A 111,210-nucleotide genomic window follows, 5' to 3' on the forward strand; every position below is an offset into this window, starting at 1 on the left:
CTACTCCAGGGTGATATCCTTCTGTCAGTACTGCTTGCCTTCCTCCTCCCCCTTACCTGCCTTTCCAGTGTGGCACCATGTGGCAGTCTGTCACCTGCCATCACAGTGCCCACTGCAGCAGCCTTGGCTCCCCACCTGCCCTGGCCTAGGCTTCCAGCCTCCCACATTGGCCTCAGCTCCTGCCACTCCTGATACAGGTCTTTGTTTGTTTGTTTGTTGTGGAAGAAAGGGTCTCTTCTGCCTTTTGCAAGACCACTGGTGACTCAGTGCATGTGCAAATAAAGTTTCAGTTGTGGGGAAGTTGCAGGAGGAGACTTCCTAAGATCTTAGTCATTCAAGACAACAGAAGCATACCATTTTCTAACACATTAAAAATCTTAATTTGCAGTAAAAATCAGGGATGGTTGGACCAATCGGGGACAATTATATTAACTAAGAAACATCAGAAGCAAAAGAGGGAAGTACTGAGAACACTAGGTTTCAAGCCAGAGGCCAATTTCTGGGCAGTGGCTCCCAGGCTGGTCTCTGAGGTCTAGCAAGTGGTGTCAGTAGACACTGAGCTCCATTCTTTCTTTGAACAGATGGCAGAAGAAAACAACTCCAAGGTAGAGCCTGGATCCCAGGACACTTCCAGGAATGTGAACCAGCGTGAGACATCAATGCAATCCCATTCCTGGTTTGAGAAATCATTGAGGGTCATTGATGTCAAGAAGGGTGACAAGTTTGCTCCCATCCTGGATGCAGTGGGGCAGTTTGGCACATTCCAGCGGAGGCTGGTGGCCCTCACCTTCATCCCCAACATCATATCTGGCTTCTTCCTGTTTGTGGATCAGTTCGTGTTGGAAGCCCAGAAGCCATATTGCAACACCAGCTGGATCTTGGCCGTGGGCCCCAACCTGTCAGAGGCTGAGCAACTGAATCTGACCCTGCCCCGAGAACCCAATGGCACTTTTCAGACATGCCGAATGTACTTACCTGTGTCCTGGGATCTAGATTCTATTATCCAATTTGGCCTCAACTACACAGACACATGCCAAGATGGGTGGATCTATCCTGGTGCCAAGAGACGATCACTAATCAATGAGGTATGCTGTGTCTTGGGGTCTCTGTAGTTACCCCACAGGCCCAGGGATGTGCCCCTTCCTTCAGTGAACAGGCAGGGAAACTGAGGCTGAGACACAGAAAGCCATTAGCCTGATGTCATCCTACAGAAGCAGGGCCTGGGCAAAAAATGAGGATAGCTGCTGCCCAGCCCTGGCCCTGCCTATGCATTATAGAGCACATTTCAGGTAGAGACAGGTGTTGGATGGCAGGGTATCCCATCTGCCTGGGGAGTTGCTTCTATAGTTGTGGCTCTGCCCTTTGAACCCAAAGAAGATAGGGAATGGGGAAAGAAACAGCTTTACTCAGGTATCTCTTACAGGGTTTCTCAACCTGAGCTGCAACCTGGGCCCTTTACAGCACAGAGCTGCCTCATCTGAATCTCCAGGCTGGGGTCTAGCATCTGCCTCCAGGAAAGGGTCTGCGCTGGTTCCTGCCTTGGCTCAGTTACCTCCCTGCCTATCCCCACCGTATCGGGGATAAGCCTCTGACTGCTCTCCCGGGGCCCATGTGCCAGTGTCTGCTAGGTGCGGGACAGGGTGCAGAAGGAACAGAGCTGAGGCCCAGCTGAGACAGGCTGCACAGTTACCCATCCGTACCCCAGGTTCCCGTGCCTATACGTCCCGCTCTGGGGTGAGGCTCAGTCTCTGGAGCCAAAGGCTGCCCTGGTTGGAAACCCATTACCCATGGATCCCCTGTCTGACCTGCAGTTTGACCTGGTGTGTGGCAGGGAGCTGTACAAGGACACCATGCACACCACGTTCGTAGCGGGGCTCCTGACAGGCTGTTTCATGTTCGGGCTCATAAGTGACAAGTGAGTCCCCCAGAGTCTCCGCCTCCTCCTCCTGGGCATTCCGAGTTGAAGAGTTTCATGGTGAGGGAGGCGGGGTTAGAGGTTTTCTGGGGTCCCATGGGTGGTTCAGGGCCTGGCCCAGGTGTTCGCCTGGGGCCAGCCAAGGAGATCCTGGCGCGCCGTGCAGCCTCCCTTCCTCACCTGTAGGATGGGCCGCTACCCTGCCACCCTGCTGTCGCTGCTCGTGCTGACCGTCTTCGGCTTCGGGACCGCCTTCGTGAACAGTTTTAACCTGTATTTGTTCTTCCGCTTCTGCGCCTCACAGGCTTTGGTGGGCTATGCCATCAGCAGCATGAGTTTAGGTGAGACTGGTCCTCCCAGGGAGAGGGGTCGGGGACGGGGTCAGGGGAGGGGCGGGGGAGGCACGGTGGCAACGGCAGGGGATGGGGTTTGCCTAGGAGGGGGCACGGAGGCGGGGTCTGTGTGTGCTGTGCCGGGAGGTTAGATGGGGAGGTCAGCCTGGGCTGGGCATGGCAGGGAGACATGGGAACAGAGTCTGCCCTAGGCTGGACTTGGCAGGGTCTGGCTGGTGGCAAATGGTTGGGGTGGCACTGGGCTGGCCTGTCCCTGCTGGAAGCCCAGAAGACACAGAGTCAGTCCCTAACTGGGTGGGTAGAAGTGGAAGAAATCTCCACTCTTGGCTGCCTGGAGATGCCCAGAATGCACTTCCACCTTCATCCTCTATGCTAAACCCCTCACAGCCCACACATTCCCTGCCCCCCATACTCCTTGCATACCTGCACACCCATGGCGTACATTTATTGAGCTCTTAAGAAAGGCCAGGCAGCTGCTAAGCCCTTTAGAAGCATTGTTTGATTTCATCCTGACAACACTATTCAGTAGGAACTATTCTATTATTCCGTTAGCTGAGGAGGGTACTTCAGAGAAGTTAACCAACTTGCTCAGGGTCACACAGCAGTTAAGTGAAGAAGCTGGGATTTCACGCTGGCCTATGTGATGCGAAAGCCCTCAGTACACCCTCTTAGCTGTAATTGCCTGGGGTGTTCAGGGTTCCCTGGCAGGAGTGCTCTTCTCAGTGGGAGGTCCTCCACAGAGCCTCGGACCCAGTGCAGGTCGCAAGCAGGCAGAAGAACCTTTGCCCAATCTGAACTGTCCAGAGCAGGGTGGGCATCTCAAAAGGCTGGATGCAGGGGCAGCCCTGGGGACCTTGAGCTGACTGTGGTTTTGTCCTCTTGGCCTCTGCACAGTCACCGAGTGGCTAGGGGGTGAGCACCGGGCCCATGGCATCATCCTGGCACACTGCTTTTTCGATGTGGGGATCCTGTTCCTGACTGGGCTTGCCTACAGCATTCCCCACTGGCGGCTGCTGTTTCTGGTGGGCGGACTACCTGTGTTCCCCCTCATCTTCTATATCTGGTGAGCAAGCGAGCACAGGGTATGCACAGGCGGGGTCTGATGGGCTGCAGATGGAGGAGGGTGTGGAGGGTCCCCAAAGCTGGGGGAGCGGGGAGGATTTTGCTGGGAGAAAGTGCATGTGCCTGGGAGAAGGAGCCAAGGGCAGAGCCTCTGGAACCCCGGCCCTAGGACCCCTCAGAGGAGACCCTCAAAGAGATGTCAGAGAGGTGGTGAGAAAACCAGGAGGAAGAATGTTGAAAGGCAAGGGTTCAAGGACAAGGGAAGGGTCAGGCTTGAAGGCAAGAGAGGTGAGGCTAGGGAAGGGTCTACTGGCCGTGGTGACCTTCTTGAGGTGGCTTCACTGCCGTGGCAGGAGGTTGAGGAGTCTAGGAGCTGAAGAAATGGAGCCACCCAGGAGATGACTCTCGTGGGGAAAGAGGGAGAAAGTGAGGACTGTGTGGGCAGCCAAGACAGAGTCAGGGGAGGGCCCCTGACCTCGTCAGTTCCAGGGAGTCACAGACAGGAACCTGGGCGATTGAAGCTGTGAAAGGGCACCCGGTGGAGCGGCACTTGCAGGCGTCAGCAGGAGGGTTGAGGGCAAGAGTGAGGTGGCATGGCTGGCCCTGGGCAGGCGGGAAAAGGGAGGGACGGAGGGAAGGCAGAGAGGGAGGTGCGAGGGAGACAGCTGAAAGAACTCACTGGGAAATAGGGGTTCATGGCTTGACATTCAACATTTAATAAGTGTTATTAGTGTAATAGATGCCTATGATTGAAACTAAATTAAAAACTAAATAATATTGAGAGGTTTGTGATGAAAACTAAGCCCAATTTCAGCTCCCCCCAGTCCCTGATTCCTTGCCCAGAACTATCACACTGAACTCTTTCAGCTCTTTCTTATGGTAGATGCCTTCACAGTACTGCATGGCGCGCGTAGACAGCTTTTTGAATGGGCTGAACTCAGCTGAGCACATTTTTCTTCAGCCACTGTCTTCAAACCTGTCCTGTCAGTGTCCCTTCCTTGACACTTGACAATATCTTGGGCAGGTTCCATCTCCTTCCAGCCATTCTTGGTGATAAGAATAAGTCTCATTTTGATAATAAAGACTCACTTTCAGTCATTAAAAAATCCAGTCCAGTTTAATTTAAAATGTCAGCCTTACATTAAATCCACAGCTTGTGCCTGGCCTCTCCCTCAGGCTAGTGGCCAAAGGGGACAAGGTCGGTTCCGACCTAACATTCTTCCTTCTGTGTCCTCTGTTCCCAGTTTTTCAGCAGGGCAGGGTGCATCAGAGAAAAGAGACCAATGACTTACATGACTAGGGTGGTCACAGTCTGTCAGCGACCTGCATGGGTCGGTGTTCAAATGCCAGCAGTCTCAGGAGTCCCTCTGTAGGTCTCCGAGAGCTGGAGCTTCCTAATGGTCCCAGCGCTCTCTTGTTTCTTCCCTCAGCTCCTGTCCCTGCAACCCACTGCACAGCCTCTCTCTGTAGGGGTCTCCTCACCCAGCACATGGGGTGCCTTTGAGACAGCAGAGTCCACTTGGCCAGAAGACCTCACTCTCCCCCAACCCCCACCCTGCCATGGTGTGCTGCTCCCACCAACCAACCTCTTGCTTTAATTATACCCAGGTGAGAGAGGGGCAACATGCTCTGGGTTTCCGTGGGCCCTCAGGCTGCAGGAGACAGACGTTAACTCTCCCATAAACTGCCTTACGGTCTGGAGTGCCAGCTCAAGCCCCTAAATTTCTGAGTCGGTGAGCTCCATCCCGAGTGCGGGACAGCCGACGCCCTTTCCCGCAGGTCTGTCTGAGGAGTTGTCTTGGCCTGGCTTGGGGAAGGGAGGGCAGCATGGAAGTGGCATGGAGAAGAGATTCAAGACCTGTTCACTTCCATGAACCGGATTTGCAGCCTCTGTAGGTGGCCGGGGGCCGTGGCCACTGGAGCGTGTTGCTATGTTTCTAGTACATCCTGCCCTGGGTGTTGGTAACACCTCTCTTTAGAATGTGCATTTCTCATGCATTCATTCCGGCTTGGCACTTGAGCTGAAATTCCAGGACAGAAAAGTTCCACTTTACATTCTGTTACACTGCTGTTCCTTGTTCTCTGATTTTATTTTATTTTTCTCAATAGCACCTAGATCTTCTTTTATGAATATGAAATTACAAAACATTCTCCAGTGTTTTTAGGATACAAGTTAGAGTCTTGTTTTCTTTTTCCCTCCTTTTCCCTACATTGTCTGTGTCCTCCTAGGGCACTCTTTCTGTTTGATTATTTTAGACCCTTTTTAATTTGGGGGGTTTTCTTCAATATTTAGTCACCTTTGGTCATCCCCTGATGTTAGAGAGGGTCTCTAAGAAGCTAGTGGGAAACTGTGTGAGAGGAAGCTGACTGGTAATCTTCGGAGTAATGGATCTCAAATTTACATGGGCAGCAGAATCACGCTGGGGGCTTACTAAAACACCAACAGCTGGTCTTTGCCCCCAGAGCTTCTGAATGAGCAAGGCTGGGATGGGGCTTGAGAATCTGCATTTCTAACAAGCTCCTGGATGAAGGTGATACCGCTGGTCTGCTGACCACACTTCGAGAACACTACTAGTGCATGTTCTCTTCTCAGGAATGCCAAAGCCAGGTTGCTGCCTGGCTCCCGCTGCTGTGCCCCCAGGCGAGCCTGGGGCTAGAACTCCTGTCATCATTACGGGGACTTCCACTCAGTCCCCCTCTGTTTATCCTCAGCCCTTGTCCCCGCTACTGTCTACTTCCCCAGCCTTCCCGATGCTCTTGGTGCAAACTACAGAGGCAACCAGAGCAATCCCATGGGTGAGACCTGGGGTGTCCAGGGTCCTCTGGGACCAGGACCTCCCTGTGTGTACTGTGTGGCATGGGCTTTGCCTGCTGGCTGAGTCTGTTCAGGCGGCTATAGCAAAATACCTCAGCCTGGGTAAGTTATAAACAACAGACATTTATTGCTCACAGTTCTGGAGGCTGGAGTCACACGATCAAGGCACCAGCAGATTCAGTGTCTGGTGACGACCTGTTTCTACAGTGCTACCTCCTGTGTGTTCTCACACGGCAAAACAGACAAACAAGCTCCCTTTGGCCTCTTTTCTAAGGCCACTTATCCCATTTCTGAGGGCTCTGCCCTCATCACCTCATCACGTCCTAAAGGCCCTACGTCTTAATGCTATTGCATTAGAGATAGGTTGCAATATATGAATTCAGGAAGGACACACATTCATACTGTAACATTCCCGAATTCATGTCCTTCCTACATGCAAAATACATTCATTCCTTCCCAATAGCCCCAAAAGTCTTAACTTGTTCAGCATAACCTCAAAACTCTAAAGTCAAGAGTGTCATCTAAATATCTTCAGAGGCCAGGCCCAATGGCTCACGCCTCTATTCCCAAGACATTGGGCTGCCAAGGCAGGATGATCACTGGAACCTGGAGTTTCAGACCAGCCTGTCAAACATAGAGAAACTCCGTCTCTACAAAAAATACAAAAATTACTCAGGTGTTGTAGTACACCTGTCGTGCTAACTGCTTGGAAGGCTGAGGCAGAGGGATGGCTTGAGCCCAGCAGTTAGAGACTATGGTGAGCTATGACTGTGACACTGCACTCCTGCTTAGATGAGAGAGCAAGATCCTTTCTGTAAAAAAATAAAATAATATAATATAAAATACATCCTCTGGATCAGATATAGGTGAAACTCAAGATGCGATTCATCCTAAGGCAATTTCCCCTCCAGCTTTGAGCCAGTGAAATCAACAACTATGTGCTTCCAAAATGCAATGGTGGGACAGGCACAGGATAGGAATTGCCATTCCAAAATGGAGAAATAGGAAAGAAGACAGGGATAATAGGTCCCCTCCAAATCCAAAACCCAACAGGGAAAACATTAAATCTTAAGGCTCCAGAATGAATTTCTTTGAGTCAAAGTCCCAGGTTCCAGACACACTGGGGCAGGGTTGGGCCCCAAGGCTCTGGGCAGCTCTGCCCCTGTGGCATTGCTGGGTGTGGCGCACACAGCAGCTCTCACGCACCGGAGTCAGGCACAGCAGCTATCCCAGTCTGGAGTTGCACGCTGGTGGCCCTGCCAGTCTGAGGTCTGCAGGCTGGACCTGTCCCCACAGGTCTGCTGGGCACTGCCCTAGGAAGGGCGCTCTATGGCAGCCCTGTCCCTGTGGCCACGCTCTCCCTGAGCTCTGAGGCTCTTCAGGGCATCCTATGACATGTAGGTGGAGGCAGCCACATACCCACAGCTCCTGCACTCTGTGCTCCTGCACCGTTGGCACCATATGGACACTGCCATGGTTCACCCCTGTGACCTCCGGAGGGATGGCCGCTGCAGACTGCACCACAGTTAGGCCCAGTGGGGTCACACCGGGGTGGCTAAGGAGTGCTGCGCCTGAATGCGGGAGCGGGACTTGGGGCTCCTAGCAGTGAGCACTGATGTTCCGCCGGTGCCCCTCGTCCCTGTTTTGACATAGGTCTGTCGCCGAGGCCTTGGCAATCTGGGCCTGTGATGGGAGGGACAGCACAATCTCCGAGATGCCTTTGGGGCCATTCTTTCAGAGTCTTCACGAATAGTGCCTGGCTTCTGCTGATCCAAACCAGCCTCGTCATCAAGCAGCAGCTTGGCCGCATCCGTGGTGTTCGCTCCACACACACATTGGTAATCATGAGAAAGGAGTGGACGACATGGCCAGGCTGAGAGTTTTCCAAATCTTTAGTTCTGCTTCTCTTATGATTATAAATTCTGTCTTTAAATTTCTTTTTCTCTTTTTGCATTTTACAATAAACAGGAAAGAGAAATCATGCTACACCTTCAACAGTTTGTTTAGAGATTTCTTCTGCCGAATGTCCTATTTCATCTCTCACAAGTTCCTTCTTCCACAAAACAATAGGACATGAGTATAGTTCAGGCACGTTCTTTGCCAGTCTTTCACAAGAATTGCTTTGCTTCCAGTTTCCGATAACATGGTCCTTGTTTCCATCTGAGACTGCATCAGAATGGCCTTTACGGTCCATATTTCGTTTGTGAGCTCTCAGGTAATCTCTAAGGAGATTGAGGCTTTCTTTCTACCCCTCCTCTTCTGCCAAGCCCTGACCAGATCACCCTGAACATTCCATTCATGGCGATTCGGGCTTTTCTATGCACCTCCAAACTCTTCCAGCCTCTGCCCATTACCCAGTTCCAAAGCCACTTCCACGTTTGTTACAGCAGCACCACCACCCCCGGGTGCCAGTTTCTGTCTTCGTACTTTGGGGCTGCTATAATGAAACACCTTAGGCTGGGTGCCTTATAAACAACAGAAATGTATTGCTTGCAGTTCTGGAGGCTGTGAAGTCCAAGATCAAGGCACCAACAGATTCGGTGTCTGATGAGGGCCCTCACGGACAGCGACTTCTTGCTGCATCCACACATGGTGGAAGGCTCCTTGGGCCTCTCTTATCCAGTTACTTATGCCATTTATGAGAGCTGTCCCCCCATGACCTAATCACCTCCTAATACTATCGCATCGGGGACAGGTTTCAACATAGGAACTTTGGGAGATGCCAACATTCAGTCCGTGGCACCTGCTGACACAGTCAGAAGTCCTCCTCCATCTCCCTCTGGGTTTCGGTGCATTTGTCACTTCTCTCTCCCTGTGTCCCCTCGCCCATTCTCATTGTTCTTGAGAACTGGTATCTTTCATTTTATTCTGGTTTTTCAGTGCACATGTGGTCAATTTCCCATTTTTTGAATCATCAGTTTGATGACTTTCGTTAGAAAAGTTCTTGAGCCTCAGGGTGGAAAAGGAAGAGCGACTGCTGGACTCTGGGGAGGGAGGAGGAGCAGGACAGGAGAGGGAATGAAGTTGTCTCCAGTGTCCTGAGTGTATGTTTGCAGCCACCAGCCTCATAGTCCCGGTCAGGGAGGGAGCGGTGGAGCAAGGAATGAGCAGGGGTGATGGCACAGTTTCGTAAGGAGGAGGTTGCAGCTGCGCGGGCTGAGGTTACACCAGCTCTGCCTCTGTGACCTGGGGCAAGCCCTTACGTCTCGAGGCTGGGAGTAAAATGAGGACAATCACGCTGGGTCCAGATGTGGGCGAGGATGAAACAAGACCATATATACAAGGGCACCAAGCACAATTCCTGGCACATACGTTCTTTACGTGTTAATCTGCATGGATTCTGACAGGCTGGGAGGATCTGAAAAAACTGAGAGGTGAGAGTTATTCTGAGGCCACAGGCAATGGGGATGTGGCAGGGGAGAGGCAGGACAGAGGGGAGGCCTTCACTCACCCCTCCCTGCACCCAAGCAGGGTCAAGCCCTGGGGCCACAGTCAGGGTCCTGCCCCCTCACCCTCTCCACCTGTTGGGGAGACAGAGGGAGACTGGAGATACCAGGAGATACCCCAACTACGGGAATGGGGGCTTGACTACAGGGTGTGGGCCTGGAGGCCGGTGCCCTCCACATGCCTGGGCAGATGGGGTTGTCCCCGAGCTCTTAGAGATGACTGAGGGTAGATAAAGGAGGCTGTAGACAGAGACAGTGAGCACCAAGGGTGTCCCCAAACAGCAGTGGGGTGGCTGTGTGTGGCTTACACAGGGGCAGGGCTGACTGCCAGGGATGAACAGAGGGCAGCTTGAGACTGGGGGTGGCCTTCAAGGCCCCGACATCTTAAGTCACCTCATGCTGGATATGGATGGTCACAGCTGAGGCTGGGATAGGGCCAACTTGTGTCCCTGGGGCATCCTGCAATGCTGAGGTAAGAGAGGGGTGGGCCATGCAGGATTCTCCCGGAGTCCCCGCGGTGGCTGGTGATGAAAGGCAAGGTGAAGGAGGCCAAGGAGCTGCTGTGCTACGCAGCCGCTGTGAACAACAGGACCATTCCTTTAAGTCTGCTGGATGAGGTAAGAGGCTTCAGGCCAGGAGTGGGGCAGTGGGCTGTGGAAAGACCCCTTTCCTCCTCATCCAGAGGGTGTCCCCAGCCCACTGCTGAGGACAGTGGTGACAGCAAAATTGAACCTTGCCAGGGGTATGTCGAAAGCCAGCTGGCACTGTGGGGGTGGGAAGACCTTGTGGGGCCTGGGAGTGGGGAGCGAGCTGGGGTCTCAGCCCTTCCTCTGGCCGGTCCTGCTTGTCCTGTAGCTACAGCTGCCCAGAAAGAAGACGACCACCGCCTCTGTCCTGGACTTCTACAGCAACAGGCAACTCTGCATGATGACCTTGGTGTTGAGCGTTGTGTGGTGAGTGTGCAGAGCTGGCTGGCCGGGGCTGCAAACAGACGAGCAGGCCAGAGACTCCAGTGCAGGAGCGGGAGCGGGCGTGGGGCACGGCAGGGCTGCAGGGCAGAGGGCCCGGGGACACGCCGCACAGGGTTCTGTGCAGATTTCTCTAATCCATTCGTCCTACCCTGACCCTCTCTCCTCTGCCTCTGTCTTTATCCCTGGCTCCGTGACTGTGTGCGTCTGTGCCTGTGTGTGTTTTTCTCCTGGCTCTCCCAGGTTTACCAGCAGCTACGGCTATTTCACCCTGCAAATCACGATGAAAGAGATCGGCGTCAACATCTACCTCAGACAGGTGGTCTTTGGCCTCATGGAGGTGCCTGCCCGGCTGTGCTGCATCTTTCTCGTGGATCAGGTTGGCAGAAAGTGGAGCCTGGCTATGACTCTCCTCCAAGCTTCCCTCGTGTACCTGGTCCTCATGTTCATCCCTGCAGGTGCGGCTCCCCTTGCCCAGGGCCTGCCCAACCTTCCAGCTTCCTCAAGTCCCTGCCGAGCGTGTCTGCCCAGGCCGGCCAAGGAGACACCCTGGGAGCCAGCTCCTGCACCCACAGCCCACCGCCCCGCTACTGCCCCTCCAGAGCAGGTGCCAATCCCTGGAGCACTGCCCCTCCCAGGGGGCCCCCCGAGACAGGACACCCACAGTCTCAGAGGCCTGAGAGAGCAGAGCGTGCTGTTCTGTGGAATCCTCCTTGTGTGGGAGAGCGGGAGCCTCCTTCCACCTGATTCCAATCCACTCCACAGCAGACCTAATGGTTCAATGTGAACGCATGACAGCAGAAATACTCTTTCAACCGCTACACCAGCACCCGCCTCTCAACTGCAGCCCCTTTGCCTGGGAAATGCCTATTATCTGCCACTCCACCAGGAATAACCTGCCCCTAAAATTGAGTGTGATATCGGGTTCAACTCTCAGGGACTGTGCTTGCACGGAGGCCTCTCCTTCCCAGGGGCTCAGGGCCCTGTTCCTGTGGGATCAGCACTAGAAAAGGAGCAGGGGAGGACTGGCAGTATTTTCAAAATCTCAACAAGCCCCGGACGATGAACATGCCCCAGCACACAGAGCTACACTGCCCAGGGCGGACGTGTCAGTGTACACCCACTTAGAATTACTGACTGCCAGAGCCCTCTTGACAGCGGGGGCCAGGGCAGGGGAGGCTGCTTCGGGGTCTGCCCTGAGGGTCTCCCTCCCTTTCCATGGGTGTTAGAACTGTGTGTCTCCACTGGGACCCTTCCTCTCACAAATGTTGGCAGTGTTGACTGGCTAATACAAAACGAGGCAACGGATTCATTCTTAAACATCTACTGCTTGGTAGGTGGTACTTTCTGGTGGGTAGTGGAGGGATTGTGGGGAGGTGGGGACAGAGTCTTGCTCTGTACCCAGACTAGAGTGCAGTGGCGTCACCATAGCTCACTCCAAGCTCAAACTCCTGGACTCAAGTGATCTTCCTGCCTCAGCCTCCAAAGTGGCTGGGGACTACAGGTGCACACCACCACGCCCAGCTAATTTTTCTATTTTTTGTAGAGACCGAGTCTCGCTCTTGCTAAGGCTGGTCTTGAACTCCTTCCCTCTAGCAATCCTCCTGCCTCAGCCTCCCAAAGTGCTTAGATTAAATGCAAGAGCCACTACCCGGCCCTTGGTGGTTTTTTTTTAGAAAAGTAGATCTATACTGAGTGCAGCAGAAATATGTAAAACTCTTAGATGTGTGAGAGAAACTAGGAACAGAATCCCCAGTGGATAAAAGCAGATCTCCGATTTCATCTCAGAGTCCAGAGTGGGGAGTGAGGGTGGGGCAGGGTCTGGGGACGCTGACAGGGCAGGCAAACAAGCACTCCCCCTTCGCCTCCCTTGAGGAGTGGGGTTCCCTGTCGCACAGCCTGTCGTCACTGCCTCAGAGTGCACGGTCCCGCAGCCCAGAGTCAGGCATTCGGGATGATTAGGACCAGCTCCCGCTGTCGGGCCCCAGGGACCCAACGCCCCCTGCCCTGACCGCCTTGCAGAGCCCAGGTGGGAGAGCCCTGGGCAGGATCCTGGCACACAGGACACAGGCCTGGCCCTGAGGGGATGCCTGAGGGGGAGCAGGCGGGTGGCGTGGGGCACGCTGCCACTGAGTGAGGCGGAGGAACAGAGGACAGAGAGCCTGTAGCGGAGATGTGGGGACTGGGTGCAACAATGTGGACGGTGACCTGAGAGGCCATGGGGGCCGTGGGGGAGGCACCCGTCCCCGATCACCAACTCTCGCACTGCAGTTGCACTAACTCCCAGCCTGGCTGGGCCCCTGGCAGACTGACCCTCCTCTCGCTGAATGCCTGAGGCTGCCGCCAGGTGGTAGGGGAGGTCTGTTCAGATGCCTTCTGGGAGGGATCAAGACAGGGCTGATGGGCAGCCTCCCTCCTGCGTCGAGGGGAGCTTGGGCCCAGCCCCAGGTGACCATGTTTCTGGCCACAGAGCCGAAATCCACGATGGTCTTGGTGATCATGCTTGGACAGTTCAGCCTGGCCGCCACTGCCACTGTGTTCTTCCTCCACACTGCTGAGCTCTTCCCCACCGTCCTCAGGTAGGGGGTCTGGTGGTCCAGGGGGCGAGGGGAGGGACGGACAGTTATAAGATTAATGCAGCAGCTAAGATTGGGTGTTTGCCTGGTGATAAACACTACGCTAAGGGACTCACATGGATTATCTCCTTTAACAACCCCAAATCCAAAAAAATCCCACAGACACTACCGTTAACCCTATTTGAGACAAGGAAACCAGAGAGATAAAGGCATGTGACCAAGGTCAGACACAGTAAGTGGCAGAGCTGGGCTTTGGCCCCAGGTGGTCTGACTCCAGTCCCCGCCTTGCACTCACTGCCTGGAACGTGTTTGGGCCATGCTGAGGCTCAGCCTCTTCCCAAGGTTGGTGATGGCGGCGGCGTCTTCCTGCCCCCCAGCATCACTGCCCCTGCCTTCTGTCCCCACATCCACACAGTGCTGCATGGACCTTCCCTGTCCCCTTCCTGACCGCCCCAAGGGACGCCCAAAGGCAAGTGCTGCCTACTCTAAATCAATGTAGTGCTAAATCCCCCACAGTGAGGGACACACGTTGAGATGGGACATGGCGGAGACTGGAGGGCGTGGGCTTTCAGGCAGGAGCTTCCCCCACCCCAGCCGGCTCTGCCAAGAGGCCCTCCAGACCAGCTCTCTCCTCCACTTTCAGGTCTACAGGTCTGGGGCTGGTGACTCTGTCCTCCGTGGCTGGAGCCATGTTGTCCCTGACAATCATAAGACACGGCCCCTCCATCCTGCCCTTCTTCCTCTGCCTGGTCTCAGTCATCATGGCCTTGGGCTTCTCCTCCCTGCTGCCAGAATCTCGAAATCAGCCCCTCTGTGATAGCCTGGAGCACTTCCCACACTTAAGGTACATGTGCCAGGCCCCAAGTGGCCTGCTTCTGAAGCCACTGGCACTGAGAGAATGTCAGGCATTGTCCAGCCCAGCCCCTTTGCCAGAAGGGTCTGTGTCCACAGCAGTCTTCCTGGCTCTTCTGGATGCTGCTACCTTCCCAGGGCTGGGCCAGCCCAGCCTCTGCCGCTCCCATCCTGCCTGGCTCTCCTGACCCAGCCTGGGCAGGTCCTCTCCTTTCCTTGCCCCTGTCTGCCTGGCCGGACTGGGCACTGCCCTTGGGGACACTTCCGGGAGCACTCCAGAGGATGCCCTAGGCTCCTTCCCCTCCCAGGGCACAGGGCACCGGCTCTCTGGGTACTGCTCCTTTCCTGTCTGAACTCCCAGTCCCTCCTAAAGGACCCAGGCTTCATTAATGACTCTGGCCTCTTGGCCCCTGCAGCCCAGGCCCCCATTTGGGAACTGGGCTCCACCCAGCACCTCCATGGGCATTGCTGGCCTCTGGTCTCCTAAGTGTCTCCTAAAGAACACTTGTCATGATTGGCAGAAATATCCCTTCTGGAGGTTGTGCCAATGAGCCCATCACTCTCTTCCCAGACCTGCGGGTAAGAACCAGGGAGGAAAAGAGGTGGCCTGAGGTCCTACGGTGCCCTTTCCTCTATACTATAGGAGTCACTGCCTCTGGCCTTCCTCTGCCCTCCTCCCCACCATCATCCTCCTCCCTCCCTCCCTCAAACTCTCATTGGAGCTACATGTTCTAGACAGTGTGCCAGGGCTAAACTGTCCACAAGAGGCCAGAGGTCCCCACCCTTGAGCAAGCCATAGTTTATGAGACAGATATGCAAACAGTTATCACTAGTGGTCTATGACTGCACGATGCGCAGGACTTGTAGGAGTCTAACACGAGTGGAACTTTAATTTGGGGGGAGTTGGGGAAAATATCACAGAGGGACATTTAAGTAGGGCTTTGAAGGACGAATAAGAGTGTGGCCCACTGCAGGGAGGGGAAGTATCACACAGCAGAGAAAGAGTACATAGTGCTTAAGGACATGGGCTCTGGAGCCAGAGGACCTGCATTTCTGTTTCTGTGCTACCACTTCCTAGTGTGTGCATAAGGAAGTCACCTCATACCTCTGAGACACTCAGGTTCTTCCTTTGCAAAATGGAATGATAACATAGTAATAAAGCTAACCGGCCTTTATTGAGTGTTTACCACATGTCAGGTCCTGTTCTATCTGTGCCTTATCTCACTTTGTCCTCAAAACCACCAGAGGTGAGGTAAGTCCTGTCGTTATCCCCATTTTACAGATGAGAAAACTGAGGCACACAGAGGTAAGGCCATGTAGTCCAGCCTTCCCTCCCACAGAGTTTTTGAGAGGATTAAACCCACATAAGGCGGTTGGCACAGGGTCTGGCACGTGGCAAGGGCTCAGTAAATGCTAGCAATGAAGATGGCGGCCCAAACCCCAAGGACACAGAAAAGTGAAGGGTCTGGCTAGAGTTGGGAGATGGAGCAGGTCTGATCCTGGAGGTGAGGGTCCCTCCTGGGCCTACTGGGAAGCTCGGCTGGGGACCTGTGGGAGCGAGAAAGCCCCACCTCTCAGGAAGGCAGGGTCGGGCACAGCTGAAGGTGCCTCAGAGTGGCTGCTTTTCTCAGCCTCCAGAGTGATATGGCCTGGCACTCACCCTCTGATGGTTCCTTCAGGAACATGAGCAAGGAAGACGTGTCTGATGAAATACCTGATGACGTGTCTGATGACATGTCTGCTGACGTGTCTCCGGAAGCATCCAGGAACGCCATTCTCAATGCCCAGATCCTGAGACTGGACCTACACCCTCTCACCAAAACTGCCTTGAAGGAATTCAGAGGCCAGGAAGAAAGCAAGCAGGAGCCCTGAGGCCAGGCCCCCAGACCTTCTCCAGTTGAAGTCGAGTGGCTGGGTATGGCGTCTTGGATTCCAGGCCACAAATTCCAGGCCCAGTCCAGCCTAGGGGGCAGGGCCAGCCCTCAAGATGCAAAACTGGCCCCACCTGGGGAAGCGAGGCTGGGATTCATTCCAATAAAAGTACCATGTTGGTCTTGAGATGCCAGGTCAATGTTGGCTGCGTCAAAAGCCACAGGCCCTGGCCTGTTGGAGGGCAGGTCAGACAGATCCCCTAGGCTCCTAGTGTCTTTGGCTAATCCCTTGGGGACAGTGAGGAGCTCTTGGGGTGAGGCAGGGGGTCACGTGCATGAGGGCCTGCGTGGATGGAGGGTCCCCTGCACCTCCATGCCAACCACGCCCTGCAGCCCAGGCACCCGCTAGCGTGGGTGGGCTTCCAGCTCAAGCACAGGCCCAACTCAGATTTCAAAGCCCCATTTTATGCCCTTGTCAGGGTAGGGATGGGATGGAAAGAAATAATTAGATCTTCTCCCATTTGTCCTATCACAGGGGACATTCTCACTCTATTTTCCTCTGATGCTCCTACATTAAGCATAGCCTTGGGGATTATCCATCTCCTCCTCCTCGGGGATGCCTTCCCTGGTCGCGTCAGTCTAGCTGACCTCTGACCTCCACTACCTGTGGACAGGCCCCCACACCCCAGCCCACAGTCCCGACTGCCCTGCAGGTGAGCCTGCCGCTCCCAGCCAGCATTGGGGCTCCCCAGGCAGAGGAGCCCAGGACTCCTCAGCCAGGTAGCCAGACTGGAAGCCCTGGGACCAGGCCCTCAGTGCCACCTCCTCTCTCCCTGGGAGGGGAGTTCCTGAGGTTGGGCCTCTCTTCTCTGCACACGTGCCCAATTTATTGCAAGGTCATGAACTTGCAGAGTCGCTCCCTTCTAACTCCTCAGAGCTCATGAGAGAGGAGGACAAAATCACGTCAGTTCTCTTGGAACCAGGCAGCGAGACCCCAGGTGGCCCAGGGCAGGGTGGAGTGCAGGGAAGCAGAGCGCGGCTGCGGCCGTCCCAGCACTCGGGCTCCCACACGCGTTGGGACAGCTTGCTTTGGGCAGCAAGAAGCAGTGCCCACGCCTTCCGCTTTCAGCATCATTTTCTGGTCCCTCCACTCTTTCCTGGGTTTCCCAGGATGGCCTCCAAAGTGCGGTTTGAAGGGCCCAGAAAGGGTCTCAGAAAGTGTCTGCTTGTAAGACCACAGGATGCTCAGAAAGTCTCTGTTGCTGCTTCTGGGGGCCGCCCGTATGTGAGCTGTGATGGCAAATACATTAGCCATGTTTAAACACCTCTCCTCAAGTTGCTTCGCCAGGAGGAGTCAGCCAGTGCTGCAGGGAACAGGAGGAAGAGAGGGGTCAGGACAGAAAGCTGCTGGGGCCGCCTGGGTGTGAAGGAGCTGGCAGCTGGCGGCGGGACCTAGCACAGCCCCACACGACCTCAGGTTTTCTTAGGTGGCCACGGCTTGTGAGTCAGTTCCAGATAGGACCTGCCTAGTTGTTTACCTAACCCATGGCTAATGTCACTTAGAGTTTGACATTATGCAGTTTAATAGACTAGACCCATGCTGTCCCACACAGTAGCCACTAACCAGATGTGGCTGCCAAGGGCCCAAGGGTGGCTAGCATGAACTGAGATGTGTTAGAACTGTAAAAAACACACCACATTTCCAAGATGGTACAAAACAAAACATAAAGTATCTCACCTGTACGTTTTATATAGATTACATGTAAAAATAATAGTTTTGCTATATTAAGCTAATAAAACATTAAAATTAATTGCACATTTTTAGAACATTTTGAAATATGACTACCAGAAATTTTTTTTTTTTTTTTTTTTGAGACAGAGTCTCGCTCTGTTGCCCGGGCTAGAGTGCCGTGGCGTCAGCCCAGCACACAGCAACCTCAAACTCCTGGGCTCAAGCAATCCTCCTGCCTCAGCCTCCCAAGTAGCTGGGACTACAGGCATGAGCCACCATGCCCGGCTAATTTTTTTTCTCTATATTTTTAGTTGTCCAGATAATTTCTTTCTTTATTTCTTTCTTTCTTTTTTTTTTTGGTAGAGATGGGGTCTCACTCTTGCTCAGGCTGGTCTCGAACTCCTGAGCTCAAACGATCCGCCCACCTCAGCCTCCCAGAGTGCTAGGATTACAGGCGTGAGCCACCATGCCCGGCCTATACTTATCTTTTAAACCTTTAAATTTAAGAAAAACACATAGAGAAGTGCATAAATCTTTTAATGAATGGTTTTGTGAATTATCACAAAGCACATACTTAGTATTCAGCACTGGTATCAAGAAAGAGGAAATTACCAGCACCTCAAAGCTCCCTCCTTCCTCTCCCAGTCAACTTCTCCCCTTCCTCCAAGGTAATTACTCACCTTCTAACAACATAGGTTACCTTTGACAGCTTTTGAACTTTTTAAGTCACAGTTTGAACCCTTGCTTCTTTCACTCAACTCTGAGATTCATGCATATCATCACAGGTAGTAGTTTGTTTTTATGCTGTAGAGTATTCTATGGTACAAATGTACTGCAGTTTATTCATCCATTTATCAACGGAAAAGAAGCCAAACTCTGTAAAATAATTTTAAAGAGATTTATTCTGAGCCAAATTTGAGGATCATGACCTGGAGCAACACCCAAGAAGCCTTGGGCAAGTAGACTCACTGAGGTTGGGTTACAGTTTGGTTTTATACAGTTCAGGGAGACAGGGGTTACAGGTGCAGTCATAAATCAATACATGGAAGGCATATATCGGTTTGGCTCGAAAAGGTGGGCCATCTCGAAGAGGAGACTTACAGGTTACAGATGGGTTTAAAGATTCTTTGACTTGTAATTGGTAAAGACATGAAGCTTTGCCTAAAGGCCTGGAATGTTTTAAGATAAGGAAGTCTGTTAATCAGAGACGAGCCACCAGACATATATTGGTTGTGTAAATTGAGGACCTGCAGGTTTGTCTTGCACAGCCTTAGGCCTGTTAATGGGTTACAAAGGATATCTCCAAGAAGGGGGGGAGGGCATGATGAGGCATGTCTGACCTCCCTCTCAGGCAGGTAATTTAGTTCTAGGATATCCCCTTGGCCAAGAGGGGGGTCTATTCAGTCAGCCGGTTGCGGGGAGCCGTAAGGTTTTATTTTAGTTCATATATTCTAGTTGTGATAAACCTTCCAGTGGTTTCCAAATGGTGAAAATGTGCTATGATGAAAAATGCTTTTATGAACCTTCTTGTAACTGTATCCTGGAGCATAGAAACCTGGTTTCTCTCATCTCTTTACCTGGGAGCAGGACTGCTGGACCGGAGAGTATACGTCGTTTCAACTTTGATAGATATGCCACGCACGCCATTATCCAAAGTGGCATTTCAACTTACACTTTTTAAAATCAGGGTAGAAGACTTCCTGTATGTCACATCTTTGACAATACTTAATGTTTTCAGACCTTTACATTTTACCCAACCTGTGGCTGTGTAGGGGTAGCTCTTGGATTTAAATTTGCATTTCTCTGATTCCTAAGTAGGTTGAGCACCTTTTCATATACCTATTGGCCACCTGGATTTCTTATTTTGTGAATACCTAGTCAAGTCTTTCACCTATTTTTGTATCGAGTTGCCTGTTCTTGTCTTTAGGGATTTGCAGGAGTGCTTTATTCCTGCCACATGTCCCCTGCCATTTACATGCATTGCAAACACCTTCTCCCGCTTTGGTTTGCTTTTTCCCTTAAAAAATTTTTTCTTTTTGCCTTTCAGATTTACATCTGTAATCCACCTGAGGTTGTTTTATTCTGCATGGTGTGAAGAAGGCTTACAGTTTCCTTTTTTTTTTTTTTTTTTTTGAAACAGAGTCTCACTCTGTTGCCCGGGCTAGAGTACCATGGCGTCAAGCTCACAGCAACCTCAAACTCCTGGGCTTAAGCAACCCTTCTGCCTCAGCCTCCTGAGTAGCTGGGACTACAGGCATGCGCCACCATGCCCGGCTAATTTTTTTCTATATGTATAATTTTGGCTGTCCAGATCTTTCTTTCTATTTTTAGTAGAGACGGGGTCTCGTTCTTGCTCAGGCTGGTCTCAAACTCCTGACCTCAAGCGATCCTCCCACCTCGGCTCCCAGAGTGCTAGGATTACAGGCGTGAGCCACCTCGCCCGGCCCAGTTTCATTTTTTAAATACGGATGCCTGATTTTTCCAGGCCCCCTTGTCCAAAAGATGGTCTTTTCCCTACTAGTCTGAGTGTCATCATTAATCAAGTGACTGTGCGTGCGGGTCTGATTCTGGTTCCCCGTCTTTTTCACTGGCCTGTTTGCCATTCTTGTGTCAATACTACACTTTCTTATGTAGTGGTGTGATATCCAGGAGAGCAAGTTCTCCCACACTGTTTTTTCTTAAAACGGTCTTGGCTTTTCTTGGCCCTCTGCACTTCCATGTAAATCTTCGAGTCCGCCTGCAAAGTTCCACAAGAGCAGCAACAACAAATAACTTGTTGGGGTTTTGTTTGGGATTGTGATGACTCTATTGAACAATTTACAATATTGAGTCTTCCAATCTAAGAACATGCTATAGTGTCTCTATGTTTGTTTAGGTCTTCTTTAAAATCCTTTGGTAAAGTTATAGTTTATAGTTTTATAGTTTCCTCCATAGAACCCTTGTATGTTTTTGATGCATTCCTGAGTACTTGATATGTTTTAAGCTATTGTAAATGTTTTGTCTTTTTGTTTTTTTAATTTCATTTTCCATTCGTTGCTAGCATTGAGAAGTGCAATTTGACTTTGGTATGTTGGTTTTATATCCACAGCCTTCTTAAAAATTGTCTCTATTGTCCCTTCCTTTCCAATGTTTGTCTTATACTTCTTTTTCTTGCCTTACTGTACTAGCTAGTTCCCCTGGTACAACATGGAAAAGAAGTGGTGGGTGTGGGCATCCTTGCATTACCTTTGATTTTTTCTTGTTGTTTTTTTCTTTTGAGTCAGAGTCTTGCTCTTCTTCCCAGCCTGCAGTGTGGTGGCATCATCCCAACTCACTGCAAACTCAGATTCCAGGCCTCAAGGGATCCTCCTGCCTCAGCCTCCCAAAGTGCTAGGATTATAGGCGTGAGCCAACACACTGGCCCTTACCCCTGATTTTAAAGGGAAATTATTCACCATTTCAACATTGTGTGATATTTTTCGTAAGTTTGTTGTAGATAGCCATGATCAGATTAAGGAAGTGCTTTACTATTTCTGCTTAACCAGGAACGTTTTTCTCCCTTTGGATATTAAATTGTTTCAAATACTGCCCTTTCTGAAAGGATCTTCCTCCATCCCGGGAGCTGTTCAGAGTAGCTACAGGCCTGAGCTACCAGCTCATCCCCTCTCTAGTTTCCACGTGTGGAGCATGCCTTCCACCACCAGCGTAGACTCGTACAGCTCACTGCTCCTGTGGGGAGCGGGTGGGGCAGAGGTTAGGAGGGGACCCTGGGCAGGGGCTCCTGCCCTGTGGACAGTGAGGGGGAGGCCAGGAGGGGCTGTACCTGGCAGTGAAGTAAACCTGCAGGGTGATGGAGTTTGGGGGTGCATTGGTGGGTCGTGCCTCCAGCAGCCCACTGTTTGGGGAGACCCTGAAGGCCACAGCATCCTTGGCTGGCTCCTGCTGGCCTGCAAGGAGGGGAAGAGAGGACACGCCAGCTCAGGCAGCTCCACGTGCCGCCCTGGGAAGCCTTCACCCACCCGGAGGCCTGCCAGCATCTCGGGTGTGCACCCCCGGTCTTGGCGAGCACCCCAGGCCAGGGCAAGCCTGGGTCACTCGGGATTGGGGGACTGGCTGTCTCTGCATGAATTGCAGGTGGTGCCAGCCCTGGGAGCCAGCCTGCAGGGACAGAGCACACGGGCCCCTTCGTGCGGGTCTTGTATTATTGGCACAGCCCCACAGGGGAGCAGCGGGCAGGTGGGAAGGCAGGACATACCCATCAGCACGGTCCAGTAGCTCCGGCAGCCACTCAGGTTCATCAGGTAGACTTCCCGGACTCGCTCCTGGTTCACAAAGCAGGTCCCGAAGTCCACCCAGCTGGTGGAGAGCTGCAGCTCAGGCACGGCCACAATGGCCCGCAGGGGCACCACCTGCATGGGACCAGGCCACCTAGCCCACTCCAGCTGGGCTCTGGGCTGGGGTCTCCAGGACACAGGGAACCCTGCCGACCCCAAGTACTGATGCTCCTGAGGACAGCAGGGGAAGCACCCCAGCGGGCTGTAGGGCGCTGTGCCACCATCAAAGGCCAGGGGCTGCTGGCAGATTCTGTGCAGGGAATGGGCCAGGACGGCACTGTCCCTCAGGCTTAGGCCCCAGCTGTGTCCTGCTCTAGCTCCTGACAGTCCCCCCATCACCCTCAGGTGCTGCCTGCCATACACAACCCCATCGCCTGGGCCCCCCACCTCCGCCCCAGCAGCTGCCCAGGTGCCCGGCTGGAGAGCCGGCTCCACTGCTCTGCCTGCTGCTTCTGGCCTCTCTGGAGTCCTCCCTGGGCCATTCCCCCACACCCCTTACCTGCGGCCCCAGCTCAGCCTCCACACCACGCCCAGGGACCTTCTGGCCAGTGGTGCTCACCCTGGTGCTCAAAGCCCCACATGAGCCCGAGAATCGTCCCTCACAGCTGCCTCGGGTGCTCACTGTCCCCACCCATCAGGCCATTCCCTCAGCCTGGCTGTCAGTGTGTTTCCTTCTCCTTTGATTAAACCGTGTACAGGCTTCATGTGCCACCTCCTGTAGGGAGCCTTCCCTGATTTCCCACCCTCCAGCCCCTCATCTGGCTCTGGGCTCCTGAGACAGGTGAGGATGGATGACCCTCATCTCTCTGTGCTCAGGGCAGGCCTCTTTCCAGGCCAGACTGAGCCCCCAGGGCAGGGCCCCGCTGGTGCTGTCCTCCTCTGACCAGGACAGAGCCCGGCCAGGCTCCACCCCTCCCACGTGGGGCAGGCTGGGACTCGCCTGCGTGGTCTGGTTGGTGTACTCCAGGAGCAGATCCTGAGCAAACTCCATCTCCTTCTCTCCACTGGTGCTCTGCCGAATGTCCACCCCGGGCAGCATCTGGTCGGCCGGGAGCTTCTGATAGGAGAGCAGCTCCAGGGAGAGCGAGAAGGACACGTTCACCTGGGTAGACGTGGGCGCAGGCTCATCCCAGGCTGCTGAGGGCCGGTGGCCACTTCCCCACCTGGAGCTGCCGCCCAGCCCTGCCCAGCCAGCAGCCCAGCAGCGCCCCCGCCTGGTGCCTTCTTTCCACAGACTCTGTCCAGCACCCACTGTGCCCAGCACCCTGCTCCTGCTGGGCCAAGCAGCCCCTGCCCTCAGGGTCAGGGGCCAGAGGGGAAGGGACAGCGAGTGAGCCACCCATTATCACCTCGCATGCCCGGGCTGTGGCTGGGCCCTTAGGCTGAGCAGGGACTTGGTCTTTATCCTGAGGGCTGTGAAGAGCCTCTGATGGGTTTAAGCAGGGAAAGGTACAGTCAGCTTTGCCTCCCACAGGGGTAGCTGGCTCTGTGGGAGGTGGGCCGCAGGAGCACACGTGGGTGTGAGGACACCGGTCTGGAGGTTGAGACCGTAGCTCAGGCCGGACAGGATGGAGCTTGGCCTCCTGCCTCCCAGACACAGGTCTGTAGACCTAGCTCAGATTTACCCAAAGCACCCGTTGGAAGTACAGTGCAAGAGCAAATCAGTAAGACTCTTTATGAAGATTTTAGAAGGATTTGACTGTGCCTCCTAAAGCCTTTCAACTAGACCATTATAGTTTAATGGAAGTTTCTGCAATGTTCTATATCGATGTTGTCCAATACAGGCACCACTAGCCACATGTGGTTATTGAGCACTTGAAATGTGGGCGATATAACTGAGGAGTTGAATTATTAAATTTATTTCAATTAAACTTAATTTAATTTAAATAGCCACTATGGCTAGTGTCTACTGTAATGCAGGATCCCACCCAGAAATACTGAATCAGAAACTCTGGGAGTGGGGCCTAGAATTCTGTGTTTTAACGAGGTGATTCTGATGCTCAAGTTTGAGAATCACCAAGTTAGAGTTCAGTAACAAAAAGGTCACCGTTAACACCTCCACAGATTTGGAAATTTTGAAACATTTCTAAACAACTCTGGGACTTAGAAGAAATCACTACAGAAATTAGAAAATATTTAGGACTTAATGATAACAAAGAGATTGTCTACCAAATTTGTGGATTACAGCTAAAACAATGCTAACAGGAAAACTTAGAGTCTTAATGCTTATATTAACAAAGAAGAAAGGCTGAAAATTAATAAGGGAAGAATTTCAATTTAAGAAGTTAGAAATAGAATAGCTACATATGCCCATCAAATATGTAAAGAATGAAATGATAAAGATAAAAGCAGAGATCAATGAAATAGAAAACAAATATATAACATAGAAGATAAAGAAAGTCAAAATTTGGTTGGGAAGATAAATTGTATGGACCTGCCAGTATTCTTTAGAAAACAGAGAAGGTACAAATAAATAGTATTAGCAATTAATAGGGAAGGAAGGCTGGGCGCCATGGCTCACACCTGTAATCCTAGCACTCTGGGAGGCTGAGGCAGGAGGATCACTCGAGGTCAGGAGTTCGAGACCAGCCTGAGCAAGAGCGAGACACCGTCTCTACTAAAAATAGAAAGCAATCAGCTGGACAACTAAAAATATATAGAAAAAATTAGCCGGGCATGGTGGCACATGCCTGTAGTCCCAGCTACTTGCGAGGCTGAGGCAGAAGGATCACTTGAGCCCAGGAGTTTGAGGTTGCTGTGAGCTAGGCTGACGCCATGGCACTCTAGCCCGGGCAACAGAGTGAGACTCTGTCTCAAAAAAAAAATAGGGAAAGAGGCTCCTCAAAAGGCCACAAAATTATCATATGGGCCAGCACTTCCACTCCTAGGTATACACCCAAGAGAAAAACGTATGTCCACACACGAACTTATACACAAATGTTCATAGCAGCATTATTCATACTAGCAAAAAATTAAAACAACTCAAATGTCTATCAGCTGATGAATGGATAAATGGATGTGCTGTATCCATATGATAGAATATTCTTTGGCAAAAATAAAAAGGAATGAAGTACTGATACATTCTATAATGTGGATGAATCTTGGAAACATTATGCTAGGTGAAACAAACCAATCATAAAAGACCACATATTGTAAGATTCTGTCTATTTGAAATGCCTAGAATAGGCAAATCCATAGAGACAGGTAATAGATTAGTGGATGCTGGGGACTGGGGTTTGGGGATCATAAGAGTGACGCTATGAGGTATGGGGATTCTTTTGGAGGTGATGAATATGTCCTAAAATTGGTTGTGGTGACAGTTGCACAGTTCTGTGACTATGCTAACAACCATTGAGTTGCATACTCTCCATAGGTTAATTATATGGCATGTGCCATAGGTTGATAAGGATGTTAGTTTTAAATAAAGGAAGATTAGTAAAAATCAGAGAGTGGAGAAGTAAAGAGTAAGGCGTTCTCTCTGCATGGGGCTAGAAATGCAAATTGTGCACCATTTCTGCAGGGGAGTCTGGCAATGTGTATGAGTATGTAAAATTTGCATATCCTTTGACCCAGTAATACCCTTCTAGGATTTACCTGAAGGAGATAATTACACAAATATGAAAACATGTATGCACAAGGATATTCATTACAGCTTTGTTACATTAAAAATACAGAAAAATTGAAAATAACTTTAAGTCATTGCTAGGAGACACTATTGTTCAGATGAAGTCATCAATATCATTTATGATAAAGCTCCATATTTACTGACATGAAAAGATGTCCATGACATAATGCTGAGGGAAGTAATCAGTTTATCGGAAACCCACATGCAATATATGTATGGTGGTTATATAAACTTTAGACATTTATTTATACACAGAGGGATGTGTTAAGAGTGGTTTCTACTAGATAGAAGGTTTTATGGAAATATTTAAAACATTTTCTTATTTGTATTTTTCTGTAATGTTTGAATTTTAAAAAATATGTATGTATCATATTTATAAAGACGTTAAAGTTATTCCCCAAAAGGGGAAATATTTTCTGAAAAATTGTTTAAAGAAAGAGGTTTGAACCAAAATAAAATCTTAAGCCCCCTCAGCTGCCTGAATGGACCCCCTGTTGGCCCAGGAGATGCCCCTACAAAAAACCATAAAGCTGAGTTGCCGGCCACCAGCAGAGGGGAGGTCAGACATGCTTAGTCATGCCCTGTCCCTTTTGGAGGTATTCTTTGTAACAATAAAATATTAATACAAAATCATTAACAAATCTAAGGCCATGTAAGAGAAAGGTTAAACCACACCTGCAGGTCATCAATTTACTTAACAGATCCCTTCAGTCTTGGCATATGTCCGATGTATGTCTGATTGCTTATCTCTGATTAACAGACTTCCTTATCTTACCTTAAAACATTCCAGCCCTTCAGACAAAACTTCATTTCTTTAACCAATTACAAATCAAAGAATCTTTAAACCCATTTATAGCCTGTAATCCTCCGGTTCAATAAGTCCTGCCTTTTTGGGCCAAACCAATGTACCCCTACCATGTATTGATTGTTGAGTTCACATGTAATTCCTGTCTCCCTGAAATGTATAAAACCAAACTGTAACCCAATCACAGCAAGACCACTTGCTCAAGGCTTCTCGGGCATGGCTGTCTGGGCCATGGTTGCACATATTCAGCTGAGACTAAACCTCTTTATTTTACAGAGTGTGGGTTCTTTTCCACTGACAGAGGACAAAAAGGCAAGTTCTACTAAATAGTCAAGGAACGTATAATCCAACTTCACAGAAATTTATCCAGAAGATAGTAAAATAAGATCCAATTTATGAGGCTTGCAAAGCCTTGATTAAAACACACACACAGATTAGGCCATTAAAAAAGGAAAAATGGACCGGGCGCGGTGGCTCAGGCCTGTAATCCTAGCACTCTGGAAGGCTGAGGTGGGTGGATCTTTTGCACTCAAGAGTTTGAGACCAACCTGAGCAAGAGCGAGACCCCGTCTCTACTGAAAATAGCAAGAAAATTAGCTGGGCAACTAAAAAATATATAGCAAAAATTAGCTGGGCATGGTGGGGCATGCCTGTAGTCCCAGCTACTCGGGAGGCTGAGGCAGGAGGATTACTTGAGCCCAGGAGTTTTGAGGTTGCTGTGAGCTGGGCTGACGCCATGGCACTCTAGCCCAGGCAACAGAGTGAGACTCTGTATCAAAAAAAAAAAAAAGGAAAAATGGGGCCAGGCACGGTGGCTCATGCCTGTAATCTTAGCACGTTGGGAGGCCAAAGTGGGAGAATCACTTGAGGCCAGGAGTTCGAGACAAGCGTTGGCAACATAGTGAGACCCAGTCTCTACAAAAAACACAAAAATTACCTGGGCTTGGTGGGGCATGTCCCTGTAGTCCTAACTCAGGAGGCTGAGGTGGAGGGATCACTTGAGCCCAGGAATTTGAGGCTGCAGTAAGCTATGATCATGCCACTGCACTTCAGCATGTGTGACAGAGTGAGACCCTGTCTCCAAATATATATATATATATATATATATATATATGAAGCAGGGGCACAAAGGCACTCAAGTGCTGCCTCTGTTTAGCCAGCCAGAACCAGCCCATGGTCATTGGTCTCTTATCAAGAGAAAGTTACTAGGCCGGGCGCGGTGGCTCACGCCTGTAATCCTAGCACTCTGGGAGGCCGAGGCGGGTGGATCGCTCAAGGTCAGGAGTTTGAGACCAGCCTGAGCAAGAGGGAGACCCCGTCTCTACTAAAAATAGAAAGAAATTATCTGGCCAACTAAAATCTATATAGAAAAAATTAGCCGGGCATGGTGGCGCATGCCTGTAGTCCCAGCTATCCGGGAGGCTGAGGCAGTAGGATCCCTTAAGCCCAGGAGTTTGAGGTTGCTGTGAGCTAGGTTGACGCCACGGCACTCACTCTAGCCCAGGCAACAAATCGAGACTCTGTCTCAAAAAAAAAAAAAAAGAGAAAGTTACTGGATGAAGTGAGTCTCTTGTCCAAGCAAAGCTGTAGTTAGGGCTTGTGGAACAGGGGGTCAGTTAGTCCACATCTGGTGGTGGATGAGCTGCAATTGCTTTACTAATAAATAATATTGCTTATCTCAAGGCCAGTGCTTGTTTAGCAGATAGAAAAAGAAAAACATCTGACAGTTAAAACAGTTTATTCCTTAAGTGTAAGGGGTACACGACTTAACCCTTGCCTGGCATGGCCTTAGGTCTTGTTTATAATTTGGTATCTTATTGCCACAAGGAATCTGTTCTGTCAGTCTTCGATCTCTATTTTAACATTTATGCTGGTCAGTTGTTGTGTCTAAATCCTAAAGGGGATGGGTTAGAAGGCTAAATCCACCTTCCCATCCCGTCATGGCTGGGAACTCAGTGTTTGAGGTTTCTCTGGGATCCTCTCAGCCAAGAGGAGGTCCATTCAGTCAGTTGGGGCATCTTAGGATTGTATTTTTAGTTCTCTTTTCTCCCTTTTAGCTGAGATTTGCTAGAGGCAGCATCGGTGGCCAAATTTTTATTTTGTTCCATACCATTGCCAGGGTGGTGTGGCTACCTGCCCCGGCTCCATCCAGTCCCTTGGTGGGACCCCTTTGTTCAGCTGGTTGTGGGGCTTAGGATTTGATTTTTAGTTCTCATCTTTTAATAGCTTCCTATTGTCCTCAGCTGTTGACACATCCTCTGAGGAAGGGACAATGACTCTGCTGTTCATCACTCTACTCCTAGGGAACGGTCATCGGCACATAGCAGGTTGCTCCATGAATGTTTGTTGAGTGACCAAATGTGGGGAATATTGGTGCCCATGGTTTTGTTGTGAGGATGCGGGGAATTTGATGGCTTCCATTTTTCTCTGAGAAGGCAAAGGTGATTCCCCCGCTGAGTGTGACAGGCCAGTGGGTTGGGCAGGGCCTGAGGATGGTGGTGAAGGCTGGACAGAGCTGCAGTGGAGGGAGGAGATGCTGACCAGGCTGCACGGCCCCCGCGCCCTGGGGGAGGCTGCAGGCCGGGAGCCTGCGATTTTGTTCAGCATTATCCGGCAGCCTGGGCTCCTGCGTGGGAAGCCTGCTGGGCTGGCCTCAAGGTGGGGTTTTTCCAGTGCGTCTGAAGTGTCAAGATTTGAGGGTGATGTCAAAAGAGTGGCTGAAGTGATGGGCTGGTTAGGAAGCGAAGTAGAGCCGAAAGGAGTGAGAAGAGAAAACACTAGACAGGTCTTGCTGAGGTCTTAGGGCACAAGTGGCAGAAGCGGAGACATGAAGAGTGGGTGCAGTGTGGAGCAGAGGAGGCTGTGAGTCAGAGGTAGGGCAGTGATGCCGAGATCCAGGAGAGAGGGCTGACGTGGGACGAGGCAAAGGCCTCTGGAGCTGAGGGGGTCCAGGGACTGCATTTCCATGGATGCAATTATGACATTCCCCATCTGGATGCTTCAAAACACGTCCTGGATGAAGAGGTGAAGCAAACACCCTCAGACAGCATTGTACCCGGGGGCCCTGAGTTTCCTCTGGGAGCTGCCTCACTGTCCAGAGCCTTAGCAGGGCCTGGTGACCTGTGTCCTGGACATCTGAGGCCAGTGTCCCTTTAGATTGCACTCTGCAACCCTGCAGGAACCCAGCAGCTGTTCTTGTCCCCTCTAGAGACCTGCCTGGTGACGGAGACTGCATGAAGGCTGGGCCTGGGTTCAACATTGTGCATTGTGGGTTTGTTTCTTTTTTTTTTTTTTTTTTTTTTTATTTTTTTTTTTTTTATTTTACAGAATCAAAGAGTCTATCAGTATATCTTGTTAGATACAGTATGTCCTCATAATGTATACATTATTTCTTGTACAATGATATGAAATAATATGGGAAATATTCATGATAAATTATTAAGTGAACAGTGCAAGTTAAAAACAATAGTTTCATATTTTTTTCCCCACCCCCCCTTTCCCGAGTCAGCACCTTCAAATGTTACCACTCCCCAAACGGTGCGCAATGCACTCATTGTGTAGGCATACCCCCATCCCCTCCCCCACCCCCCACCTCAGTCTAATGTCCAATTGGTGTCGTTTCCAGATTTGTATTTAGGTGATGATCAAGGAAACCAATTTTCTGGTGAGTACATGTGATGCTTGTTTTTCCATTCTTGGGATACTTCACTTAATATAATGGGTTCCAACTCTCTCCAGGAGAACCATAGAGATGTTGTATCTTCATCATTCCTTATAGCTGAGTAGTATTCCATGGTATACATATACCACAGTTTACTAATCCAATCATGTATTGATGGGCATTTGGGTTGTTTCCACATCTTTGCTATTGTGAATTGTGCTGCTATAAACATTTGGGTACACGTGCCTTTGTTACAGAATGACCTTTTTTCCTTTGGGTATATGCCCAGTAATGGGATTGCTGGGTCAAATGGCAGGTCTACTTGAATCTGTTTAAGATACCTCCATAATGCTTTCCACAGAGGTTGCACTAGTTTGCAGTCCCACCAGCAGTGTATTAGTGTTCCTGTCTCTCCACACCCACGCCAACATGTGTTGTTTTGGGTTTTTTTGATAAAGGCCATTCTCACTGGGGTTAAGTGATATCTCATTGTGGTTTTGATTTGCATTTCCCTGATGATTAGAGATGTTGAACACTTTTTCATATGTTTGTTAGCCATTTTTATATCTTCTTTTGAAAAATTTCTATTCATGTCCTTTGCCCACTTTTTGATAGGGTTGCTTGATTTTTTCTTGCTGATTTTCCTGAGTTCTAAATAGATTCTTGTTATCAGTCCTTTATCTGATGTGTAGTATGCAAAAATTTTTTCCCATTCTGTAGGTGGTCTGTTTACTCTCGTGACTGTTTCTTTGGCTGTGCAGAAGCTTTTTAATTTAATCATGTCCCATTCATTAATTTTTGTTGCTGCTGTGATTGCCTTGGGGGTCTTCTTCATAAATTCTTTGCCTAGGCCAATGTCTGTAAGAGTCTTCCCTACATTTTCTTCTAGAATTCTGATTGTATCACGCCTAAGGTTTAAGTCTGTTATCCACCGTGATTTGATTTTTGTGAGAGGTGAAAGCTGTGGGTCCTGTTTCAGTCTTCTACAAGTGGCTAACCAATTCTCCCAGCACCATTTATTGAATAGGGATTCTTGTCCCCAGAGTATATTCTTTCCCGCTTTGTCGAAAATTAGGTGACTATATGAGGATGGTTCTATATTTGGATTTTCTGTTGTGTTCCACTGGTCTGTGTCCCTGCACTTGTGCCAATACCAGGCTGTTTTAAGAACCACGGCCTTGTAGTATAGTTTGAGGTCTGGCAAATTAATACCTCCCATTTTGTTTTTGTTGCTTAAAATTGCTTTTGCTATACGGGGTCTTCTTTGATTCCATACAAAGTGTATAATTATTTTCTCTATGTCTGTAAAGAATGATGTTGGTAATTTAATAGGGATTGCATTGAATCTGTAGATCACTTTGGGTAGTATAGACATTTTAACAATGTTGATTCTTCCGATCCACGAGCATGGTATATTTTTCCATCTATTTGCAAGTTCTGCTATTTCTTTTCTCAGTGTTTCATAGTTTTCCTTATAGAGGTCCTTTACCTCTTTAGTTAGGTATATACGTAGATATTTTATTTTCTTTGTTGCTATTTTGAAGGGTATTGAGTCTTTAATTTGGTTTTCCGATTGACTGTTATTGGCATATATAAATGCCTCTGATTTGTGTATATTAATTTTGTAGCCTGAGACTTTGCTGTATTCGTTAATCAATTCCAGGAGTCTCTTGGTTGAATCCTGGGGGTTTTCCAGATATAACATCATATCATCAGCAAAAAGTGAGAGTTTGATCTCTTCCTTCCCTATTTGGACTCCCTTGATTCTGCTCTCTTGCCTGATAGCTCTCGCAAGGACTTCCAATACTATGTTGAAAAGTAATGGAGACAATGGGCAGCCCTGTCTGGTTCCAGTTCTAAGTGGGAGTGCTTTCAGTTTTTCCCCATTCAGTATGATGTTGGCTGTGGGTTTGTCATATATGGCTTGTATCATTTTTAGGTAGGTTCCATCAATGCCTATTTTGTTAAGCGTTTTTATCATAAAAGGGTGTTGAATTTTGTCAAATGCTTTTTCTGCATCTAATGAGAGTATCATATGGTTTTTGTTTTTGCTTCTATTTATGTGGTGAATTACATTTATAGATTTACGTATGTTGAACCACCCCTGCATCTCGGGGATGAAGCCCACTTGGTCGTGGTGGATTACTTTTTTGATAAGTACTTGGATTCGATTTGCTAGTATTTTATTGAAAATTTTTGCATCTATATTCATGAGGGAAATTGGTCTGTAGTTCTCTATTTTTGTTGTGTCCTTTCCAGGTTTTGGTATTAATGTTATATTGGCTTGGTAGAACGTGTTGGGGAGAACTCCATCCTTCTCAATATTGGAGAATAGTTTATGTAGGATGGGCACAAGTTCTTCTTTGTATGTATGGTAAAATTCAGGTGTGAACCCATCTGGACCAGGGCTTTTCTTTTTGGGAAGGTTTTTTATTGCTGTTTCGATTTCATTTCTTGATATTGGTCTGTTCAGGTACTCTATTTCTTCCTGGTTGAGCCTGGGAAGACTATGTGTTTCTAAAAATTTGTCCATTTCCTCCACGTTCTCCAGTTTGTGTGCATAAAGATTTTTGTAGAATTCATAGATGATATCTTGTATCTCTGTAGCATCGGTTGTGATTTCTCCTTTCATGTTCCTAATGGAGGTTATTAGAGATTTTACTTTTGTGCTCTTGGTTAGTCTAGCCAGAGGTGTGTCTATTTTGTTTATCTTTTCAAAGAACCAACTTTTTGTTTTATTAATTTCCCTTATAGTTTCTTTGTTGTCCTTTTCATTTAGTTCTGATTTGATCTTAGTAATTTCTCACCTTCTGCTGGGTTTGGGATCGTTCTGTTCTTCTTTCTCCAGTTCTTTGAGTCTATTCGTTAGGTTGTCTATTTGCATGTTTTCTGTCTTTTTGATATAGGCATTTATGGATATGAATTTTCCTCTCAGGACTGCTTTAGCTGCATCCCATAGATTTTGATAAGTTGTATCTCCATTGTCATTTAATTCAAAGAAATTTTTGATTTCCATCTTGATTTCTTCTTTTATAGAATAATTATTCAGGAGAAGGTTATTTAGCTTCCATGACTTTGAGTAAGAGTGAGGGTTTCTGTTTGTGATCATTGTTACTTTTATTCCGCTGTGATCTGAGAAGATGCATGGTATAATTTCTATTTTTTTGAATTTTTGAAGACATGATTTATGTCCTAGGACATGGTCAATCTTAGAGAATGTCCCGTGAGCTGATGAGAAGAATGTATATTCTGTGGACTTTGGGTAGAATGTCCTATAGATGTCAGCCATGCCCATTTGTTCTAGCATTCTATTGAGGTCCATTATGTCTTTGTTTATTTTCTGTTTAGAGGATCTGTCCTGTACTGTCAGTGGGGTGTTAAAGTCTCCAGCTATTACAGTATTGTTATCTATCATTTGGTTGAGATCTAGTAGGGTTTGCTTTATGAATCTAGGTGCACCTAGGTTGGGTGCATATATATTGAGTATAGTCATGGCTTCTTGATGAATTGTGCCTTTAATCAGTATGTAGTAGCCATCTTTGTCTTTTATTATTTTTGTTGGTTTGAAAGCTAAGTTATTGGAAATTAAGATTGCCACACCAGCTTTCTTTTGGTTACCATTTGCTTGAAATATTGATTTCCATCCTTTTATTTTCAGTCTAAATGCATCTTTGCAGGTTAGGTGAGTTTCTTGAAGACAGCAGATACTTGGATTGTATTTTTTTATCCATTGGGCCAGTCTATGTCTCTTGAGCGGGGAGTTCAAGCCATTCACATTTATTGAGAAAACTGATAGGTGAGACAGTTTTTTGTTCAGCTTGTTGGGTAGAACTTCATTGTGATGTTTTCTCTCCTGGGCCATTGTGGTATCTGGAATTTCATCTTTAGCTCTTGAGTAGTTTTACATTCGTGGATCTTTCTTGTGCTGATCCGTGTATAATTCTCTTTTGAGTACTTCTTGGAGGGCTGGTCTTGTCTTGGTGAATTCCCTCAACCTTTGTTTATCTGAGAATGTCTTGATTTCTCCTTCGTATAGAAAACTTAGCTTAGCTGGGTACAAGATTCTAGGCTGGGCATTATTCTGTTTCAGAAGCGTGAAAATGGGGCCCCAACCTCTTCTTGCTTGTAAGGTTTCAGCTGAGAAATCTGGCGTAATTCTGATGGGTTTTCCTTTGTAAGTTACTTGTTTCTTTCTCCTTACAGCTCGGAGAAGTGACTCTTTAGTGGATATTTTGGTCAGCCTGATGACTACGTGGCGTGGTGTTTTCCTATTTGCTATGAATCTCCCAGGGGTCCTTTGAGCTTCTTGAATCTGTATGTCTAGAGTATTGGCAAGGCCTGGAAAATTTTCCTCGATTATGTCTTCAAATAGCTTGTCCAACCCTTGCTTGTTATCTTCTTCACCCTCAGGAATGCCAATAACTCTCAAGTTAGGTTTCTTCACATAATCCCACATTTCTTGAAGTCTCAGATCATTTCTCTTACTTTTTCGATCTATCTCTGTGACTGACTTATTTAGTTGGAAGAAGTTATCTTCAATTTCTGAGATTCTTTCCTCTGTTTGATCTACCCTGCTCTTGAGACTTTCCACAGTGTTTTGTAGCTCTCTGAGTGAATTCTTCACTTCTAGGAGTTCAGTTTCGTTTTTCTTCAATATTTCAATTTCTTTAGTGAATTTTTCCTCCAAATCCTGTATTTTTTGTGTGTTTTCCTTGTGTTGTTTATCCATTGATTCTTGTATATTATTCAGCTTGTTTATAATCCATAATTGGAATTCTTCCTGTGACATGTTGGTGTTTTGAGTCTGGTTTGTGTCAAATGGTTGGGAGCTGGTATTTCTCTTTGGGGATGAGCTTTCCATTTGATTCTTTTTGCTCTCCGTGTTTTTTCGCTGGGTCCTTCCCATCTAGATTTGTCGATGGATCTTTACTTATAGGTTTAGTCTGGTTAACAGGACTCTTTGTGCTCTATTCTTAGGGTGTGAAACAGTCTAGGTATGTTGCTTCTTTTGGCAAGAGGGGGAGACTGTTGTGTATTGTTCAGAGATTTTTCTGTTTCCGTTGGGGGACTGCTTCCGATGGGTCCAATCCTAGAGGATTGGAGTGATCCAGGACCGCTTTGGTGAGTTAGGACACTGTGTTGTGGTCTTTCAGAAGGCAGGCAGGGTCCACACTAATAGTAGACCGAAATTCTCTTTGTTTGTTTGTTTCCCTTTGGTTCTTCCTCTATAGGGGAGGCTTCTGACTCTATCTGCCGGCAAGATACTAGCTATGGGGAGAGGACGGTGACTTTGCTTGCTCAGCGCCCCAGTTGCTGTAGCTCCCACGGGCAAAAGTCTGTCTTGGCCCAATGTCCCCAGGGATCAGGTTCCACACTCTCGCTTCTGGAGAAGTATTCAGTGTTTACACTTGGGCAGGGATCCTATATAAGGTCCGTGGACCAGGGGAGAGGGCCGTCCGGGGAGCCTCTTGGTACCCTATTGCTCCGCAGTGACTTGGCTGTGGGCCCTAGAGTGGCAATTGCGTGCCCGCAGATCTCCGGCCCTGGGGGTGACTACTCAGGATCCGGTATGTACCAGAGCCAGGGACCTGGCCCGTTCCGAAGCTCACCGTGGGTCCCCAGTTAGAAGGCGAAAAGAGAGGAGAAAGAGAAGAGAAAAAAAAGAAAAAAGAAAAGGAAAGAAAGAAAAGAAAGAGGAGAAAACGAAAGAGAAAAGAAAAAAAAGAAGAAAAAGAAAGAAAGAAAAAGAAAAAAAAGAAAAAAAAAGAAAAAAAAAAAAAAAAAAGAAAAGAAAAGAAACGCAAAAAGCCAAACCAAAAAACACCAAAAACGCCAACAAAAATGAACAAAAACAAACTACATAGCACTTCACCACACTGCAAGGCAGAAAGATACACAAATCTGAAGTATATAATTCAGCGACTCAATGTTTTTTTGTTTGTTTGTTTGTTTTACGCCTTAGCACAGCTCTGCCCCTTCACTTCCGCTCAGCTGGGTCCGGAGCGGCCATTAGATGTTTTTGTTTTTACGCCTTAGCGCAGCTCCGCCCCTTCACGCCCGCCCGGCTGGGTCCCGGGCGGTTTCGCAGTGGATTTCAAGATGACGTCTGCGCGCCCACACAGCTCCAAGGGTGGTGGGGATCCAACCTCCGCGCTCAAAAAGGCGCGGCAGCCAGAGGCCCAGAGGGCAAAGGTGCCCGCCGAGGCTGTCCGCCGCCGGAAAAAAAAAAGAAAAAGAAAAGAAAAGGAAAGAAAAAAAAAGAAAAAACCCAAAAAAAACCAAAAACAAACACAAACACAAACAAACAAAACCCAGAAGAAATTTACCAAGAATAAAATATACAGTTCGGCGAGCCTATTCTTCTTGTTCGTGTTGTTTTTTTTTTTTTTTGCCTTAGCGCAGCTCTGCCCCTTCACCCCGAGCGCGGCCCCGGCATATCCCGCACTCCTGGCGTTGGTTCAGAGACCAGCGGAGGGCGCCGGGCAGAGGGAGCCGCTCGGCACTTTATGGCTCCCGAGCGGTTTCGCCCTCACTTTCAAGATGGCGCCTGCAGAGCTCCGGGGCTGGAGGAGACCGGCTCCTCGGCAGGCAGAGACCACCACTGCCCGGGGGCTGGCGAGCAAGAACGTGCACCAGGGGGTCACCGGCTGGAGAACCGCCGAAAAAGGCAGCACGGGCAGAAAGAGCCGCTGGGCACTTTTTGGCTCCCGAGCGGTTTTGCCTTCGCTTTCAAGATGGCGCCTGCCGAGCTCCGGGGCTGGAGGGGACCGGCTCCCTGGCAGGCAGAGACCACCACTGCCCAGGGGCTGGCCAGCAAGGACGCGCACCGGGGGTGACCGGCTGGAGAACTGCCGAAAAAGTCAGCACGGGCAGAAAGAGCCGCTGGGCACTTTTTGGCTCCCGAGCCGTTTCGCTCTCGCTTTCAAGATGGCGCCTGCCGAGCTCCGGGGCTGGAGGGGACCGGCTCCCCGGCAGGCAGAGACCGCCACTGCCCGGGGGCTGGCCAGCAAGGACACGCACCGGGGGTGACCGGCTGGAGAACTGCCGAAAAAGGCAGCACAGGGTACAACGCTATTTGCTGTCCGGGAGTCTTTTGTGTTTTTCTGCCCTGGGGCAGATCCGTCCCACCTCGCCAAGCGCTGTCTCAGCTGAGATCCCCCAGGTTCTAAGGTAATTTCTCAAAAAAAGCCTCCTGTCTCCAATGCGCCACGTATCCCTCAGTGATTCTGTGCTGGCCTGGGTCAGGGCTCTGTTCAATTGGGAGCGGAGGGCTAGCCGCTTTCCCGAGAGGCTGCACCCGCCCCGGCTGGGGGCCGGTGTATCCGACCCGCGCTCCGCTGGCTAGTGTCTGTCCCGCGTTCCCAATTTTCGTTCACCTCAGACCTCACTCGCTCTGTTTGTCCCACGCTGATTCTCCGTGGATTCACACCGCTGTTCCTGTGTGGGAGCGGTCTTCTAGCGTTGTGGCAGGTCCGGATCGATGCCTTCCTTCCCGGGAGCGCAGATTCAGGCCGTCACCACCACTCCGCCATCTTTGATCTCTGACCGGGTTTGTTTCTTTATAGGTTTTTTGTTTGTTTTGATTTTGGTTTTTTTGAGAGGTTTGTCTTTTTCTCTGGTTTCAAAGACCAGCCCTTGGAATTATTTATTATTATTTCATTTTTGTGTTTTTACTGTTTTCTCATTGCTTTTGCCTTTTTTTTTTTCTGCTTTCCTGCAGGCTCTATTTTTTTTTTTTTTTTAGTATTATTATTTTTTTTTCCTAACCTCCTGAATTATAGAGTGTATTAGTTTCCTAGGATTGCCATAAAAAAAGGTACCACAATCTGGGTAGTTTAAAATGGGGATTTATTCTCTCACACTTTTGGACATCCAAAATCAGGTGTCACCCGGGCCAAGCTCTCTCTGGAGGATGTAGGGAAGAAGCCTTCCTTGCCTCTTGTAGCTTCTGGTGCTTGCCAGCAACCCTTGGGGATTCATTAGCTTGTAATGCACCATCCAATCTCTGTCTCCATCTTCACATAGTCGTCTTCCCTGCGTGTCTGTGTCTATGTCCACATTCTCCTCTTCTTATCGGGACACCAGGCACTGGATTGGAGCCGACCCTAATCCTGTATGATCTCATCTTAACTTGATTACATCTGCTAAAACTCTACTTCCAAACAAGTCACACTCACAGGTACTGGGAGTTAGGACTTAAACATATCTTTTTGGAGTGCACAATTCTACCCACTACATGGGGTTAGTTAACTTACTTTCACTCTTTAGTGAAAGTATTCAAGAATATGCATTTACCTCTGAGGATATCCTAAAGGTTCTGATAAGGATGTTTTCATTTTCCTGCTTCCTAAATTGTGTTTTGTGTTTTTATTGCCTCTTTGACATACTTATGATTTAAGAGAATAACTTAAAAGTTCTAAGAGCTTGAGATCCTTTAATTATCATCTTGTTTTTCTTTTAGTCCAAAACTTAAAAGTTCAACAACACTGAGTAAATTAAAGTGCAAAAGTCACCCCCTAACCACCAGTTTTTAAATCCCACTCCCACAGACAGTTATTGATAACTTGGAGTCTGTCTTTCCAGACCTTTCTTTCATGTATGTAGAAGTACTTGGCTTAATTATCTGCCTCAAATGCTCTTGGAGTGGGAGAAGGGCAGATCCCAAGGGCTGAATGCAGTAAAACCAGAAAAGTGGAAGATATTCACGACAACATTTAATTTTCCTAAGCCAAATTTGCTTCTAAAGTGAGTACAAACACATAAATAGCAGGCGTGTTCACACTTTGGTGAAAACAAGCACTTTTCTCCCCAAAGCTCTTTAGAATCTGTTTGCTTAAACATCAAAGTCCATCAAACTTCTCCAGATGTAAACACAAAATCAGTGTTTGAAAATCTTAACCTCAGCTGCCTAAGTTACTCATTTAACTGGAGGCAGGCCCACCGCCACCCACAAACCTGAACAACAGATCAGTGCCACATTTGTCCTGCTAGGGGCTGTAGTTCAAAGCATTTGTTTTCACTCCTAATGGCTTCCCACTGATCTTACAAAAAATTTTACTACCTCTGGGATAGAACAGACAGAAGAAATATTTAATTCGTCCCAAGATGAAATCTTCTATATATAAATATATATGTGTTATAGAATTTCAGATACAAATATTAGTGAATCTGAATTTATAATTAATTTGTCTATTTTATTCCCTAATTTCTGATTTTTTTTTTTTTTTTTGAGACAGAGTCTCACTCTGTTGCCTGCGTTAGAGTGCCGTGGTGTCAGCCTAGCTCACAGCAACCTCAAACCCCTGGGCTCAAGCAATCCTTCTGCCTCAGCCTCCTGAGTAGCTGGGACTACAGGCACGCGCCACCATGCCTGGCTAATTTTTTCTATTTTTAGTTGTTTGGCTAATTTCTTTCTATTTTCAGTAGAGACAGATCTCGCTCTTGCTCAGGCTGGTCTCGAACTCCTGACCTCAAGCAATCCTCCCGCCTCGGCCTCCCAGAGTGCTAAGATTATAGGCGTCAGCCACCACTCCCGGCCTCTGATTATTTTAAATTCAGTAATTTTATCTTTGTCTTGGAAGTAGAAGGGATAGGAATTAAAGCTATGAATATGCTCCCAATTTTTTACTTTAAAACTACTTATTCAGAAAAATATATATAGACCTGGACTGTTTCAATAGTTATCAATATTAATGAACACAGAATTAGGGATGTGTGAGATAAAAACAACTAGTCTGCTATTTTTACATTAACAGAGGAAAACACTGAAATTTGAAAATAATGCATCTTTATGAAGAAAGAACATTTTCTAAGGATTTTTGTAAAGAAAAAGGTTTACTTTGAGAAAAATCCATGTTGCCTGTGGCTGCAAACCTCAAAGAATGAAGAGATAATCTGGTGTTGTTTCACTGGAGACCAAACTATAAGAATTGGATTGATGTTTGTCTCTTTTTTCGTATTTTACAGCAAGTTTTCATTATTATATTTACTAATTTTTTTTTTGTTCTCTGAAAAGCTTACATCTAGTGTTTACCTCAGATGGATTAGTTTTCACTGACTTCTGTTATGACATAATTTGTTCAGCTGAAAAACACCAAGATTCAAAGAAAACTCAATAATTCAAAACCCAAAGACCTTGAGAATAGAAGAAAATTTGGGCTAATATCTTTGTACAAAACATAGGATCATATCTTTGTGGGCTGAGGGTGAGGAAGCACTTCTTAAATGGGATAAAAAAAATCTGGACAATAACAAAAAATTGATGGATTTTATTATATTCAAATTAAAGATTTCCAGTCAACAAAGGGCAAGATAGACAAAGTTATTAGATAAATGACATATTGAGAGAAGATATTCACAACATCTAAAACCACACCTTGAAATGTAAGAAACTCCTGCAAATCCACAAGAAAAAGTAAAAAAAAACTAGTCGATTGAAAAAATGAGCAAAGTATATAAGCAGGAATTTACTGAATGGGAAATCCTGAATGGCTAAAATGAGTCTCTATGAAGAGATGGTCAATTTCATTAATAATGAGAAAAACGCAAATTAAAACAATCATGAGAAATCACTCCTCACCTGTTAGACAGGCAAAAAATTATAAGGACAGAAATGCCAAGTACTCTATATGGGATGTGGGGATAGAGGTAACCTTGTGCATTCTAGGGAGGCACCTTGACCGGCACAGCCACCCTCAGGAGCAGTCCAGCACTCTCTGATCAAATCAGTTATGCACTTGTAATAGAAATCCTGCTCTCAGATAGGTAGTCTAGAAACATTCTCTCACACAGGTCCACAGGGCCGTGGAAGAGGACGCGCCATGCAGTGCTGTTTGTGTTGAACAAGAATCCACCCTGGTGTCACTTACTGGGGGCTTGAATAGAAAAATGTGGTGTCAGCTCACTATCATATCTGACCAACTAGACCAGGGGTTCCCAAATGTTCTCACTTCACAGCACCTTTAGAGCCTTAACTATCCACTTGGCGCAATGGCTCACGCCTGTAATCCTAGCACTCTGGGAGACCGAGGTGGGAGGATCTCTTGAGCTCAAGAGTTCGAGACAGCCTGAGCAAGTGTGAGACACCCCCCTCCCCAATCTCTATTTAAGAAAAAAAGAAATAGAGTCTCAATAATCTTTTCACAGTGCTCCTAAGCCAAAAGAAACAGCTAACAGTATGGTTAGCCACTCTGTTCTGTTCATGATGGGTTAGGTCCAAACAGCTAATGTGTATTTATGTCCTAATAACTTAGTACCTGTTTAAAGAAAACAATACACATAATTTGGAGGAGAAAATAATATTTCATTTCTTTTTTCTTTTCTTTATCTTTTTAAAAATTTTTTTTTGGCCGGGCGAGGTGGCTCACGCCTGTAATCCTAGCACTCTGGGAGGCCGAGGCGGGTGGATTGCTCAAGGTCAGGAGTTCGAGACCAGCCTGAGCAAGAGCGAGACCCCCGTCTCTACTAAAAATAGAAAAAAATTATATGGACAACTAAAAATATATATACAGAAAAATTAGCCAGGCATAGTGGTGCATGCCTGTAGTCCCAGCTACTCGGGAGGCTGAGGCAGGAGGATCGCTTGAGCCCAGGAGTTTGAGGTTGCTGTGAGCTAGGCTGACGCCACGGCACTCACTCTAGCCTGGGCAACAAAGTGAGACTCTGTCTCAAAAAAAAAAAAAAAAATTTTTTTTTGAAACAGGGTCTCCCTCTGTCTCCAGGACTAGAGGTCAGTGCTCATCATAGCTCACAGCAACCTCACATTCCTGGGCTCCAGTGATCTCCTGCCTCAGCCTCCTGAGTAGCTGGGACTGTGGGCATGCCACCACGCCTGGCTAATTTTTCTGTAGAGATGAGGTCTCTGTTTTGCTCAGGCTGGTCTCGAACTCCTGGCCTCAAACAATCCTCCCACCTCAGCCTCCCAAAGTGCTAGGACTACAGGCATGAGCCACTGCACCTGGCCCCATTCTTAACATAACCAGAATTATTTACTGAGGGGAGCTATGTGCCAGTTGGGCACTGCACAACTTCTCAAATGTTGGGGTCAAATTGGACACTGTGCCCTTATTTTCTATTTCAGTTTGATTTTCATGCAGTACTTGCTTGTCACTGCAACTGCTGAGAATACAGCTTCACAAAGATACGATGTTATCAAAGGAATGTAGCTAGAACTATAAACTACCTCAAGTTACTAGTTCACATGGTGCCTGACAGATGTTAAGTATCACTGTTTCCCTAAAAAGTAATATCCCACAGCACCCCTAGGGGTTCCCTGCAGCTTCCAAGAGCACCTTGGTGCATAGTTTGGGAACCACAGGATTAGTTATCTATATAGCAATATGAATAAATCTTCAAAGCAGTGCTTAATTTAAAAAATACTTAAGTTGTTTGGGGCTGAATGTTTGTGTCGCTCCAAAATTCACCAATGCCCTAACCCCCAATGCGATTGCATCAGGAGACAGGGCCTTTGGGAGCTAATTAGATTTAGATTAGCTCAGTGGGGCAGGGCCATCATGATGGGATTAGTGCCCTTTTAAGAGGAGTAAAAGATGAGTTTTCCCTCTTCCTATGTTCACACACCAACAAAAGACCATGTGAGCACACAGTGAGAAGACAGCTGTCTACCAGCCAGGAAAAGAGCCCTCACCAGGAACCAAATCCACCAGCACCTTGATCTTAGAATTTGCAGCCTCCAGAACTGTGAAAAATAATGTCATTTAAGCCACAAATGTATGGTATTTTGTTAAAGCAGCTGACTAAGACACACAGTAAGGCCCACTGGGCTCCACTGAGTCTGCTCTTGCTGAGGTTTCAGTGACATGAACCTGCCCTCTTCACTTGTAAACCTGAGGGACGGGTTTCTAGGCAGCATTTGACCCTGTCAAAAGCCCCACCTCTTGGGAAGGCTCCAGTGGCTTTCACTGCATGCCTCTCTCTTGGTCTCTTCCCATGTCTTTGACTCGTCCTTCACAGCTCCCGCTGGGCTCTCCAACTGTCCCACTCTGAGCCCTTTCTGCACAGTCTAACCCATCCCACTGGCAGCTGAAAATTCCCGTCAAAAGACAAAATTACAACAAATTTAGTTTCAATATCTCAATTGGCTTTTATGTGTGATTCTAGAATTGGGCAACATCTCATTCTGTACAATAGAGTGAGTGTTCTAATGAGCTGAGCAGAGGAGGTTGGTTTTGTGGACAGAAAAGAGCAGAGGAAAGCAGAAACAGAAACAAAAAACAGATTGGTTGTTTCAGTGTTACAGCGAGTGGTCCCGAGGACAAACCGAGCGGCACACGGAGAGTTGGAGAATCAAGGTTTATTCGCCTGCGGGCTCAGAGGGGGTCTCGCCACCAAATTCTGAGCGCCATCCACCCAATTTTTCCCATTTTTATTAAGTTGGGGTGATCCAAGGGGAGGGGTCTCAGGTGACTAATGCCCACCAGGTAATTGTTTTAATGTCTGCACCAGACAATAGGTTAGTGTCTTGCACCAGGTAATAGGTTTTGTGTTATGCTGATGTGCCAGATGTTAGGTTAGTAATATGTTAATGTGCGAGGTGTTAGGTTAGTATTATGCTAATGTGGGTCTTCCATGAGGGGTGGGGGGTCTCAGGTGGCTGCTGTGCTAATACCTGGGGGTTTTCCTTATCATCAAAGTTACTTTCCTTGTAAAAATTAAAGCACAGAGGACTTCCTTATCATGCCCGCTAAAACTGGCCTGTTTGGGGATTTTGCTATTCTCTCTCTTTCTTCCGATTTCTCAGAAGCTCAGATAAACGACTTAGTTTCGTCATGGTGGCATGGAACTGCAGCATGAGTGACTCCATTTTGGTTTGGTCCGTTGGGCCCATGCAGGATCTCAGCCCAAACCAACGGTCTCCTATAAACTTGATTTAACACTCCCAAACCATTGTTTTCAGCCTAGACCTCTTTCCTGAGCTGGAGGCTACATATCCAACAGCCTGGTCACATCTCCACTCAGACAGCCCACAGGGACCACAAACCTGCCATGTCCTGACTAAACCCACCATCTCTCCCAGCCTGCGTCTCCCTCAGGTCTCCTAAGAGGATGGGGCCCCTCTCCTGGTGGTGGCCTGTGGTAGACTGCATTGTGGGTGGCTCCAGCTCTTCACCCCTCCTTGCACCCACACCTTGCCATGGCCTTGCCCCACCCCGTGATGTTGGGCTGGCCACAGGACGCTCTTGACCAGCAGCACAGAGGCGGAAGTGCAGTATGCCAGCTCCGAGCCTAGCCTTCAGAGTCCTCACACACTTGCCCGTGCCCCTTTCTGCTCTTCCATGAGAAGAGCATGCCCTGGTTCCCCACTGGTTCCAAAAGAAGGTCGAGTGACACATGTGTAAACTAAGATAAAATTTTAAGGCTCACCCCTCCCACCAGCTGACTAAATGGACCCCCTTGTGGCCAAAGAAATATCCTAAAACTAAATTGCCTGTCAGGAGAAAGGCGGTCAGACACATCTTATCTTGTCCCCCTCCCTTCTTGGGGACATCCTTTGTAACCCATTAACAGGCCTAAGGGTATACAAGATAAACCTTCAGGTCCTCAATTTACACAACAAATATACGTCAGGTGGCTTATCTCTGATAAACAACTCCTATGTTAAAACATTCCAAGCTTTTAGACAAAGCTTCATGTCTTTAACCAATTACAAGTCAAAAAAATCTTTAAACCCACCTATAACCTGTAAGTCCCCCCACCTTCGAGATGACCCACCTTTTTGGGCCAAACCAATGTATGCCTCCCACGTATTGATTTATGACTTTACGTGTAACCCCTGTCTCCCTGAATTATATAAAACCAAACTGTAACCCAACCACAGCGAGTCCACTTGCTCAAGGCTTCTTGGGCGTGGCTCCAGGTCATGGTCCTCAAATTTGGCTCAGAGTAAATCTCTTTAAAATTATCTTACAGAACTTGGTCTTTTTTTCTGTTGACACGTGGAGCAGAGCCTGGGTCCGCTGATCCCCAGCTGACCTGCTGACATGTGACTGACAATTAAAGATTGCTGTTTGAAGCCACTGAGTTGGAGGGTGACTCGTTACGCAGCAACAGGTACCCAGCCAGCTCCCCTAAACCAGAAACCTGGACATTACCTTTGACTCCTCCCAGCCTTCACACTGGGCATAGTGTGCCCAGAGCTTCCTGTATCCCTCCTGAATCCGTCGCCTCTCCCTCCTCAGCACTCCTGCCTCAGTCCAGGCCTGCCGAGCCACATTCTGAGAACTTTCCCTTCCTCCCCCTTGTCCCCATCCTCCACACAGCATCCCGAGTGGTCTTCCTAACCTGCAAATCTGATCAAGGACTTCTCTTTTGTGGGTCAACTCCCCCCTCAGGCTGGGCTATCAGTTGGGGTCTGGATAAGGGAAGAAGCCACTGCTGGGGACTGTGGGCAACCTGGCCACTGAGAAGAGACACCTCCAGGCAGTGTCTGTTTTGTAACCAAGTCAGTGCAGGGGGTCCTTAATAGGTCCTGTGCCAGGAGCTGGTTAGGAGCGTTATAAGCAGAAGACCCGCCCCAGGCCATGGGGATTCCAGCCAAGCAGCACTGCCCGAAGGTTTCCCTGAAACCCCTCTACTACTGGGTATGCCTTTTAAGGGCATCCACAGGGAGGACAACTTCAGAGGCAGTGACAACTTGGAATGAAGAGATCTGTCTTCATTCCTTGATAACAGATCAGGTCAGCAGTCTCCTTAGATAGGCAAATGTGCTCTCAGCCTTCCAGTCTTCCCTGTGGCACAGTTGCAGCAAAAGAGAGGATGACTCACCAGGCTGGGGTGGGTGCCACAGCCTACAGGGAAAAGCACCCCGAACAAGACAAGGCCTCCCGGTGAGGCCGCGGAAAGCCAGCGGCCTTGGCCTTCAGGAGACATTCATATATTGCCACAGGCCTTCTCACAAGGCTGCCCACTGAATCACTCCATCAAAATTGTCTTATTTAGCGGTCAAACTTAATGGCTTTGGGCTTAGCTCTGCCACTGATTTGGGGACCTTGGGCCATGGTAATTAACTTCTTTATGGCTCAGTTTATCATTCTACAAAATGAATATGACAATTTGTACAAAGTTCAAAGTGAATCTGTATTGGTAGACATCAGAATAGTGATTACTTTTGGGGCTATTGACTGGGAAAGCTCATCAAGGAAACTTCTGCAGTAGTGGAAATGTTCTATGTCTTGGTCCCAGTGGTGTCTATATGGGTATACAGATACAATTTTAAAATCCATCAAGCACTTAAGATTAGTGTACTTTATAAACTTTACTGTATTTTATACCTCAATTTAAAAGTTTTTAAAAATAGAGATAATAATAACTACCTCCCAGCATCACTGTGAGGATTAAATGCACTGAGTGCAGGTTATATAATTGCTCCCGACCTGGTAGCCAGTATTTGGCTATTGTCACTGGTGGTGACTGTGTCCTCAGTAATCTGTGAACAACTTGGAAGACAGGCATTTTGGTGCCTTACTGTTCTAGCAGTGAGGAGGATCCCATCTGAGCTCCAAGCAGTTCAAGTGCAGCAAAGGAGAGAGACAGGTAATCAGACCATTGCAAGTGTGTGAGAAGGCTCTGGAGAGCTGGTATGCTCCTAGCAGGGCCTCTCACATAGGTGGGTGCTGGGGAGGGCTTCTGGACAGAAGTCAGCCCTAGGGACAACAAGGATGCAGCCAGGTGGATGAGGGGAGGAGAAGGTGCCCTCCGCTCCATGAATATCAGCTGGCTGCAGGAACGAATGAGCCCCTGCATGCGGGCATCAGGAGCTCGGATTTTAAATACAGGCGTGGGCTGTGACACACTGGGGAGCCACTCACATTTGCTGGGTCTGGACGGGGCCTGTCAGAGCCTGGTGCTTCCTACCCCCAGGCATCGTAACCTATGATCCCTGAGTCACCACCCCGTGGGTGGACAGCTGCTCCAGGACCCAAGAAACAGCCATGGAGGACTCCAGGCCCAGGGCCACCAGAGGGACAGGCAAGGACAAGCCGGCTTACAGTTGAAACTTCTGGCCCAGGTGTCCTCCGAGGGAAGCCAAGCCGCGTCAGGGCAAGGCCGTTGCAGAGAGCTGGTGAGGACGCGGAGGCGCGGACTCGGGAGGGAAGCCGGCTGCGCTGGGGAACCGTTTACTGCACAGGTGAGAAGGCAGAGAGGCCCAGGCGATGCCGGTGGCGGTCCCCGCTCCGGTCCCCCAGCAGGTGGCGCCAGAGCGCAAGGCCGCCTCGTGACACTGGTCCAGAGTCCGGCCGGGCGGAGCGAGGGGCGGGCTCCTGCGTCTCTGGGCGTTGGGCGCGGCGACAGACACGTCGCGGGACCGCCAGACGGACTGACGGACGGACGCGCAGCCTGACTCTCCAGGGCCATGGCTGAGCACGCCGCCCGCCGCTGCTGCCTAGGCTGGGACTTCAGCACGCAGCAGGTACCGTCGCGGGGCCGCGGGGTGGGGCCGCCTCCTCCGCGCAGCCGGGCGGACTGGCACCCGCGCCGGGAACCCTGGGCCCAGCAACGGGCGCGTCTCCCGCTCAGGCTTCCCCGGGCTCCGGGTGCGTGGCGCGGCAATGGCCCTGCTAGTGCCCTCTGACCGCAAGATGCGACCTCTACCGCCTGGACCCCAGCCCTTCCGGAAACGGCAGGCGTCCCCGAGCGGGACCCCGGGTGCCCAGAAGGGCTGGAGGACTCGGCGGGTTCATGCACTGGCATGGGCACTGAGTGACAGGGACCCGAAGGAGCTCAGCTACTGTAAAGCAGGGGAGCAGGTAGACGTGTGCACACGCATCACCGGTGACCTGGAACCAAATAACTGCCTGAAACATGTTTTCAAAAGTGAAATGGGTACAGTGTACAAATGGACTTCGCCCTTCCCTGTGACCGACCTTGGTTGGCACCAGCGTGCCCTGGTCTGCAGACACAGGACTGCTGGCCAGAGGAGGTCTGCCACCCCCAGGTCCCTGCAGACAGGGCGAAAAGAGTCAAAATTTGCCTTCAAGCTGGGCGTAGGGTGGCCAGAGGCTCCTTCTTTTTTTTGTTTTTGTTTTTTGAGACAGAGTCTCACTCTGTTGCCCGGGCTAGAGTGCCGTGGCGTCAGCCTCGCTCACAGCAACCTCAAACTCCTGGGCTCAAGCGATCCTCCTGCCTCAGCCTCCCGCGTAGCTGGGACTACAGGCATGCACCATCATGCCCGGCTAATTTTTTTCTATATAGATTTTTAGCTGTCCAGATCAATTCTTTCTATTTTTTAGTAGAGACGGGGTCTAGCTCTGCTCAGGCTGGTCTGGAACTCCTGACCTCGAGCGATCCTCCCGCCTTGGCCTCCCAAGTGCTAGGATTACAGGCGTGAGCCACCGCGCCTGGCCCAGAGGCTCCTTCTTATAAGTACTTGGAGGCCGGGCCCGGTGGCTCACGCCTGTAATCCTAGCACTTGGGAGGCCGAGGCGGGCGGATCCTTTGAGCTCAGGGGTTCGAGACCAGCCTGAGCAAGAGCGAGACCCCGTCTCTACAAAAAAATAGAAAGAAATGATCTGGACAGCTAAAAATATATATAGAAAAAAAAAAATTAGCCGGGCATGGTGGCACATGCCTGTAGTCCCAGCTACTCAGGAGGCTGAGGCAGTAGGATAGCTTGAGCCCAGGAGTTTGAGGTTGCTGTGAGCTAGGCTGACGCCATGGCACTCTAGCCTGGGCAACAGAGTGAGACTCTGTCTCAAAAAAAAAAAAAAAAAAAAAAGAAAAGTACTTGGGAAATATACACAGTTGCAGCCAAACCCCTCTCCTCAAATGGGTCAAGGGAGGCAGGTCCCCGAGGGGAAAGTTCTGTGGGCGTCGAGATGAGTGGAGTTGCCTTGCTAGGCCTGTTTCCCCAACTGTCCAGGAAAGGAGTTATGCTCCTGAGCTTGGAGATCTGCTTCAGTGGGACACTGTGTCTCTGGGCGGTGATCATGGCCTGTATCATGGCCTGTGGGAACATTGCGTGGTCTCTCAGACCCCAGCAGACAGGGACCCCAGAGACATCTCCAAACCTTGCTTCCCGTTCCTTCCCCTCTGGGACTTTCTCAGGCCCCCTTGTCAGATGCAGGCGCTAGCGCATCTTATCTGTGAACGTCTACCTCTAGAGGGTCTTGGCTTTGGCTGTTTGGGGAGCACAGATTCCTTGAGATAGGTGGGTCTTTCTACTCAGCCTGTTTCTTTATTTTACTAAATCTTTGAGTGTACCCCCAGATAAAGCCTCTGTTGCTACGATTACCATGACACATCCCTGCCTTTAAGGAGATCTCTAGACTGAACCACTGCTAGGGGCCTCACCTGGTGATGTTAGTACCCCTGGACCAGTACAGAAGCTGAGAAAAATTCTATTTTTTAAAAATGCCTTCCAGGTGAAAGTTGTTGCTGTTGATGCAGAGTTGAATGTCTTTTATGAAGACAGTGTGCATTTTGACAGAGACCTTCCAGAATTTGGGTATGTACCTTGTGTGCATGTGTGTTTGTGGGGAGGTGGTGGTTTGGGGATCCTCCCACAAACTTTTACATTCACAGACTGCACTGTTTTGGCTTCACCAAACTACAGGAGTGGTGGTTGTGGTAGACCTTTCAGCATCTTTTTTCTATACCTGGAGTGCTGTCTCCCCTGTTCCTTCCCAGTTGCATTCATTTATACATGTAGTAAGTTGTATTGAGACTACTTTGTGCCAAGCATTGTGCTGGGGGCCCTGGGATTGATGGTATACCAGAAAGAGAAATGGTCCTTGCTCTCCCAGAACTTCCCATTGAGTAGGGAGGCTGATATCAACCAAAGAATCTCACAAAAGAGTATTTGGTTATAAACTCCAAGAAGGCCTCTGAAGGAAAGGAACTCATTTCTCCAAGTGTCACCCAGACTTGGGTGGAGGAGCCCAGGAGGGTCCCTAAGGACCCTAAGTGCTAAAGCTGAGATCTGAGTGAGTGAAGTTAGCCAAGTGATGGAAGAGCATTCCAGGCAGAAGGAACAGGGTGTGCAAAGGCCCTGTGTCAAGAAAGAGCACAGTTCACTGATGGAATTAAAGATAGCCAGTGTTTCTTGAGAGCAGAGAGGAGAGAAGGCTGAGCAGAGCCCTACAAGCCATGGTACCAAGTTTGTTTTTATTGTGAAAGCCATGGTCAACCACTGAAGAACCATAAGGGGTAGGGGTAAGGTGTGATAGGTTGTATTTGTGTTTTGAAAAGATCTCTTTGGGTGCAGTGGGAGAGTAAATGGGGGGTGGCCAGAATGGGGAGACCATTGAAAAGGTTTTTATAGGTCATGCCGACAAGAAATGGTGGCTATGAGAGAATGAGAGAGCTGGGTAGCGAAATGGACAGGTCATGGTGCAGAATTGAATGTGAGGTGTGAGGGTGAGGTTTCTGGCTGGCCTTTAGGATGGATGGCGCGCTGTGGGAAAGAATGGCCTTTGGAGCGAAAGATCTTAAGTTCAGCTGTTGCGTTAGTCTGTTAGGGCTGCCATAACAAGACACCACAGACTGGGTGGCTTAACACATTGATTGCCACACAAAAAAATCACAGTGTTTTATTACAAAAATAGAATAAAAACTTTGAGTGTAATTTAAAGGTAAATATAGGCCGGGCGCGGTGGCTCACGCCTGTAATCCTAGCACTCTGGGAGCCGAGGCGGGTGGATCGCTCAAGGTCAGGAGTTCGAGACCAGCCTGAGCAAGAGCGAGACCCCGTCTCTACTAAAAATAGAAAAAATTATATGGACAACTAAAAAAAATATATATATAGAAAAATTAGCCGAGCATAGTGGCGCATGCCTGTAGTCCCAGCTACTCGGGAGGCTGAGGCAGGAGGATCGCTTGAGCCCAGGAGTTTGAGGTTGCTGTGAGCTAGGCTGATGCCACGGCACTCACTCTAGCCTGGGCAACAAAGTGAGACTCTGTCTCAAAAAAAAAAAAAAAAAAAGGTAAATATAAGTAGAAAAATGAAATTTATGGACTTCTATCCATTTAATCCACATTTTTATAATTAAATTGTCAATATTGAATGTAACAATAAGAACATCAACAAGTAAGATTTTGCGTTTGCTTCACACGGCCCCGGAGTCAAAATTAGAGTGAGTTGAATACAACTCTCATGGCAGTTAATGTGTTAAACAGCAGACATTTATTTTCTCACAGTTCTGGAGCCTGGAAGTGCAAGATCAAAGTGCTGGGAGGGTGGTTTTCCTCTGAGGCCTCTCTCCAGGGCTTGCAGACGGCCGTCCTCTTGCTGCCTCTCCACATGGGGGGCACTCTGTACAGAGCTGCTCAGTGTCTGTATGTCTGTGTCCTACGCTCCTCTTCTTCTTTTTTTTTTTTTTTTTTGAGACAGAGTCTCACTCTGTTGCCTGGGCTAGAATGAGTGCCATGGCGTCAGCCCAGCTCACAGCAACCTCAAACTCCTGGACTCAAGCGATCCTCCTGCCTCAGCCTCCCGAGTAGCTGGGACTACAGGCATGCACCACCGTGCCTGGCTAATTTTTTCTGTATATGTTTTTAGTTGGCCAGATAATTTCTTTCTGTTTTTAGTAGAGACGGGGTCTCCCTCTTGCTCAGGCTGGTCTCGAACTCCTGACCTTGAGTGATCCACCCACCTAGGGCCTCCCAGAGTGCTAGGATTACAGGCGTGAGCCACTGCGCCGGGCCTCTCCTCTTCTTATAAGGACATCAGTTACACTGGATTAGGGCTCACCCTAATGACTTCATTTGAACTTAATTACCTTTTTAAAAGCGTTATTTCCAAAAACGGCGACATTCTGAGGTCCTGGGGTTTAGGATTTCAGCATATGGATTTTGGGGGTACACAATTCAGTCCATGACAGCTGTGGACTTGTTGATTTTGAGGTAGCTCTGTGAGGTCGTATTAGAATTGTCCCTTCCCATCTGTGTAAGATGTACTTCCTCTTGGAAGCCTTCCCTGCTGGCCCTTGTGCACCTCTTATGACCCGTCACATCTTGTTGCCATCTCTTTCCCCCTAGCAAATGTGGCCACTTTGAGCTGAGGTTGGAAGCTGTCTTGCTTTCATATGTTGTATTATTGCAGGCCTTGTATGTTTGAGTTTTGGTAGTTTGTGTCTTTCAGGGAATTGGTCCATTTCATCTAAGCTATCAAATGTGTGGCTGTAGTGCTGTTCACAATATTCCTTTATCGTCTTTGGATGTCTGTGGGATCAGTAGTGGTGACACTTCTATCATTTCAAATATTGCCAATTTATGTCTTCTCTCTTTTTTTTGGTTAGCTTGACTAGAGGTTTATCAATTATATTAGTGTTTTCAAAAAATCAATTTTTGGTTTTGTTGATTATTCTCTGTTTTTTTCCTCTTTTCATTTTCACTGATTTGTGCTCTAATTTTTACTTCTTCTGCTCGCTATAGGATTAAATTGCTCTGCTTTCTCTATTTACCTGAAATGGAAGCTTAGATTATTGATGTTCTGCTTTTTTTCTAATATATGCATGTAATACCATAAATTTCTCTTGAAGCCCAGATGTTTTTGTAGGATGCTTCAGCTACATCTCACAAATTTTCATAAGTTAGATTTGCATTATTTTTAGTTCAAAATATTTTTTAGTTTCTCTTGAAACTTATTTGACGCCTAGATTATTTAGAAGTATGTTGGTTAGGCCGGAAGCAGTGACTCATGCCTGTAATCCCAACACTTTGTGAGACTGAGGTGGGAGGATTGCTTAAGGCCAAGAGTTCGAGACCAGTCTGGACAACATAGTAAGACTCCTTCTCTACCAAAAAAAAAAAGTATGTTGTTTAATCTCCAAATTTTCCAGCTTTCTGTTTTTTTTTTATTATTATTTTTTTTAATGTAAACTAATTCTTGATGTTTATTTTTTCTTTCTTTATTTATTTTTGAGACAGAGTCTCACTCTGTTACCCAGGCTAGAGTGAGTGCCGTGACGTCAGCCTAGCTCACAGCAACCTCAAACTCCTGGGCTCAAGCAATCCTCCTGCCTCAGCCTCCTGAGTAGCTGGGACTACAGGCATGCACCACCATGCCCGGCTAATTTTTTCTATATATATTTTTAGCTGTCCAGATAATTTCTTTCTATTTTTAGTAGAGATGGGGTCTCGCTCTTGCTCAGGCTGGTCTCGAACTCCTGACCTCGAGCGATCCGCCCACCTCGGCCTCCCAGAGTGTTAGGATTACAGGCGTGAGCCACCGCGCCCGGCCCAGCTTTCTGTTATTGAAATAAAGTTTAATTCCATGGGGATCTAAGAACATACTCTATATGATTTGTATTCTTTCATTTTTTTTTTTTTTTTAAGAGTCAGGGTCTCCCTTTGTCACCCAGGCTGGAATGCAGTGGCATGATCACAGCTCACTGCAACCTCGAATACCTGGGCCAAAGTAATCCTCCCGCCTCAGCCTTCCAAGGAGCTGGGACTACAGGCACATACCACCATACCTGTTCTATTCTTTCAAATTTTAAAAATTCCCTCTTCCATTTAATAAGTCAATCAATCCTCTCCATTGGACATTAAAAAAAAAGGATGTCCATAACCTCAATATAGCATTGCTTTTTTACTTAGTTGCATTTTTAAGATCTTTTAGTCAGATACATATAGATAAAGTTTATTCCTTTCCCACTTGCCATAATTGCATTGTGGGTTTTTTTTAAAACTTTATTAAAGTGTAATTGATGTACAATAAACTGTACATATTTCAAGTATACAGTTTTGATAAGTTTTGACATATGTATTCTGTGAAACTATCACCAAAATCAAAATAATGAATATTTCTATCCCCTAAAGATTTCCTCATGCCTCTTTACAATCCATCCCTCCTCCCTGACTCCCCAACCCCTGGCAACCACTGATAGGTTTTCTACCACTATAGATTAGTTTGCATTTTCTAGAGTTTTATATAAATGGGATCATAATTACATATTTTTTTTAACTCTTTTTATTCCACATAATCATTTTGAGATTCATCCATGTTGTTCCATGTACCAATAGTTCTTTTTATTGCTGAGTAGTATTTTATTATACGGGTAGACTTCATTAAGTTTACATTCACCTGCTGAGGGATACGGGGGTTGTTTATAGTTTTCTATTGTTGTAAGTAAAAGGCTGTGAGGTTCACATACAAGTCTTTACATGGGCATATGCTTTCATTTCTCTTGGAAATGACAAATCAGGAGTGCAATGGCTGAGTTGTGTGGTAGGTATATGTTTAACTTTTTAAGAAATTCTTTCCCAAGGGGTTATTTTAATAAGAAATATTTTATTTTGTTAACAGGCATTACATGCGCGTGGTATGTATCTGAAAAGAAACAAAAAGTGTACAGTGAAAAGTCTTAATCTCACCTGTGACCTCGTCTCTCCCCTCCCTCCGTCCTCTGCAGATTCCTTCTTTAGTTAGTTTGTTGCGTCTCCTTCCAGTGTTTTTATACGGAAATAGAAGAATATATGAATATTCTTATTTTCTTCCTTTCTTACAAGAAAAAGTACACACCATTCTGTACTTTGCTTTATTAGCTTCACAATAATTTGGCTGTTTCCATGTCCATATATAAAAGCTTCTGTGTTCTTTTTATAGATGCATGGTATTCCGTTGTATAGATGTATTAATACCATTTCCTGTTGAAGGACATTGGCTTGTTTGCAGTGAAATATGATGTAGTGGATTACCTTATGTTTGTCATTGCAGACATGTGCTCGTTTGTCTGTCAGATAAATTTTTGGAAATGGAATTGCTGGATAAAAGAGCAAATAGATTTATAACTTTCTGAAATGTGGCCAGGTTGTCTCCCAGAGCAATTGTATCAGTTTGCACCTGCCTAGCAACACATCAGAGTGCCTGTTTTCCCACAGCTGTGCCAGTATAGTGAGGCTGTTGTTTTTGGTTCTTTACCAATATGATAGGTGAAAAATGGTGTCTCCATGTAGATTTACTTTGCATTTCTTATTATGAAGGAAGTTGAGCATCTTTTCATATGTTGAAGGGCTACTTGAATTTGTTTTTCTGTGAAGTTGTTTTTTGTGTCGTTTGCCCATTTTTCTGTTGGATTGGTTATCCATGTCTTATAATTTCTAGGAGCTCTTTATATAGTAGAGGAATTATCACTGTTAAATGAATTAGAAATATATTTCCCAGATTTTTGTTGGGTTTTTACTTGTGTATGGGTTGTCGTTATTGTTGTCTCTCATTGGTTTTTCATTTTTATGTCACTGAATTTCTCACTATCTTCCATTGCTTCCAGATTTTGAGTCATAGTTTAAAAGACCTTTCTCACTCCAAGATTATGAAGTAATTCTCCTATGTTTTCATCTATTTCTTATAAGATTTCAGCTTTCTGATATAAAGATATTTGGAGTTTATCCAAGTACACGGTATGACATTTGTATCAAGTTCAATTTTTTCCAGATGACTCTTCAGTTGTTTATACCAACCATTTTTTAAGAAATCTTTACCATCTTTACCTCACTGATTTAAGATGGGAACTTTATCAAATGCTACATTTCTGTGTTTGTTTAGGTCTGTTTCTGGGCTTTTTCTTTTGTTCCAGTGGTTGGTAAATTCATTCATAAGCCAATGACACATTGTTTTAATTATCCCAGCTTTACAATATGTTTTAATATCTGAAATTGTTGGTCCCTTCTCATTGTTCTTCTTTTCCAGAGTTTCCATGGTTATTATTTCTTGTTCTTTTTCAAAATGTACTTCAGAATCAGCTTTTCAGGTTCTAGAATGCAAAATTGTTAATATTTTTATTGAGATCATATTTATATTTATAAATTAATTTAGGGAGACAACTTTATGAGATTCAGTCTTCCTGTCTATGCACATGCTGTGTCTTGCCATTTGTTCACATCTTCCTTTGCACATTTCATATATATTTTAATGTTTAATATATGGATTTTGCCCATTGTGGTACATTGCAAAAATAATCATAATTCTCCATTCCTCCCTGTGCCCATGCCCTTTGCAATGTGACTTTGCAGTTCCTTCCATCAAAAAGTCATTTCCCTTCCTGTTGATATGCTTTATCCAACATAATGTGGGGGAAGTGACATTCTGCCAGTTGTAAGCCTGAGCTTCAAGAGGGCTCGTATGCTTCTGCTTTCATTCTTGGAACCCTGCCAAATGATCAAGCTCAGGCCAGCCTGCTGGAGACGTGAACACATGTGGCCTAGTTGCCCCGCTTCCCCAGCTAAGTGCTAGCCAGCCTCTCGCTACTGTTAGCTGACCCTGTAAGCAGAGCCCTCTAACTACTATTGACCAACCCCAGATGCATGAGTGAGCCCAGAACTGCTCAGCTGAGCCCAGCCCAACGACCGACTGATAGAATTGTGAGCTTAGTGGTTTCAAGCCTCTAAGTTTTGAAGTGGTTTGTAACAAAGCAAAAACTACCCAGTGTATGTAATTATTTTTAAGCTTATTTCTATTTTATCATTTTAATACTGCAAGTGGGGGAGGGTTGCTTCTAGCAGAAACTGATGAGCTATCTTTTGAACTCATTTTCCTTTCCTCCTAGGCACGCTGCTGCCTTCCTTGCGGTTATGTTCAACCATGTGGCTGAGTTCTAACTGGCAGAATATAGGAAAAAGCAAATAGGCCTCCAACAGGCCTAGTCCATGAAAACCTCCTGCTCTGTCTCCTCCCATTTTCTAGCTGATGTGGGCATCCAGAGCAACCTTGGAGCACACACTGAAGATAACAGAGCTGCCATCACCCTGGGTCCCTGAATAACTGTGTGCCGCAGAGAGTTTCACTCCCCGCTCCTGTTCCTCACCACCTATGGATTGTGCTTTACATGACTGAGAAGTAAACTTCAACTGTGTGAAGCCGTGGGGTTTTTTTCCCTCAACTAATACAGATTTTCCCCCACATAACTTTTTATTTTAAACAATGGCTCTATTGAGATATAATTCACTTACCATGAAATTCACCCTTTTAAAATGTGCAATTCAGTGGTTTTTAATATATTCACAGAACTTGTAACCATCACCACTAATTTTAAAACACTTTCATCAACTCCAAAGGATACCCTGTATCCATTAGCAGCCACTCCATGGGCCCCTTCTCCCAGCCCTGGCAACCACAATCTTAGCTGAAATTGCCAGTTTTAAGTTGTCAAATAAATAGTGGAATATCTGGGTAAATTTTTCATCTGTTTTGTAAAGGCATCATTTTTTTCTGGTGAGTTTTCTTTTTTTTTTGTCCATAGGAAAGTTTTGATTCTTTCTTCCACCTTTTTCCAAAAATACCGGTATTATTGAGTATAACTTATGTACCAAAAATGGCATCCATTAAAAACATATAATTCAATGTGTTTTGACAGATATAAGCCTACACCTGTGAAACTACCACCCCAATCAGCATACAGAATGTTTACATCTCCCCCAGAATATTCCTTGTGCCTTTTAGCCTATCCCTTTTTTCCCCCCACTGGACTTAGACAACCACTGATCTACTTTTTTCTCACTATAGATGAATTTGCATTTTCCAGTCTGTTTATATGAATGGGATCATGTGACATGTATTCCTTTCTGCCTGGCTTCTTTCACTCAGCACAATCATTTGAGATTCATCCATGTTGGTGTGCCTATCAATAGTTTATATTTTTTATTGCTCTGTAGCACGACATCACGTATATAGACCACAATTTATCTGTTTACCTATTTAGGAACACCTGGGTTGACTCCAGTTTATTATTACAAATAAGGCTGTTATGAACATTTGTGCCCTAATCTTTCTGTGGACTCATACTTTCATTTCTCTTGACTAGATACTTAGGAAAAGAATGGCTGGATCACAAGGTTATCTAATAATATCCTGATGTGGTTTCTGTGCCTGGTTTTCTCTTTTTAACTCATAGTTGAAAGTGTTGGATTTATCAGCTCTTTGCACAAGGGTCTTGTAGGGGTGAGGAGGGTAGGAAGAGGGTTCTAGGTAACTTTCTAGGGCTTGAAGTCCAAGGACTCCCTGGTCTGTTGCAATAGCCAAGAGCTTCTTCCCACAGACACAGCACCTCAGTTTGGCCACCCTGCCCCTCCCCTGTTTCGGAGGGCTTTTAATCCAACCCTGCACTCCCCTGGTTCCTTCATGACTGCTACACCAGGTGACACTGAGCCTGCCTTCCAGGGTAAGCCCCTCATATATCTAGAGGCTTATTGAGAAGGTGTTTTCTAAGTATTGCCACCTCTGGGCCACTCTGGGAAATTTCCATGCCTTCTCTTTCCATCTGTCCATCTTAGCAGCTCTCGTGCCTGTTCAATCGACAGTTCCCACTCGAGATTGGGAGGAGGTTCTCCTTCAGCTGGAGGTGTTCAGGATCATCAACCAATGGGCCCCTGAGGGCCTTGCAGTGCTTTGCCTGCCCTGAGGCTGTCCCACATCCTCTCTTGTTCTTGCAGGACTCAGGGCGGTGTTCATGTGCACAAGGATGGGGTGACGGTCACTTCTCCAGTCCTGATGTGGGTCCAGGTAAGTGCAGGGATTCTTGTTCCCCTCTGTCCCCGGCCTGTCTCACCAGCAGACTTGGCGATTTGCTAGAAGCCCACAGGAAACAGTTCATAGTATCTGTGGAGTATCCCAGGTCCTCTTCTACATGGTTCCTGGGCCAGGCTCAGCCTCAGCGAGTGTCAGTACTCCCGGGCTGAGAGGACTCGGTACTGGAGCCACAGCAGCTGGCAAGTCCTGCCAGTAACCATCTTTAAGATACTACAGAGAAAACCTTTCCCAAACACTCTGTAGTCAGGCCCTGTGTGTGGCTTCCCTTGTACCCTAAGATCCAAAGATAGCCCTTGGGGTCTTAGTGCTCCATCCCCCAGACACCCTGAGTGACCCCAGGGTGGGGCACTCAGAATGGTAACTTATGGCCTGACCAGTCCAGCTCAGACCAATCCCAAGCCAGGCCTGTCTACTCAGGATCAATAAGAAAGGAAGATGCCTGTGGCCAGATCTGGTGACCCATGGGGCCACAGGACCAGGATGTGGACACCACAGACAGGCACGATAGGGCTGGCAGCTGCCTCAAATGCCACAGGGGCCTCCAGTCTCTGAAACTGGAGGCCAGCCAAAGTCAGCACTTAGTGTGTCTGCCAAAGGCTTTTTTTCAGTCCTCCAATACCTGTTTAACCAATTCCCTATATTCAATTCTTTCTGTTAAAAATAGCTAGTATGATTTCTTTTTTATTGGCCTGACCCTGACTCATACACTGGAGAATTGGGGTAAAAGATGAATTTTATCCAGACAGGCTGGCTCAGGGGTGATGAGCCTCTTCATGTTGGAAGGCCACATTAATTTAGCTGTAATCAAATAAGGCCACATTCAAGAAACTTCAATTAGATGTACTTAAAAATGTATATTATTTTGTAAAAATCTAACTACTGTGTACTTAATAATTTTGAAAAATGAAAACTATTTGTTAATTTTAAAGTTAACTAATCTTTTAATGACTTTGTTGTGTCTTCTTTTTGTTGGAAAGCATTTGGATATTTGGTTGCAGCATGGAGGTCTGCAGGTTCAGTCCCTCCTCTAGATGGGTATGATGTCTTTGTGACCTTAAGGGCATCTTGATTGGGGTTAGGTAGGAGAATGTAGATTCACAGCAATAAATGGTTGAAAAGCAAGAAAGCATTTTTTGGGCGTGTTGCCAAAGACGTGGTTATTCTACTACATTTTTCCTTATTTCAGTTGGATCTTTCTTAGGATCAAACAAAGACTTTAAAATGTCCTCTACTGAGAACTCAATCAATTCCATCTGTAGTTCTTTAGGTGCCTTGGTGATATCAACTAGGTGAGGCTGAAATGCTAATTTGAGTGCTATATCACGATTCTGAAAGTCAGTGAACCTTTCGTTGTATTCTCCAAGTATTATAATAGGTCTATAACAGCTGCACATTCTTCAGCTGATTCACGTATGTCATCCTGCTCATCAATAACCTTTGTTAACTGGGGAAAATGTTCATACAAAATTTCATTTTGAAGAAGAAGTGTTTTAAAAAAAATAACTTTTTTAGAGATGCTTAGGTTTTTTGCCACATGTCATATATAGAGTTAGTTTTACCTTGCAAAGAAATATTCAAGTTGAGGTCGCTCACGCCTGTAATCCTAGCACTCTGGGAGGCCGAGGCGGGAGGATCGTTTGAGCTCAGGAGTTCAAGACCAGCCTGAGCAAGAGCGAGACCCTGTCTCTACTAAAAATGGAAAGAAATTAGCCGGACAACTAAAAATATATAGAAAAAATTAGCCAGGCATGGTGGTGCATGCCTGTAGTCCCAGCTACTTGGGAGGCTGAGACAGGAGGATCACTTGAGCCCAGGAGTTTGAAGTTGCTGTGAGCTAGGCTGACACTATGACACTCTAGCTGGGGCAACAGAATGAGACTCTGTCTCAAAAAAAAAAAAAAAAAAGAAAGAAAGAAGGAAATATTCAAGTCATCTTGATTTGGCATGATGTCACACAGAAATGATGCAATCCTTGCAGAGGTAAAATTTTGGCTAACACCTGTCCCTGCAATAGCCAACACATTTTATTTATTTATTTTATTTTTTTAAGACAGAGTCTCACTCTGTTGCCTGGGCTAGAGTGCTGTGGTGTCAGCCTGGCTCACAGCAACCTCAAACTCCTGGGCTCAAGCAATCCTCCTACCTCAGACTCCCATAGCTGGGACTACAGGAGCATGCCACCAGGCCTGGCTAATTTTTCTATTTTTGGCCAATTTTTCTATTTTTGGTAGAGACGAGGTCTCACTCAGGCTGGGCTCAAACTTCTGAGCTCAAGGGATCTTCCCACCTCAGCCTCCCAGAGTGCTAGGATTACAGGTGTGAGCTCCCACACCCAGCCACCAATGCTCTTTAGAATGATAGAGCAAATCCACACTGAATACCGCATCAGTTCAACTTTAGTGTGTTACAAAATTGATGATGCTGTTGCATTTGCATGAATATAGTTAACAATACTTACAACTTGTTTGAAAGTGTCACTCAAAATAGTAGGATTAGCACAGAGATTTTGCTGATGCAAGATACAATGAAAAGAAATGAGAGCATCTGTGATGTATTAGTACTTTTTTTGTCTGTGCAATAAACCCTTCATGTTTTCCTGTCATGGAAGGTGCGCTGTCTATACATAAGCTCACTACATTTACCAAATTCAGTCCAACTTCGTGACATTTATCTTGAAAGTTGTTGAAGGTATCTGTTACGTGTGTTCTGTTCGCAAGAGTGCCCAAAGCGAGTGACTCTTTGTAGCAAAGAAAATCTTCTGTTATGACCCAAATGAAGTATAAAACCTGCACCGAGTCAGTAGTATCAGTTGATTCATCCAAAGTGATTGAATGACATATATTTTCCTTTTGAAGTATTGCATGAAGTTGTTCTGTTATGTTGAAGGGCTAATTTATGCTGCCGATCAGTTATGGTTCTCTTTGAAAGAGGCAATTGTTTGTACTTTGAAACATTATTGGGGTCTAAGCATCCTACAACTTTGACAATGTATTCTTTCACAATTTTTACATCCCTTTTTTCTTGAGTAAGTTATTTTATAAGTTGCTTCAGTGGTATTATTTCCAGGTTTTATTGCTCTTGAAGCAATTGTCAGGGGATGGGTAAATTCACACCTAACGGGTGCGGTGCCCACTGTCTGGGGGATGGGCCTGCTTGTAGCTGTGAGTGTGGCGGCGCAAAGGCAATTTATGTAACCAAAGCGTTTGTTCCCCTCTAATATTCTGAAATTTTTTTTTAAAAAGAATAGTTTTCCAGAATTAAATACTGTTTGTCATTCTGACTGAAGGTCATAATAAAGAAATTAAGTTCATTTTTCTTATTGGTAATTGCTGAGATTCTTTTCAAAACAAAATAAAATGTACTTTAAATAAACAAAATAAATTTGAAGTCCTACTTTAAGGTTTAAAAAAAAAGAAAGAATTGTCTTTGCTTCTGCTTTTCATCTTTTAATTTCTACAATACCTCTGCACCTCTCCCTCTAATTTAAAATATTTGTGGTCCTTATGAGCGTTAATTATAATGCTGATGAGCATTGAATTTATTTGGGGTCGATATTGCAGTATCACCAAGCAAGCAAATCATCTTATTTTTAGCAGAAACAAGATAATATTGCAATTCCCAATCCTCATCAAAAAATCTGTTTTCTTTCTTCAGTGTTCTCTTGGTCTTCTTTGACATGATGGGCTACTAAGCAGACAGAATTAAAAAAATACTGTCCGAGCCGTGCAACTATTCACAAATTCCACTTCAAACAGAAACGCAGTGCACCATTGTCAAAAGCTGGTAACAGACTGGCGTACTTGACTCCCATAAACTCTCACCAACCAGCCTCATGCAGTGGTGGTGCCAGTCAGGCGGGGGAAGTTAGAACTGAATCATGAGTGTAGCAGCTGTCAATTTAGCCCTTATGGCTCACTAATGTTCTAATTGTCCGGGTCTATCTGGGAGGATTATTTTGTTGAAATTTATTATTTGGTATTTTAAGTACATTCATTTTAAAAATAAAAATATAAAAGACAAAAATGTATTAATAAAAATAAAAGGATTTGTTCTGTGAAATGGGGGTTCAGTCAGAAGGCCACACTTAAGGACCTAGAAGGCCACATGTGGCCTTGAGGCCACAGGTTCCCCACCCCTGGGCTGGCTGGAAGGTACTTCAGAGGGCTGAGGCAGACCCAGGGGCAGAGGTGGGAGGGTGGGGGGCCAGAAGCAAGGGTTGGTGTCAAGAAGTCCCAGTGATGATGTCTGGGGATCTGATAGGTGAAGGTCTTCACCTGGGCAGGTGAACAGGGGGCGAGAGAGCCAGGCTGGGGTTGTGGTCAAGGTGATTTCTGATCCTGAGCTGCCCCCAGGACTGGACCTGTTGCTAGCTTTGCTGATCCCTGCTCCAGCTGTGCCCCATGCCCTGCCTGAGGTTTGGAAAAGAGAGCTAGAGTTGGCAGCCACGGCCAGGGCTGAAAGGAGCCCTTCCAGGAAAGGGTGGGGATGGTGGAGTCAAGCAAAAGCTGGAATGGCTTCTCTGCCCTCAAGAAAAACACGGGCCGGGGTGAATCTCTAATTCCTGCTGTGAAGTATTAGGAGGGATCATGTCAAGCTCTGCTGGGCACTGCCATCCATCCCACTCATGGAGACTTGCTAGAAAGAAGAGTCCAGCCAGACAGTGGGGGTGAAAGGGGGCTGGGGAGAGATGGCCACTGTCTCTACACGCTCCCTCTGACCTTGGGCTCCTGGACACAGGGAGTCTGGGCCTGGAGCCCCACTCTCATGGGAACCTTCTACTTTGCTCTTCACTTCCCTGTTGCAGTGAAGTCAGACCATTAATGTGGTGGGTTGAAAATGCAAACAAAAGAAACCAAAATTTGAGCTGCCTTATTTTTTGCTCTTCCTGAGTGCTTAGAAGTCACAAATTGGGGAAGCAAAATTTGAGAATTGGTGGTTTATGATCCCCTTTATTTAAAATATTTTTAGCATAATTGACCTTTTTATTTGATTGATGCCTACTTGTTTAATTAGCATGTTCTAGTGCACACAAATCCCGTGTCCTCGGGTCCCTGTTCATTGTCTGCCCGGAGCCCTCTGCTGAAATGGCGGACACTTGCATTTCAATGCTGAGCCTTGTGTGTTTGGTTGATTCAGTGGTTCAATGTGGTCACGATGGATTCTGTTTTTCTTCTCAGGCTCTGGACATCGTCTTGGAGAAGATGAAGGCTTCAGGCTTTGACTTCTCTCAAGTCCTAGCCTTGTCCGGGGCAGGCCAGGTGCGTCTGCAGCAGTCTCTCTCTGCCACGTGACAGTGGCTGTCTTGGGCAATGGTGTAGGTGCTAAGTGACAGCTCCCCTCTGAGGGAGGGTGCTCATTCTCAAGAGCCACTGCACACATTTCACTGTTAGTAAAAATCCCTAAAACTGTTTTACCTTGGACACTCCGTAACTTGCCGCCTTGCAAAAAAAGTATGAGACAATTCTAATGATCAAGTATTGTACAAAATAGGACCCTTGGACTGAATAGAGGTCCTCCAAAGGGGATGGAGGAAGCATTTGAGAAGAATTTATCACTGTTTGGGGGTACCAAAATTGCTTTTGCATTTCCTGGAAGTAAAAGCAAAGTAAGAAATGTTTAGTAATAATGATACTAGTTTTAGCAATAGAAAGAGCAGTGACAATAATATTAAGGAACATTGACTGAGCGCTTAGCGTACGCCAGATACAGCAGTGAGGCCTTGACGTACATTACCCACCTTAATCCTCACAGCGATTCCACGGGGTGGTGCTGTGGAGTGGTTAGCGCGGGCCCTAGGCACGTTCCTGGGTTCAGTCCTCGGCTCTGCCATTGACAAGCAGTGGCCTGGGGCATGTCATCCAGCCTTCTGGTGCCTCAGTATCCTCTGTCATGGGGTCATTGTGAGTGTTAGATTCATAGACCGGTGCCTAGTACCTAGGAAAGCTTATTTAAGTCTTAGCTACTGTTCTCACCATTGATGTTTACATGAGGCACAGAGGGGTGTGTCACTTGCCCAAGGTCACATAGCTGCGAGAAGAAGTCAGGACCTGAGTCCAGGCTGAGCCTCCAGTCACTTTGTCATGCTGGAATCCCTTTTCTTTTTTTTTTTTTTTTTTTTTTTTTTTGAGACAGAGTCTCACTCTGTTGCCCAGGCTAGAGTGAGTGCCGTGGCGTTAGCCTAGCTCACAGCAACCTCAAACTCCTGAGCTCAAGCGATCCTCCTGTCTCAGCCTCCCGAGTAGCTGGGACTACAGGCATGCACCACCATGCCCAGCTAATTTTTTTTCTATATATATTTTTAGCTGTCCATATAATTTCTTTCTATTTTTAGTAGAGATGGGGTCTCGCTCTTGCTCAGGCTGGTCTCGAACTTCTGAGCTCAAACGATCCGCCCACCTCGGCCTCCCAGAGTGCTAGGATTACAGGCGTGAACCACCGCGCCCGGCCTGGAATCCCTTTTCTCCTTGCTGGACTACCACCTTTTAACATCCTCACTAGAGAACACTTACTAATTTTTCTGAAGATGCCCTTTCTCCCCACTCACCTCACAGAGGTTTATTTTCTGATCCTTGTTAAACTAAACAGAGATTCCCTGGGTGGTCTTTCCCACTTCTCTCACCTGAAGCCCAGACCTGACCACCCATCTCCCTCCCAGACATCCCCCTGTCGCCACGGCCGGGCATCCCACGGGTGCCTCAAACTGAGCGTGTCCCAGACCGAGTGCCCTGTCTTCCTCAGGCCGCCTTCTCCCTGGGTTCCCTTGCTCAGGGAATTCGCCCCCTCTGCCCAGGGGCACAACCCAAGTGTCATCCCTGGCTCCTCTGTCTTCCCACCCCATGTCCAAGGGTCCCCATGTCCTGCTGACTTGTAGAGGACTTTTGAATCTGCTGTCCCTTCTGCAGCACCACCTCTGTCACCCCAGGCCAAGTACCCGTCATGTTTCTCTGGGCCTGCCTGGCTCCAGCCTACCTTCTCCATGACCCCAAGCCCTGGCCAAATCACTCTGATAATAATCCAGGGTTCCCACCACCTCCAAGATAAACCCCAACCTCCAGAGTATGGGTTTCAGGCCCCCGGTGCTCAGGCCACCACCTCTCCAGCCTATCACCTACCGTCTAGCCCAGCCTCAGGCCCACCACTTAGAATGCCACCCTTCCCTGGACCTGCCAGGCTGCCCCCTCCTACGGATGCATGGAGCACACACCCTACTCTGAGGACTCTTTCCTGTACTCACATCCACTTCTACCCATCCGTACCCCGGCTGCTTAGGTGCCTCTTCCTGTTCCCACAGCCCTCTCACTGCGGCTCCTGTGTCTTTTCCCCTGACTCAACTCCAGTAGCCTGAACAAGAGGGACAGTAATATCCTATTCATCTGTCCCAAGCCTGGTGTGATCTATGTGCTCAGTAAATGTTTGTTGAATGAATGAATGAATGGGGTTACTGAATAAATAAATGAATTCCCGATGATATTGCAAGGAATATCTTTAAATACAATTTTACCAAAGGCACTAAAATCCAGACCAATAATAGTTTTTCCTTGGACCCTTCCTATAAGTTTAAGGTGGACAGGGCAGAGTTCCTCCCCATTTTGTGAAAATAGAAATTGAGTCTCATAGAAGGGATGAACTCTGTGACTGAGAGGTGGCAGGGGCAGGCCTGGAGCCCAGTTTTTTGGCATGTGGTCTGGGGTCTTTCTGTGTCTCCAGGAGGCTGTGACACCAGTGTATGGCCGTGTGAACATGTGCTTGGGTTTCCCCTCGACAGCAACATGGGAGCATATACTGGAAGGCCGGGGCCAGTCGAGTGCTGACAAGCCTATCACCAGACCTCCCACTACACCAGCAGCTGCAGGTAACTGGCCTGTTGCATGAGACTCAGAAACTTCTGCAAAGGGGGGAGAAGGGAGACCTGCAGGCCCTGAGGTCTAGGGTTTCTGTGCATTGTCGAGGTGTAAGAAGGTGGCTTCGGCAGTAGTCCTGTGAGCATGGTCTGCCCTTTCTCCCTGGATGGAGTCTGCCTGGTGTCAGCACAGAGGGTTGGGTGCTGACCATCCTCATCACATGAGTCCCCTCCTGCCCAGAGCAAGTTTGGTTCATCCCCACACCCCGGGTCAGGAATCTCCCTGGTGCACGATGTCTCCTAGTGATGCTGCTGGGAAGGCAGGGCTTGGGCCTCTCTTTTCCCAGTGGGTTCCAAACGCCCCAGAAAACCCATGCTCTGCTGCAGCTATAGCTCTCCCTGCTCACTCCCTGTAGCTATTTCCCTCACTGGGTAACCTCAGGCTTTCAGGGAGAGACCCCACTGTGCCAGGGGGAGATTCAGGCTTGAAGGACTTGCCCATAGGTCTCCAAGGTCACCTGGGAAGCTGCACCTGCTGTGGTACAGCTCTCCAAGTCAGTGGACAGACGTCAAGCCAGTACCTTCGCCTCTCTTTCTAGGCCTGTTTCTCCATCAGCGACAGCCCAGTGTGGATGGACTCCAGCACCACCACCCAGTGCCGCCAGTTGGAGGCCGCCGTGGGCGGGGCCCAGGCTCTCAGCTGCCTCACAGGGTCCCGTGCTTATGAGGTGGGCAGAGCCCATGCCGGGTTGGAAACTGGGAAGATGGTCTGGTCACAGGCTCTGGTCCCTTCTCCCTGGGTGTCTGGGAGGACGTAGCTGGCAGCCTGCCTCTGTGGGAATCATGCAAGCTCATGGGGGTGTCAGCCCTGCAGAGCCTGGGTCCTAATCCAGGCCACCTGCCACCCTGTGTGACAGGTCGAGCAAGGCCTGTTGAGCAATCCAGGCCTGTCGAGCAAGACCATTCCTCCTGTGTGTCCCCAGGCCGGCCTGGGGTGTGCACACAGCTGTGCTCCTTGCATTGCGCCGCTGTGCATGGGGTGAGGGTGGCACTTCTGTCTCAACTTCTGTAACCTGGGGGTAACAATGGGACTTACATTTTGGGTAGATTTGAAGCTGAGGGCAGTTGGTGCATGTAAGACACTGGGTGCAATGCCTGGCCAAGTTAAAAAGAAAAAGAATTCTTCTGTCCTGCTGGCTTCAGCCACGGTCCCAGGGGTTGCTGTGATTCACCCAGCTTGGGTCACCTGACCTCACTGGAGTAGAGGTTTTGGGGATAGGGCCATCCCTACTTAGCCACCTGAATAAGAAGAATGTGCCATGGGGAAATACCTGGGTCCCCTGCTCTGGTGCCCTGGTCAGAACAGCCACCTGCTGTGTGAAGAGCAAGGCTTATTCACAGGGTGTTGTCCAGTCCTGACATGGGAGAGGCTGTCCCAGGAAGGCCCAGAAGTTCCTCACTTTCGTATCCTGTGGGTGCAGAGCTATTGTTACTGCCTGAGTATTTGGTTACCAAGAGCATGTTAAGGATTCAAAGGCCAAAATCAAGTTGCCTTGGGTGTTCAGCAGATATCAAGTATTTCCAGAATTGGGGCTTACTTTTAAAAGCTTCTATTCTACCCACTAATATGCAGAGCATGCTACATTAAACTCACTCTATGGAGCTGATTATTCAGTCTGTGTAGGATTTGGGTTTCTAAGAATTTATACTCCTTTTCCAGCGTTTCACAGGAAACCAAATCGCAAAGATTTACCAGCAGAACCCCGAGGCCTACTCACACACGGAGGTTGGTTAAACGTTTCTGTTTGACTGAAAGTCACAGTGGAATTCCTTTTATCATACTTTAGCATAAATATATCTCTTGTGCAGTAGCTGAAAACATTGATGAGCCAGACATTTGAAAATGATATATTTTCAATTTGCTTTTCTCTCATTGTCGGGTTGTTTCCAAAGAGAAGAGAAAGGATGGAATGTGGGAGAGAGAAGTCAGGGGCTCTCATGACCAGAAGGGGTCAGGGTCAAGGTCAGGGTGGGTGCTATGGAGACTGGTGTCTTCCTGAGACCCCCTGAGTAGGAGATCTGGGTGTCCTTTGGCTGTGCCCACTCAATTTCCTGTGTGGTTAATGCCCGATGGCTACCAGGCACTTGATTGGCAGAGGGTCAGTGTTTTCTCTGGAAGTGTGTAGGTCTGAGCCTTTGGGACCCAGGTTGTGGCCCTTCAGCCAAAGCCTGCGTCACAAGAACCCAGTTTCATTCCTGGCTCCGCAGTTGCTGAAAGCTAGTGCCTAACACTGCCTGAGAAGCAGCTCCACACCCTGGCTAGTGATTTTCATCTTGTAACAAGAAAATGATCTGCTCCCGTTAAATCAAAGTGCTTTTTTAATCTTGGAAATTAACATGCAGTTCATTTATTTCATGATTCAAGGTTCCAGATTACTCTGCAGCACCAGCCATTAATGTGGGCTTTGGGTGGGGGGATAAAAACCCTCCCCAAATTCTGTGTGTGGAACGAAGGTGGCCTGATGGGGGACAGCAGATGACAGCAATTATCTCCATGTGGCCAAGGCCCGTGGTTCTCATGGGAAAGCACAGACCCTCAGGCCGACATTTAAAACACACCATCAATTCCTCTGGCTCATGATTGGGGTCTGTGGCTTCTGAGGGGCCAGCTCTCCTGAGCCTCCGAGAGCATCTTGGTTAGTCCTGGGTCCCGTGGCCACACGTCCACTCCCCTTGTGCCCAGATGTGAAGACCACAGGAATGGTGGGAGGAAATCGGGGCACCACAATCCCCAGCATATGGATTCTGGATGGAAAACCAGCTTCCCGAAGCACGGCTTTCTCCAGGGCATCTGTGTTTCGTCTTTATTGAATCGGGCAGTTGTGTGGCCTGTCAGAAACTGCAGAGTGAGGAGTCGTTCTTGGTATTCCAGCTCTCTCCTCTGCGACACTCAGTCTCCACCGTTACTTGAGCGTTTTGCTCAAAGTTTTCACTTCCTTCCCCAATTTAAAACTCTTTTCGTGGTGTGTGTGTGTGTGTGTCAGAAGCATCAGTAGCTTAGGGTGTGTGGAAGTGAGTCATCTCTCTCTTGTTTCCTTCTTTTACAGAGAATTTCTCTGGTCAGTAGCTTTGCTGCTTCCCTGTTCCTTGGCGCCTACTCCCCGATTGACTGCAGTGACGGTAAGCCTGGGAGCGCCGGTGCCTGGGAGCCCCATCCACCCTGCGGGGGTGCCAGTCTCGGGGGCATATTAGTTAGCGTTTACTGCATAACGAATGACCCCAACGCTTAGCAGCTGGAGACCACAAATGTTTATTTTCTCACATAGTGTCTGAGGGTCAGGGATGTGGGAGCAGCTTAGCTGGGTGGTCCTGCTGGCTCAGGGTCTCCGAGACACAGGTGGCAGCCAGGGCTGCAGTCGTCTGACGGCTCGATGTGGCCCCGAGGATCCACTTCCAGGATCGCTCACGTGACTGTTGGCAAGAGGCCTCAGTTCCTCACGTGTGGGCCTCCGTAGGGCTGTTGATGACATTGCAAGAAAGGAGGGAGGGAGGAGTAAGGGACAGACCTGCAGAGTCATTTATGCCCTAATCCTGAAGCGACATGCCATCACTTCTGCCTCATCTTGCCGGTGACACAGTAGGTACCGCTTGACCCTGTGCAGCGTTGGGGGAACCGCATGCCGTGTGCATACCAGGAGGGGAGGCTCAGCGGGGACCATCTTGGAGTCTGGCTCTGCAAGGAGCTATTTATGGAAGTTTTTCTTCACATTTGGTGAACTCAGGAGAGTTGTGAGCTTCTAGAATCAAAACTCCCAACAAGACTAAAATCTTGTTGGGAATCAAAACTCCCAACAAGACTAAAATCAAGGCATCATTCTGGCTCAGGGAGAGGAAGTAAGGTGACTAAGGAGTGGTCCTGAGCTTCATGCACAATCTGGAGGAGGAGACAAGGTTCCCTGCAGCCAGCTCGGTAGAACTCAGACCCGCAGAACCGAAGCCTGGGGTGGCCTGAGTGTCCACCTGTGTTCTCCGCACCCACCCGGGGTGGTAGCGCAGCTGCGGAAAGTCACGCCACTGCTCTAGTGGTCATTCCAGAGGGCCACGTGCCTCAGCCGGGCCTCCCCTCTGCTCCCCTCACTCCCCTGAGAAGCCACCTCCTAACTTACCAGCCACCAACCCCCCCCTCCTGGGCACATGACTTCATCAGCACCCCAGCACCCCACCTCTGTCTGCCTCCACCGTGGCCCACCGAGGAGGAGGAGGAGGTCCCCTCCTGTGCTCTGGGTTCTCTGCCCTACCCCATCCTCAGGGAAGCCTTGGGAGCAGTAGGTGGTTTTAGGACTTAGTGGGCTGATCTCAGTGACTAGCAGGAGGAAGTCTGGAGAGGAGGCTGATAGCTTTCCTCAGAGTCAGAGGAGGTCGAGGAATCCCTGAGGGCTGAACCCTGTCAGCACCGGGGTTGCCTCTGAGTTGACACCTTGAAACCTAAGGGACATGTGGAGCGGTTCCTAGTAACATGTGGCTGGCAGTTCCCCAGGCCCCAGGAAGGCCTTAGACAGTAGATGTCCCAGCTAACCGTGGTGTTTAAGCCTGTGAGGAATATTTGGAGGAGGTGGTTGTGCCATGTACTGCCATGGGCCCTGCTGCCCCCTGGTCCTCTGGTTCCAGAATGACACAAGCATTCTACAGACATTCTGTGAAGAAAGAGCTCCAGGTACAAGTTTGCGGCAAGAGAATTATCTGCTCTCCGTCAGATTTGTGCATTTTCACAAAAGGTCCTTTTTCAAGATGTTTCTGTTTTTTCATTTTTTTCCTTCCTCAGGTTCTGGAATGAATCTGTTGCAGATACAGGACAAAGTCTGGTCCCAGGCTTGCCTTGCTGCCTGTGCCCCTCATTTAGAGGAGAAGCTTGGCCCCCCAGTACCGTCATGCTCAGTGGTGGTAGGTCCCTTTCCGGAGAGCAGGCAGCTACTGGGGGAGCACTGCAGTTCTCTCTCTCTCTTTCTCTCCTCTTCATTCGTTCACTCTTCCGTCATTCATTCATCCACACACTAGCACACACACGCAGGGTTTTCAGTTTAGCATAAGGCAGGTGTTTGACACAAGTCAAATCGAAGTGTCTGGATTGGTGACTTGTACATAGTAGGTGCTCAGGTGCATGGATACATTATTGCCTTATGGTGGGGGCACTTTGGAAAATTCCACTGGAAATTTATTAGAATAGGGAAGAAATTGAAGATGATTGCATACCTAAAAATGCACAGAATGCTGAAATTCTAGGACTAGAGACCACCAAGCAAGCTGGAAGTGGGCAGTCTTGGGGAAAATAGAAGGAAATACCAGGAAGCCTGGCAGAGTGCAGGCCCTGGCACCAGACTGCTTGGGACTGAATCCTGGTTCTACCGCTAGTCAGCTTTGTGACATTGAACTGTGTCTCAGTGTCCTCATCTGAAACAAAGGGAATAATAGTATTTATCCTACAGGCCTGTTGTGCAAATTAGATGAGATAACATGTTTAAAGTGCTTAAGGTAGTGCCTGGTCCCACAGGTAAAATCCAAAACATGTGCCCGTCAGGCTGGCACCACCTGTTCAGAATGGACACTGGCTGTGAATGTCCTGTGTGTCCTGTTGGCCGGCCCTGTTCTTGGCTGTCCTTTGGAGACAATGGAGTAGAGAGAGACCTGGGCCCTGCTCTTAGGGCCCTTTGGTAGGTAGCACAGGTTATACAGCCAGAACAACTGGAAAGGACTCTGAGTGGGACAGAGTGTTGGTGGGAAGGAAGGAGAAGGGGACCTCTGGCGAGGAGAGAGTCACGGAGCTGGGAGGTTTGGGAGGATGGGGCTGTCGTAGGTAGTCCTCATTAGGAGTCTCAGCCACAGCAGCACTTTTCTTGTAAGATCCACACTGACATGCTGAGAACAGCCTTGCCACCATGAGGCAGAATGTCAAAGCCAAACCTTCATCATCCAGAGTATGCCAGGAGGCCAGTGCACAGAGCTGAAGGAAGAGTGATCCTGCCCCATAGGAGCTGACAACGCAAGGCTCACATAGGCTGACACAGGCCAGAAAGACACGGGGAGGGCAAACAGGAAGCAGCCAAGCCACTGGGATTGGTGTTCCACGCATGGCTTTTAAATTACTGTAAGTTGAGAGCAGTATTTTGTCCACAGCAGCAGGCTCTGTTTGCCTTAAGCCAGGACCACCTGCGTCCAAGAAGGAGCCTGTGCAGAGACAAACAGCTTGAGGATGGGAAAGAACTGATTCTGAAAAGCCACTTTCATTTGTCACATACGCATCACATGTTGGGGGAAACCAAGCAAGATCCATGTTTTGCATCATCTCTTTTTTTGAAGATCATGCTAGCTAGCTTTCTCTCATTTTCTACAGGAAAATATTTGCAGATATATTATGCTGGACCCTTCTCGAGCCCACCTTGCATCCTCCTAGCTCACCTTTTATGCCAGCCATTGTGGCTTTACGCGGGTGTCAACTGACAGCACCTGCCTGAGCTGCATTTCCCTCACTTTCCGCTTTGGGGCTTCCCTGACCCTGTGTGTGTGCTCTGTGAACCTGGAGGTACAGGGAGTTCACCCCCCTTGGGACACCCTTCCCCAGTGGGGTGAGGGAGGCTGCGGATGGCTAGCTGCTCCCCTCTCCTGTCTCCAGGTGGATGGTCCGCAAGTCCAGTCACAGCTCCTGAAATGTTCCCCCCGCAGTGTGTGGAGCCCCCATTGCCCAGAGTGGTGACCAGTGCTGCAGCGCACCCTTGGGCTGGCTTTCCCTCCTGCCCTGTCCACACTTCCCAGGTCCCCACTCCTGCCTCCTGGATCACTGCCCCAAATAAACCACGTCACACAAGCCCTGTCTCGGGCTCTGTTTTCTGAGACAACCTAGGCCAAGACGTTTTTTTTCCCCAGGAGATGGCTTATTCTGATAAAAATCCAAAATTTTGCTGGATGGAGCAAAATTTTCTTCCCAGGCACCAGAAAGTCTCATCATTTATTTTAAACTTTTAAAACTAAGATGTATTCAGAGAAAAGAAAGAAAGTTTTCTTTTTGTAACTCTGCTTTCTATAGAATACAGGCCTGTCCAGAAGGAGTTCCTGCTCTCTGGTCCCGCAGCCTCTCTCAGAGGGGCCGTAAGGGCTGTGGTTCCTTGATGAGTGCCCCCACCCCCCTACCTTTTCTGGTTTATTGTCCTTAGAACATTGTTCTCTGCACTTGCATGTCCGATTATTTTTAATCCAGTCCCTGGGATGGTAGAGCAGCTGTGCAAGGCGTTATCCACACCTGTGAGTTTGCTTACTGGTGTCCTGTTATTTTTTGTAAATGCTCTCTCCAGAATTTGGAGCCTACAGAGAAGGTACAGGTTGGGGATTGGTTTGTTCTAGCTGCCTGCAATCTCAAGACCAGGGGTTTTCAAGTTGACCTCGTGCTTGTGGTTCCAAACCTGCACTGGGCTCCTCTGGTGATCTGTGAACCCGAGGGACGTGCCTGATTTGCGACAGGGAGTGATGTGATTCCAGGCTCTGCAGAAGATTCCTTCAGCTCCTGTGGCTGGAGCCCGTAGCGTTCTTGTGGCCTGAGGCGTGGTGGCTGAGCCGGGCAAGCAGGATTTATCTGAGCACAGTGCGTCGTCTGCTTTCCCTCCTCAGGGAGCCGTTTCTTCCTACCATGTCCAGCGCTATGGATTTGCTCCAGGATGCAAAGTGGTGGCCTTTACTGGGGATAACCCAGGTGAGTACCTTGGGGGCCGCAAGGTCACTCTCCAGGTAGCCTGCCTGGGTCCTTGCTGGACGTTTGAGAATTCCAGTCCAGCCTCTTGGTGAAACCCAAAATTGGACTCTTCCTACCTGCCCCACCTGCCCCTGCCCCCAGGAGCCACTCGTAAGTCAGTCTACCCCTCCAGGTGAAAAGTGCTCAGCCATTACAGAAAGCAGCCATGCCCACCCACCCTCCAACCTGTCTTTTCTGTTCCAAGCTGAACATCTCAGTTCTTCTAACTTTTCCTTAGGACATGGTTCTGAGTCTCTGCCCTGTCATTTGACCTGTAGCTATGACTGTTTCTTGTCCAGACACCTTGTCTCCTCCCTGGCTTTTCCTCCTCCCTCCTCTCCTCTAGGGGTTCCTGAAGCCATCCCAGAGAGACCCTCAGGTCTTTGAAGAAAGGCCCACTGGGCCATGTTGAGTGGCCCTGACTGCTCCCCCTCAGCCCCACCCTGGGAAAAGTAGTCCTTTCCCTAACTAGCCACCAAATTAGGGTTAAAATTATGATGTCTATCCTTTCTGTCTTCTTTCTATGCTCCTAAATAAGCAGTTTCTTTGTGTGTGCGTGTGTGTGTGTGTGTGTGTGAGAGAGAGAGAGAGAAAGAGAGAGAGTCTCGCTCTGTCACCCTGGGTAGAGTGCAGTGATGTCATTGTAGCTCACAGCAACCTCGAACTCCTGGGCTCAAGTGGTCTTCCTGCCTCAGCCTCCTGAGTAGCTGGGACTACAGGCCTACACCACCAGGCCTAGCTAATTTTTTCTATTTTTGGTAGAGATGGGGTCTCGCTCTTGCTCAGTCTGGTCTCAAACTCCCAACCTCAGCAGTCCTCCTGCCTCAGCTTCCCAGAAGTGCTAGGAATACAGGTGTGAGCCACTGTGCCTGGCATAAGCATCGTTTCTTTTAATCAACCTGAGCAGTATTTTTCTGCAACCTTATTTTAAGAGTTATCTAGGGTTCAGTTGTCCCAGCATTTATTTTGCCAATCCCCTGTGGCTGGAGGCTGGCATTGCTCCAGTGTTTGGGCAATGTGAACGACATTGAGATGCACATCCTGTCTTGTCCCATTGTCGCTATGGGATGAGTCCTCAAAGGTGGGATTCCTGGAGCCAAGGCCTCTGACACACACACTGCCGAGTGAGCCTCACCACAGTGTGTGAGTGCGCCTGTGCCTTCCCCCTGTTTCCCCTTCACACACGTGTTCATTCACTCATCATTTAGTGAGCACCTACTATGTGCCAGGCCTTCTTTCAGCACTGCGGCGTGTCAGCACACAAGGCAGATGAAGATCGCTGTTGTGGGGCTCATGTGTAAGGCAGGGAACAGACCTGAATATAACCTCAGCCCTTTCCTTTCCTTACTGCTGGGTAGTGTAAAGCCCCTCACGCACCTACCTAGCCTCCGTCTTTCTCAGCCATGTGTATCCTTCCTGTCTTCTCTTCGCCTCCTTGGTTCTCTACACTCTTGGGAATGCCTCACAGTGGTGGGGAGTTTGGATCCCTTTGGGGGAAAAGCTTCCCAGTCCAAATCAGAGGCCTTGACTACAGAGACCCCACCCTCTCACCCCGTGACCTTCTCTTGGGGCCTCCTGAGCCCTCAGCTCACCCTGCTCCTGCCCATCTGCTAGGATGCAGGTGGAGCGGGGGGAAGGTGGGGACTGTGCTCCTGTCTGGGGGCACTGTGGTTTCCTTTGTGGTTCTTCTGTGGCCTCCAGCTAACCAGAGGCTCCTCCCATTCTCAGCATCGCTGGCAGGCATGAGGCTGGAGGAAGGTGACATTGCGGTAAGGTGACTTCTCACACCTGCAGGCTCTTTCTGCCCCGGGGGACCAGGGTGCTGGGGCTCAGCAGCATCTTTGCTTCCTATCAGAGGGTCTGCCGGCCCCAGAAGGCAGCTGAGGGAGGGGATAGGGGGCCCACATCTTCCTTAGAAGGGCGTTACTCTTTGCTGAGTAGGCAGGACCCCTGCCTGCCTTGACAGTGACCAGTCTTGGTGGGTGCAGTGGCAGAGGGTCAGACATAGGGCTGGAAGGCTGTGAGCTCCCCAGATGAATAAGGAAGACATAACCCAGGCCTTCCTGCATCTAGCAGGAAAGTCATTTGGGGAACCAGTCATTACCCAAACTGTTGCTTTGATGCAGCTGTGGTAAGTTCTGAACAATCGGCACAGAGGATCCGTGAGATCCTGTATCTTGGGAGCTGACTTTTGACTCATTGGTGTGGGAGGGTCAGAAGAGGTTTCCTGAGGAAGTGACATTTCATCTGAGGTCTGCAGCATGCGGAGGGAGGTGACAGGGGCTAAGGCAGGTGGGATGCAGAGCACGTCGCCAGCAGAGGGAGCCGGAGTGGGCAAACCCGAGGCTCCTCGCCTCTGCCCATCTCTCCCCAGGTCAGCCTGGGCACCAGCGACACCCTGTTCCTGTGGCTCCAGGAGCCCATGCCTGCCTTGGAAGGCCACATCTTCTGCAGCCCTGTGGACGCCCAGCACTACATGGCGCTGCTGTGGTGAGTCTGGGTGGTGGCCCGCACCGTCCCTGGGGAGGAGGAAGCAGGCGCAGGCGGCTCTGGCACCGTGGTGAGCCCCCAGGTCATTCCACTAAGCAGGCTCATGTGGGCACCTGAGACCCCAGGGACCCATCAGCTCTTGCTGACAGCAGGGCTGGGTGGGGAAGAACCTGACCCCGGCGTCCCCCAAGCCCAGGTTCGAATCCTAACCCCGCTCCCTATATCCTGGGTGCCCTGGGGCGAACCCCACAGCATGTCTGAGCCACACTTTCCTGATAAAGTGGGGAGAATAAGAGCATTTAATTCCTATGTGGCTGTGACCTGTCTGGCACATGGTAGACCCTCAACAAATGGTGGGAAGGACATCCTGCTTCCTGACAGTTCTTACCGATGGGAGGTGCTGTGTGCTCTGACCACAGGCCTTTGCTCACCTGTCCGAAGCTACCAGGAGAGGAGGTTTCTGAGCCTCTAAGCTCCAAGAACTGTCGGAGAATAGGTGGGTCTAGTAAATCTAGCCAGCCCTGCCCCATTGTACAGGTGGTAGAATGTGCAGAAATCCCAGCTCCCTGTCTCTACCTGTGGCTCCTTTGTGGCAGCCTCCTGTATAAACAGCCCAGGACAAGGGCATTTCCGGAGCCTCCTGGGGATGTGCGTGGGGCCTGGAGTCTGAGGGACAGCCCCAGACACCTGAGGTTCAGGGTGCCCGCTGTGCATGACCTGCAGTCCCTCTGGCTGGAACTCCTAACCGAAACTCAGGGGTCCAGTCAGCAAGCGCTGGCTCCCTCCCTCAGAGCCGTGTGCACTTCCACAGCTTTAAAAATGGCTCCCTCATGAGAGAGAAGATCCGCGACGAGTCTGCTTCCTGTTCCTGGAGCGAGTTCTCGAAGGCACTGCGGTCCACAGAGATGGGGAACGGCGGAAACCTGGGTAGGCTGGGTAGTGACGCCTGGGCCTGTGAAGGGCAGCAGCTGCCTGCCAGAGGGGCAGGGCCTGGGGCCCCTGAGTTTGGGGAGAGGAGGGCCATGGAGAAGTCCGGGAGTCATCTTCTGTTCCACAAGCCTCACAACCTGGCTTGGGATCCCGTCTTCTGTGTGAGGTTGCGGCCGTGAGGCTGCTCTTGGCTGCTGCTCCATGTACTAAGTGGAAGCTCAGGCCATAGCTGCATCTTCTGTCCCCTCAAAGCCCCTCGTGACAGCATCAGAGATGACAGTCTCTGCCCTGGTGCCTCCCTGTACAGAGCTTTCTGTGTGAGACACAGGTCGTCAGGAAAGGTGCCCGGCATCTGGGCAGGCCCTGGGCAGGGAGGGGATATGCCTCCCTTGATCAAACCCGTGTTGGTAGTTTAGGATTGGTTGGGCAGCTGCTTCCTGGTCCGGGCTGCCAGGTGGGCAGAGCTGTCTCTAAGAAAAGCTAGCCTAGGCCTCTCTGGTTCCCTGTCCTGTTGGAGAGAAGGAACTGGGAATATTCACAGGTCTCACTTGGATGACAAAAGGGTGCCTAGGGATACAGGGATATGGGGTGATTTTACCCTGCTCTTGTGTAAGTCTGTTGACAACGTGATCTTTTGTTTTTTAACCACTGACAGCTAATCTCTTCCTGGTTTTATTTCAGGTTTTTATTTTGATGTAATGGAGATCACCCCTGAGATTATTGGGCGTCACAGGTTTAATGCAGAAAACCACAAGGTATGTGTGTTATTGGTCTTGGAGCTACATTGGCTCCACTTGTGAGTGTTAAATTTAGCCATTGACTATCAAATTATGCTGCTTTCAGGAACTTCATTCATTCACTCATCCACTGATATAACAAACACTTTTGATGTGCCTGGGCACATTCTAGATGCTGAGGAAGCCACAGGACCTAAGGCAGACACTTTCCTTTCCCTCAAGGAGGAGTGCAGAAAACCTGAGAGTTCTCTTCTGGGCTAACATTTGCTAACACTACCTATCACCGAGTGCCACAGAGCTTATTTCCTTGGCGATCTTTATCCTACACCTACCAAGAACTTACAGGTTTAGATCATAAATTTCCTCCTGATTGAAAGAGCCTCTGGGACAGGGAGGCACTCACATTTATTGAGCTAGGCACCGTGCTCATGGTTTTCTGTACCCTCCTCATTTACATCTCAAGGCAATTCTGTGAGGTGGGTGTTATTATCTCTCATTCCAGGTGGAGAAGTTTAGGCTTAGAGGCTCAGGCTGAGTAACCTGCCCAGAGTCACAAGGTCGAGGGGACTCAAAACCAGTCCTCTCTGTCTCTGAGGACTGTTTTCTTTCTCCTCCACCGTGCGACCTCTCCCAGGAAGGATTCAGCTGGTTCTTGCTGCTTGGAATTGATGTTTCTGTTAGATGGTTCCTGGAGAGTCATCACATTTTGAGTTGGATCTGAGAGATGTTTCTGACCCAAGTAAATGTCTGGGGAGCCTCCGTAGGATGCTCTCTTTAGTGACTGAAACGGAGTTGGCATTGGATTAGATGGCAGATGATGGCACTGCATGATGGGTTGTGAATGGAAGGTTCCGTATAAGGTGTACGGGGTTCATCTCAGTCTTCTGATGGAGAATCAGTTTGGTTTCCAAGATATGCCTGTTCTCTTTTATGCAAATAAGCCCTAGATTTATCAAGGAGAATGTAGTGTTCTTCATTCATTCAGTCAATAGATATGTGAGATTGGTGCCAGGCATTACGGACACGAAGCAGAACAGGATGCACGTGGTCCTTGCTCTACAGAGCCCAGGATCTAGGAGGGAGATGGATAGCAGACAAAAGAATGGTGACAGCATGTCCTGATGGGACCAGAGGGAGGAGCCAGTCTTCCCAGACCCTTTCTAGGCTGTTGAGGGCATCCTGTCTTATGCTGAGGTCCCTAACCTGCCTTCAGCCGGGGGGAGGTGGGGGGGGAATTGTATGCTACCCTCTGGCTTTGGTGGGGTTTCTTCATGTCCCAGGTGCCTCTTGAGACAGTTGGTTACAGCACGTGATATGGCTAGAAAGGGAAGAACAGAGTGCTGGAAAAGAAGGTGGGGGTGGGCTGGGGACTTGCCCTAGGAGGGGTGATTGGGCACAGGCTTCCCTCAGAAGGTGGCCCATAGGCTGAGAACTGAAAGGACGAGAAGGATCTCGCCGTGGGAAGAGTGGAGCAGACTGCGGGCAGAGGGAACAGTTTGGAAACTGGAAGCAGGTTAGTAAGGTTGGAGCGTCGCAGTTCGTGAGGGAGAGAGCAGCAGGTTCCATCGGGGGTCTCAGTGCTGCAGAAGCAGGGGCGAGCGGGGGCTTGACGCCCCTTAGTGCTAGCTGAAGGGCACTCCGCAGTGGTGGGTTCTCGGCGTAGGCTCGTGGCTCTCACTTATCGAATGTCAACTGGGTATTCCAGGCTCCTCACCTAATTTGATCATTGCAGCAACCCTAAAAAATAGGTGCCACTATTACTTCAGTTCTGTTAAAAAAGAGAATGACACTCGGCAAGTCATATACTTATTCAAGGTCATGGAGCTGAATGGTAGGTTGGAACTTGAACCCTTGGCTGCCTGAGACTGAGCTCTGACTACCCCAGTGGTACACATGTGAGGCTGTGAGCTTGTGTGTGTGAGTGTGTGTGTGTGTGTGTGTGAGTGTGTGTGACAGGCAGAGTTAGTGGATAGTAGCAGTCCCCAACCATTTTGGCACCGGGGACTATTTTCATGGAAAACAATTTTTCTATGGACCAGGGGTGGGGAGGATGGTTTCAGGATGATTTAAGCACTATTATATATATTGTGCACTTTATTTCTATTATTATTACATTGTAATATATAATGAAATAATTCTACAACTCACCATAGGTTGGGGACCCCTCAGTTAAAGAGCCCAGCTCTGAGTTCCAAATCTGGGCTATTGTTTAAAAAGATACACACACACACACACACACACACACACACGAATGTTCTGCAAGAGTGCCTCACTCTGTGCCCACCTTTTCCTGGAGACAGGTCTCAGCATTCCCCAAGGACGTGGAGGTTCGAGCACTGATCGAGGGACAATTCATGGCCAAGAGGATTCACGCAGAAGGCCTGGGCTATCGAGTCAGTAAGTGAACTGGTGGTGGGATGTGTCCTGGGGTGGGGACTCAGGACCCAGATCACACCCTGGGGCCAGAACTGGGGGACAGTGTGTGTTAAGGCTGTCTTAACAGGGGGCCTCATGCAAGAGGGAGATAAAGCCTGGCCCTGGGGGTGGGATGAGAAAGTGAGTTGCTTGGCACTTGTGGGCAGGCATAGCATAGGGGCAGGTTGTTCCTGCTTCTCAGTTCTGTCTCCAATAGCCTGACCTCTTGGCCAGAAACTGTAAGACTTGGGAGAGGTCTTCTTGTAACCCTAAGCTTTAAGCTACAGATAAAACATCCTGAGCTCTGGACCCTAAGGACATGAGCAATGCAGGGTCTGGCTTGAGGCCATGACGCCACCACTGTGGAGCGTCCTTCAAGCTAGCGCTGAGTCCTCCTAGCCTGGCTAGGCCCCACCTGCCTATGGGACACAGTCTGGGCCTTTCAGCTCGGAAAGGGAAGAGTAGGGGTGTAGTATCCCTGTCGAAACTCAGAAGACTGGCATCTTAGTCTGTTTTCTGTTGCTTATGACAGAATACCTGAACCTGGGTAATTTACTTCTTACAACTATAGAGGCTGAAAAGTCCAAGGCCAAAGGGCCACATCTGGTGAGAGCCTTCTGACTCTGCAGAGTCCTGAGGTGGTGCAGGGTATCGCATGGCAAGGGGCCTGAGTGTGCCAGCTTATTCCCATTCCCATGATAACCCATTAATCTATTACCCATTAATCTATTAATCCATGAGTGGATTAATCCATTCATGAGGGTATTCATGACCCAATTACCTCTTAAAGACCCCACCTCTCAATACTGCCACAATGGGGATTAAGTTTCAACAAGAGTTTTACAGGGGACAAATATTCAAACCACAGCAACTGGCATGGAGAGGGCAGATCCAAAGCTGGGGGAAGGCAAAAGGAGGAGAAAGGGATTTCTGAGAACTTGAGCTATGGAATAGGTAGCTTTAGGAGATCAGTGAATTCCCCTTATTGATGGTGTTGGAGTGGGCTGGGGGTCTGGCTGGCCGACGATGGAGTTCAGGTTTCTAAGATGGATTTGTCCCTCTGAGCAGCAACTGTTGTCACTCTAGAAGGTAGAAAAAACCTCTGAAGCCTCTTTGCTTGAAGGCCTCCTTATGACACTTTTATGGGTAATCCAAGTTCTATGTAGTGTATATTTTATGTCTTTGAACCAACCAAGTAAAAGGATACTATAAAAATACAGATTAAGTAAACCTCTTGGAAAACCTGTTAGCATCTACTAAAGCTGAATCTACACCTACCCAGCAACCGCACTTCTAAGTAAATGCACAACAGGAATTCATGCACATGTTCACTAAAGAAGTACATGAGAATATTCATTGCAGCACTATGCTTAGTAGCCCACAGTGGAAGTAATCCAGTGCCTGTTAGGAGTAGACAGGATAAATGCACTGTGGTGTATTCATATATCAGGATACAACACAGAAATGAAAATGAACCAGCCTCAACTGCACACAACAAAATGGGTGAATTGCACAATGTAATGCTGAGTGCATGGCAGGAGTCCTCTGGCTGTCAGGAGCGGGTACTTGGGAGGGGACAGCCCAGCATACAGGGAGAGGCAGTCAGGGCAGAAGTTCCACATGGACTCAGGAGGGGCTGATGGGATTGTGGTGTTATTCCCAGCTTTTAAAGCATTTCTTGCGCAAAACAACATACAGTTTCTTATCCTCTTAGCAAGCCTTTTTTTTTTTTTTTTAGCAATCTTAAATACAGAATCAAACCTGTCTTGCCAGCTCTGCTGGGTGATCACTTAAATGAATATGCTTGGAATTGAACAGGGTTACACACATGAGGCATCACTCTCCAGGCTGCCATGTGGATTGGCCAGCTTGAGTTTTTGTTCTTGGGCAGTCATCACCTCACTGGGTTTTAATAGAGTCTAAAGAGAATAAAGAGGCACTTTGTGTAAGAATGATAGTCATGATACTAATAACTGCCAGGATTTGTTGGGCACCAACTATGTGCCCGGCCTGTTTCCTCAGCACTTCATCCTTATTAACATGGTACCTCTGAGGTAGGTGCTGGTATTATTCCCACTTCACAAAGTAGGAAACTGAATCTCGCAGTGGTTAGCCAAAGCAATCTTAAGCAAAAAGAACAAATATGGTGATATCACATTACCTGACTTCAAATTATACAACAAGGCTATAGTAACCAAACAGCATGATGCTGGTATGAAAGTAGAGATATAGATCAATGGAACAGAAAAGAGAACCCAGAAATAAAACCATCTACCTACAGCCATGATCTTCAACAAAGCAGACAATAACATACACTGGGGAAAGGAAGCCCTATTCAATAAATGGTGTGGGGAAAATTGGATAGCCACATGAAGAAGAATGAAATAGTACCCTATCTCTCACCATATACAAAAATGAGTTCAAGGTGGATTAAAGATTTATATGTAAGGCATGAAATCATAAAAATTCTTGAAGAAAACATAGGAAAAACTCTTCTGGACATCAGCCTAGGCAAAGAATTTATGACTAAGACACAAGAAAAATAGATAAATGGAACTTAATTAAATTAAAAGTCTTCTGCACAGCAAAGGAAATAATCAACAAAGTAAATAGGCAACCTATAAAAAGGGAGAAAATGTTGTAAACTGTATTCGACAAAGGACTAATCCAGAATCTACAAAGAACTCTAACAAATCAGCAAGAAAAAAACAACCCCATCAAAAAATGGGCAAAAGACATGAACAGAAGTTTTTTGAAAGAAGATAAATAGCGAATAAACATGTGAAAAAATGCCCAACATCACTAGTCATCAGGAAAATGGAAATTAAAACTATAGTGAGATACCACCTTTCCCCTATCAGAATGGCCATTACTAAAAAGTCAAAAAACAATAGATGCTGGTATGGATACAGAAAGAAAGGAATGCTTATACACTGTTGGTGGAACTGCAAATTAGTACAACCTCTATGGAAAACAGTATGGAGATTCCTCAAAGAAATAAATGTAGACCTACCATTTGATCCAGCAATCCCATTGCTGGGTATCTACCCAAAGGGAATGAAGTCACTTTATAAAAAAAGATACCTGTACTCGAATGTTTATTATAGCACAATTCACAATTGCAAAGATGTGGAATCAACCTAAGTGTCCATCAATTCATGAGTGGATAAAGAAGATGTGAGATAGATAGATATACATATATATCTTACACATGTATACCATGGAATACTACTCAGTCATAAAAAGGAATAAAATAATGTTGTCTGCAGCAACATGGATGGAACTGGTGACCATTATCCTAAGTGAAGTATCTAGGAATGGAAAACCAAACACGATATGTTCTCACTAATAAGTGGGAGCTAATAGATAGGTACACACGGGCACAAAGCGATATAAAGGATTTGAGAAACCAAGGATGGGGAGAGCGGGGGAGTGAGGGATAAAAACTTACCTATTAGGTACAATGAACACTATTCTGGTGATGGGCACACCAAAAGCCCTGACTTAAGGTATCTATGTAACAAAAACAGTTGTACCCCCTTAATTAATATTTTGAAATAAAGAAATTGAACAGAATTTTGATTAAATTAAGTCCGTTTTTTTGGCTTGCCTTTTATGCATGTTGTTTAAGAGGTTTGCCCCTACACCAGTATTGCAGAAATATTGTTTTACATTTACTTCTGTTAATGTTATAATATTACCTTCCACGTTTAGGACTTTGATCTGTCTTTTCTGGAGTCTTTGTGAATGGTGTAAATTGGGATCCAATTTAATTTTTGTCCACATGTTGATCCAGTTTTCCAAACACTGTCATTATACTAAATGGTCTGTTCTCCCCCATTACTTTTAGTGTCCCCTTTATCATTTATCAATTTCCTATACACACATGGATCTCTCTCTATACTCCTATTTCCACTCCACTGGTTTATTGGTCTGTTCCTGGGACAAACTGTATTGTTGTGGCTTTGTGGTATGTCTGCATTAGTTGGCTAGGGCTGCCACAACAAAGTACTACAGATGGGTGGCTTAAACAACAGAAATTTGAGTTTCTTACAATTTTGGAAGCTAAAAGTCTGAAATCAAGATGCCAGCAGGGTTGGTTTCTTCTGGGACCTCTCTCCTCAGCTTGTAGATGGCCGTCTTCTCCCTTTGTCTTCACATAGTCCTCCCTCTCTGTGTCCCTGTGTCCTCATTTCCTCTTCTTAGAAGGATATCAGTCATACGGGTTTTGAGCCCACCTTAATGACTTCATTTTAACTTAGTTACCTCTTTAAAGAGATCTCTATCTTTATCTCCAAGTATACTCACATTCTGAGATACTGAGGGTTCGGACCTCAACATGAATTTGGGAGGGACATAATTCAGCCCATAATAACATCTTAATACCTAGTATAGCAATTCTTCCCTCCTTGCTTTTCTTTTTTAAATACTGTCTTATCTGTTAATAGGTCTTTATTTTTCCATAAATATTTTATTGTAAATTGGTTCAGTTCTTTAAAAAAACACAATTGGAATTTTTATTTAGGTTGGATTGAATTTATACACCAATTTGAAAAAATTTGACATATTTATAATGTTAATTCATATCCATCTGAGACCATGGAGTATCTTTTCATTTATTTAGATATTATTTTTTTGTCCTTCAATAACAGCTTAAATTTGTTCTTCATAGAGACCTTTGAACTCTTTGCTAAGGTATTTTCTGGCTACATTATTGCATTTCTGGTTCCCAGTGTAAATGACAATTTATTTTCTATCACATTTGCTAGTTGATTATTATTAGAAATGCCATTGATTATTACAAGTCCATTGCATATATGGCAACCTTATTAAACTCTTATTAGTTTTATTAGTTTGCTTGTTTTTTATTTTTTCTAAGTAGATGGCCTACGGTCAGCAAATAATGATAGTTTTGTTTTATTTTCCTTCAATCCTTATACTTTTTGGGTTTTTTGTCTTATGGCATTGACTAGTATATCTAGTACTATGTTAAACAGTGTACTGGATACTATGAATCTTTGTTTTGTTCCTAGTTGTATTAATTATCTATTGCTGTGTAACAGATTACTTCAAAATTTCACAGCTTAAAACAAGAATGAACATTTATTTTCTTACATAATTTCTGTGAGTCAAGAATCTGGGATCAGCATAGCTGGGTGATTCTGACTGAGCATACCTCCCGAGGCTGCAGTCAGGACGTCAGCTGGGACTGCACTCATCTCAAGGCTTGACTCAGGCTGGAGGATCCGCTTCCAAGCCGAGTTACTCACACGGCTGTTGGCAGGAGGCCCCAGTCACTTGCCATACAGACATCTCTGTAGGGCTGCGTAAGTGTCTTCATGATGTGGCAGCTGGCTTCCCACTGAGGGAGTGATCCAAGAGAGTGATCTGTATCAGAGCAAGATGGAAGCCTCAGTGCCTTTTATCACGCAGTCTTGGAAGCCACTCCATTATTTACACACAGTCCTATTGGGTACATGAGTCAACCCTACTGAATGTGAGAGGGTATGAATAGTAGGAGGCAGGGGTCATTTGGAGGCCATTTTGGAGTCTTGCTAGCACACTAGTCTTAAAGAGAATGCTTCTAAACCTTTCTGTTAAGAATGATGTTTGTTATCAGTTTTAGATATATGGCCTTTATCAATTTAAGGAAGTTCCCTTCTATTCTTGCTTTGTTGAGATTTAAAAAACAAATTATACAAAGGTAGGACAGTAAAGGTGGATGGGGCAGCAACCTCACAAGCAAATGGCACATGACAGGCCTACATGGAAGGGTCAGCTTTGGATCTCTCCCAGTCCTGTGTGATAAGCAGGAGGCATTAGCCCATCACCATCCTTTGTGGCTGAAGAACTCTGGAAAAACAGCTCTTTCTGGTTTGGGGGAATTGCCACAGGTATTTTGGTTTTTTTCTTTTCCCTTGCAGTGCCCAAGACAAAGATTTTGGCCACTGGAGGAGCATCCCACAATAGAGACATCTTACAGGTAATTGCTGGTGGTGGACCCTGCACTGTGGCCTTTCCCATGTGTGTTACTTCTAAGAGCCAGAGACTCAACAGGAAGGACCTCTGCCATTCCCACTCCTGCGGGAAAGGGGAGCTCACAGTCCACTCTCTCCAGGAAGCAGCTCTATTGCCTTACAGCTCACACTGTGAGCAGGTTCTGTCACAGGTGAATTCAGGTGAATTCTGCTGCCCTGTGCAATCCATCAGCACCGGCCTCTGGAGTCACATGGAGAGCACCTGTTCTTCCACATGACAAACCTTCTCCTTTCCAATTTAACTCTCTCTAATTCTCCAGTCTGTCCTCTTGTAACACAGTTGCAAGACTCTGTCACTCTCCTTCTGGTCCTCCATTATGCTAGAAACTTATGACCAAAAGTGGAACCAACCTGCAGATATCTGACACTCAGGCTGTCACTCTTATGAGGACACTCTGCATTTTTGGATGTAGCCTGAGGCTGCCCTGTTAGGATAATTGCATCAATTATTGACTTGTGATATACCTGTCTTAGGTAAGATTTTCTAGAAGCAGAGCCTGAAGTGGGAATTCTTCTGTTAAGTGTTTTGTTGAGAGTGCTTCCAGGAAGAAAGGAGTGAGGGACTCAGGATAGGATGGGGGAAGAAGGATAAATAAGCATGTGGTCTTGGCTAGAGTCAGCTTCAGCTCCATCCCAGGGGGAGCTCGAGAGCATGTATTACACCACAGAGCTGGTTCTACCTTGGGTCAAGGGGCCAACTGTCTACCCTGGGGAAGGATTAGTGTGATCTCCCATGAGTGGCAGCCACTGCTGGGCCAAGGCCAGTTCTCTTGGGCTTGTTAATATTAGTCTAATACTCAGATGTCCTCAGCTCTAGGTTAGTGGATTTGCTAGACATACTTCCTAAATCTTCTGCCTTGCCTTTGGTAGATGGCTAAAAGTAAAGGGACAGCCTGGGGAGCTATGGCTCTCCACTAGAGACTCCCCCAGGTCATCCTGCCTCTGTGATCACATGGTCTCCAGGGCATCGTGGCCAAGTGCACTCCCTTTAAGGCAGTAGAGATGGAATGGAAGGGGTCAGAAGACATAAGAGGAACAGAACCTGGAAAAAGGCATCCCAAAATGTCCACGTTCCCTCTGAGGAGTGACTTACCACAGTAAAACCTCTGTGTCCCTTCCAGGTGCTTGCAGATGTGTTTGGTGCCCCTGTGTATGTCACAGACACTGCCAACTCAGCTTGCGTGGGCTCTGCATACCGAGCTTTTCACGGTAGGTTGATGGAGGGCGACAGCTGTCTCTGGAAGTGATTGGGGCACTGGCTGGGCTGAGGAGCACGGAAAGGGGTGAGTGAAGTGTTCCCAGTCTTTGGGGACACTACAGTTTGGGGGGCTGCAGCTTCATTTTTCTCCCTTCCAGCAGGCAAGGATCAACCCATATCCTCTGTTCTTTCTTTTTTTTTTTTTTTTTTTTTTTTTTTTGTGAGACAGAGTCTCACTCTGTTGCCCAGGCTAGAGTGAGTGCCGTGGCGTCAGCCTAGCTCACAGCAACCTCAAACCCCTGGGCTCAAGCGATCCTCCTGTCTCAGCCTCCCGAGTAGCTGGGACTACAGGCATGCACCACCATGCCCGGCTAATTTTTTCTATATATATTTTTAGCTGTCCATATAATTTCTTTCTATTTTTTTTTTTTTTTTTTAAGTAGAGATGGAGTCTCGCTCTTGCTCAGGCTGGTCTCGAACTCCTGAGCTCAAACGATCCGCCCACCTCGGCCTCCCAGAGAGCTAGGATTACAGGCGTGAGCCACCGCGCCCGGCCCCTCTGTTCTTTCATTCTCTACTTACAGTGGGGAAAGGGAGGCCGGGTCCTAACTGAATCAGGCCTGGTCAGAGTCAGGTTCAGCACAGGGACACTGGAAATGGACATAGGGCTTGCTTGAGGGCACATGGGCATGGGTCTGGACAGCTGGAGGGCAGGAGGGGTGGGCGAAGCCCAGAGCTGTCTTTTCAGCAAAAACAAGAAGTTGAGATAAGAGGGGAAGACTTCAGGCCCAAGCAGTCCAGGACCCTGGACAGCTCCATGGAGGACCATTGCTCTGATGGAGGCCTCGCTGAAACTCTAGATATTAAAGGAAGGTGTTTTTTTTTTGAGACAGAGTCTCAACTCTGTTGCCCAGGCTACAGTGCCGTGGCATCAGCCTAGCTCACAGCAACCTTAAACTCCTGGGCTCAAGCAATCCTCCTGCCTCAGCCTCTCAAATAGCTAGGACTACAGGCATGCACCACCATGCCCGGCTTTTTTTTTCCTATATATATTTTTAGATGTCCAGCTAATTTCTTTCTTTCTTTTTTTTTTTTTTTTTTTTTTTTTTTTTAGTAAAGACGGGGTCTCGCTCTTGCTCAGGCTGGTCTCGAACTCCTGAGCTCAAATGATCCGCCCGCGTGGGCCTCGCACAGTGCTAGGATTACAGGCAGGCGTGAGCCACCGCGCCCAGCCTAAAGGAAGGTCTCTTGTCTAGGAGCGTTCTGGAGGAAGCAGCACATGCCCTCAAGGGCATTCTTCCTCCAATTTGGATCAATTTGCCCTGTCCTCTGCTTGCTCAAAGACTTCCTCCAGCTCCCCATGTACTTCTGGGCTTCATCCTTTCCCTCTAGTGGTTCTATTCTTTGCATGTTTACTCTTAACTTTTTAACATACCTGTTTAAACTTATGTTTTTCCATCAACATTGAGAATCAGTCAGGGAACATATTATTCTCTTAATTAACTTCTTGTTCTTTTATTCCCGTCCCTCCCCACCCCATCTACCTCCTATATAAAGATAACTTGGGAATTTATTTTCAGATTGTTTTGAAGTACATTTTGTATCCTATTGGCTTTTATTTGCACTTACCTATGAGTTTTTCTTTTTTACCTTCCTGCAGTTTCTATCTTCTTCTTTATTTATATGCTTCCCCCTAAATAAATATTTAAAGGGAGAACTCAGTAGGAGATAATTTTGAGGTCTGACATGTCCATGTCCAACAGGTCTTTGTTTCAGCCTCCCAAAGAATGATTGATAAAAGATTCTAAGTTGAAAATACTTTTCCTGAGAACTTTGAAAGTACTATTCCATAATCTTTTGGCCTTCAGTGTTGTTGCTGAGAAGTCTGGGGTCCACTTCATAGTTCTCTTTTTGCAGAAATGGGAATGGAATTCATTACCCTTTAGGGACTTCACTGCTAGGCTGCATTGTGTTTTGTTTTCATTTTTCCCTTTGCACGCTCATTTAGTTGCCAAAAGGGTACCTGGGGCACTGCCCTGCTCTGTCCTCCAAAACCAAAGCCTGAGCTAAATCCAAGCTTGTCTGGCCCCACCCAGAGACATGTTAGCCACTCTGTTTGGAGATCTCTTCTCCCCAGCCAGTCTGTGAATATGTGTGGAGATGGGACCAGAGTCTTTTGACTCAGTTTCTGTGCTGGCTACCCGCCCCCCCACCATTTCATTCCCTCATCTATACCAAGGTGGGGTTTTCTAGCATTTGGTTAGGAAAACTGGCCCTCATATCTTCAGGAGACCCTCCTACACTCGTGGTGCTGTGTTTCTCTGTCAATCTCATACTGCTCCTTACCTTGCCTAGAAATTCCTCGTCGCTTCTTGTCCACCTTTGTCAACCTTCTCCAGCCCTGCTACACATTTGCTTGCTGAGTATTTATTGAGCACCTCCTGAATGCCAGACAGAGCCCTAGGCACCACAGCTTTGATGGTGACCCAGAGGGAAAGTCTCTGGCCTCCTGGAGTTTACAGCTCAGCAAAGAAGGGACTTTAAATAAATAATCACCCAAATGTGTGGCCACAAATTGTAAAAAGTTCTCTGAGGAAAAGCAGATGGTGCTGAGGGCTAGAGGATGGCTAGGAAGGGCCTCCCAAACAAGTGAGGTTCTTAGCTGCAACTTCGCCAAGGAGAAGGGAGTAGGTACATGAAGATGGAAAGAACATTCCATACAGTGACAAGGCACTGAAGCAAGATGAGCGGAGGGAAAACAGGCTGGCCAGAACGTTGTGATGAGCGGAGAGAGGAGAGGCCGACAGACCCTCCCCTTTTGTCACATGGTGGGGTTAACTGGCCCGTTCCATGGAAGGCACTACCTCAATGAACAAGACAAATTACACCGTGTTGAAGACAGGCCTGCACTTCACGTTTTTCTTTTCCTTTTTTTAAAACAATTTCATCAAAGTACAATTCATATGACATAAAAATCGCCTGTTTTAAGTATACAGTTCAATGATTTTTAGTAAATTTGCTTAGTTGTGCAACCATCAACATAATCCAGTTTTAGAACATTTTATCACCCCATTGAGATCCTTTGTGCTGTTTACAGTTAACATCATTTGCAATATACACTGATGTGAAATGACCTTTCCTTTCTAGGCCTTGCAGGTGGGATAGATGTGCCCTTTTCAGAGGTCGTGAAGTTAGCCTCAAATCCCACACTAGCTGCTACCCCAAGCCCGGGAGCTTCTCAGGTGAGAGACCATAAGAATTTGGTTATAACACTTGCATTGTGAAAGCCACCTAGGTTCTTTTTTCCAAAAAGGTCACCTACATTAAATGTGGTGTGCTCAACTATGAGGGAAATTCTGCTTTTTTGAAATTATCAAGAAAATGGAGCAAAACAAGCCAGGTTGTCAGTTGGAACTCACATATTGCTGATTTCACAGCCAGGGGTCAGATGGGTCACTGGGCATATCTCCATTGTTCTGTATGCCTCAGGGCAGGCCCTTCCATGTCACTGGGCTGGAGAAGCTACCGAAAGACTCTGTCACTGAAGCACAAAACATTCTGGGTTTCTAGCACTCAAATCTCAAGTCTGACCCAAGATAACTGTGTGGTCACCCAGGCCAGGAAATCCCTGTGCAGGCCAACTCCACTTGTTGCAGATTTGGTTCCCCAGAAAGCAAAGTCTGAGAAGTCAACTAAGATATGCAAGGTTTATTGGAGGGTGCTCTTGGGATCCACACCCGTGGAAGGGAAAAGGAGGATGCAGGATTGGCCAGGGGAGGCGGCGAGCTGCAGTGCAATCTCATGGAGCCCTCAGTCTATCCTGCAGGAAGTTCTGAAGCTGAGATGACCCTTTAGAGTTTTACCCAGTTGGGCTGAGGGGCTGGGTCTTTATATCCCATGTCAATCAGTCATTGCATGTGGGCCACCCCAGGATGAAGTGAGGCAGCTCTCTATAGCCAGAGCAGTCCCCAAAACGGGCTGTCAGCTGAGGGCTGTCTGCCAGCAGCAACCCCAGAAGCTGGGAGAATAAGTTCTTCATTCCTGAAGGTGAATCTGGATGGTACACCACAGCATTCACCACACCACTGTACCTGTTTACAGAAGGTGCTCGCACCCAGGGGCAGGGGCGGGTACCTCTTGTAAGGAACTGTGAAAGGTCTGAGATGTACCTGATTTGCAGACTAACAAGTGAGCCTGCCACAGTTTCATAGATGCTGGGCAGAAGACACAAGACTCCTGGGTCAGAGACAAAGGGCTTTATTACTCATGGTATATCTGGCGGCATGAGCTTCATGTTTGCTTCTGTTTCCCTTGGCCCCCAAGTTCCACAGGGTGATGCAGAGTGGGCCCAGGTAGATACTGTGCAAGTAATGTTTGTCACAGTGGGGATCCTGAGCTTAGAAAACTCCCAACCTTTGCCCCCAAAAGAGACATTATCTTTATTATCCTTCTGTTCCAGAGAGAGGCACTATCTATGTCTCTATGCCTTACATCCTCAAAATGATAGTCTGGAATAAAAGTAATTACAGGGCATGTAGAAACGTGGAGAATTGTCTCCCAACATACCTCGGAAACAGGAGCTCATGCTTTCCAGATGACCAGACAAACCATACACACAGATGTGCTCAGGTTTGTTCTATTTTTCTGCTGTGTGTCCTTATGTTTACGAGGCCACTAAATGCAGTGGAAAGATCCTACACTGAGATAAAGAGTGTTTGGGTTCTGATTCTTATTCTGCCTCTTCTTCACCGTGTGATCTTCATGTGACCTTGAGCAGCACTCCTCGTCTCCAGACCTCTGTTCCTTTATCTGTGAAATGGCCACAACATCTGTCCTGCCTCCTTTTAACCTGCTAATTGTGAGGCTTTAAAAGAATCCTTGACCAAAATGGTTTTATTATGTAACAGGAAATCTGAAGGTAACATGTGTTCAGTGGTTCAACATCAGGGTTCTAGGTCATGTTCCCTGCAATTCCCCAGAGCAGTGATGGATGGTGGGAACATAATGTAAGCCATATATGTCATTTTAAATTATATTAGTCTCATTTTTAAGAAATAAAAATAAATAAAAAACAGGCAAAATTAATTTTAATAATATATTTAATTTAATACAACATATCCAAAATATTGTCATTTCAACATGTAATCAATAAGAAAAGTTACTAATATGATATCTTACATTCTTTTTTGTTTTTTATGAAGCCTTGGAAATTTCGTGTGCATTTTATATTTGTAGTTCAAGGCATATTTCAAGGCTACCATGTAGGATAGTGCAGCTCCAGATGTGCTCCAAATGGTCACAGGACGTCGGCAGCTTCTCCAAACATCATGTCCTCACACAACTGTGTTCAAAGGCAGAAATCAGAGGGTGGCATTGGGCAGAGTCTCTTCTCACACACTTCTTGCATATTATCAGGGAGAGAAACATGGTCTATTACCTTCATACACACTCCCCCAACAGACACCACTTGATCATATGGCCCACTCTGGTTGTAAGAAAGGCTGGGGGAGGGTGTGGAGGAGGCCTCTCCAGAAGGAAGCCAGAAGGAAGAGGGCAATTGGGGATAGCTTTAGGGCAGCACAGAGGCATCTGCCTCATTATATGTAGCAAATACTCTCTTCATTGTGGGTACTGCACACTCTCTGGCTTGCCCATAGCCAGAATCACTAATAGCTCTTGGAACCTTTTACCACTGAACCTAAATGTAACCTCAGAATCCTCAACAGCAGTTGCAAGCAGTGATAGTCTGTGATTGTTAGCACAAGTGACCTACTTGCAGACTGAATTTGCAGGCTGGATTTAAACTCTTTGAAAGCAGGACCACATCCTCGATTCTCTCTCTGCGGTACCTACAGCAGTGCTTGTGCTCAAATGGAAACTCAAAGCAGTAATAGTGGCTTCTCCCTTGGCTCAACTGAATGTCGTGATTTCCTTGGGAGAAATCAAAGCCCCCTTACCATTGTTCTTTGACTCCTTAATGTTCAATATAGGCTGGGACAGCCTTAGCCCCCTCTCCTGTGGGCCTCTTCATAAAGGGTCACCTGCTATCCTTTGCTTCATTTTACTCATGGGGTCTATTTCCAAGTTCTTCACAGATGAATGGTTCACAGGGTTGAGCCAGAACATCAGTTGTATCATCCTTATTTGGAGAAGCAAAGGAATTTATCCCCCTAAGCCCTCACAGGCAGCTCAGGCTTGTTGTGGACTTAGAAGCCAGTGGGCTCCTTCTCTCTGGCTCTGACAGCCTGTGAGAGCCCCCTGAGCCTCCTCGGGCAGAGCTGCTCCAGCTGCACCAAGCGTAGGCCTGAGTTGCATAATCAGTTAGTGAAGTACTTGACTTTGGAGCAAATTAAGCCAAACTAAGAAGGAATGGGATTGGCATGAGCTCCTCGTTGTATTTACTCACAAGTCCTGAGAAAATCTGGGTCCCTTGGTCTTAGTGTTGTTGGCTGTAAGACAACATGCACTCACCTGAGGTGCACCTCCATTTCTCACGAGAGATTAAAGCCACAGGTGAAAACCACAAAAGGAAAAAAAAAAAAAAAGAGGAATGAAAGGTAAGAATGTGGGGTTGTGTTTCTTTCTGGTCCTTTTTCCCTTGTTGGTTTTTTGGTTTGGGTTTATTACACAGCACACTCCTTTCCTATTCTACATGAGAATTTGACTTTTGGTTAACTTTCTAGCTCTGTTTCCCTTGAGACCTAATAAGAATGGAATATCAACAGTGTTATCAGACAACATTGCTTATGTAAAAATGGTATTTATTTGGGAAACTGCATCTGAATTGGGAAAACTGTAAAGACCTGGTGAAAAGTCTTACTTAGGGATTCCCTGAGGGCAATGACTCCTCCTGGGCATGTCCTACTGAGTTATTGTTAGAGATACTCCTGTGGGGCATGAGGTTCTGAAGCCAGGATGGTTCTTGCACCTGTACGATGTGGCTCTCAACTCCTTGTACCTGAGCTACAACCTGGGGGTAAGAGAGTAGGGAATGTGGGGAGGCAAAGAGACCCTCTCCTGGACAGGTGTGTGAACTGCTGTATGAACGCTACATGGTATCCCGTTGAAGAGGAGCACCTGCAGCCACTCTGCCAACAGGCTGTGTGGCTCCAGTCTACCCTTCTGAGGTCCAGGGTGTGGCCCATGCTAGTATCATGAGTCTCAATATTGAGCAGTGTGTAAGAAGACCCTTAGTAGGCTTGGCACACTACATTTAGGGTTATTTCCTTAGGAGAGCTTCACAGAAGTAGAATAACTGAATCACAGGCCATGGACATCTTAATATAGATATAAAAGTCAAGTTTACTTCCAAAAGGGTTATACCACCAACTTTCACCAGCTATGCGATGAGACAGCCATTTTCTGGTACCAGAATTTTTTAAGCTTTTGTAGATTTGGTAACAAAAATTAATTTCATTTCATAATTTACAGTTTTAAAAATCTTAGAATATAGGTTTGAAAATTAGCATTTCCTCTTTTGTGAGTTGATGCTTCCTTTTGCCCAGCAAAAAAGATAAATTACAAGTAAATGGGATATAAAATTTTTAAATCACAGATTGCAACCAGATGTAAGAGGCATCTTCCCTCCCTCCCCATTCTAAACCGTTCTTTCTGCCCCTGCAGGTGTACGAGGCCCTCCTACCCCAGTACGCCAAACTGGAGCAGAGACTCTTGTCCCAGGCCCAGGGGTCTCCAGAGTGAACGCTACAGGCCCAGGGACCCCTGTTGCCCCTGCCTGCCCGACCCATGGGTCCCCCTTGAGACATGGCTCTGCACAGCAGGGATCCTCTTCCTGTTCCAGGCAGCTCTGCCTGCCCATGCTGACTCCTTGGAGTGCTCCAGCCCTGTCCAGGGCCACCTCGAAGCCGGCCTCAGCACATCTTCCTGAAGATAGGTGGGCCCTTGAGCCCCAGGGCAGGAAAGCATCTCTCCTTTTCTGTTTTTCATTCTAGGAGGCAGGATAACACTGAGTCTGGGACATGTCCAATAAAAACTATGACTCTTCCCCCTGCAAAGGCAGAATTAAAGCTAATCTAGGGACCTAAATCAGCAGAATGGGGAGACAAAGCTGTCCCCCATCCCCTAACTTCAGCCTATCCCTGTCTCCAGCCCTCTCTGCCCACTCCTCCCCAAACCATGACCCACAGCCAGCTTCACGCCATACCTTGACCCTGCTGTCCATCCTCTCCCCAAGCCCAGACCCCGCAGCCTTTGCTTTCCTACCCCTTGACCCTCCCAGATGCTCCCGCCCTCCTTGGCTCAGCTGTCTGAGGTGCCTCCCAGGGTCCTCTTGTCTGCCCCATGCTCAGCTCTCCATGCTGCCCCCTCCTCTCCTTCAGCATCTGCTCTCGATCTCTCCTTGATCTCCCCCCCTCCCCACACCCTAGTGTAACTCACCTCCTCCCACCCAGACACACCTGACAGGCCTGGTGGACACACTTCCTGTGCCATACCTTCAGCTCTGCCCACAGCCTGACTCCTGGGCACACCAGATCAATGGGAGGGGCCATCTCCCAGGAGGCACAGGCCAGCACTTCTCTCTCTCTCTCTCTCTCCCCCTCCCTCCCTCCCTCCCCCTCCCCTCCCCTCCCCCTCCCCTCCCCTCCCTTCCTCTTTCTCTCCTTCTCTCTCTCTCCCTCTTCCTTTCCCTCTCCCTCTTTCTCTCCCCTTGCAGTTCATTTGTTGAAGAAATTGTATCATTTCTCTGGACAAATTTCCCAAATTCTGGATTTCTTTTTTATTTTGGAGTATTTTTCATCAGCTGAAAAGTTGTGATTCTCACTTTCAGTTTTCTTCGTGTGTTAGTATGGATGGTGAGTTCTTTTTTCTTTCCTCTTCATCCCTCCTGTTTTACTTTCTACCTCTCTATTCCTTGCTCATATTACAAAAGCCTTTCTTTCCATAGAAAGTCCTCTGTGATCTGACTCCTGCAGAACCCTCCAGATTTTCCTTTTGTACCAGGCCCTCACTGAACTCGGTACTCCAGCTAAACCAGACTACTTGTGGTCTCACCCACAGTGGACAAATGCTACAGACAGATTTGCGACCTGGTGGATCAGAGAAGTAGTTAGTGGGAAGTTGAAACGAAGGGGCTTCAAAAATAAGCAGGACCGGAGGCATCACTTCTGATAGGGATGAAGCCATGTTGAAAGGGAGTGGTGTCCCTTGGAGGCTTGCTGGATGAAAGCGGGAAAAGGAAGCAAGAAGCTAAAGATAGCAGCCCATCAGATAAAACAGCAAGTCCAGGATTCAGAAAAAACAGATGACTCCCCCTATTCCCACCTAGGCATTACTTGTTAAAGAAATTGTACATGATTGACCCAACAGAAAAAGGCTCTCTTGAACCATGAAATGGTAGACTGTAACACAACACCCCAACATGGCCTGATGTGGTGGCTCATGCCTGTAATCCTAGCACTCTGGGAGGCCAAGCAGGAAGATTGCTTGAGGTCAGGAGTTCAAGACCAGCCTGAGCAAGAGTGAGACCCCATCTCTGCTAAAAATAGAATAATTAGCTGGGAGTTGTGCACACCTGTAGTCCCAGCTACTCGGGAGGCTGAAGCAGGAGGATCCCTTGAGTTTGAGATTGCAGTGAGCTATGATACCACTGCACTCTAGCTGAGGCAACACAGCAAGACTCTGTCTCAAAAAAAAAAAAAAAAAAATTAATAAAAAAGAATGATTCGCTCTGAACATATCCTAGCAAACTGTTATACTTTCAAGGTAAAGAAACTATGTAGGCATCTTAGCCACAATACTTAGTCTCTTAGAAAAGAAAGAAGATCAGTTTGTTATCAGACTTCTCGACAAAGCAAGATAGCAGTGGAACAACGTTTTCAAGAAACTCAAAGTATAAACTAAGAATTTTGTATCCAGGCAAGCTGCCCTTTAGGTATCAAGGATATAGAAAAAAGTTTTAATCATGAAAGAGCTTAGGGAATATTATGCTCACAACCTTTTCCTTAGGATTCTACTAAAAGACAAGCTTCATCCAACTAGGAGATGATTGGGGAAACTTGAGCAAAAGGACTGGACGTGAGCATTGAATATCTTTAGTTGTAGACCTAAGATAAAAATAAAAGTGGAGTAGAAGATACTATCAAATGTTAAACTCTTTGGCTGGGCATGATGGCTGATGCCTGTAATCCTAGCATTTTGTGAGGTTGAGGTGGGAGAATCGCTTGAGGCCAGGAGTTCAAGACCAGGCTGGGCAAAATATCGAGAACCTGTCTCTACAAAATATTTTTTAAAAATTAGCCAGTGTGATGGTACGTGTGCCTGTAGTCCTAGCTACTTGAGAGGGTTACTTGAGCCCAAAAGTTTGAGGTCACAATGAACTGTGGTCACACCACTGCACTCCAGCCTGGGCAACAGAGTAAGATCCCATATCTTAAAAAATAAAGAAAAAAAATGGTACATGCTTTGACAAGGTAGAAGTAACAAAACTGAAGAAGAAAAAAAAAAAAACGAAAAAGAAGGGACAGAGGAAGAGGAAAGTACAGAGTTCTTTGTTGCATAGGCAATATATGGGAGTCAATCTTATTAAAAGTTAACAAGCCAAATAGATGAAGCTTAAATGAGGAAAAAGGGGGACTAAGCATTAAAGGTAGACTATGCTATTAAAGGTAATAGTATAGTAGCTGCTAGAATAAAAATGCAAATCTCCCTCAATGTCCAAAAGAACCAATAAAGGTAATAGATCATATAGTGAAAAACATGCTGTAAATGTGGCATCATACAGTAAATATATATGAATCAAATCGGCAAATGTGAAAGGACTTATCTAGTAAAAAAAAGGAATTTCAGATTGGCTCTCAAATCAACATTCTTATTGTCTGTTATTTACAAGAAATACATCTAAAATAGTAATTCAGAAAGGATGAAGAAAAGGGATGGGCAAAGATACAGCAGGCAAATAGAAACCACCAAAAGCAAAGATTACAATATCCATATGTGATAAGGTAGAATTCAGGAAAGGAAGGACAAAGAAGGATACTTTGTAATGCTAAAAGCCACAATTCACAGTAAAAATGTACTAGTTACGCATGTTACAGCCTCAACTATTTGGTTTGTCAACTTGAACTGATAAACATTGATAAAAATGGAAGAATAAAAATAAAATGAGTTAGCATATAATTCAAAAAGAAAAAATAACAAAAAGGGTAAAGAAGTAATGAGGATGAGGACACATTAATAAGTTAGGAAAACAAAAAATAGAATTAATAAATAAATAGTATTTTGATTATTTGAAAAAATAAACTACTTAAGTAAAAAAGAGAAAGCAGTAATACACAAAAATAATGGTGAAAAATTAACATTGAAACAGGAAAAACTTTAATCTTAAGGACCATTTTGTACAACTGTATGCAAATCAATTGCATAAATAAAAAAGTTTTCTATAATAAATGAAAGTATAGACGAAATGGATAATGAACTAGGAAAATATAATTTACTACAATGACTCCAATAGAGATAGGAAGTTTTAACAGGCTTATTTTCATAAAGGAACTAGAAAAGAGTATCGAAGAGTTACCTCATAAAAAGAGCGCTAGGTCAGATGGTTTCACAGGGTAAGTCTACCAAGTCTTCACAGACCAGTTAAACCTAATGCTGTACAATCTGTTCCAGGACACCGGAAAAGAAGAAATGCTTTCAGAGTATTTTTATGAAGCAAAGATAACATTGATCCCTGTGACAGGTTGCAAAACATAAGCTAATTCTTGGCTTGTCCTAGATCCACATACTTTGGAATTCTGTTGTGCTGTCCCACTCTGACTCTGGGCCCAACCATGTGACTTGCTTTGGTCAATAGGATTGTTCACAAACCTGATGCAAGCAGGGGCTTGAAAAGCACTTATGCAATTGAAATTGCTCTCAGTTTGCTCTCTGCCCTTGACACAAAAGTTTTGTGACTGATCTAGCCTGACCAAAGCCATCCAGAGCCAGCCATAGATAGCTGACAGCCCCAGACATGTAAGTCCAGAGGACACCAGGAACACTGCCCGGCCAAGTCCAGTCTAAATCACCAGTCTACAGATTTGTGAGCTAAATAAATATTGATTGTTTGAAGGCCTTGAGATTTAAAGTGATCTGTTACACAGTAATAGATAACTGACACAGAAATTGGTGCCAACATGAAAACCTAATATATGTGACATTGGAACTGGGCTGTGGATGGAGACTGGAAAAATGGTGACAAAACCATTATAGGAGGCTGAAAAAATGCAAGGAAACGTAGAGGGGACTGGGAAAAATGTCAGCCATGTCACCACCTCTGTGGCTTGGAAGATAGCAAATGTGCTTTTGGTGCATAAAGTGAACTCCAGTCAGACACATGAAACCCACAGAACTTTTTAGAGAGCTATACTAATGAAAGTGGCATTAACCTGAATGAAAATGGACTAAATGTTACAGGCTCTGGGCCTCCAAATTTCTGTGGGCAGGAAGCAGGCTGAGGAAGTTGCTCGGAAGGCATAGTTTCCAATGCCCTCTTCAGGAGTGTTCAAGGAAGGCAATAAAAAGTGAAAGGTGCCATAGGGGGTGAAGCCAGGAGTGAAGGAGAACATGGATCAGGGTGCCACTTTCGGTGTGCCAGACACACTCCAATGTGGCCTGCAATGATCTCTGCCTCCTGGCATTCACGTTCCTCCTCTTGACTGCAAGTGGGACCTGTGACTTTCTTCTAACAGGATATGGCAAAGGTGATGGGATGTTACTTAGTAATTACATTACACAAGATTGTAACTTCCATTGTCCTCGCAGACTAATGACTCTCTCCCTTGCTGGCTTTGATGAAGTAAGCTGCCCTACGGAGAGACCCACATCACAAGGAATGGAGGGCAGCTTTGGCCAACATCCGTCAAAGAACTGAGGCCCTCAGTCCAATAATTCGTAAGGAACTGAGTCCTGCTGGCAGCCACGTGAGTTTGGAAGTGAATCCTTGCCAGCTGAACTTCAGATGAGACCCCAGCCCCAGCCAACACTGTGATGGCAGCCTTGTGAGATGCCGAAGTAGAGGGCTCAGCTAAACTCTGCCTGGATTCTTGATCCACAGAAACTCAGATAATGGGTGCTGTTTTTTTTTTTTTTTTTTTTTTTTTTTTTTTGCGCCCAAACAGGGTCTTGAATGGGTGCTGTTTTAAGTCACTAAAATTATGGCAATATTATTATGTAGCAGTAGATACCTACCCAGGGAAAGAGAACTGGAGCCTAGTTATAGAACATTCCCCATCTATAGGGGTACCTGGCAAGACTTTCCCAATGGGATTTTGGAATTGCTATGGGCCAGTGACTGCTATGCGCTTTCCATTCTTACACTTTCCAGATGATAGTACTTTTGCAATCATCCTGTCTTGTTTCATCCACTTATGTTAAATATATGGGGGTCCAATCATTTGACTTTTAGTTCATACATCTTTGGATCATGAGTAGCAACACCCAGACCTTATGTAGATCATGAGATCTTGAATTTTGGACCTGATGTCATGTTTGAGATTTAGGAGGGCTCTGATATGGGAATGTGCATACTATACATGTGGGAATGATGTGAATAATTATGGCCATTAGGGAAAACTTAGATAGTTTGCAAAAATGGCCCCCAAATGCAGTGGTTCATGCCTGTAATCAGCACTTCAGGAGGCTGAGGTGGGAGGATCAGTTGAGGCCAGGAGTTCAAGACCAGCCTGGGCACCATAACAAGACCCCATCTCTGCAAAAAACTTTTTAAAAAAAGTAGCTGGGCATGGTGGCATGTGCCTATGGTCCTAGCTACGCAGGAGGACTGCTTGAGCCCAAGAATTCGAGGCTGCAGTGAGCTATGATCGTGCCACTGCACTCCAGCCTGAACAAGAGAGTGACCCTGTCTCAAAAAAAAAAAAAAAAAAAGGTCCCAAATGCTTCACACCTAATTGTCTCTATACATTTTGTTGCATATCTTTTTGCCAGTCCTCCTATTCTGACTCTTGGATTGGCTGTGTCACTTTCTTTGGCCAATGAGATGTTAGCAAACAAGATAAAAGCTGAAGCCTGAAAATAATTTGCTTGATTGAGTTTGCTCTTTCTTGCAGGAGTGCCATTACTATGATAACATGACTGGGAGGAGGCTGGGCACAGTGGCTCACGCCTGTAATCCTAGCACTCTGCAAGGCCAAGGCAAGACGATTTCTTGAGGTCAGGAGTTGGAGACCAGCCTGAGCAAGAATGAGACCCTATCTCTATTAAAAATAGAAAGATTAGCTGGGCGTGGTGGCATGCACCTGTAGTCCCAGCTCCTAAGGAAGCTGAGGCAGGAGGATTGCTTGAGCCCAGGAGTTTGAAGTTGCTGTGAGCTAGGCTGACGCCATGGCACTCTAGTCCCTGCAACAGAGCGAGACTCTTGTGTCAAAAAAGAAAACATGACTAGGAGAATAACAAACACATGAGACAGAGCCTGGTCATTCCAAGGGCTCCAGCTAGCAGTGAGTTAAATCCCATATATGTAAACTAGCCGAGCCAACATCAAAATCACCTAGCCAATCACCTCAGCCACATGAGCAATAAACATTTTATTGCTGTAAGTCTCTCAGGGTTTGTAGTTGTTTGTTAGGCATCATTATTGTGATAATAGATAACTCATATAATACCTAACTTCATGAAGTTTGTACAAAATATTAATAAAACTATAGATCAAGCTCCTATTAATATCAATGAAATTATCAATTTTATCAGATTATGTATAATTTATTTACTATAAACTATATTTATAAATGCCCTATTTATTACATACTATCAAATTAACATCAATTAAAAAATCCAAATACAATATTAGCAAACAGAAACCAATAGGGAATTGAAGATGATATATCATGACCAAGTGCAGGTTACTCCTAAATGGTTCAGTATTACGAAGTCAATGAATATAATTCTGCATTTTAACCGGTCTAAAAAAGAAAGAAATTCAATTATATCTGCTGAAAAGGACCTTGACAAAATTTAACAGCCATTCCTGATTTTTACAAAACTGATAAAATCCAGCACCTACTTAATGAGGAAACACTAGAGTTGTTCTTGCTAGAATCAGAAACAAGTCACTCCACTTCCATTTAATATTGCCAATATAGTCAGATTAAAAAAAAAGACATAAAGTCTCTCCGACTGCTTGCGCCCTGCCTTGGCCCGGCCTCGCTGACTCTGCCTGTGGTGCGTGCTCCCACCTCGGACCTGAAATGCCTGTCTGGGGAGGTAGAAACAAGTGTGGGGCCTGCGGGAGGACCGTGTACCATGAGGAAAAGGTACAGTGTGATGGCTGGAGCTTCCACTGCTGCTGCTTTCTGTGCATGGTTTGCAGGAAAAATTTAGATAGCACAACAGTGGCAATTCATGATGAAGAGATCTACTGCAAATCCTGCTATGGAAAGAAGTATGGGCTGAAAGGCTATGGTTATGGCCAGGGCGCTGGCGTGTTCAACATGGACTGTGGTAAGAGGCTGGGCATCAAGCCAGAGAATGTTCAACCTCACAGGCCTACAACCAATGCAAACACTTCTACATTTGCTCAGAAATACGGAGGTGCTGAGAAGTGTTCCAGATGTGGGGATTGTGTATATGCTGCAGAGAAGATAATTGGAGCTGGAAAGCCCTGGCACAAAAACTGTTTTCAATGTGCCAAGTGTGGGAAGAGTCTTGAATCAACAACTCTAGCTGAACAAGAAGGTGAAATGTATTGTAAAGGATAGATTACAAAGAACTCTGGGCCCGAGGGATCTGGCTATGGCCAAGGAGCAGGAGCTCTTGTTCATGCCCAGTAAAGATGTAAACCCGGAACTAAGCATCACACGCTGAGAATCTCTCCATAATCTAGGCACAGATAATCTTGTGAAATTCTCCCAGCATTAGGTACTGTATATCCCTGTACTTGGATAGGCTGGCTAACTTGTAGGAAAAGAGCACTGCATCTTTTTCTTTATTCACCAGCATTTTCAGGAACCATTTCTTTTCTATTTTAAATAAAACTTGAGTTTGGGAAAAAAGAGACATAAAAATAGGAAAGGAAGAGATAAGAGTTAAGAGAATTAATGCTAAAACTAATGCAAATGTTAAGAAAATTCAGTAAAGCAGCAGAACGTAAAGTTTTAGTATAAAAAGAGTAGTGTTCATACATAGTACCAATAATAATTACATATTGTGAAGGACAGGAGCCCAATTATAATAGCAACCAAAAAAGTTAAAATACTTAGAAGTAGAGCAAACATTTGAAAAAGTTTTAAAAACATTCCTTAAAGGTATAAAAACAGACTTGAGTAACAGGATTACTGAGAATCACAAAGACTTAGTGTGATCCAAATAAAATACCAAACTTATTTTTTGGAAGGAGGTAGATAGGCCTGGATCTAGGCAATGTGATTCTAAAGTTCACTTGGAAAAGCACACAAGAAGAAACAGCTAGAAAAACTCTTTTGAAAAAGAAGTTCAGTGAGGTCCACCAGCCCATTAAATAAAGCTGCTAAAAAACATGTGGTATTTGGTTCAGGAATAGACAGAGCCACAGAATAATAAGTCTAAAAATAAACATAATTACATGTGGACCTTTAGTATTTGAGAAAGATGTTCGTTTGAAACACAGGGAAAAGATGGACTTTTGAATACATAATGTTAGGAATTTGGATAGCCATATGGAAAAATATAGAATTAGAATCATGCCTCATAAGCCAGAATAAGTTCCAAATGTATCAGAGAGCTAAATATAAAACGTAAAATCAGACAAGTCCTAGAAGAAAACGAATTCATTTATAATCTGGGAGTGGGGAAAGCCTCTCATGGCTCAAAATCCAGAAGCAAAAAATGCAAAGATTCATATATTTAACTATGTGAAAATTGAATTTTATTTTTGTCATGGTAAAAAAAAAAAAAGAGGATAAGAGAAATCAAAGGACAAATGGCAAACTGGGAGAAAATAGTTATGATTTACCTCAGAGACAAAAAAGTAATCCTCCTAATATGTAAAAGACTTTTAAAAATTGAAAAGAAAAAGGCCAGAAACCCAAAAGAAAAATAGTCAAAACAACAACAAAAGGCCATCTGCCAGAAAAAAATGCAAATACTCTTTAAGCATATTTCTAAATGCTCATTGACCAAAATCCAAAAGTTTGACAAAATTCTCTGTTACTAAGGCTGTGGAGCAACAGGCATTCTTACATTTCTAGTAGGAATGTAACTTTGCATAACTCCTGTAGAGGGAAATTTGGCAACATTTAACAAAACTAAATATGAGTGTGATTGAACAAATCCAGTAGGAATCTGCATCAAGACACAATTCCAACATACACAACAGCATATGTATAAGGTTATTGTGAAATTAATAATAGCAAAATATTTGGAAAAAAGCAAATATCCATCAATATAGGCCATGGTCCATCCACACAATAAAAAAGAATGAGGAAGATCTGTATGTACCAATTTGGAGTGAACTCCACAAACACAGGACAGTTCTCTAGTTAGTTCTTTTATTCCCCTCAGCAAAGCTTCATAGTTTTTAGTGTACATGTCATATGTCATACACATGCATCATACACATATGACAGAATGTCATACACATATTCTGTTAAATTCATTCCTAAGTATTTAATTGAAAAAAATTTTTATTGTGATAAAATATATGACGTAAAATTTATCATTTTAATCTTTTCTAAGTGTACAATTTAGTAGCATTAAGTATTAATACATTCACAGTGTTGTGTCACCATCACCACTGGACAATTCCAGAACTTTTTTATCATCCCAGACTGAAACTTCTTACCCATTAAACAGTAACTCCTATTCTCCCTCTCCCCAGACCCTGAAATCCACTATTCTACTCTACTTTCTGTCTCTATGAATTTGCCTATTCTAGGTATCTCATATAAGTGGAATCATACACGTGTCCTTTTGTGTCTGGTTTACTTCATTTAGCATAATGTTTAATAGTTAATAATTTAATGTTTTAAAGGTTCATTCATGGTTTAGCAAGGCTACCTAGTATTTGTATAACACATTCTGTTTATCCATTCATCCATCAATGGACATTTAAGTTGTTTCCACCTTTTGGCCATTGTAAATAGTGCTGCTGTGAACATTGATGTACAAATATCTGTTTGAGTCCCTACTTTCCATTCTTTTGGGCATTTACCTAGAAGTGGAATTGCTGGATCCAATGATAATTCTATGTTTAACTTTTTGAGGAACCTCCATAATGTTTTCCACAGCGGCTGCACCATTTTACGTTCCCAACATAAGGGATCCAGTTTCTCCACATCCTTGTCAACACTTATTTCCTTTTATGTACTTATTTATTTTTTGGTAACAGCCATACCAGCGGATGTGAAGTGAAATCTCATTATAGTTTAGATTTGTGCTTCCATGATGACTAGTGATGTTGAGCATTTTTTTATGTACTTATTGGCCATCTGTATATATTTAATTGTTTTGATGCTGTTGTAAAGGTATCAAAACAATTAAATATATACAGATGGCCAATTAGTACATGGAAAGGTGCTCAATATCAAAAATTTCATTTTCAATTGTTTTTGCTAGCATATAGAAATATTCTGTGGTATTCTATAGCATTAGAATTATTCATTGCTAGTGCATAAACATTTATTTTTGTTTGATCTGGTTATCTTGCAACCTTATGAAATTCACTTGTTAGTTCTGGTATTATTTCTGATCAGTAGAATGTGTAGGATTTCCACATATCATATCATAACCTCTGTGGGGAAAAATCAGTTTTTCTTCTTACTTTTCTCTTTTAAAAATTTTTTATTTTTTTTTAACGACAAGGTTTACTCTGTAGCCTAGGTGCAATCATAGGTCACTGTAACCTCAAACTCCTGGGCTCAAGGGATCCCCTCAGCCTCCTGAGTAGCTGGGACTAGAGGCACGCGCCACCACGCCCGGCTAATTTTTCTATTTTTAGTAAAGACAGGTATTGCTCTTGCTCAGGCTGCTCCCGCTCCAGTGACGCTCCCACCTTGGCCTCCCAAAGTGCTAGAACTACAGGCGTGAGCCACCGCACCTGACCCTTTTACGATTTTGCTGAAGATTTTTTGTGTGTGTCAGTTTTAATAACTTGTACCTTTCAAAGAATCTCCTTTTTTAATGTGTCAAATTTACTAGCATAAACATTGTGTGTAATGTTCCCTTATTAGCCTTATTTGTCTGTAGTGATATCTCTCCTTTCTCTTCATTTCTGAAATTGGTAATTTGTATCTTCTTCTTTTTCCCTTAATTGATTGATTCCTTTCCTTTTCTATATGATCATATCCTTTATCTATTCTATTGATTTCTACTCTGTATTATTTACTTCAGGTTTACTTTGCTCCACTTTTTCTAGCTTTTCAAGGTAAAAGCTTAGATTACTGATTTAAGACATTTCCTCTTTCCTAACATGAGCATTTCACATTACAAATTTCATTGTATTCACTGCTTTAACTGCATCCCATAAATTTTCATATGTTTCTGTTATCATTCAGTTCAAAATGTTTTCTGATATCCCTTTTTTTTTTTATTCATAGGTTAATTTCCAAATATTAGGGGACTTTCCGGGTATCTTTTTGCTATAATTTAATTTTACTACTTAATGTGGTCTGTATGGTCTAAGAATATACTTTGTATAAATTGACATTTGTTTTCTGGCCCAGATAGTTTAATCTTGGGGAATGTTGTGTGTGCATTTGAAAAGATGTGTTTTCTGTTCTCATTGAATGTTCTGTAAATGACAATTAATGTCAATTTGGTTCGTGGTGTTATTCAAGTCTTTTATATCCTAACTGATTTTCTGTGTACTTGTTATATCAATTACTGAGAGAGTAGTAAAATCTCCAACCATAATAGTGGATTTCTCCATTTTTCCTTTTAGTTCTTTCTGTATTTCTTCATGTACTTTGAGGTTCTGTTCCTTGGGCATATACATTTGGGATTGTTATGTCTTCCTGATGATTTGACCCACTAATCATTATGAAATGCCCCTCTTTATCCCTGGTAATATTTTTTGTCCTGAACACTGTTTTTCCTGATATTAATATAGCCATTCCTTCATTTGTATGATTAGTGTTTGCATGGTATTTCTTTAAATCATTTAAATTTTAAACTATCAATATTTGAACTCTAAACACTGCCTTTTAATTGGAGTGTTTAGAGTCCATTTACATAATGTAATTATTGACATGGTTTGTTTAAATCCAACATCTTGCCATTTGCTTTCTATTTGTTCCAACTGTTTATTGTTATTTTTTCCTATTTTACTGCTGCCTTTTGAGTTATTCGAGCATTTTTTATTATCCTGTATAATCTCTACTATTGGTTTATTGGTTATATCTCTGTGGTGGATACTGTTAAATGCTGCTCAGATCTCAAGAAATCAAGAAATACTTCAAAAAGTAATTATTGTTCCCTTTGCTAAGATTCATGTTGACAGATAGCTTTGTGCTGACAGATCCTTCAGGGATTGCCTTGGTGGTAGACAGCCACCTTGCTCAAGGTCATTCCCCTACATCCTGTGCCGGCTGCAGGAATATTAAGGTCTGACCGTCTTGGTCCAACTCAGCACAGTTCTGAAGAGTCATTCTAGCTCCGTAGCTTCATGTGCAATTGTCCAAGGTTATTACTGGGCTAGCATAAGAACCTAACTTCTTACCCTGCCCACTCCTGTTTGTGTCCCCTTCCTTCCATAGGTATTTGTCCCAAGAGTACTCCTTAAAAAGCACCCTGCACACTAAACTTCATCTCTGCTCATGAGAACTCAACTTGCATCAACTTCTTTGTTTTAGTATTTAGTGGTTGCTCTAGGTGTTGCCAATATGAATATTTTAACTTATTACAATTGTTAGTTTGTTTGGGCTGCAATGACAAAATACCATGGGTTGGGTGGCCTAAACAACAGATATTTATTTCTTCACAGTTCTGGAGGCTAGAAGTCCAAGATCAAGGTATTGGCAGGTTTGGTTTCTCCTGAGTCCTCTCTCCGTGGCTTACAGATAGCCACTTTCTCACCATGTCCTCACATGGCCTTTTCTCTGTGCATGTGTGTTCTGGTGTCTCTCCCCTTCTTACAAGGACACCCAGTCATACTGGATTAGAGCCCCATGCTTATGACCTCATTGAATCTTAATTACCTCCTTGTAGGCCCTGTCTCAAAATACAACCACGTATGAATTTTGGGGGGACATAATGCAGTCCATAATAACAGTATGCTTTTAAATAATGTGCCACTTTACTTGAAAATATTGTAAAAAACTTCCGTGTATTTTCTCCCTCCTGTCCTTTGTGCTGCTGTTGTTATTGTATAGTTGGCATACTTTGAAAACTCTACTATATAGTGTTAGTAGTTTCAATTTAAACAATGATCTTTTAAAGAAATTAAAAAATGAGAAAACAATGAATTTTACAATTACTCCCATATTATCATTTCTGGTACTTCTTATTCCTTTGCATACATTCAAGTTCCCATGTGGTTATCATTTCTTTTCTGCATGCAGAACTTCTTTTGACATTTTTTGTAGTGCAGTTCGGTTGGCAGAGACTTCTTTTGGCTTTTGTCTGAAAAAAGTATTTATTTTGGCTTCTTTCTTTTTCTTTCTCTCCTTCCTTCCTTCCTTCCTTTCCTTCTTTCTTTCTCTCTCTCTCTTTCTCTCTTTCTTTCTTTCTTTCTTTTTGAGGTAGCGTCTCTATTATTGCCCAGGCTGGAGTGCAGTGGCATCATCATAGCTTACTGCAGCCTCAAATTCCTGGGCTCAAGTGATCCTCCTGCCTCAGCCTGCCGAGTAGCTGGGATTGCAGGTGCTGGTCCCCATGGCTGGCTAATTTTTCTATTTTTTGTAGAGATAGGATCTGGCTATGTTGCTCAGGCTGATCTGAACTCCTTGCCTCAAGCAATCCTCCCATCTTGGCCTCCCAAAGTGCTGGCATTATAGGTGTAAGCCAATGCCTAGCCTGCCTTTATTTTTGAAAGATATTTTCTCTGAGTAGAGAATTCTAGTTGACAGTTTTGTTTTTTCTTTTAGTACTTACAGATAATGTTCAATTTTGTTCTGATCTGCATAATTTCTGATGAGTTTTTGTCCTCTATCGTTCTTACCTTTTTTCTCCCTACATGACATGTCTTTTTTCTCTGCCTGCTTTTGTGATTTTCTTTTTATCACTGATTTTCAACAATTTGATTATAATTTGTCTTTAAACCCATGATGTTTATTGATCTCCTTGGATCTGTGGGATTATAGTTTTCATCAAAGTTGGAACAATTTTGGCCATTATTTCCACAAATATTTTTTCTGTATTCCTCAGGACTTCAGTTAGACACTTGTTAGACAATTTGATATTTTCTCACAGGTCACAGAGTCTCTGTTCACTTTTTTCCAGTCTTTTTTCCTCCACATATTTATTTGGGCTAGTTCCTATTGCTATGTCTTCAATTTCATGGATCTTATTTTTCTGTAGTGTCTAATCTGCTGTCAGTTCCATCCAATTCATCTTTTTAAAAAAGGATACTGTATTTCTTTTATCTCCAGAAAGTCCATTGGTTCTTTTATATGTATATGTATATATCTTATTCTCTCTTTATTATGTTTATATTTTCTTTTAAATATTTGAGCATATTTCATGCCTGTAACCCTGACACTCTGAGATGCCCGAGGTGGGAAGATTGCTTGACCTCAGGAGTTCGAGAATAGCCTGAGCAAGCACGAGATTCCGTCTCTAAAAAAAAAAAAGAAGACTATTTTAAATATTTGAGCACATGTATACTAGCTTTTTAAAAATCCTTGACTAATTACTCCATCATCTCTGTCATATCTGTGTCTGTTTCTATTGACTGATTTTTCTGTTGCTTTTGGGTCACATTTTCTTGCTTCTTCCTGTGTCTAGTGATTTTTTTAATAGATGTTGGGCACTATAAAATTTTTTTTTTTTTTTTTTGAGAGAGAGTCTCGCTCTTTTGCCCTGGCTAGAGTGCCGTGGCTTCAGCCTAGCTCACAGCAACCTGAAACTCCTGGGCTTAAGCAATCCTTCTGCCTCAGCCTCCTGAGTAGCTGGGACTACAGGCATGCGCCACCATGCCCGGCTAATTTTTTTTTTCTCCATGTATTTTTAGCTGTCCAAATCATTTCTTTCTATTTTTAGTAGAGACGGGGTCTCGCTCTTGCTCAGGCTGGTCTCGAACTCCTGAGCTCAAACAATCCACCCACCTCGGCCTCCCAGAGTGCTAGGATTACAGGCGTGAGCCACTGCACCTAGCCAATTTTTTATTACTAAGTACAAGATTTGTTGAAGTCCTTTAAAAAGTGTTGATTCTTTTGGCCGG

General features: G+C 46.4%; 3 protein-coding genes and 1 pseudogene across 4 annotated transcripts; 3 read left to right on the plus strand and 1 right to left on the minus strand.

Moving 5' to 3' along the window:
* The first annotated feature begins 581 nt into the window (after positions 1 to 581).
* Positions 582 to 15,859, plus strand: SLC22A14 (solute carrier family 22 member 14). The gene is made up of 10 exons (XM_069472029.1): positions 582 to 1,085; positions 1,812 to 1,915; positions 2,102 to 2,256; positions 3,163 to 3,331; positions 10,088 to 10,208; positions 10,447 to 10,544; positions 10,803 to 11,019; positions 13,032 to 13,138; positions 13,779 to 13,979; positions 15,667 to 15,859. Exons 1-10 carry the CDS (start codon positions 582 to 584, stop codon positions 15,857 to 15,859), a joined length of 1,869 nt encoding a protein of 622 aa, XP_069328130.1.
* A 3,985-nt stretch (positions 15,860 to 19,844) lies between these two features.
* Positions 19,845 to 22,052, minus strand: LOC138386775 (deleted in lung and esophageal cancer protein 1-like). The gene is made up of 3 exons (XM_069473442.1): positions 21,825 to 22,052; positions 21,393 to 21,516; positions 19,845 to 21,298 (listed from the first exon to the last, which is right to left on the minus strand). Exons 1-3 carry the CDS (start codon positions 21,982 to 21,984, stop codon positions 21,226 to 21,228), a joined length of 357 nt encoding a protein of 118 aa, XP_069329543.1. The 5' UTR covers positions 21,985 to 22,052; the 3' UTR covers positions 19,845 to 21,225.
* A 24,885-nt stretch (positions 22,053 to 46,937) lies between these two features.
* Positions 46,938 to 95,917, plus strand: XYLB (xylulokinase). Of its 2 annotated transcripts, none has more exons than XM_069475543.1 (19): positions 46,938 to 47,140; positions 49,374 to 49,456; positions 58,381 to 58,450; positions 63,655 to 63,735; positions 66,243 to 66,329; positions 66,917 to 67,045; positions 68,038 to 68,103; positions 69,425 to 69,497; positions 71,140 to 71,258; positions 73,974 to 74,055; positions 75,823 to 75,863; positions 76,469 to 76,584; positions 77,396 to 77,511; positions 78,196 to 78,269; positions 80,552 to 80,648; positions 86,591 to 86,649; positions 87,826 to 87,913; positions 91,050 to 91,144; positions 95,526 to 95,917. In XM_069475543.1, exons 3-19 carry the CDS (start codon positions 58,439 to 58,441, stop codon positions 95,601 to 95,603), a joined length of 1,413 nt encoding a protein of 470 aa, XP_069331644.1. In that variant the 5' UTR covers positions 46,938 to 47,140; positions 49,374 to 49,456; positions 58,381 to 58,438; the 3' UTR covers positions 95,604 to 95,917. The 2 variants fall into 2 exon arrangements, with proteins under 2 accessions (XP_069331644.1, XP_069331643.1); XM_069475542.1 differs by lacking the exon at positions 46,938 to 47,140 and adding an exon at positions 47,278 to 47,422.
* Positions 95,918 to 102,846: 6,929 nt separating this feature from the next.
* Positions 102,847 to 103,812, plus strand: LOC138386776 (cysteine and glycine-rich protein 2 pseudogene; annotated as a pseudogene).
* Positions 103,813 to 111,210: the final 7,398 nt, after the last annotated feature.

This window comes from Eulemur rufifrons, chromosome 7, assembly GCF_041146395.1.
Source record: "Eulemur rufifrons isolate Redbay chromosome 7, OSU_ERuf_1, whole genome shotgun sequence".
NCBI lineage: Eukaryota > Metazoa > Chordata > Mammalia > Primates > Lemuridae > Eulemur > Eulemur rufifrons.

Bases quoted from the DNA above. Each gene is read 5' to 3' on its own strand.
- LOC138386775 (XM_069473442.1), bottom strand. From the start codon at position 21,984: ATGCAGGTGGTGCCCCTGCGGGCCATTGTGGCCGTGCCTGAGCTGCAG. The intron at 21,517-21,824 runs GTATGTCCTGCC...CCCTCCTTGCAG, and splicing joins CTACTGGACCGTGCTGATGG to GCCAGCAGGAGCCAGCCAAG. The intron at 21,299-21,392 runs GTACAGCCCCTC...CGCTCCCCACAG, and splicing joins CAGGTTTACTTCACTGCCAG to GAGCAGTGAGCTGTACGAGT.
- SLC22A14 (XM_069472029.1), top strand. From the start codon at position 582: ATGGCAGAAGAAAACAACTCCAAGGTAGAGCCTGGATCCCAGGACACT. The intron at 1,086-1,811 runs GTATGCTGTGTC...TCTGACCTGCAG, and splicing joins GACGATCACTAATCAATGAG to TTTGACCTGGTGTGTGGCAG. The intron at 10,545-10,802 runs GTGAGTGTGCAG...TGGCTCTCCCAG, and splicing joins TTGGTGTTGAGCGTTGTGTG to GTTTACCAGCAGCTACGGCT.
- XYLB (XM_069475542.1), top strand. From the start codon at position 47,366: ATGGCTGAGCACGCCGCCCGCCGCTGCTGCCTAGGCTGGGACTTCAGC. The intron at 49,457-58,380 runs GTATGTACCTTG...TTGTTCTTGCAG, and splicing joins AGAGACCTTCCAGAATTTGG to GACTCAGGGCGGTGTTCATG. The intron at 91,145-95,525 runs GTGAGAGACCAT...CTGCCCCTGCAG, and splicing joins CAAGCCCGGGAGCTTCTCAG to GTGTACGAGGCCCTCCTACC.